The sequence below is a fragment of the Crinia signifera genome, chromosome 6 (genome assembly GCF_055691185.1).
Source record: "Crinia signifera chromosome 6, ASM5569118v1, whole genome shotgun sequence".
Lineage (NCBI taxonomy): Eukaryota > Metazoa > Chordata > Amphibia > Anura > Myobatrachidae > Crinia > Crinia signifera.
Genome location: NC_139222.1, coordinates 136,265,024 through 136,409,202, shown reverse-complemented (window position 1 = coordinate 136,409,202; position 144,179 = coordinate 136,265,024). Strand labels below are relative to the sequence as shown.

The following is a 144,179-nucleotide window of genomic DNA, read 5'->3' as shown; positions in this document are numbered from 1 at the left end:
TGTGCATAGGTGCATCAGTATTTATGTTCATTTCTTTATAGGTTGCTGAAGCAATGATGCGGTACATGGAAAGGAGGCTAAGGGCACTTGCGGCTCTCCCCACTCGTCGCCCAAGGAGGCCAGGACGTGCTAGAATCTATCGCACACGGGTGACTCTGTTTGCTATGCCCGATGATGAGGTACTTACTAGGTACCGGTTACCGCCACATGTAATTCTGGATCTGCTCTCGTTAATTGAGAGTGATCTGGAACCTCTACACGGGATCACGACAGCAATTCCGCCTCACACACAGCTGCTGGCGGTGTTGCATTTCTGCGCCTCAGGATCATTCCAACAAGTAGTGGCAGTACTTGCTGGAATATCTCAGCCGGCCTTCTGCCGAATCCTGAGGCGTGTGACGTCGGCCATGTTCAGGCGCAAGGGGCACTTCATGGCCATGACATTTGCCACCGAGACCCTGCGCAGAAGCCAGCAGGCCTTCCATCAAATTGCTGGCTTCCCTAATGTGATAGGGGCTGTGGATGGCACCCATGTACCATTTGTGCCTCCATCTCGAAGTGAGAAGATATATAGGAACCGCAAATTGTTCCACTCACTGAACGTGATGGTGGTATGTGGCCCATCCATGGAAATTCTCGCCTTCAACTCGAAGTTTCCCGGAAGTGCCCATGACTCTCATGTCATCCGACAAACCGGGATATCGCAAAGACTACAAGAGCTGGAAGGCCGTGATGCGTGGGTTCTGGGTGACTCCGGTTACCCATGTACGCCCTGGCTACTTACGCCGTACAGCTACCCAGCACCGGGCCCACAGGAGGCATTCAATCGGGCGCATGTTGCCACCAGGCAAGTGGTGGAGCGCTCAATTGGCCTTTTAAAGGGTCGATTTAGAGTGCTCCACCGCACTGGTGGTGACTTACAGTATGCGCCTGAAATGGTGTCGAGGATCGTGGGCCTGTGTATATTTTTCCATAACATTGCTGTGCGGCGTGAGATACCCTTTGATGAGTGGGAGGTTCCATCTGAGCCGCAAGATCCGCCCATGCGCCCATCCCGCGCCCCTGAATGCCGGAGGGGATACCAGCTGCGGGACTCTGTGGCACTAAGATTCTTCAGGTACATTTTATCTAGTTGACCAGAACACACCAATTGTTTTAAAAATCACCCCTTCAAATAAGTACAGTGTGGTAGTTGTCAGTGTTACAAAACGACAATTAGCCAGCCTGCCCTCCTAATGGCAAAGAAATAGTATATATTTATCATATGTGCTTAGTTTTGGGGGAAGTACAATATAGGTGCTCATTATTATGAGTTTGGATTCCAGGTTTCTTCTTGCATTAGATCATCAGCAGCATACTAAAACACAGGTTTTTCCATAACCTAGAAGATAATTTAATTATAGTATTTGCCCAATAAATTACAAAGATAAAATCATAGTGGGGAATATGCATTATTTCACTATAGGCAAATGTCTTGGATTGAGTGAAATTAAATATATTGCAGAGGGGAGAGGAGTCAGGTTGACCTCTTGATAAAGATTACACAATGTAAACGCATGGGTGGGTTGCTCCTTGTCGGAGCTGGGGGCATGCCTGCACACTAAGAGTAATCTTGTTTATATGATCCGAAGATCCATTCCCCACATTTATTAAATCGGTTAGTGGGGGTGCAGTTTCCAAACAGTAACACGTTTACGTATTTAAAGAAAAGAGAGAGGACTGTTGTTCAGGGACCGCACTTTAATCAATACACATAAAATTTAGCTTTTAATTATTATTTTCAAAAAAATCCCTTTATAGGATATGATGAGAGGCCGCAGTGAATTTATAGGGGTTAAAATCATACGTAACAAACACATACACATAAACACACAGATGGTGTTTTAAGTGAACACAATAGAAGGAAAAGTGATCCTTAAAAATAACCTTTGTAATTGAAAATGTCAATATTTAATCCAGCACTGTCTCAATGTAAATGAGAAAACAATTATTATATATCCAGAAAGGTATCAATGACTGCTATGAGCATACCTCCCAACTTTTGTAGTTTAGCAGGTGGGACGCTGCTGCTGCGCGCCGAAATTTTCGGGGGGGGGGGCGTATACTCGCGGCTCTCCCGCGAGGCCACGCCCCCATTTTGCTGCTATGGGGGCATGACCCAGAGGCTCTGTGAGCCTCTAGCCATGCCCCCAGCCCCCTGGCTGCGGGAATAGACGCTGTGCGCATGCGCACAGCGTTTATTCCCCGCTGCTTAGCAGCTGACAGGGGGGACTCCCAACAGCCCCCCCCACACCGCGGGACACTGCCGCCCGCGGGTGGGACAGCGGGACAGGCCCTGACAATCGGGACTGTCCTGATAAAATCGGGACTGTTGGGAGGTATCTATGAGCCATTGAGATATACCTTTAGCTCCTTTTTCACATAAATGTTTTTCAGAAAAAATCACTTTATGATGTGTACTCAGGGTTATGGGGTGTTTGGTGTAACTTTACTGCCCTCTACTGACCAAAGTGAGTTTTCTTGGGCATATTTATTTTTAAAAGCCCAAAATTGGCATATGAATATCCCCTTTAAAAATTCCTTCCACACAGCTGTGTTCTATCTGTCCTAGATAGGGTGGTCCTCACGTTTCTGGCTTTATTGCATCTGATTGGCAGGTAGATATCAATAAATATCTTCTGGATTGGGCACCCTGGTTGGCCTTGAAAAAGCTGCGTTTGGTGCAGTGAAACATGTGTTGGCCGATACCTTAAAATTGAATGTCTATTAGCACAATAGAAAAATTGGGTGACATTCTATGGGATGAGATAAAATCGCGGTTTTTTTATCGCACCACTTCGCACTTTTGCAAATCGCAAGATTGGGCCGTTTTTCGCATATTTAATGAGATGCGAAAAACGGGCCAAATAGTGCGAATAGGTGCGAGGTGGTGCGATGTCTTTAGTCCTGAAAATGTGCGATTTTCATGTTTGCAGGAAAGCGCAAATTAATAAAAAAAAAACGAGCGCGGGGTCCCCCGCCCGAGCATAACCAGCCCCGGGCTCATTGAGCCGGTGCTGGTGACATAAAATCAGGGTCCCCGACAAATAGGGGTCCCCTTGATTTAATGAAACCAGCACCAGGCTCAAGGTCCGGCGCTGGTTCCCAAAATACGGGGGACAAAATGACTAGGGGTCCCCCGTATTTTAAGAACCAGCACCGGACCCAACCAGCCAGCGGGGTAATGCCACAGCCGGGGGACACTTATTATATAAGGTCCCGCGGCCAAAGCATTATCCCCGTGGCTGGTCAGCATGGGCAGGGGTCCTGGGGAAGTGGGGACCCCCCCAATGAAGGGGTCCCCCCCCTCCAGGACTTACCAGCCCATGCTGAAAGTCCGGGGCTGTCCCCGATGCCCCTGGGCAGTGGACTACTGGCGAACTATGAGTCCCAGCAAGCCTCCCCCGCATGCTGGGACTTGGAGAACCACAAGTCCCAGCATGCGGGGCATTAAAGGGCCCGCTGGCACTTGTAGTTCTTCAGTACAAAAAATAGTTAAATAAAACACACTGACACCCTGAAAAATAAAAGTTTAATACACACATAACACACACATACTGATACTTACCTACCTTGAGCCCGTAGGTCGGTCCCTGGATCCTTGGTCCGGGCTCCGGGGCTCCAGGGCAGAAGAGTCCGGTTCCGGGGCCTTGGTCCTGGTTCCGGGGCTGGTCCTGGGGTTCCGGGGCTCCAGGGCAGAAGAGTCCGGTTCCGGGGCCTTGGTCCTGGTTCCGGGGCTGGTCCTGGGGTTCCGGGGCTGGTCCGGGGTCCAGGACCCGATGAAGTCCACAGGGGTACCTGAGGAAGGAAATCTTACTCACCTGGTCCCCGGCTAGCGGCCAATCAGGAGCCGAGAAAGTCGGCTCCTGATTGGCCGCTAGGCGGCCAATAGAATCATCTGGAGGAAAGGCGCGGAAGATGAAAATCTCTTCGCCTCTTCAGTCCGAGAGCGGGTACCACATCAGCCGGGAGCAGCGCGTCTGCCGGAGAGGATGCCGATGTCGTCGCCGGGGACCAGGTGAGTAGGATTTCCTTCCTCAGGTACCCCTGTGGACTTCATCGGATCCTGGACCCCGGACCAGCCCCGGAACCCCAGGACCAGCCCCGGAACCAGGACCAAGGCCCCGGAACCGGACTCTTCTGCCCTGGAGCCCCGGAGCCCGGACCCAGGATCCAGGGACCGACCTACGATCTCAAGGTACTGTAGGTAAGTATCAGTGTGTGTGTGTTATGTGTGTATTAAACTTTTATTTTTCAGGGTGTCAGTGTGTTTTATTTCACTATTTTTTGTACTGTAGAACTACAAGTGCCAGCGGGCCCTTTAATGCCCTGCATGCTGGGACTTGTGGTTCTCCAAGTCCCAGCATGCGGGGGAGGCTTGCTGGGACTCATAGTTCGCCAGTAGTCCACTGCCCAGGGGCATCGGGGACAGCCCCGGACTTTCAGCATGGGCTGGTAAGTCCTGGAGGGGGGGGACCCCTTCATTGGGGGGGTCCCCACTTCCCCAGGACCCCTGCCCATGCTGACCAGCCACGGGGATAATGCTTTGGCCGCGGGACCTTATATAATAAGTGTCCCCCGGCTGTGGCATTACCCCGCTGGCTGGTTGGGTCCGGTGCTGGTTCTTAAAATACGGGGGACCCCTAGTCATTTTGTCCCCCGTATTTTGGGAACCAGCGCCGGACCTTGAGCCTGGTGCTGGTTTCATTAAATCAAGGGGACCCCTATTTGTCGGGGACCCTGATTTTATGTCACCAGCACCGGCTCAATGAGCCGGGGCTGGTTATGCTCGGGCGGGGGACCCTGCGCTCGTTTTTTTTTTATTTTAACTGTTTATTTTTATTTTTTTACCAGAAACCTGCACAGAACATTGCGATCTGTGCAGGTTTCTTGCTAATTCGCCCATCAGAACCCGGTCTGATTTTTGGGCGAATTATAGTCACACTTTATACAAATCGCATACCATTAAATATGCGATTTGTATACTTTTCCATGTGAAAACATCTGGATGCGATGTGCTGCGAAAAGCTTGTTGCCAAAAATCGCATTTTTTTCACATTTTCGGAGCTCATTAAATATGCGAAAATGGAAAAAAATGCGATTTCGGCCGTTTTTGTGGAAAAATTCGCAAAAGTCTAAAAATCTCATCACATAGAATGTCACCCAAAATCTCAATGTATTTAGAATGCTAGCTCCTTAAATTATACTGTATTGAATAGGAAAGCTGTGAGCGAAGTTCTGCTTTCCGGACAGCAGAGGGCAATAAAATACTGCCTAAGGTGATTTCTATGTAGAACAAATAGATAATGCCTACCTGAAGTAAGGCAAAATTCATACTGCTGTTCTCCCCTAAAATTCACTGTCAAAACACAGCTGTGAGGTGGCAACAATAGAGGCAATAAAGCCAGAAACTTGAGGACCACCCTATCTAGGACAGATAGAACACAGCTGTGTGGAAGGAATTTTTAAAGGGGATATTCATATACCACAGGGTTGCCTACTTTTGAAAAATAATTTTAGGGAGAAAAGTAAAAGCGAGGGGGCAGGCCTTGCGTCACCAGTGGGCGGGCCTTGCATCAACAGGGGGCGGGCCTTGCATCACCAGGGGGTCCCTACAGGATTTTGATAAGCATGCAGACAGATTTGGGCACGAAATATGGTTCTGTATTATCATGGTCCGCAACCAATCAGAAAAATATCTTTGTGGATCGCCTGCACTGTAGTCCTCAAATGGTTATATGGTTTGGGATGTACCCTATATGCATGAAGCTAAAAACATGTAACTTACAGTATTTTCCAGAGGAGGGGGGAGGAGGACAGACTCAAGGAGGAAGAGAGGATAATATTATTGTGGCAACTCTGCTGCTGCTTGCCGGGTACTGTTTACCTTTAGGCAAGTGAGTAAGGGGGTATCTGCTGTCCTGACTAGTGAAGTGTGATATGTAGACGCCAGTGCAGGGAACTCACACTTAGAAGCCTAGAAGGGGGTTAAATGTCAGAGAAGAGCACAGCACACCACTGAGCACACCACCGTTACCTTAGTGCTGCTGTGTAGAAAGCAGCTGTCTCCGTGTGCTGCCTGAAAGCCGGAGCCGGCTGTCACTGTGTGCTGCTGCTGGGAAAGACTTCACTACGTAACTGTACACTGCCTGGAAGTCGGAAGCCTCTATCACCTGATAGGGATGATAGCTTCAGTTGCACACTGTACTGTGTGCTGTATACGGAGAACGGGGAGGTCTCCTAGCTGATAAAGGTACTGCCGCGATGTGTACTGTGCGGCTTCAGTGTGCCAGCGGCGTCATCGCGCATGCGCAGCACACACATCGGGGAAGCAAACCAGCAGCTGCGGGATAAAGGGACCGACCTCCGGGAGTCCGTGAGATCAGGGGCGTAACTAGATATTCACAGGCCCTATAGCAAAAATTAGTAAGGGCCCCTATATACCAAATATTGGCGATAAATGTATATAGAAAATATAATTTATACAGTAAAGATGGGCCCCCTTCAGCTCTGGGCCCCATAGCAGCTGCATCCCTTGCACCTATGGTAGTTACGCCTTTGCGTGAGATGTCCCAGAATTTCGGGAGTCTCACGGACATTCCGGGAGAGTCGGCAACCCTGATATACCAATTTTGGGCTTTTAAAAATAAATATGCCCAAGAAAACTCACTTTGGTCAGTAGAGGGCAGTAAAGTTACACCAAACACCCCATAACCCTGAGTACACATCATAATGGCCCTTATTCTGATTGACGCGTACTTTTCCGCATACTTTCGGATCGCGTCTTTACGGCGTCTGCGCATGCGTGGAGAACGCCACGCGCATGTGCCACGCCTTGACTCCGTACCTGTTCGGGCAAATCCCGTACAAAACTGTTCACCGCAATCAGTCGGGAAATATGGGCGTATTATGGGCGTCATGCGGAATGACACATGGGCGTAGTTTCAAAGTGGGAAAAACTGGGATGAAACATGGGCGGACACGGGGGAGTACACTTATGTTGGGGGGCGTACATTCGGATAGCACTCCGAATGCACGCGACCAAAACCGATAGAAATGTGCGGTGTCCAAAAGGCTACTATTGCTTTGCGGACACCACTCGTTCCTGCGGTAGGCGAACGGACCGCCTAATGACTACAAGCATTAACACCTGAACCCAATAGAATCGACTCCTTTACTCATTACTCACTAATAGGACGCTTGTCAGTGCTTTAATTGAAACCATTGCTGCTTCAAGGAAACCTTACTAATCACCCCCATATGCTGTACTTGTCACACACTTTAAACCTGCTAACAATGGACATGACTGAATATTAATAGTATCAATACACATGTGTATTCGACATGTACTAATGAAACCACACAATTTTAGTAAAGTAAAGAAATTTATTTATATACATTTCACAGTCAATGCCACTGTGATGCAATGACAAAAAAATAAAAAAAACAAAAAAATAAAACCATGTTAGGAATGTACCAAAATAAATTATAATACAAAACAAATATAATTGCACACAGATGGACTCCAGCACCTCCTATGTGCCACTGCACATGCAGGCAGTGGGAAATGAGGAGGCTGCTGGCCCTTCTACAGCAGGGCTACCTGCACCTGACCATTCTACAGCAGGGCAACCTGCACCTGGCCCTTCTGCATCAGGGCAACCTGCAGCTGCCTCATATGCACCATCAGCAGAATCATTTGGAACACAACCGGGGACTTAGCAACATCACTTCAAGTACAGATGACAGTAATGGCAGGCAAAAGAGGGCAACAGGGGAACCAAAAAGGACATTTGAAGCAAGGGCTCATCTGGTTACCCTCAGCACGTGATTGGACACAAGAAGCTGACACACACAGCACAATGGAAGAGTTGGGATGACATAACGGTGGAGATTAATGCAGCCACAAGTTCATTTGCGACCACGTTTGGCCTTGGTAGGCTCCTTGGCCTGTGCAGCAGCTCTTCGGCCACGGCCAGATGCTGGGGCAGGTGGAGCAGATGCTGGTGAGGGGTTGGCTGGTCTACCCCTCCTGCCAGCAGGGAGTGTTGCTGGTGGTAATGCACCAGAAACGGATGACATTAGGACCCTGTTGCTGTTAACCAGCTCCACCATAAGCTCATTATGGTGGAGGAGGAGATCATTTTGGCGGGTGGCTTGCTCGGCCAGCACCTGAGCACTTGCAGCCATGGCCTGATGCGCCTCAGCCATGGCCTGCATGCTCCCAGCGATGGCCTGCTGGGTGCTGACCAAGCTCGCTATGATCTCCTCGGTCCTACGCATCCGTTCTGATGCAAACTCTCCCTGCTGGTTTATGTCCCCAAGCATCTGGGCCAAGGTGGCAAAATCGGCTTGGCCCAATGGCTGCTGCTGCACAGGCCTACCACTGGGGCCAGGTGGCACGGACTCCTCCACCTCCTGAGCAGAGTCGTCACCAAGCAGTGGGGTGTCTGTGGAAAATGATAAACACAATTAGGACACATTCTAAGATAATTACTTGCACAAGCTTATGGCATGACAAATATTTACCTTCAATAAAAGACGCAAACACTTCAGCTGGGGCCTCGCTATCCATCGTGCTCACCCCCCTGATCTCCTCAACTGATACACAGCTCTCGGCCATCAACTCCAGGGGGGTGAACTCTAGCCCTGATGGCATGGGCCCGGCCCCAGATCTCTGGCTGTGTTCCCACCGCTTGGTCATCTTCCTCTTCAGGTTGGTTTTGAAGTCCTGCCACCTGCAATGTAAGTTGACATATTAATACATGTCACTCCAGATGTTTGATGTTGCAGCCATTGCTCTGTGCTACATATTACGACATGTGCTTAATGTCAAAAAGATAACATTACATGCAACTATGATATCAACCGTTACAAGACACATTCACAATCACCCTACTCTAACTCTCAACTAAATAACATGTCAATAATGTCTGTGTATCGTAACAACCTCACCGGCCATTTGCAAAATCCATCTAAGCATGAATTCAATCATTACTTGTCTATTACTGGGCACATGTATCACAAAACAACTTGCCTCTTCTTGACATGGTCCGCCTCACGAACTTGTGGCGCAACTTCATTAATCTCTGCCGTTATGTCTTCCCAAATCTTCCATCTGCGTGTGTGTGTGTCAGCCTCTCCGATGGACACTCAATCCAATCACGTGCTCGGGGAACCAGGATGGCAAGCTCCTGTGCTTCATATGCCTTATTTCGGGAAGTTGGTTCCTCTGTTGCCCTCTTTTTCCCCTTGCCACGGCCATGGCCACGCCCACTGGCACGTGGCGCTGTACTTGAAGTGCTGGCCATGGTACTATCTTGTGAAGTCCCCGGTTGTGTTCCAAATGATTCTGCTGATGGTGCATATGAGGCAGCTGCAGGTTGCCCTGCTGCAGAAGGGCCAGGTACAGGTTGCCCTGCTGTAGAATGGTCAGGTGCAGGTTGCCCTGCTGTAGAAGGGCCAGCAGCCTCCTCATTTCCCACTGGCTGCATGTGCAGTGGCACATAGGAGGTGCTGGAGTCCATCTGGTCAAATAGTTGCTGCAGCTCCTGGTCCACCTCTGGTTGTGATCCAGACATGTTAGCAACAACATTGTCACATTCTAATACACCTTTATATACTGTTTGTGTATCCTGTTTGGCGGACATCAGCGGCAGCTGCGTTCCGTGCGCGAGCGTACGTCGCTGTTTTTTCGCGCCGCATACGGTGGTGGAAATTCCATTGTGTAAAACCTGGCGAAACTTCGACATGAAATACTGGTCACCAATTCTAACATTGCATAGAATCTTCTGATACACCTGTGACTATCGCACAATACACATGCTATTTGCTAGCATGACATGACATTTGGTTCATGACTACTGTGGTATTGTGGAGTTTGATTGCAAGCTAAAAGTAGCCCAATCCCTTAGAAAATCCAGGCCACAAGTCATGCAATACTCATCACTACTGTTATAGACCACACATGTGAGAGGCCTATAAATAGTGAGTTGCTGCTAGAATCATTTGTCTCCAGATCTGGACTTGTCAGGGTCTAAGGTAAGCTCTTCCATGGTCCTTGTAGATATGATATCCATTAACAATGTAAGTGTATGAATGTATGCACCATTGCCTCACTGACTACAGATTGTTGGCCCACCAAAGTCTTTGTAGCATTATTGAAACATGTCACATGTTCACTATTTCACTCACAGGTCTTAAACCTGTGTGTGTTCATCTATTGCAGGACAACATGTCCCAGCAATAGCTGAAATGTCTCATAGTACATGATGTCGGCAACAAATGCAGACACCTTTGATACTCAAGTAGTGTTTAGTAGTTCGATGTTGTAAGCATCTGTGTGTTTAGGACGGTGTGTATTGAGTTCATATTATTGTTACATCATTATAGAGTCAAATGGATCTTCGGGATTTGACGGGGCGGCCATCTATTGTACGTATTGAAGCCTACAAATCTATTTGTAGTCGGATATGGCCATTATGTGCATAGGTGCATCAGTATTTATGTTCATTTCTTTATAGGTTGCTGAAGCAATGATGCGGTACATGGAAAGGAGGCTAAGGGCACTTGCGGCTCTCCCCACTCGTCGCCCAAGGAGGCCAGGACGTGCTAGAATCTATCGCACACGGGTGACTCTGTTTGCTATGCCCGATGATGAGGTACTTACTAGGTACCGGTTACCGCCACATGTAATTCTGGATCTGCTCTCGTTAATTGAGAGTGATCTGGAACCTCTACACGGGATCACGACAGCAATTCCGCCTCACACACAGCTGCTGGCGGTGTTGCATTTCTGCGCCTCAGGATCATTCCAACAAGTAGTGGCAGTACTTGCTGGAATATCTCAGCCGGCCTTCTGCCGAATCCTGAGGCGTGTGACGTCGGCCATGTTCAGGCGCAAGGGGCACTTCATGGCCATGACATTTGCCACCGAGACCCTGCGCAGAAGCCAGCAGGCCTTCCATCAAATTGCTGGCTTCCCTAATGTGATAGGGGCTGTGGATGGCACCCATGTACCATTTGTGCCTCCATCTCGAAGTGAGAAGATATATAGGAACCGCAAATTGTTCCACTCACTGAACGTGATGGTGGTATGTGGCCCATCCATGGAAATTCTCGCCTTCAACTCGAAGTTTCCCGGAAGTGCCCATGACTCTCATGTCATCCGACAAACCGGGATATCGCAAAGACTACAAGAGCTGGAAGGCCGTGATGCGTGGGTTCTGGGTGACTCCGGTTACCCATGTACGCCCTGGCTACTTACGCCGTACAGCTACCCAGCACCGGGCCCACAGGAGGCATTCAATCGGGCGCATGTTGCCACCAGGCAAGTGGTGGAGCGCTCAATTGGCCTTTTAAAGGGTCGATTTAGAGTGCTCCACCGCACTGGTGGTGACTTACAGTATGCGCCTGAAATGGTGTCGAGGATCGTGGGCCTGTGTATATTTTTCCATAACATTGCTGTGTGGCGTGAGATACCCTTTGATGAGTGGGAGGTTCCATCTGAGCCGCAAGATCCGCCCATGCGCCCATCCCGCGCCCCTGAATGCCGGAGGGGATACCAGCTGCGGGACTCTGTGGCACTAAGATTCTTCAGGTACATTTTATCTAGTTGACCAGAACACACCAATTGTTTTAAAAATCACCCCTTCAAATAAGTACAGTGTGGTAGTTGTCAGTGTTACAAAACGACAATTAGCCAGCCTGCCCTCCTAATGGCAAAGAAATAGTATATATTTATCATATGTGCTTAGTTTTGGGGGAAGTACAATATAGGTGCTCATTATTATACTTTGTACAAGGGATCTTATGTGTTTGTTATATCTTCATTATTGTAGTTGATACTATTCCTGATGTCTGGTGAGTACATTGATTTATTCTATAATGTGGTGGGGACTTTTTTCTGTGTTGATGTATGATTTGTTTGCAGATATATATATATATATATATATATATATATGATATTGGAATTTATTAACATGTTTAAACATTTCAAGGAGCAGGCAGGCAGGCAGGCAGGCAGGCAGGCAGCCAGCGCTGGTGTATAATGCTGGACTCAGGATACCTGCAAGTATGTGTATGTGTCTTTTAAACATAAATGTACACATACACATAGATGCATAGAGTAAGTAATGCTAAGTACAGCTATGCGTTGCTAAGCTATAGCACGCGTTGCTTGGCGGAGCGAGGCGTTATTGGATTTGCTAAGTGCATACACACTGTGTTTTATATATATCAGATTTGTTCATTCCCATACATCAGCACTACTGTTTTTAAGGCATGCGAATTTGTCACCATTTGTGTTGGCGCAGAGACGCTGTTCATGTAAAGATGAACAATAAAGTTATTAACACAAATAACTGTGATAAACCAATGCCACCACCTGATTGGTTGATTGATGCCATTGTTAACATGGCGGAGACACGCAGGGCAGAGCCGTTTTCGCCTGCGGAACTGAGGGCTCTGGTCTCCGTCATGGAGACAAGGCTGGGCCGTGCGGGGCCCTTTATCACTAATGGCCAGAAGCGGCGGGCCTATGCTGCGGCAGGGCGCAGGATTTTCGCCCGCACTCGGGTGCGGAGGACCATCGGGCAGCTAGAGAGGCGGTGGTCGGACCTCCGCAGGCGCCAGCCCCAGCTTTTACAGCAGATTAGGGGCGAAATAGCTGATTGTGAGTATTTTAGCTATGAAATTTCGCACTTACATCATAGCATATATAAACAATAAAATGTGTCTCATGATAAGTGGGTGTCCATGGGTTTAAAAGTCCATAGACTGTTATGTGTGCTTCTTCCTGGTTAACATGCAGTCATGTGGCTTTTATATGTAATGACATAGCATTTATTATTCTGATGCATACAATGTGCCAGATCTAATATGTGTTCAACATTGATAAATGCCAGGGTTGTAATGATTGAACAAATTACTAACAATCACATAATAACTTAAATGTCACATTTTGGAGTCCATTAACAGTAAGGAGCTACTTTCAAGCATCGTTTGCCAACATTATCACCCTTCCATGTATGTCTTGTTATGGATTAATACATGTGCACCAATGACCCGACATTGACCATGATTTTGTTTTCTACCACACAGCACGAGCCCGAGCACGACAGGCACGGGAACAGGCCGAGGCAGCCCTGGCCGAGGAGGAGGTCCAAGAGCGTGATGAGGAGGTGGCGGCGAGGGTGGAGGAGGAGCAAGTGGAGGAGGAGGAGGAAATGGTGGAGGAGCAAGTGGAGGAGGTGGAGGAGATGGTGGAGGAGATGGTGGAGGAGGTGGAGGAGATGGTGGAGGAGGTGGTTGAGGAGGAGGAGGTGCCTGAGGAGGTGGTGGTGGAGGAGGAGGTGGAGGAGTTGGTGGCAGAGGAGGAGGTGGAGGAGGTGTTGGTGGCGGAGGAGGAGGTGGAGGAGGTGGTGGAGGTGGAGGAGGTGGTGGTGGTGGAGGAGGTGGTTGTGGCAGGGGAGGAGGTGGAGGAGGTGATGGTGGCGGAGGAGCTGGCGGAGGAGGTGGCTGAGGAGGCCACGGTTGCCCCTGAGTTGGACGAATCCGAGGGGGAGGAGGCGTGTGAGGCACCGGAGTCCCATCAGATCGGTATGTTTACATAATGCATCATTCATGAAGTAGTTGTACTGGTATTTGTTATGTACAGATGGCGCCGGCCTTATTATTGCTGGCGGAGCGCCAGGACCGTGTCCCTGGCGATCCGCCAGCAATCTGGCGCTCTGGCTGAATGAGACGCTCGTGCGTTTCCCACGCACGAGCGTCTCAATAGCCGGGCGGCGAGGCGGCGCGGCGGGTGCAGTCCTGCCCGTCTCCAGCTTCAGGGAGACGGGCAGGGCTGCGGGGGGCTGCGGGGGGGCGGTGTGGACCGGCGGGGACCCGGGGAAGCCGGCGGGGACCCGGGGAAAAGCACCGTCGGAACGGGACGCGCGTGCACCTCGTGCACGCGCGTCCCCTTCCGACATACAGATGGCGCGGGGCGGGGGATGGCGGGTGGCGAGTCCTCCGCCATCCCCAGCAAAGACAAGCCCGGCGCCATCTGTAGCACTGGTGATGAAAAATTTTGGTACAATACTATTAATACAGAACTCAAAGTGGGTAGCTACAGATACAGGTACGGGTTAGATGGGGTGTCCAAGGCATCCCTTTCATCCAGGACACCTCTGAATTACACAGGTTTGTGGGATGGCTTGGAGCTCCATTTTGACTGCCACATAACCGTTGTAGTTAAACAGGATCCTGGAGTAAAGGGATGAGTGGATCATTTGTGGATTAAATTCACCTGCTGCAAGCCTCGATTCTGACCCATCATATAGGGGAATCTATATTGTTGTTGAATGTTATTTATAAACTATAGGATGTATGCTATAAATGGAGTATGGGCCGGCCTACCTTGGAATGGAGTCACAAGTTGCCAGTGTCCCTGGAGCCTCCTCTACCTAAACACCCCCTGTAGTTCAGATTGTTTTTTTGCCCTCACAGAATTGTAGGTTGGTTTAGACTGAATTATGATTTTGAGGATGTGTACTGTGCATTCCTGACATTTGCATAACTCCCATGCCACGAACCATCACTGAACTTAGACTGAGGAGATTGTGACAAGTTCTTATTGACGGAGGCCATGACATGCTTGTCATTGGTTAGTCATGGGTGGGTTGTGAATGAGAAGAAACACTATGACTGTTATGTCTTCTGCAGAGTAAAGGGTAGAGGGAAAAAAACACAGTATGTAGTAAATAAGTTTGCATGTATGTATATATGTGTGTGTCATATCTATTTATCTATGTGTGTCTCTATCTCTCTACATATATATATATATATATATATATATATATATATATATATATACACATGTCACCTAGCATTTCTGCAATTTATGTAGCAGTATGTGAAATGTATGCATGAATATCATGACTAATTTTTGCCCCTTTGACATGCCCACAGATGACACAACACCGGCAGATGAGGGGATTCGTGGGGCCCTCCTGCGGGCGGACCACCATTTGCGCCTATTATTAGCCGATCTCCAGGACCTGCGAGATTTACTTCTCTAATTTATTATTTTATAGTTTTATATTTAAATGTTAATTTTTCATGCTAATAAATGGTTTATGCAAGTTCACAGTTGTTGGTTTTATTTGCACATTAAACAGTATGGGGGAAATTTACCAATATGAAAAACCTAGTTTTTCGTATTGGTATTTTCCCTACGACTGCATACGACTGTTTAAGTCGTATGCAAAGTCGTGTTCCGGAGGATCAGTTACAAAGCAGTCATATACGACTGCTTTGTAACCCTCCGATGGTGTAATGATTCGTATTAGCGGCCGTATATACGGCTGCTAATACGAATTATTTCTAGCAGTCTGCACGGATCAGTCAGATCCGTGCAGGCTGCATGGTGTAAAAAAAATAGAAAAAAAAATAAATTAAAAAAAAAAACGGCGTGGGGTCCCCCCCACAGCCGAAACCAGCACCAGGCTGACAGAGCCTGGAGCCAGTAATTAAAAATCAGGGAACCCGACAAATAGGGGTTCCCCGATTTTTAACAACCAGCCCCAGGCTCCTGCTCTGGGGCTGGTTCCCAAAATACGGGGGACAAAATGACTAGGGGTCCCCCGTATTTCAAGAACCAGCCCCAGGCAAAACCAGCCAGCGGGTAATGCCACAGCCGGGGGGAGACTTTTTATGCAAGTCCCCCCGGCCAAAGCATTAACCCTACCGACCAGTCAGCCTGGCCAGGGGCCCTGGGGGAGTGGGGACCCCCCCAATAAAGGGGTCCCCCCCCTCCAGGACTTACCTGACCAGGCTGAAGCCTGGTGCTGTCCTCGATGCCCCTGGGCGGTGGGCATCGAGCTGATGGTTTTGTGTAAAAAATAGAATAAAAACCATTGTTTTTTACTGTGGCACTACAAGTGCCAGCAAGCCTCCCCAGCAAGCTGGGACTTGGAGAACCACAAGTCCCAGCCTGCTGGGCATTAAAGGGCCCGCTGGGTCTTGTAGTGCCACCGTAAAAAAAATAGTTAAATAAAACACACTGACACCCGTTTTAAATAAAAGTTTAATACACACATTACATACATACTGATACTTACCTTTCTTGATCCCGTAGGTAGCCCTGGTCCTGATGTCCTGTGTCGTCCTCCAGGTCCATGTCGGCTGTCTGCGTCGTCCTCCAGGTCCATGTCGACGGTCCGTGTCGTCCTCCAGGTCCATGGCGGTGTCCGGGTCCGAAGAAATCCATGTTGGAGCTGTGGAAGGAAATCCTACTCACCTGTTCCTGCGCTGAAGAAGTCTTCTCTTGATCCGACGTAGTCCAGGTAATCTTCCTGCTGTCGCCGGTCCCCGCTGTCTCCGCTGTCCGTGCATCGCGCTGAGGAGAGATGCTGAAGTTTCATATTCGGCGCCTCTCCTCAGACTGAATTCTATTGGCCGCCTAGCAGGCCAATCAGGAGCCGAGAAAGTCGGCTCCTGATTGGCCCGCTAGGCGGCCAATAGAATTCAGTCTGAGGAGAGGCGCCGAATATGAAACTTCAGCATCTCTCCTCAGCGCGATGCAGAGACAGCGCAGACAGCGGGGACCGGCGACAGCAGGAAGATTACCTGGACTACGTCGGATCAAGAGAAGACTTCTTCAGCGCAGGAACAGGTGAGTAGGATTTCCTTCCACAGCTCCAACATGGATTTCTTCGGACCCGGACACCGCCATGGACCTGGAGGACGACACGGACCGTCGACATGGACCTGGAGGACGACGCAGACAGCCGACATGGACCTGGAGGACGACACAGGACATCAGGACCAGGGCTACCTACGGGATCAAGAAAGGTAAGTATCAGTATGTATGTAATGTGTGTATTAAACTTTTATTTAAAACGGGTGTCAGTGTGTTTTATTTAACTATTTTTTTTACGGTGGCACTACAAGACCCAGCGGGCCCTTTAATGCCCAGCAGGCTGGGACTTGTGGTTCTCCAAGTCCCAGCTTGCTGGGGAGGCTTGCTGGCACTTGTAGTGCCACAGTAAAAAACAATGGTTTTTATTCTATTTTTTACACAAAACCATCAGCTCGATGCCCACCGCCCAGGGGCATCGAGGACAGCACCAGGCTTCAGCCTGGTCAGGTAAGTCCTGGAGGGGGGGGACCCCTTTATTGGGGGGGTCCCCACTCCCCCAGGGCCCCTGGCCAGGCTGACTGGTCGGTAGGGTTAATGCTTTGGCCGGGGGGACTTGCATAAAAAGTCTCCCCCCGGCTGTGGCATTACCCGCTGGCTGGTTTTGCCTGGGGCTGGTTCTTGAAATACGGGGGACCCCTAGTCATTTTGTCCCCCGTATTTTGGGAACCAGCCCCAGAGCAGGAGCCTGGGGCTGGTTGTTAAAAATCGGGGAACCCCTATTTGTCGGGTTCCCTGATTTTTAATTACCGGCTCCAGGCTCCGTCAGCCTGGTGCTGGTTTCGGCTGTGGGGGGGACCCCACGCCGTTTTTTTTTTTTATTTATTTTTTTTTCTATTTTTTTACACCGAAGCCTGCACGGATCTGACTGATCCGTGCAGGCAAAAACGCAAATACGACATGAAAATGGTGTTCTATTTTCCTGTCGTATTTGCGTGGGTGTTTTACACCACTAAGCAGCCGTATTATCCATACGGCTGCTTAGTAAATCAGAAACCACCATTCTTTTGAATGGTGATTTCTGTCGTATTCTATCGATGGTGTAGACATTCGTATTTGTAACTACAAATACGAATGTTCCATCTTTAGGACTACGAATTGTTGTATTTTTGGGATTGTAAATCCCGAAAATACAAATTCGTAAAAAAAAGGTGTATTTCTCCCTACGAATACACCTTTTTTCTACGAATCCATTTTGGTAAATGTCCCCCAATATGTGTAGATTGTTTATAATCTTTTACACAGGGTCTAATACAAACCATTGCACTTCAATTGCTGTAAGGGTTAATGTGTGCAATGCATGTGTTAGGCATGCTTGTAAGGATATATTGGCATCTAATTGATTCCAATTCCAAATAAGCATTTTTGTATGAGGATAGGTAATTGAATAAGTGGGTCATGTGATGTATTGCAGAATAGACATAATAGTGGGTTGTTTGGCGTAAATACACCGCTTACGTGCGGTAGCACCGCTTGGCTCCCGTTCGGATGCGGTATTCCCGTGCATACTCTGTAATACTCTGTAATACCGTGCAGAATCGGAATGTTTCTCCCGCACACGCATGGTTTGTATGTCGTCCGTAAACACGCCCTGTTCTTAAAGAGTGAGTCCGTCCGAATGCGGAGGACACGTGGGCGTTTCTACGGACGATGGCCGCACGCGGCAGAACACCGTGGCGTGCGGCCCGCACCGTAAGAATTCGGGAATATCCGCACCGATCAGAATAAGGGCCAAAGTGATTTTTTCTGAAAAACATTTATGTGAAAAAGGAGCTAAAGGTATATCTCAATGGCTCATAGCAGTCATTGATACCTTTCTGGATATATAATAATTTTTTTCTCATTTACATTGAGATAGTGCTGGATTAAATATTGACATTTTCAATTACAAAGGTTATTTTTAAGGATCACTTTTCCTTCTATTGTGTTCACTTAAAACACCATCTGTGTGTTTATGTGTATGTGTTTGTTACGTATGATTTTAACCCCTATAAATTCACTGCGGCCTCTCATCATATCCTATAAAGGGATTTTTTTGAAAATAATAATTAAAAGCTAAATTTTATGTGTATTGATTAAAGTGCGGTCCCTGAACAACAGTCCTCTCTCTTTTCTTTAAATACGACAATGTAAACGCATCAAGACATGCAGCAAAGAACTTGTCTATTTTTCCATCTTGTTTTGCATAGTGGGACTCCATCGTAGAGGGAAGGATTTTAATTATATCTGGGTAATTGTAAATCAATGTGCTTTAAATTGCTGTAAATCTGGAATGAGCCTAATCCTACAGTATACATTTTAATGATTTTACCACATGTAATTAAGACACTATGGGGGAAATTTACCAATATGAAAAACCTAGTTTTTCGTATTGGTATTTCCCCTACGGCTGCATACGACTGTTTTAGTCGTATGCAAAGTCGTGTTCCGGAGGGGAAATTACAAAGCAGTCAGATACGACTGCTTTGTAACCCTCCGATGGTGTAACAATTCGTATTAGCGGCCGTATATACGGCCGCTAATACGAATTATTTGTAGCAGTCTGCACGGATCAGTCAGATCCGTGCAGGCTGCAAGGTGTAAAAAAAATAGAAAAATAAAGAAATAAAAAAAAAAACCAGCGTGGGGTCCCCCCCCACAGCTGTAACCAGCACCAGGCTGAAGGAGCCGGGGCCGGTAATTAAAAATCAGGGAACCCGACAAATAGGGGTTCCCCGATTTTTAACAACCAGCTCCAGGCTCCAGGTCCGGGGCTGGTTCCCAAAATACGGGGGACAAAATGACTAGGGGTCCCCCGTATTTCAAGAACCAGTCCCAGGCACAACCAGCCAGCAGGGTAATGTCACAGCCGGGGGGAGACTTTTTATACAAGTCCCCCCGGCCAAAACATTAACCCCCTGACCGGTCAGCCTGGCCAGGGGCCCTGGGGGAGTGGGGACCCCCCCAATGAAGGGGTCCCCCCCCCTCCAGGACTTACCTGACCAGGCTGAAGCCTGGTGCTGTCCCCGATGCCCCTGGGCGGTGGGCATCGGGCTGATTATGGTGTAAAAAAAGACTAATCTATTGTTTTTTACTGTGGCACTATAAGTGCCAGCAAGCTGGGACTTGGAGAACCACAAGTCCCAGCCTGCTGGGCATTAAAGGGCCCGCTGGCACTTGTAGTTCCACAGTTAAAAAAATAGTACACAAAACACACTGACACACTTTTAAAATAAAACTTTAATACATACAAAGCCCACACATACTAATACTTACCTATCTTCTTTCCGTAGGTAGCCCTGGTCCTGATGTCCTGTGTCGTCTTCTGGTCCTCCTGTGTCGTCTTCTGGTCCATGTCGACGTCTTCTGGATCCATGTCGTCCTCGCTGTCGGCGGTCCGGAGTCCGACGAAATCCATGGAGGAAGCTGTGGAAGGAAACCATACTCACCTGTCCCAGCGCAACGTAGTCCAGGTAAGTGTCTTGGCAAAAAAACAAACCGAACACCCCGAAACCAGCCGGACAGGGAGACGCACGGTACTCTGTGTACATCGTGCGGCTCCGCCTCCCGAATGCCGCTATTGGCCGCCTTGCGGCCTAGCGGCCAATCAGGAGCCGCTAGGCCGCAAGGCGGCCAATAGCGGCATTCGGGAGGCGGAGCCGCACGATGTACACAAACACCGTGCGTCTCCCTGTCCGGCTGGTTTCGGGGTGTTCGGTTTGTTTTTTTGCCAAGACACTTACCTGGACTACGTCGCGCTGGGACAGGTGAGTATGGTTTCCTTCCACAGCTTCCTCCATGGATTTCGTCGGACTCCGGACCACCGACAGCGAGGACGACATGGATCCAGAAGACGTCGACATGGACCAGAAGACGACACAGGAGGACCAGAAGACGACACAGGACCAGGGATACCTACGGGAAGAAGATAGGTAAGTATTAGTATGTGTGGGCTTTGTATGTATTAAAGTTTTATTTTAAAAATGTGTCAGTGTGTTTTGTGTACTATTTTTTTAACTGTGGAACTACAAGTGCCAGCGGGCCCTTTAATGCCCAGCAGGCTGGGACTTGTGGTTCTCCAAGTCCCAGCTTGCTGGGGAGGCTTGCTGGCACTTGTAGTGCCACAGTAAAAAACAATAGATTAGTCTTTTTTTTACACCATAATCAGCCCGATGCCCACCGCCCAGGGGCATCGGGGACAGTACCAGGCTTCAGCCTGGTCAGGTAAGTCCTGGAGGGGGGGGACCCCTTCATTGGGGGGGTCCCCACTCCCCCAGGGCCCCTGGCCAGGCTGACCGGTCAGGGGGTTGTTTTGGCCGGGGGGACTTGTATAAAAAGTCTCCCCCCGGCTGTGACATTACCCTGCTGGCTGGTTGTGCCTGGGACTGGTTCTTGAAATACGGGGGACCCCTAGTCATTTTGTCCCCCGTATTTTGGGAACCAGCCCCGGACCTGGAGCCTGGGGCTGGTTGTTAAAAATCGGGGAACCCCTATTTGTCGGGTTCCCTGATTTTTAATTACCGGCCCCGGCTCCTTCAGCCTGGTGCTGGTTACAGCTGTGGGGGGGACCCCACGCCGTTTTTTTTATTTATTTATTTAATTTTTCTATTTTTTTACACTGAAGCCTGCACGGATCTGACTGATCCGTGCAGGCTAAAACGCAAATAGAACAGGAAAATGGTGTTCTATTTTCCTGTCGTATTTGCGTGGGTGTTTCACACCACTTAGCAGCCGTATTATCAGTACGGCTGCTTTGTACATCAGGAATCACCATTCTTTTGAATGGTGATTTCTGTCGTATCCTATCGATGGTGTAGGACATTCGTATTTGTAAATACAAATACGAATGTTCCATCTTTAGGACTACGAATTGTTGTATTTTTGGGATTGTAAATCCCGAAAATACAAATTCGTAAAAAAAAGGTGTATTTCTCCCTACGAATACACCTTTTTTCTACGAATCCATTTTGGTAAATGTCCCCCTATAGTGCATATTAAAAATGTCAACACTTCAAAGTGAGATCTATATTGCAGTCAGTGTAAAAATAAAGCAGCCAGTATTTACCCTGCAAAGAAACAAAATAACTCACCCAAATCTAATTATCTCGGTACATGTTACATCTGCCCCCCTGCAGTGCACATGGTTTTGTCCATCTAAGAAGGATTTTGTCAGAAAGAGTGAACTAGAATAAGGCCCAATGTGCCATGGCAGCCGGGCTCATAATCAACTCGGAGCCGGGCGGCGGGTGGGCGGGCTCAAGTCAGACAGTGAAGGGGCAGGCAACCGCGGGGGTGAGTGACAGCCTGTGACCGTGCTGCTGGGGAGAGTTGCCCGGGCCCCTACCCTCTGTCAGAGCCAGGGCTGGCAACAGAAATCTGGGGGCCCTGTACAATGATATTTCTGGGGGCCCCAATCTAATCCCAAATCCACACAACGCTCTTCTGCAGGAGCCTCATTTAACCTTTCGCTGCTCCAATCCTGCTTTCAGGTGCGGACTTCTCTCGTTCACAGTCCTGCTGGCTTGGCTCCTGGCTGCTGCTTCCTGCTGGCTCCGGCTGCTGCTGGCCTGTCACTTTCACAAAAGAATGCTGAGCACTACGAGCAGGCAGGGCAGGTCTTTTGCAGAGTGCTGAACAGACGACCCACGCAGTAAAAGTACAGGAGCCTGAGACTGAGGCCACAGCACCAGCAGTGGGTAAGGCTGTGCGCCTGCGGCCCCAGGCCGTATGCACACACAGAGAAGATGGCTCTGAGCGCCAAGTGGCAGGGCGCACACAAACAGTAGACGGCAGTGGCACACAGTGAGTCAGTCACACTCGGCCAAAAACAGACGACCCACGCAGTAAAAGTACAGGAGCCTGAGACTGAGGCCACAGCACCAGCAGTGGGTAAGGCTGTGCGCCTGCGGCCCCAGGCCGTATGCACACACAGAGAAGATGGCTCTGAGCGCCAAGTGGCAGGGCGCACACAAACAGTAGACGGCAGTGGCACACAGTGAGTCAGTCACACTCGGCCAAAAACAGATGGTGCACAGTAGACCGCTGGGCCACAAGGGTCACTGACAGGCCAGCTAGTACAGGCAGTGGCATGGAAGCTCTGGGGCCCTTCAGATCTCTGGGGCCCATCACACTTGTCCCCCTTGACCCCCCCTGTCGCCTGCCCTGGTCAGAGCGGCGGGGTCCAGGACTCAAGTACCCTCAGATCCCTTCCCTGTCAGTGGCCCTGTGTGTATGGACAACATGCTTGCTGCCTTTATGCTGGCTGCAGGAATAGGCATTCAAATATCAGACCAGCTCTAATGTGAAGACTGACATATTTAGGTTACTAAAATCATCCGTTTTTGAATAAAAAGTGTCCCTGTATTTTTGGAATCAGGACCAGTCCATGAACTCGGTGCTGATTCTTTAAATATGTGGAAAACCCAATCTAAATATTTTGCCCTTTTTGGAACCAGGGGCTGGTTATGCTCGGGAAGGGGGACAGGCTCCATGTAATTCTTTTAACACTTTCTTTACTTTTACACATAAAAGCATGCATGGATCTTACTAATCTGTGCATGCTTCTGCAAACACACATTTCAAAAGGTAGTCTATTTGCCATTCGTATTTTAAGCTGAATTCATTGCCGAATTTGCTCATATGAATGGACAAAATTTGACAATGTGTCCTCGGGATGCAGTTACCATCCCGGCGGTCGGGATCCCGGCGTTCAGAATCCCGACGCCGGAATCCCGACCGCCGAAATGCCGACACTTTCTCCCTCCGTGGGTGTCCACGACACCCCTGGAGGGAGAATAAATTAGTGTGCCGAGCGTAGCGAGGCACCGGGCCCGCTGCGTGGCGAGCGCAGCGAGCCCGCAAGGGGGGGCAATCCACGTCCCCCCCCTTGTCGGCATTTCGGCTGTCGGGATTCCGGCGTCGGGATTCTGAACGCCGGGATTCCGACCGCCGGGATTCATTACTGAATCCGTGTCCTCTGCCTATGGTAAAATACAGCCGAGTTCTATTAATGGGCTATTGATTTGTACTTGTATTTTTGGCCGAGATTGTCATTCACAAATTAGCAAATTCAGCCTAATTTATGCATTCGCAAATTTGCTGAATTAAGATTCGCGGCCATCAATGGGATCAAATGGGTATAAATGGATACATTCGTACCCATATGATATTAGTAAATTTCCCTAATTGAGTGGCTGATCAGTAGGTATTCAGACTGATCATAGAGTGACTCATGGTAGACAGTCATATGGTCGACCACTAATGGCCGACAGTCAAAAGGTCTACATGGGCAAAAGGTCAACATGGAAAAGGTCAACATGGAAAAGGTGGACAGGGTTTAAAGGTCGACCAGGAATAGGTCGACATGCATTTTTTTACTAAATGTTCAGCCGACATGTGCCGACTGGGGGTATTTCATGCCCATGCATCCACTAGGGCGTGGAGTGAAAATAAAATAGTGTGCCGAGTGCAGCGAGGCACCAAGGCCGAAGCATGGCGAGCACAGCGAGCCATGCGAGGGGACACGGCACACTTAGACAGTGTCCATGTTGACCTATGTCGACATAGACACATTAAAAACTCATGTCAACCTTTTTCCATGTCGATATTTTGGATATCAACCTTTTGACCATGTCAACCTATTTGATGTTGACCTTTTAACAAAGTTGATCTTTTACCTGTCGACCTTTAGACCATGTCGACCTTTTTCATGTTCACCTTTTAACCATGTCGACCTTTAACCTGTCAACTTGTAGACCCTGTCGACATTTTGACCCTGATACCATGGAAAAGAAAGGTATGTCTCTGTGTGGTGCACTAGAGGATACAATTAAATAAAATGTAACCTTTATTGGGTATGTTTAAAAGTTGTGAAATATCGACACACCGTGAAAACATAAAAACACAGACAGTGTATTAAAAAGGATAAGAAATCCTCACTCAGTGTGGCCTGACCCTATATAATCCCCTATTAGAGGATGTTTGCAGTATTAGCCAGAAGTTAGCATAAGATAGTCATATGTGGTGTCACTAGAGTGATGTAAGCCTGTAAGCATAAAGTATGAGAGCAAGAGTCAGGGGTTCAAAAATAATAACCCTAGTCTTGCTTTGAGGCAAAATAATGCGGTGATTAGCCGGGTACACGTTAGTCGTGGTGAGACTGTTCGCCCCCGCTCGGTCAGTGTCACTTCTCCACCAGTTCACATGGTCGAGGGATTTGTTCATTGCCAAGGGGGGAGGGAATTGCTCGTTGCCAAGGTGGGGAGGGAATTGCTCGTTGCCAAGGGGGGGAGGGTTTGCTCGTTGTCAAGGGGGGGGAGGGTTAGCTTGTTGCCAAGGGGGGAGGGAATTGCTCATTGCCAAGGTGGGGAGGGTTAGCTCGTTGTCAAGGGGTGGAGGGTTAGCTTGATGCCAAGGGGGGGAGGGAATTGCTAATTGCCAAGGGGGGAGGGAATTGCTCGTTGTGAAGGGGGATGTCATACTACTCAGAGGCGTAACTAGAACATTGTGGGCCCCATAGCAAAATTTTGAAAGGGCCCCCTACCCTACCATTGTCACTACAATGCCCCTTGGGGGGGGGGGGGAGGAGTGAGGCGAGTGAGAAACACAGAGGGTGCCAGGGAAAGAATAAAATAGGGAGGATTGAGAGAGAGGTGGTCAGGGTGAGAAAGGCTTTATGGAGAAGAATTGAATGAGAAAAAGTGAGGAGAGAGGGTGTCAGAGAGAAAAAGAGAGAGGGAGATGAGCAAGAAAGAAAGGGATGGGTACATTCAGGAGAGAGAATGTCAGGGAGGTAAAGAGAGTGGAAAAAAGAGTGTCAGGAGGAGAGATGTTGAGAGAGAGAAAAAGAGAGGTGTCAGGGAGAGAAAGGAGACAGCACCATCCCCCTGCTTCCAGCCGCATCAGTCGTGTGCTCCACTCTGTGCTGCTCCTCTGCTCCTGACATCGCCAGCCATTCCAGTCTCCTGCATTTGCTGGTCCCCTGCCGCGTTAGTCTTACGCCCTGCCCGGCACCGGTCTCGTGTTCCCGACAGCACAATCCTCTGCTTCCAGCCGCGTCGGTCTTGCGCTCCACTCTGCACTGGTCCCCTGTGCCAGGCCAGGTCGGCCACGCCAGTCTTCCGCTCGGCCCAGCGCTGGTCTCCTCCTACAGCCGCCCGTCATCTGCCACTGAGGGTTCCCTGTTTCACTGCTGAAGAGGGTATGGGCAGCGGCACAACACTATTTGAAAAAAATCTGGTTACGCCACTGGTAACAGGGGCTTTAGAACTGGTTCATGGAGCAACTGCTAAAGGTCTTTGTTTTGTGTATCTTGGAAAGGGATGATTTCAAGATGCAGTATGAGCAGAAGACAAGCCGACGGAGGCAGTGTTATGCTCTGGGTAATGTTCTGCTGAGAAACCTTGGCACTCATATGGCCGTTACTTTGACACATATCACTTACCCTAACTTTTTTGCAGATACAGTACATCTCTTCATGGCAATGGTATTCCCTATAAGCAGTGGCTTTTTTTTCCAGCAGGATAATGCACCCTGTCACACCCTAAAATTTCATGAATGGTTGGAGGAAGATGAGAAAAATCCCAAGATATTGGCATAGCCTCCAAATTCCTCATATCTCAATCTGATTGATTTTTGGATATGTTGAAAAAACAAGGCTCAGCAATGGAGGCCCTATCTCGCAACTTACAGGAGTTAAAGTACCTGCTGCTAACATTGAGGTGATAGATACCACAGGGCATCTCAGAACTTTGTGGAGTCCATGACTTGACAAATGAGAACTTTGAGGGAGACCTATGGAATATTAGGAATAGATGCTTTTTATGTTAAGGCTGATTGGTGTACAACACACCTTTGGACTATTAATATCTACATTTAGGAAACTTGATAAATCTGGCAGAATGTTGCTATATAATCAAAGCACTGTGCCTGATAATGTTCTGTTGCTGTTTGTTGCATAATCTGATATTACATCAACCTTTTCCACCAGAATATGCAATAGTGAGTATTTCCCAGCTAGTGGAACATATGTTATGCACTTGTATCTGCATTACAAATAATTTTCCAGTTTGCCTACACTCACAATTACAAACAGTATATGGGCATGCTGTATATAATTTTTGTCATCAAAATCCACGTCTAGTTACCATACCGATGCACATAAGATGCATTTCATGGGAAACAAAAAACATGTATGACTGTTGAAGAACTTGCCGATGCACTTGTAGTTTGTTGAAAACTGCAGCACAATCTAATCTTTGGTTTACACCAGAGGCATAACTAGAACCTTGCGGGCCTCAAAGCAAAATCCGCCCCCCCCCCCCCCAAAAGTGGACATCAAAAAGAGTGTCTGGTAAAGAGAAGGAGAGAAAAAGAGAGAGGAAAAGATAGAGAGAGGGTGTCTTGGAGAGAAAGGTGGAGTGACAGGAAGTGAGAGAGGGTATCAGGGAGAGAGACAGTGCCAGGTAGAGAGAGATGTGAGGGAGGGGGGAGAAAGAGAGGGAAAATATGGGAAAAGAGATGGGGTTCAGAGAGACGGAGGAGGAAAAGAGGGACAGAGTAAGAGATGAAGAAGTGACAGAAGTTGAGGTGGAGTGACAGAGGGTTAAGAGAAATGGAGAGAGGGTGGGGGTGAGGAAGCATGGGAAGGAGAGGGAAAAAAACAGCAGGGGAGCGAGGGTCAGAGAGGAAGGAGGTGGGAGGAGCACAGGAGGAAGAAAAAGATTAGAAAGAGCAAAGGAGTGCAGGGTAGAGATGGCAGGGGTGGAGGAGCACAGAAAAAAGGAGAGAGAGAGAGAGCATGGGACTACAGGAGAGAGGGAAGGAGTAGGGGAGCACGGGAGGTAGTGCCAGGCATCTTTTACTTGCATATATAATCCCACCTTCTCCACCGGAGGGTACCTTGCCCCCCCCCCCTCTCCCCCCAAACACTGAGTACCTTGCCCCCCCTAAGATTAGTGCACCTCCAGTATCGATTCCCTGCTGCTACCGGGTCTCTATCTCCCTCACTCACCTCATGTCAACCTGCATGTCCGCTGGTCATTGCTGCCGCTGGCCCCCTGTTCTCTGGGTCATGCTGCAGCCAGGCCTCCTTCCCCTGTCACAGGACTCCTGCGCTGCCACCGTGCCATCTGCTCCCCGGGTAATGTCTGCCGCTGGCCTTCTGTTCACCAGGTCATGCTGCAGCCAGGCCTCCTCCCCTGGTCACCGCCGTTGACAGGACTCCTGCAGTGTCAGCGCGCCTCCTGTTATCTGGGACATCTCTGCAGCCAGGCTTCCTCCTCCCCTGGTCACTGCCGCTGCTAGTACTCCTGCGCTCCCGCTGCTTCTGCTGGGTATCTAATCCTTAAAGGTCAGGTGGGGAGGAGCCCGGCTGCGGACGGGTAGGGGGACATTCAGCATAGTTTAAAAAAGAGAATGAAATAAAAAAAACTTGAAGAGGGTGCAGGGGATAGCCGCCTGGGTCATCAGGCCCCCTAAACCTCCGGGCCCCATAGCAGCTGCACCCCCTGCACCCTCTATAGTTACGCCACTGATACTACTGCACCTAATTTAACGAAATGACAGCCGGGCAGAGACAGCTGTGTGCTGCCTGGCTGTTTATTCTAAGGAATTGCTTGTTGCCTGGGGGGGGGGGGGGATGTTACACGCCGCTGGACTCACCTAATTGAAATAAATGACAGCTGGGCAGAGAGAGCGATGTGCACTGCCCGGCTGTAGTCTCTGCAGGCACATCAATATTTTTAGTTCTCGCGGTGGGGTCCAGCAGCCAATCAGGAGCGGCTTTCAATACCACCAATGCCGCTCCTGATTGGCTGCCAGCGGTCCAAAGGGAAAACTTAAAAAATCAATGCAACTGCTTAGAGACTACAGCCGGGCAGCGCACATTGCTCTTCGCCCGGCTGTCATTTCTTTCAATTAGGTGCATCCAGCGACCAGTGGCTTGAGACATCCCCCCTTGGCAATGAGCAATTCCTTAGACTAAACAGCCGGGCAACACACAGCTCTCTCTGCCCGGCTGTCATTTCTTTAAATGTAAAATTTTTGCCAAGGGGGATGTCTCACGCCACCCCTTAGATTTGCCTATGAGTATAGCAGTCCCACCAAGTTGCAAGTCCAGAAGAAGTGCCTCTGAGGGTTATGTGTGCTGTACCTAAATATGATAAGCTTGCTTGAAGTGTTGAGTTTTCAGAAACGCTTGAAGGTTTGGAGGCTAGTGGAGAGTCTTATTGTGCATGGAGGGGCATTCCATAGAGTAGGAGCAGTTTGATGAAAGTCCTGTAATAGTCAATGGGACCTAGCGATCTGTGCAGATGAGAGACGTCGATTTTCTGCAGAGCTGAGTGGTTGAGTTGGGAGATATATTGAGATAAGTAAAGATATATATTGGTGTAGTATGGTTAATAGCTTTATATGTGAGTAGAATTATTTTATATTGAATACAGTTGAATATGGGCAACCAATGGAGGGACTGACAGAGCAGATCAGTAGACGATGAACATCTTGCTAGGAAGATCAGCCTAGCAGCAGCATTCAAAATATATTGCAGTGGTTGAGAGACCATTAAGGAGACTATTGCAGTAATCAATGTGGGATATAATGAGTGCATGGATTAGAGATATAGCAGTATCTTGTGTGGATATATTTTTGGTGCATGTAACATGAGACAGATTGAATGTGGGGAACAAAGGACAGTTCAGTGTCGAGGATGACCCCTAGGCAGCAAGCCTATGAGGTAGGGTAGATTGTCAAGTTGTCAACAGTTATGGAGATATCAGGATAGTTACTGCTCTTGGCTGGTGGGAATATAATTAATTTTGTTTTGGAAATGTTACGTTTGAGGTGACGAGAAGACATCCAAGATGAGATAGCAGAGAGGCATTCAGAGACATGGCCCAAAACCTATTGTGACAACTCTAGGGTTAATAAATGGATTTGTGTATTGTCTGCATATGAGTGATACTGAAATCCAAAAGAGCTGATTAGTGTGCAAAGAGATTGAGAAAAGCAGAGGACCTATTGAGCCTTGTGGAACTTCAACTGACAGAGGTAGCTAAGGGGAGGTGGAATCAGAGAAGTGAACACTAAACAAGCGATCAGATAGGTAAGATGAGGACCAGGAAAGGGCTGCATCATCAGATAGGTAAGATGAGGACCAGGAAAGGGCTGTATCATTAAGACCTAGGGAGTGTAGCGTTTGTATAAGAAGAGTGTGATCAACAGTGTCAAAAGCTGCAGAAAGATCTAGAAGAAGTGAATAATTGCCTGTAGACTTAGCAGTGATCAGATCATTCACCACTTTAGTCAGAGCTGTCTCTGTGGACTATTGGGAACAAAAGCCTGACTGAAGTGGGTCTCAGTGTGTAAGAGTTAGAGAAGTGTGTGAGAGAAGAGTAGACCAGTCTCTGGAGTAGCTTGGAGTGGCATGGAAGCTGAGAGATGGGACGGTAGGTAGAGAGATTTAGGGCCAGAATTTTATTTTTTCCAGAATGATAGTAATCACTGCAGAATGGGAGTAATCACTGCATGTTTGAACAGAGAAGGAAAAGTAACAATAGCAAGAGAGAGATTGCAGATTTAAATTAAGGTTTGGATAAGGACAGGAGCTTGACTTGTGCAGGTATAGGATCAAGAGGAGAGATAGTAGAGTAGGAGGATGAGAGGAGTGTGGATACTTCCTTTTCATTTCTGGGCTCAAAAAAGCGGCAGAGGGTTCAGGTAGGGAACTGAGTAGGTTATTGGCTGTTTAAGAGCATACCATTTCATCTCAGATGTTATCAATCTTGTCCTTAAAGTAGAAGGCAAGTTCTTGTGCACTGATGGTAGCTGGTGGAAGAGGGCACAGAAGATACTTAAATATGTAAAAAATATTGGAGGGGTCACCAATTCCCCAGGGAACCCCAGCATGAGTTGATTAGTTGAACAGGTAAATATTCATCCCAGGGGACTAATATAAAGTGTGTCCTTGTGCTGTGGCATTCCCTCACTAGTGGAGCACAGTGCTGTTTTTTTTAAATAATAGAGACCAATATTTATTAACAGTATCTTATATAGTTCAGCAAATTCAGTTGCACTTTTGTAAAACTTGTTAACTTTGTAGACAGTAGCATGCGTATATCTCACTGATCTGTGCATGCCTCTGTCAAAATTGCCTTTCTGAACCTTGTCTATTATTTTGAAGAGTTTTGGTAAGGTTTTTGATATTGTAAAGATACAAATTACAAATCTGCTCTCTATTACATTGAGCAAGTTGTATGTTGTAAATGGGAGAACATCTGCATGCGAGTTTGTCCATTGGACAGAAACATGCAAGTTTGTATGTTTCTTTACTCTATTATACTATATGTGCGAATTCTAAAAAAGTGCAAGTTTAGCACTGTTTTCTGGTATTATATAAATATATTAAAATATATTAAAACCTGTAACACCTTTACAAAAGTTTTAGCATTAAAATGTAGAAGCAAAAAGTAAAATCAATATGAATCAACATGAATATATTAAAACAGGATAATGTTTTTAGTTTTGTTAATTGTCTGCAATTGTTTAGCAAATATAAGACAAGAACATGTTCATTTGATTCCTAATTACGGTCACTGATGGGTGAGCATTATAAGATCCAATGGCTGTTGTCATGTCCCATGCATCAATTACCCCAACAAGTCCTTTGAAGATGTCCTTCGCTAAAATATATTGAATATATCCATGAAAGTCACTAAATCGCTCAACATCTGTATTTATTTCTCTGGTGTTTTCTGACTTTATTATGACCTTTGTATCTGGACTTCTCAGGAACAGGTTTTCTATTGCTTTGCGTACATTGATCAGTCTTCTGATAAACAGAGCAACAGGGAAGGGTCTGAAATGCTGTCCTAGAGCAATGACAATAACTGTATTAGAACCACCACCAATTCGGTTGATTTGACTTGTGACATATGCATCATCTTTCACAGAGAAATTGGTGAAAGTAACAAATGGGTGTCCATGCTTCTTCCACTGTATATAAATGTTATTTGGTAAATCTAAAGCGATGAATGTTCTGTGCCAGCCACTTCCATGAGTGTCAAAAAACTTCAGAGCTGCAAAAAAAATAAAAAATACTTATAAATATTTATTTATTTACTGTTTCTTACAGCAGAAATAAAACAAACTGGGTAGAAATAAACCGACAGAGGTAGGAGGGCCCTGCTCGCAATCTTACAATCTATAGGGATAATAAGAGGGATACAATGCAGATTACAAGACAGTCCTGATGGGATGCAATTAGATATTAATGCTACTGGAGGTTATGTGGGGTTATGGAATATGATAAGCTTGTCTGAAGAGGTGAGCTTTCAGGGAACACTTGAAAGTTTGGAGGCTAGAGGAGAGTCTTAATGTACGTGGAAGGGCATTCCATAGGGTGGGTTCTAAATTTAGTAGTGTATATTTTAACTAGTTTCTGCTTTCTATACTTGTTGTCATTATATGAACCGGTAGTTAAAAATATATTAAATATTAAAAGATAAATCGAAATCCTATGTTCTTTGAACAAATCTGTATTATCAAAAATGTATAAACATGAAAACAATGCCCTATTTTTTTATATCAAATTTTATTGAGAAGATCACATTACACAATAGAGGTCAAGATAATTGAAAACAAAATGATAGAAATCATATCACAATAAAGTATATTAGATATCAGGCTATATGGAAAAAAAACATTTTTTTTGTGATCCATTTTGTGTTATACAGTATAAAGGATAAAGAGAGCTGCTCCAATAAATATGACAAAAGGTGAGGTTGTATATAAGAAATTAACTGAAGAAGGGAAAACAAAAGCAAAATTAAAGAGGAAAATAAGAAAACCGAAAAGAACAGAACCTCTGGGAAAAGTCCTATGGGTAAAGCCATAAATGGCTATGTGTAGGTGGCTATTGTAGGGTTAAAAAGGAAAGATTAATGTAATGCCAGCACTAGGCATGGAATGGGTTAAACATCCCAGGCTGTGTGTGTGACCCTTGGGGAGCATGTGACTCGGGGATCCAATAAGGTGCTTGGGAATGGCAGAGTTAGCTGAATATTGGGTCAGGAAAGGGAGGAGTCTTCCTCTCTTTCCTGTTGAAATTTTCCCGCCCTCCCTTCCCTGTGATAATTGGTTTTAAATGGGTTTTTTTTGGGGGTGTTTTAATCGTGTTGGCTGATAGGCGGGAAAGAACGGCAGGTTAATAGTTTCTTAGCCTTCATTACCCGTTTATGCAACGTATATAGATTGTTTTCAGTGCGCTCGCCTATTCATTGACTTAGGCCTTTCGCTCGATCTCCTGCTCGGGGGCAGCGTGACCACCTGGCTGGGTGGTAGTCAATGTAGTAGGTCGAGTGGATACCGCTTAGTAGGGTAGTTTGATTACGTATGCTGAGTTTGGGGGTGGAGTTTAGTTTAGTAGCCGTTCTTTCTTGGCCACCATTTATTTAAATTAGTTTAATCAAATAAAAAACTAGCTTAAATATTCAAATAATAAATCAGCTAACAATTTCTGCCAAACCTATGTCTCCGAGTCTTTATTTCAGGTTTTATGTTAAGATAAGTTAAGTTAAGGTTTAACATGCTAGAGGTACACACACATGAGGTGCTAGGATGTTTAGTGTATTTTTTAAAGGCTAACCATGGTCTCCAAATTTTAGCAAATTTACAAGAGCGATTAATAATAATATTAATGCACTCCATATGATAGATATTCCATATAATAGACTGTAAAAACAGAGGAGCAGATTGTTTCCAGTCTGCTGCCAACTGGCAAATCGTGGCAGTAGCTACATGGCACAACAATGCCATAATTTTAAAGATATTACATTTAAAGGACTACATGACATTACACATTCTGTCTTTCAGTCAATCTGGTTATGCAAAACCATTGTACTGTACAAGAAGACACAAATAGAAACTTCACTTCTCACATATACAGATTTCTAATACTGTATTTCTATTAACTATACCAAGATAAAAATGTTTCACTAAATTTGAAATGACAACTCTTACCAAGTAGAGATGAGCAGTTCAGATTCCTATGAAGCTTTTCCTACCAGACTCGAATCCCCTATCAAGGCTGAATGCCATTCTTGACTGTGTTGGATTCTCTGGAATCTCAGATCCTATATAAGGCACCAATCCCAAGGCTCTGCACCATTATATTATTTTATTTATTTATTTATTAACAGTTTCTTATATAGCGCACACAGATTCCGCAGCGCTTTACAGAGCATAGTTATGAGCATAAACACATACCAAATTACATCACAAGACAGTTTAGGACAAGTACATGGTTAGTTAGGATAGTTGTATCAGGGGACAGGACACTGAAGCAATCATCAGGGTGGCAGAGGTTTATATATTCTGAGAAAGGCACATGAGGAGAGAGGGCCCTGCCCGTGAGAGCTTACATTCTAAAAGGGGAGGGTTAGACAGACAAGGTTGACACAGAAGGGGAAGAAGTGAGCATAAACAGGTTAGGATGAGAGATGGTCGGGTTTTAGGCTGAAGGGTGGGAAGAGGTTAGCTTAGTCTTTGATATTTTAAGTCTAAAAAAGCGCTGGGTCATCCAGGAGTAGATAGCAGAGAGACAGTAGGAGATATGAGTGTGGATGGAGGGAGAGAGATCAGGAAAGGAGCGGTAGATTTTAGTATTATCAGCATAGAGGTGATAGTGGAAGTTAAGTGAGCAAATAAGCTCACCCAGAGAGGACATGTAGAGATAGAGAAGAAGAGGGCCAAGAATAAAATGTTGGCGGACACCTACTATCAATGGAAGAGCAGGACAGGTGGAGGCATTAGAGGTACAGATGGGCATTTTCAAAACAGACAGTGCATATGCAAGCAGAATGAGTGATTTTCAAAGTTTTAGCAGTTGCAGAAATGGTGATAAGCTGGATGAATAGTCAGATAGCCAGGAGTAGTATGTTGTGAGTATGAAGTGAGCTCACTCAAAGCAGTCCCTTGGTTTTCTGAGTTGCTGTAGTTTTCTGTTTTTCTGAATCCCTTTGATATCAAGATGTCAAGTTGGTTGTCAGTTTCTGTCCATTCTAAGTCCAGACTTTAATTTATGTAACTTTTTTCTCCCTACTTAAAAATCTTCCTACTTTAAAAGCTGACAAAATATCAATATTCAGCTTTCACTAGTCAGCCAGGCTGTGTCAGCCTAGTATTCTCACTAAATACTAAAAGCTGTTTCTAAAACTGGGTACACATCTATACAATCCATATTTCTTGCAACCGTTCGGCGACCGTACTCCCGTCGGACCGTCCACAAACAACAGCCGACACGAGCGTACACAACTGTACAATTTTACTTGCGACGTCCGATGTACTTCCGTCCAAACAGTCGCAATAAAAAGATTGTACCACCGTACACACTGTCTCGATTTGGGCTATTGACACGTCACATGTGACCAAAATTATCATAATGGGCTGGGTTAGGGCATAATTATAGCAGTCACCCTTTTACCTATTAAAAAAAAAAACGGAGTGGGGTCCCCCCCACAGCCGTAACCAGCACCAGGCTGAAAGAGCCGGGGCTGGTATTAAAAAATCAGGAAACCCGACAAATAGGGCTTCGCTGATTTTTTAAAACCAGCCCCAGGTTTCAGGTCCGGGGCTGGTTCCCAAAATACGGGGGACAAAATGACCAGGGGTCCCCCGTATTTTAAGAACCAGCCCCAGAACAAACCAGCCAGCAGGGTAATGCCACAGCCGGGGGACACTTATTATATAAGGTCCCGTGGCCAAAGCATTCAGCCCTCTGACCAGTAAGCCTGGCCAGGGGTCCTGGGGAAGTGGGGACCCCCCAATATAGGGGTCCCCCCCTCCAGGACTTACCTGACCAGGCTGAAGCCTGGTGCTGTCCCCGGTGGCCCTGTGCGGTGGCCACTGGGCTGATTCAGTGTAAAAAAAAAGAATTAAAAACTATTGTCTTTTCCTGTGGAACTATGAGTCCCAGCAAGCCTCCCCCGCATGCTGGGACTTGGAGAACCACAAGTCCCAGCATGCGGGGCATTAAAGGGCCCGCTGGCACTTGAAGTTCCACAGAAAAAAAAATAGTTAAATAAATACACACTGACACATTAGAAAAATAAAAGTTTAATACATACATTACACAAACACACTGATACTTACCTATCTTGAGCCCGTCGGTAGGTCCCAGGATCCGGTCCGGTGGCTTGGGTCCGGGGCTCCAGGGCTGAAGAGTCCGGCGTCCTGGATCCGTAGTAATCCAAAGGGGTACCTGGGGAAGGAAATCCTACTCACCTTGTCCTGTGGCGACCACCCTGGCATCTTCTGTTCTGCTCCCGGCTGCTGGTACCCGCTTCGCCTCCGCTGTACACTAGGGACGCAGAGATCCTTCTTCCTCTGCGTCTCTACTCAGAATGATTTCTGGCCAATCAGGAGCCGACTTGCCCCGCAGGCTAGGACTTGTGGTTCTCCAAGTCCCAGCTTGCGGGGGAGGCTTGCTGGGACTCATAGTTCCACAGTTTAAAACAATAGTTTTTTCATCTTTTTTTTTACACCAGTATCAGCTCGATGCCCACCACCCAGGGGCATCGAGGACAGCACCAGGCTTCAGCCTGGTCAGGAAAGTCCTGGAGGGGGGGGCACTTAATTGGGGGGTCCCCACTCCCCCAGGACCCCTGGCCAGGCTGAACGGTCAGAGGGCTGAATGCTTTGGCCGAGGGGACTTGTATAAAAAGTCTCCCCATGGCTGGTTTGGCCTGGGGCTGGTTCTTAAAATATGGGGGACCCCTAGTCATTTTGTCCCCCGTATTTTGGGAACCAGCCCCGGATCTGGAGCCTGGGGCTGGTTTTAAAAAATCAGTGAAGCCCTATCTGGTTGGTTTCCTGATTTTTTAATACCAGCCCCGGCTCTTCAGCCTGGTGCTGGTTACAGCCGTGGGGGGGACCCCATGTCGTTTTTTTTTTAATGAGTAAAAGGGTGACTAAAATGTAGACACAGTAACCCGTCTATATAGAAGTTTAGTCACCCTGCCGGCTGACTAAAGTTCTATATAGATGGGTTAGCGTCAAAATTTTAGTCAGCCGGCAGGGTGCCTAAAATTTAGACGCAAACCCGTCTATATAGAACTTTAGTCAGCCGGCAGGGTGACTAAACTTCTATATAGACGGGTTACTAAGTCTACATTTTAGTCACCCTTTTACTCATTAAATAAAAAACCATGTGGGGTCCCCCCCCACGGCTGTAACCAGCACCAGGCTGAAGAGCCGGGGCTGGTATTAAAAAATCAGGAAACCAAACAGATAGGGCTTCGCTGATTTTTTAAAACCAGCCCCAGGCTCCAGGTCCGCGGCTGGTTCCCAAAATACGGGGGACAAAATGACTAGGGGTCCGCCATATTTTAAGAACCAGCCCCAGGCCAAACCAGCCAGCAGGGTAATGCCACAGCCGGGGGGAGACTTTTTATACAAGTCCCCCCGGCCAAAGCATTCAGCTCTCTGACCAGTCAGCCTGGCCAGGGGTCCTGGGGGAGTGGGGACCCCCCCAATTAAGGGGTCCCCCCCCTCCAGGACTTACCTGACCAGGCTGAAGCCTGGTGCTGTCCTCGATGCCCCTGGGCGGTGGGCATCGAGCTGATACTGGTGTAAAAAAAGCTGATACCAGATGAAAAAACTATTGTTTTAAACTGTGGAACTATGAGTCCCAGCAAGCCTCCCCCGCAAGTTGGGACTTGGAGAACCACAAGTCCCAGCCTGCGGGGCATTAAAGGGCCCGCTGGGTCTTGTAGTTCCACAGTAAAATAAATAGTTAAATAAATACACACTGACACATTAGAAAAATAAAAGTTTAATACGTACATTACACAAACACACTGATACTTACCTATCTTGATCCCGTAGGTAGGTCCCAGGGTCCGGTCCGGTGGCTTGGTTCCGGGGCTGGTCCGGGGTCCTGGATCCATAGTAATCCAAAGGGGTACCTGGGGAAGGAAATCCTACTTACCTGCTCCTCTGGTGACCACCCCGGCATCTTCTGTTCAAGTCGCGCTGCTCCCGGCTGCTGGTACCCGCTCCGCCTCCGCTGGACACTGGAGAGATGCAGAGATCCTTCTTCCTCTGCGTCTCTACTCAGAATGATTTCTGGCCAATCATGAAAGTCGGCTCCTGATTTTCATGATTGGCCAGAAATCATTCTGAGTAGAGACGCAGAGGAAGAAGGATCTCTGCATCTCTCCAGTGTCCAGCGGAGGCGGAGCGGGTACCAGCAGCCGGGAGCAGCGCGACTTGAACAGAAGATGCCGGGGTGGTCACCACAGGACCAGGTGAGTAGGATTTCCTTCCCCAGGTACCCCTTTGGATTACTATGGATCCAGGACCCCATACTCTTCAGCCCTGGAGCCCCGGACCCGGACCAGCCCCGGAACCAAGGCCCCGGAACCAAGCCACCGGACTGGATCCTGGGACCTACCGACGGGCTCAAGATAGGTAAGTATCAGTGTGTTTGTGTAATGTATGTATTAAACTTTTATTTTTCTAATGTGTCAGTGTGTATTTATTTAACTTTTTTTTTTTCTGTGGAACTTCAAGTGCCAGCGGGCCCTTTAATGCCCTGCATGCTGGGACTTGTGGTTCTCCAAGTCCCCGCATGCGGGGGAGGCTTGCTGGGACTCATAGTTCCACAGGAAAAGACAATAGTTTTTAATTCTATTTTTTTTACACTGAATCAGCCCGGTGGCCACCGCACAGGGCCACCGGGGACAGCACCAGGCTTCAGCCTGGTCAGGTAAGTCCTGGAGGGGGGGACCCCTATATTGTGGGGGTTCCCACTTCCCCAGGACCCCTGGCCAGGCTGACTGGTCAGAGGGCTGAATGCTTTGGCCGCGGGACCTTATATAATAAGTGTCCCCCGGCTGTGGCATTACCCTGCTGGCTGGTTTGGCCTGGGGCTGGTTCTTAAAATACGGGGGACCCCTGGTCATTTTGTCCCCCGTATTTTGGGACCAGCCCCGGACCTGTAACCTGGGGCTGGTTTTAAAAAATCAGTGAAGCCCTATTTGTCGGGTTTGTTGATTTTTTAATACCAGCCCCGGCTCTTTCAGCCTGGTGCTGGTTACGACTGTGGGGGGGACCCCACGCCGTTTTTTTTTTTAATAGGTAAAAAGGGTGACTGTTATAATTATGCCCTAACCCAGCCCATTATGATAATTTTGGTCACATGTGACGTGTCAATAGCCCAAATCGAGACAGTGTGTACGGTGGTAAAATCTTTTTATTGCGACTGTTTGGACGGGAGTACATCGGACGTCGCAAGAAAAATTTTACAGGTGTGTACGCTCGTGTCGGCTGTTGTTTGTGGACGGTCCGACGGGAGTACGGTCGCCCGAACGGTTGCAAGAAATATGGATTGTATAGATGTGTACCCAGCTTTAGAAACAGCTTTTAGTATTTAGTGAGAATACTAGGCTGACACAGCCTGGCTGACTAGTGAAAGCTGACTATTGATATTTTGTCAGCTTTTAAAGTAGGAAGATTTTTAAGTAGGGAGAAAAAAGTTACATAAATTAAAGTCTGAAATTAGAATGGACAGAAACTGACAACCAACTTGACATCTTGATATCAAAGGGATTCAGAAAAACAGAAAACTACAGCAACTCAGAAAACCAAGGGACTGCTTTGAGTGAGCTCACTTCATACTCACAACATACTACTCCTGGCTATCTGACTATTCATCCAGCTTATCACCATTTCTGCAACTGCTAAAACTTTGAAAATCACTCATTCTGCTTGCATATGCACTGTCTGTTTTGAAAATGCCCATCTGTACCTCTAATGCCTCCACCTGTCCTGCTCTTCCATTGATAGTAGGTGTCCGCCAACATTTTATTCTTGGCCCTCTTCTTCTCTATCTCTACATGTCCTCTCTGGGTGAGCTTATTTGCTCACTTAACTTCCACTATCACCTCTATGCTGATAATACTAAAATCTACTGCTCCTTTCCTGATCTCTCTCCCTCCATCCACCCACACTCATATCTCCTACTGTCTCTCTGCTATCTACTCCTGGATGACCCAGCGCTTTTTTAGACTTAAAATATTAAAGACTAAGCTGACCTCTTCCCACCTTCCAGCATAAAACCTGACCATCTCTCATCCTAACCTACTGTTTATTGCCCACTTCTTTCCCTTTTGTGTCACCCCTGTCTGTCTAACCCTCCCCTTTTAGAATGTAAGCTCTCACGGGCAGGGCCTACTCTCCTCTTGTGCCTTTCTTAGAATATATAAACCTCTGCCACCCTGATGATTGCTTCAGTGTCCTGTCCCCTGATGCAACTATCCATATTTACCATGTACTTGTCCTAAACTGTCTTGTACTGTAATTTGATATATGTTTTTGCACCTAATTATGCTCTGTAAAGCGCTGCGGAATCTGTGTGCGCTATATAAGAAACTGTTAATTAATAAATAAATAAGATGGAATTGTCCTTGGGACCTCACATCCACTCTTATGTTGTACAGGATGAGTATCCCTTATCCAAAATGCTCAGGACCAGAAGAATTTTGGATAGTGGATTATTCCATATTTCTGAATATTTTTATATTTCAATGATGTATCTTAGGGTATCTTGCATTTATGTTGTAAAAACACATCAAACACATGAAATACACACAAATATATTTTATCTGTGCATAAAACAAGGTTTCAAGGCAAGAAACAAAGTTTTTGTACTATCTGAGATACTGAATTTTTATGCCAAGCATTCATTTCCTTGCACATATTTAGTGGCAGTTACATATAATTTCCTCAGTAGTTCTGTTACTGATGTCCCCAGTAGTGTGTTTAGCAAAAAAAAAAAAAAAAACATATTTTTTTCACTTTCTGGAGTGTATGGTTTTCGGAATAATTTTGGATAACGGATATTTGGATAAGGGATACTGGTACTTGTTTCCTAGTACAGCGCCCGTCGTAGGTATGCGATGGACCCGTAACTTAAGGTATGCAATGGACGCGACCGACGCGATTTTAGGGCTATTTTTAGCCTTTTTTCCCGACAATGAAAAAATCGCGTCCATCGCATGCCTTAAGTTAAGGCATGCTATGCAACTGATGTGATGGACGCAATTTTACATAGGGAACAATGTTAAATGGGCCAATGGACCCGATTTTTCATTGTATACCCACCCTTATGGGTATTTTACATGACAAATGCCCCCCCCCATTGTTAACGCCACCCCACGATGAACCCGAAGCGTGGCGAGCAGCGGCGTACACGTCCTCCGACCTTTTCATACCCCCACTACCCACGTCGGCGTGGAGTTGATTTTATATAGTGTGGCGAGCGCAGCAAGGCGAGCACAGCGAGCCCCGCGAGGAGACGCGTAATATCTGTGAAGTAATGCTCGCCACGCTTCAGGCTCGGTGGCTCGCTGCGCTCGCCACACTATATAAAATCGACTTAACGCCAACGTGGATAGTGGGGGTATAAAAAGGTCGGAGGACGCGTACCGCCACCCCTCGATTTGGTTGCATGCGATGCGATCAACGCAATTTTTGGGGTCCCGATGGTTACAATTTCTATCGCTGGCGCCGTGCTAGGAAACAAGTACCGGGATACTCAACCCATATATACAGATGGAGCCGACCTCATGCTTGCGGGGAATGGTGATAGGGATGGCCCCCCACAGCCGCCAGGCCCCGCCATCCGTTGGAAGGGGGCACACACGCACAAGATGCTTGTGCGCCCCATTTCGATGAAGCTCCCCATCGGTTCCCTGCCAGTCCCTGTTGGTCCCCGCTGCCCCCCCCCACACTCCCCCTAATCCTGCCCGTCTCTCTGAAGTGGAGACGGGCAGGGTCCTCCCACCCAGCTGCCAAGTGAATGGGGCACTCGTGCGTGTGAGATGCTCATGCATCTTAGTCTAATGGAGTCCCTCTCAGCCAGCGCTTGCCGGCGGGGACATTCTGGCGAGCGCAAGCATTGAATGAGACGGGCTCCATCTGTATTAATCAGGAGATTCACCATTTATCAAACCAATCATTTCTGCCACAGGGACTGCCACACATACAGTATGGCTGAAATGATCTCTCCCTGTAAAAAATGGCTCTAAAGAGGCAAGATGTCATCATCATCCTTGGATTCCCCACTCCCATCAGTGTGCACTTCCTCAGCCTCACACAATATAAATTTATCCCCACAGGAATCTATCATTAAAGAAAGCCTCTGTATTTTATGGCTGTAGTTGCCAGCAAAGTTCTTCCTGGTGGAATTTGTAATTAATTTTGATGAACATAATTTTCTCCACATTTTTAATTAATAACCTCCTACACCTACAGTGATCACTGACAAGGTTCCCGGCTGCACTGAAAATTCTCTCAGAAAACACACTGGAGGGTAGGCAAACTAAGTAAAGCAAAGCCAGTTTGTGCAAGGGCCTCCAAATGTTTCCTGCAAAGGACTTTCTGACATGCCTATTTGGATGCGATCACTAAAATAATCATCCACCATTCTGTGAATGGTGACTGTATAAGATGGAGTCACTGTAGACAAGTCCATAATTGTAGTTAGTCCTTTTAGACCTGACCAGATGATATAAACTTTGGCAGAAAGCTCTGCATCACCACTAATAGCTTACTTGAGATAATTGATTTTTTTCCTAGCAGCCGCAGAAGAAACAGAAGGAGAAGATGTTACTGTGTCACGTGCCACTTGAGCTGACATTTTGTTCACCAACAGGTTTTGCATCTCTTCAGATTTATGTCTGCCAGAAAAAAAGATACAATGTATGACTTAAACCTAGGAACATGTATGGTTGCCAACCTATAGTGATCTGATTTCAAGAGATTGATGACCCTTGGATCCTGGCGAAGCGAATTACGGACTTGATCCACAAGTCTGACACACCTAGCGTATTCGCACTGTTCAGCTCCTCTTCACTTTCTCCAGCTGCTGTTTCAAAAGCATAATAAGGGGAATAACCTGGATCAGGCTGGCAGTGTTTGAACTGACTTCACATGTGGCAACTTCAAAAGGTGTAAGAACCTTGCACAACACTAAAATCATTCTCGACTGTGCTTGATTTCCCCTCCTTTCCCAATATCATAGGCTGATATGTACCCTTGAATGGCCTTTTTCTGCTCCTCCGTCCGCTGAAACATATAAAGGGTCAAATTCCACCAGGTTACTACCTCTTGCTTCAGCTAAAAAATATAGTTTATAAAAAGAGTTATATTACACTGGGGCCAAAACAGGCTCCGTGCATAACTCCTTTTAACGCTGTCTGGTCAAAATGATTCTTGGATAGCCACAATGAGTTTTACTACATAATTTATTTTATTTTATTTAATTTTCGGTACTTGTGTACTTGCACGGCGCCCATCGCATCGCAGACCATATCGCATGCGATGGTATGAGATGCGATGCGATATCGGCCGATGCTGTACAATGGCATACAATTTTAAAATTGTATGCCATTGTATATGGCATACAATCACATACAATTCGATTATAAATTGTATAAGCACCCTAATGGGTGGTTACAATGGTTAAATGCACCCCCACACCACCCCCAAGTATAAACGTGAACCCGAAGCGTGGCGAGTGTAGCGAGCCCGCGAGGGGCGGTGGTACGCGTCCCCACTATCCACGTCGGCGTGGAGTTGAGAATGGAAAGTGTGGCGAGCGCAGCGAGCCACCGAGCCCGAAGTGTGGCGAACGTAGCGAGCCCCGCGAGGGGACGCGTATACCTTCACAGGTATACGCGTCCCCTCGCGGGCTTCACAGGTATCCGCTGCGCTCGCCACGCTTCAGGCTCGGTGGCTCGCTGCGCTCGCCACACTTTCTATTCTCAACTCTACGCCGACGTGGATAGTGGGGGTATGAAAAGGTTGTAGGACCTGTACCACCGCCCCTCGCGGGCTCGCTGCGCTCGCCACGCTTCGGGCTCACGTTTATACTTGGGGTGCTTATACAATTTAATATTGAATATGAGTTAAAATCGCGTCGCATCGCATGCCATCGGGAGTATGGCATGCGATGCGATTAAAAAATCGGGCGACTAATTATCGGGGCGCCGTGCTAGTACACAAGTACCAATTTTCTAATTTATTTAGCATAATTGATATTGCCATAAAAAAATAATAAACCATTTTCCAACAATAAACAATTTCATGAAATCCACACACAATTCATCTGTACAATTACTAAAAAGAGCTGGAAATAATGTGGGCCACTTGATGATCTGCAATTAATTGAATTTGCAGTCTATTCATTAAATATATATGCTTCCAATGAGGCTTTTTTAGAGGCTGGATATGGTCAGACTAAACGTTAGATCATTGAATAAAGTTCCTCTTTGAAATGTAACACAATCTTAACTTTCCTGATAGTCTCTCCAATAATAGTATATAGCACGAAAATGGACTACAGACCTTAATGAAGTCACCTGTACATCTTTGTACTGTACCACTTTCGTTTTTTTTAGTGTTGGCCTCCCATGGTCAGGCAGAATGATTATAATTGGTGGTCCAGAGGAGAAATCTCTAGCCAGCAGCCGGTATTTCAAATTCAATGGAGCACAATAGGAACATTGAGGTATCTCCTCACATCAATGCAGATGGAAATAAGCTCAATTACACATTTCTCCGCCTCTCCTTGTTTGGCGGCTTCCTCAGATTGAGCTTATAGGACCACAGGAGCTCTCTTATAAACCCCCATCAATCGGCTCTCATTAGCCGCACTTCTGCCCGGTATACGTGTCACACCTCGTTTCTGTCCAGTATTAGATATAGACTTTCGCGGCCATCTTGGATCCTGCTATCCAAGCCTCGATTTCAATTTTATGTGTAAAAAGACCACCTCCTGCGGCCATCTTTAGACTTATATTCCAAGCCTCATTTCTGATATATTTATCCACCCGTGGCCATCTTTAGATGTTATCCAAGCCTTGTTTCTATTATATTAACCAGGCTCCTGCAGCAGGAAAATAATTATATTTCCAGACCTCATTTATCTCATACCAGCCTCCACAATCATGGATGGTTTTTTCTTCTTGCTTCAGCTGATGCAGGGCAAATTTAACATCACCTGCAGCTGCTGCAGTCTTCAGCATGCACTTGCTGAATGTCTAAATTGCCCTGAAATTCTTCTGCCACACAAAGCATCTCCTGTATACTCCTGTCACTCTTGAAAATATTCTGAACCACCAGATTAATTGTGTGAGCAAAACAGGGAATGTGTTGGATTCACCCAACTGTAATGCTCTCACAATATTGCTGGCATTGTCAGCAATCACAAATCCCGTGGAAAGTCAAGGTGGAGTAAATCATTTTGCAAATGAGTTTCTCTAAGAGGTTGTCTCTTATTAAAACCAGTGATACAGAGTAGCCTGTGTCTGAATGAGCTGGAATTTGTGAGAGTATGCTTGCGGCTGATGTTGGTGCTGATAAAAGCAATACACCTACACAGTGGGCTGTCACAGCCATGAAGTCTTTCATTTGCCCTGTACTGCTTGTCCACATATTTGTGGTTAAATGTACAATTGGTACAATGTCATTTTGAAGGACACTATTTAGGTTTTTCTTAATGCCATTGTACAATGCAGGACTTGCTTTTCTAGTGAAGTGGAATCTAGATGGTATTTGGTAATGTGGACAGAGCACCTCAACTAACTGTTTAAAACCCAGTGCATAAACAGCAGATACTGGATGCACATCTAAAACCAGCATAGCTGTTATGGCGTCAGTAAATTGCTGAGAAACAGGGTGACTGCTGTCATATTTAGTCCCCCTTGCAAAGGACTGTTTAACAGTCAATCCTCTAGCACTTATGGGTCTTTCTTTTCGCACATAGCCAATGGACAAGGTTAAAAAACAGAATCTTCCTCTACTTATTTTGATACTTATAATAGCAAGAACATGTATTCTTATCCACTGGACCAGGAAAGATGCGCCACAATTAACCACAGTCAAGCGGTTCAAGCTTTATTTCAATGGAAATTGTATTCTTCTATTTATATGTTGTATGTATGTATACCCTCACCTAGTGTTGTATGTATGTATACCCCCGTATATGGTATCAAACTATTTTTGTTGGAAAATAATTCAATAAAAAGCTTTAAAAAAAAAATTGCTTTGTAATTAGTACAAGATTTATTCCTGGTCCGATTCTTATATGAAGATCCACTCACAACAACAGCAGCAGCAGCAGCAGCAGAAGGCGTAGCACTCAAGGATGCTTCTGAAGAATCACAGATAGGAGAGGACATCATTCCTAACATGACTGAGGATACTGATGAGAGTGCTGTTGGTGGAGATTGCAGGTGCTTGGCTATAGTAGAGGAAACAGAGCTAGGTTACAATGGACTAGTTGTTACGTTTTTAGCCAAAGTTTCTGAATTTGTGAAAAACATTTGATGATTGCGCTGCAAGTGACGTAACAGGAAAGAGGTTCCTAGATGGTGAAGGTCCTTACCTCTACTTACTACTGCTGTATCTCGAATTCTGTATGTTTAATTTGTTCTTTTCATCCCCCCACCTCCCCTCCATTTTTTTCTGTACCCCCTCCCATTCCCTGGTTAACAAAACAAAACTTTAATAAACTATTTGTTTATTAAGAATATTTTTTCTCTTATCCAGAATCCTCTTTTATCCCGGAAAATACAAAAAAAAATCCACTTAGCCATTTTATTGTTCTTGTTCTACATGCCAGAATGATAAAATAGCAGAACTCATCAGATACCAATGCCAAATATAATAGCCTAGTCTAGAGCCATATGGGGTGCAAGCTGAATTTGAAGGTTTCTTAAAGGGGCAATCTTTCACAAGGCATTGTTTAGCCTTGTAAATGACTGCCCTTTTAGAAAATGCCTCCAAGTTTGACCAGCTACCCACATGGTCGCCGAACTCAGAGGCTATTACGTTTGGCAGTAAAAGTCTGTCATAAAGAAGAATAGTGATTTTTATAGGGTTTTACACAAACATCATTCCACCCCACTGTTACAGCAGTGTATTGGATGAAGGATTGTAATTTTAAATATCACTGGAAACGTATTTAGGCACTTTGCTTTAATAAAATATTATGTCATTTTAGGTGGCAAAAAGTTGACCATGCACCTTTTTTCATTAGGAAATCTATGGGTTCAGTGTCGACACTCCCTGACAAAGTCCTACAGATGATGAAACGCGTTGGAAGTGGCTTGCAGTGACGTGACACTTGGCTGTGGGTTGAGGTGGATTCAGTGGCATGCTGGTGGATGTGCGGCTTCGGTGGATGCTGCGTGCGATCACCCGACTCCTGTTATTCATTGCTGGCAAGCTGTTCATACTGTATGCTACTTATGATGTATGTTATTATTACATTATTACATACAATTATATATATACTATTATTCATTGTGTGGCTTCTCCATTCTTCTTTCTAATATACTGTATGATTTGTCCAAAAAATAGTATATTTGTTAATCTACTGTGTTAGAGGCCACAGCACTCCAGGAAGACATCTTTGTGTTAATAAGTTCCAGTTTATCCAAAAATAAATTGTAGGCATGCTGGTCGGCTCAAGCAAGTACCTATCTTGTTGGTTTGACCTTGAATGAGACCAGCATTCATTCCTTTCAGATTGGGGCTGCTGCTACCAGTGCACATGCTGAATTTTCACTGCCTGTGATTAAAGCTCTTGGGAGCTGGAAATACGGCACTTTTTAGTGATACATCCAGTTATTCCGATTTTGGTTTGGGATAATTTTGTCTTGTAGAAATTTTCTCATCATCCTTATTGATGGGGGCCCAGAGGGATTTTTGCCTCTTTTTAGCCTGAAGTTATCAGAGACTGATTGGCTTTTGTGCTCTGCAGGTTTTAGCAAGTTTTTACCTTAGGTCAAGTTCGTTCTCTCCCCCACTCTATTGCTTTGTTATTTTCCAGTGGTGATAGCAATTTGAGTGGTTGGTTTAATGCTTTTTTTAACCTTGTTTTAAAGGAGTAAAATGAATCCCATTTGGTTTGTGGGTCACACCTATCTGCATTAGGCTTCACAGCTTGCCAGCATTCATGACTCAGTTGTTCATGGCTGTTGACCACATTTGTTGGCTTGGGCAGCGTGCTATGCTTTGCAACTACTAAGTTTGGCTAGATAATTAGGGTGTTCTAATTGCACATCTAGGGGAAATTACTAAAGATCTAGGTCTTTTTTGGATCTTTGGTATGCAAAAGTACGGGACATAGGGTGGGATGTACGAAAAACAAAAAATGTATGGATTTTTATTGCATTTTCAAGTGTCCATCCTGAAATAGCTTCTGCCTTTTCTAGTATCCTTAAGAACTGTCTCTTCTAAAGAGGAGACCATTTTGGGAGGGCCCATTTTAACAGTAGTTCATGCAGTCCTTCTGGATAGGCTTCTATGTGTCACTACTGCCATTTCCACCAATTCCCCCCCAAAACTACCACCATCAACCCCCACCATCTACCCCAGCTGCCATATGTAACTGCTCCTGTACTACTTCTACACAGTTCCTCCTACCACTACTACCATTAACTCACCTTGCTGCCATGTCTTTGAGAGAGCTGCATGTTACTGCTGCAGGGCAGTTCTCCAGCTATGTTTAACTGCCAGGGACCATGGATGCTGAGAGTAGTTAAGGAGGGAGAGCAGGGCAGCCAATAATATTGTGACTTTGGGCAGCCTGACCCCTGAATTTAACTCTGGTATTTGCATATGTGAAGAGAGAATTGTTTGACCAAATGAAACCTCTAACATGTACAGATGTGTCCTTATACTGTACAAAGTTGCCGCGATATGTGTGAGTCACATCAATTTGGGTGATCCCGTGATCCATACATATTGCATGGTAAACCCGCAGATGTGGATATATGAGAGACAAGGATATACCAGGGCAGACTGAAAAAAAAAAATATAGGACCGTTTTCTCCATTTATTATCAACAATAAAAAGTAATATTAAAAAGTAATGTTATATTATTAAAATCAATAGGGGCTAAGAAGACCGCTAGATTAATTTAGAGCATTTGTCCCAGAACTAGGGCCTTTTCCAATGACTCTATGCAGCACATAGGGCATTATTCTGATCGGTGCGTACTTTCCCGAATTCCTACGGAGCGGTCCGCACGCCACACTGTGCGGTGGCGTGCGGACATCGTCCGTAGAAACGCCCACCGGTCCTCCGCATTCGGACGGACTCACTCTTTAAGAACAGGGCGTGTGTACGGACGACATACAAACCTTGCGTGTGCGGTGGACACGTACAGATTCTTGCACGGTCTTGCAGCGTAAGCACGGTCTTACCACGTTAGAACGTACGGGAAGCTGGCCGTACGCACCGATGCGGAGTATTTTCGCTAAATACAACACTATTTTTTTGAGCACACACAGCGATCACATGACCCACTTAGGCAATTAGGCAACCTCATTAAAAAGGGATTGTTGTCTAATTGAATCAATTAAATCCTAATATATACTGAAAAACATGACTACTATATTCATTACACACATTAACCCTTACAGCATGTGAACAGAACATACATCTATATACAGAATGTACATTTTGCTTATTTTAAAGATTATAAACAAGTTACACATATACTTTTCCATTTCTAAAAAACACACAGACAACTTCGAACTGTAATAAACTATTTATTCATCTTACAAAACTTGTCATGTAAACCAAAAAATAAAAATTAAATGGGGCCATCCAACAGCTGGTCCAATTCTGCCATGACCTGGCGCATGTGGGCTCGGATTCGGAAGAGGGCCCCCCGGAGACCCTCTTGTGCTTGGGCTGGCTCATCTGTGGACATATTAAAAAGGGTCAAATTACTAATGATATTCATGCATACATTTAACATAGTCATACCTAAATTTAAAACATGCACCGTGACAGGTGTGTGTGTGTGTGTGTATATATATATATATATATATATATATATATTCACCAGTACAGGCCAGCACACCTCGTCGATAACAACCACAGCGTTGCCTTCCCTTGGTCTCCGGCAGGATTCCAAACATACAGCATAGGTAGGGCGGCACTCGCTTAAATGAAGACTCTCACAACTGGAGTATTTTGTGAGAGTCTTCATTTAAGCGAGTGCCGCCCTACCTATGCTGTATATATATATATATATATATATATATATATATATATATATATATATATATATATATATATATATATATATATACGAATCCAAACAAAGGACACTCAGGGACTTCAGATGGGTGAAAACAGAGGACTGGTTTATTTCTCAGTCATAAGATATGTCAACGTTTCGGGGTCGCCCCCGTCGTCAGGACACCTTTTTGTGTCCTGACGACGGGGGCGACCCCGAAACGTTGACATATCTTATGACTGAGAAATAAACCAGTCCTCTGTTTTCACCCATCTGAAGTCCCTGAGTGCCCTTTGTTTGGATTCGTATCATTGGGACTGCAAGGTTCCTTATTGCAGGCACCAGGGCAAGCTACCTTGGCTTATACCTAAGTCCAGGAGTGCCAGTTCTTTCGGATTATATATATATATATATATATATATATGTATATATATATATATATATGTATATAGACACATATATAACTATATATATGACACATACAGCTATACATAGCAAATCCGGCTGGCGACGCCTCAGGTCTGACCACCGCCGCTCCAGCTGTGCAATGGTCCGCCGCACCTATGTGCGGGCGTATATGCGCCGGCGGGCCACCGCATAGGCATTCCGCTTCTGCCTATTGGTTATAAACGGCCCTGCACGGCCCAGCCTGGTCTCCATAACGGAGACCAGTGTCCTCAGCTCTGCTGCAGAAAAAGGAGCTGCTCTGCCATAGGCCGCCATCTTAGCAATGGCACAAATCAAGCAATCATGTCCTGTCATTGGTTGATCAGAGTGATATTTGGTATTAACTTTATTGTTCATTTTTACAGTAACAGCGTGTATGCGCCAGAACAGACGGCTAACCCATTGCATCGCAAACCCACACTTGCTGTACCTGTGCATAGTTTAGCAGACCATGCCATTACTTACTATCTCCTAAACAGACAGTGTAAATAAGTTGGGAAGCCATTATATATAATCTATTACATTCACCAAACATGGGTATAAGCAACAGGTGAAATAGTCTGCATCACTAGCCACTTACACCTAACTCAACAAGGTACAAAACAGCTATTTTATAGTGAAAGCTATGCAGCAGAAACATAGCAAATAGTGCCAGACCTTTTCCCAATATTAGGCCATGCTGCCATGTGTACACTTACCTTCTACTGGGCCACACTAGAGATGTGGAATGAAAAGTAGCTAGCATCAAGGCTGAATTTGGAGACCTTTCACATGTGATTTGGATGCTAGCACTGATTACTTTTGCCTAAGTGGTGGACTGGATTTACATATGGAATGGGTATTGTCATTTGTACTCCATACCAAACAAGTGCTCAGTACAGATGTACATTCACATATACATTTCATGTCTGACCTCAGTTTTATTTGGTCATTGGTATACAAATCTGCATTTACCTACTAAATCAGACTTACTAAGTTTGCCAGGTTTTTTTTTAAAAAAAATTCCGCAGCTAGGGGCGTGGCCTATGCGCCGCACGGTTGACGCTGCCGTACAGAACGCGGCCGTACGGAACGCGGCCGTACGGAACTCAGGGTGTCGCTGATGTACGCCTATTACAGAAATAGTATATAAAGGTGTGGTAGACAAATGCAATGTTGTTGCACACATGTCTGCATCTCTATCTGAGGAAGAGCAGGAGTGGCAGGACCTATTTGCCCGCATGGACTCCAGCACCACCTATGTCCCCATCAACCCAGACCAGCCATTGGGGGAAGAGCAGCCAGATGGGCCATCTACATCAGGCCAATCGGCAGCTGGCCCATCTTCAGCCTCAGCAGAATCATTGGGAACACAGCAGGTGGCTTCCCAACAGAGTAGCCTGGCCAGCACTTCGAGTACAGCGACAGGTGGCCGTGGCAGTGGCCGTGGCGGTGCCAGTGGTCGTGGCCGAAATAGGGCAACAGAGGAACCAACCACCAGAAACATGGCATTCGAAGCACAGAAGCTTGCCATCCTGGTGCCCCGCGCACGGGATTGGATCGAGTGTCCACAGGACCGGTTGACACACACAAGGCGATGGAAGATCTGGGAGGACATAACGGCGGAGATTAATGCGGTGGCTCCACAAGTTTGTGAGACAGAGCACGTTAAGAAGAGGCAAGTTCATGTGTGTTACATTTGAGCAGTACAAGACCAGTAATGTTTACATTAGATATTAGATGGAGTTGGTCAATGGGCGGTCACGTTGCTTGGAGGCACAGACATGTTTGCCATGTCATTGAATTGATAGTTATTGTAGGGTGAGTGTGAGTGTATCTTCTAAGGGTTTGTTTTCAAATTTAATATAATCTAAGTTTGGTGTCATGAGGCACATGTTGTATTATGTTGCAGATTGCAATGGGTGCTACAGCAAACATGAGGAGTGACATGTATTAATATGTAAACTTTGATTGCAGGTGGCACGACTTCAAAACGAACCTCAAGAGGAAATTGACCCAGCGGTGGGAACACAGCCACACCTCTGGGGCTGGCCCCATGCCATCAAAGCTGCAGCTCACCCCCCTGGAAGAGATGGCAGAGTGCTGCATTGCAGTCGAGGAGATCCGGGGGGTGAGCACCATGGACAGCAAGGCCCCAGCGGAAGTCATGGCTTCTTTGCTTGAAGGTAATTATTTGCCATGCCATAAGTAGCTGGTTCTAATTTTGCATGGAATGTGTTGTAATTGTAATTTTCTCTTTCACCAGCATCCCCACCGCTTGGTCAAGAATCTCTTGAGGAGGTTGAGGAGTCTGTGCCACCTGCCACCAGTACCAGGCCCCTGCAGCAGCAGCCACTGACCGTGGCTGAATTGGCCACGTGGGGGCAGGTGCTTGGCAATATTCACCAGCAGGGAGAGTCGGCATCAGAGCGGGTGCGTAGGACCGAGGAGGTGTTGCAGGGTTTGGTCAGCAGCCAGCAGACTATTGCTGGGAGCCTGCAGGCTATGGCTGCCACCCAGCAATCAATTGCTGCTAGCCTGCAGGTGCTGGCTGATCAAGCCCTGCGGCAAAATTACCTCCTCCTCCACCATAATGAGCTTATGGTGGAGCTAGTTGCCAGCAATAGGGTCCTATTGTCATCCGTTTCTGGTGCATTACCACCATCAGCACTCCCTGCTGCCAGAGGGGGAAGAGGATCCACCCCCTCCCCAGCATCTGCTCCACCTGGCCCACCATCTGACCGTGGCCGTGGCCGAAGAGCTGCTGCACGTGGCAAGGAGCCTGCCAGGGGCAAACGTGCCCGCAAATTAATCTCCACCCTTATGTCTTCCCAAATCTTTCATTGAGCTGTGTGTGTCAGCTTCCTGTGTCCAATTCCGTGCAGAGGGTACCCACATTTGCCCTCGCTTCGAATGTCATGTTTGGTTCCTCTGTTGCCCTGTTTCGGCTACCATTACTGTGTGCTGTACTTGAAGTGTTGGTGCTATACTTTTGTTGTGAAGCCACCTGATGTGTTCCTAATGATTCTGCTGTGGCTATGTATGTCTAGAATACATGTATTTATTATATATTATTTAATTTTCTTCCTGCTATGCTACCTTTTATTTTGTGGCGATTTCTAATTTATTTTATAAGTTCATTTAATAATTTTTTTTTGTTTCCCCCAAATGTGTGGTTAAATTGATACATGTAGAAGTGACATGTGTATTTGTATTATTACTATTAAGTTGTGTTCATTATTTGCAGTGTAAAAGTGTGTGAAAAGTGCAGCATATATGTGTGTGTTTAGTAATGTTCCATTTAAGCTGCAATGGTTCCAATTGAAGCAGTGACAAGCGTGTAATTAACAAGTAATGAGTAAAGGAGGTGATTGTATTGTGTTCAGCTGACATTGGTTGAGGTGCGTCCGTCCTGATTAGGCGTTCCGATTGCCTAGCGCATGACCGAGTGGTGTCCGCAAAGCAATACTTGCTTATGGACACCGCATATTTCTAGCCTTTTTGTTCGCGTGCATTCGGTGTGCTATCCGAATGCACGCCCACCAAAATAAGTGCACTCCCCCGTGTCCGCCCATGTTTCCGCCCAGTTTAGCCCACTTTGAAAGTACTCCCCTGTGTCATTCCGAATGACGCCCATAATACGCCCATATTTCCCGAGTGATTGCAGTGCACATTTCTGTACGGTATTAGTGAGTAGAAGTACGGAGACCATGCGTGGCACATGCGCATAGCGTTCCCCACGCATGCGCAGACGGCTATAAAACGCCATCCGAAAGTATACGGAAATGTACGCACCAACCAAAATAAGGGCCATAGTTATTACCGGTTCCTGAAAATAACGGCAAGATCCAATCCTGTTGTGCTTTAGGAAAAAGGTACTTGTGTTGTTTCATGGCGCCGCCGCACGCACAGTCTGTCTCAGAAACTTAGCAGCTTTCCAGATGCTCTGTTTAACTGTGCGCGTGCCGCTCTAGCTGTTCTCAGCGTAGCGCGTGGCTGCTTTCCATATGTAAGGTATGTTATCAGCGTAGCGCCAGGCAGCAGCAGCAGCACGCTGGCCAGGCGCTGACAGGTCACTGTGGAACTTGTAGTTCCACAGTGAAATAGGCAGTCCTGCGCACCGCTGACAAAGCGTCTCAATCCATACTCCCTGCAAGCCGCTAAGAAGGGGGGGTATCTGGATTTAGACGCTAAAGCGTCTAGATTTACTAGGGTGTAGGGGTACATAGGGGTGCAATGCTCTTAAACCTGTTCACAATGACACTAGTCGACGTAACAGCTGTCGACCTTGTTAAGTCCACTATCCACGCCAACCCGAAGCGTGGCGAGCACAGCGAGCCGGCGAGGTGTGGTGGTACGCGTCCTACGACCTTTTCATACCACCACTATCCACATCGGCGTAGAGTTGATTTTATATAGTGTGGCGAGCCACCGAGCCCGAAGCGTGGCGAGCGCAGCGTGCCCCGCTAGGGGACGCGCATAACTTCACAGGTATACGCGTCCCCTCGCGGGACTTGCTGCGCTCGCCACGCTTCGGGCTCGGTGGCTCGCTGCGCTCGCCACACTATATAAAGTCAACTCCACGCCGACGTGGATTGTGGGGGTATGAAAAGGTCGTAGGACGCGTACCGCCGCCCCTCGCGGGCTCGCAGCGCTCGCCATGCTTCGGGTTGGCATGGATAGTGGACTTAACAAGGTCGACAGCTGTTACATTGACTAGTGTCATTGTGAAAAGGTTTAAGAGTGTTTTGCACATTGCACCCCTATGTACCCCTACACCCTAGTAAATCTAGACGCTTTAGCATCTAAATCCAGATACCCCCCTTCTTAGCGGCTTGCAGGGAGTATGGATTGAGATGCTTTAGCGTCTAAATTCACCCCCTTTGATAGCGGTGTGCCGGGGTGTCACAGGGAGTCTGGATTTAGACGCTACGCTGATAACGTAGCGCTGCGTTGAGAACAGCTAGAGTGGCATGCGCACAGAGTCTGGCAAGCTGGCAAGTTTCAAACAGACTGTGCGCGCGGCAGCGCCGTGAAACTACACAAGTACCAGGAAAAAAGTAGTAGTCCCAAGGTAATAGCACAAGAAACTTTCTTAGGTGGAGCAAAGCCAAATAACTTTCTCAGATGGAATCAGGATTGAACTGCACACACTAGGAGCAAGGTTCCCAGTCAGGGGTAAATGCAGGATTTTCAGAAGGGGGTTTCCAGAGAGGGGCGGAGCAAAGCACAGAGATGGACACTTAGGTGACCCAGTATATGCCGAGTCAGTTAAAGTATTATAGATAGACCAAATGTATATAAATTATATATATATATATATATATATATATATATATATATATATATATATATATATCAGTATAGAGAGCACTCACCAGTCTTCAAATAAGATGCAAATAAAAGGCTTTTAATACATCACCAAGGTTTCATGCAAATAGTCGACGTTTCGAGCCTTGCCGGGCCCTTTGTCAAGACAGACAGGATGGGTCACAGCTGTGACCCATCCTGTCTGTCTTGACAAAGGGCCCGGCGAGGCTCGAAACGTCGACTATTTGCATGAAACCTTGGTGATGTATTAAAAGCCTTTTATTTGCATCTTATTTGAAGACTGGTGAGTGCTCTCTATACTGATATATATTGTGGTTGTACCCCTTCATGGACTGTGGCCTGAGTATGGCACCCCAGCAGTTGTTTCATGAGGATTGAGTGTGCCGGTTCCACAAAACTCTCTCTCTATATATATATATATATTTGTCCTGTAGATCGGCACTGCTGCTGAATAATATAAATTCCCGTGGTGCCTTCCTGATGATGGATACAATTTGCTGTCCTTACTCAATAGCCCGGAGGTAGTAAATAAGGTAGGCGGCACTCCAACGGATGAAGGTGAAAAAAGTTATTTATTCAATAATCCATAATCCTTAAGCCAAGCCGACGTTTTGAGGCCTTGAGCCTCTTTTTCAGGGCGTGCAATAGGTGCACAGCACTTTACCTCACCTATTGCACGCCCTGAAAAAGAGGCTCAAGGCCTCGAAACGTCGGCTTGGTGTAAGGATTATGGATTATTGAATAAATAACTTTTTTCACCTTCATCCGTTGGAGTGCCGCCTACCTTATTTACTACCTCCGGGCTATTGAGTAAGGACAGCAAAATATATATATATATATATATATATATACAGGTGCGGTCGTCTGCGGCACTGGGGGCTAGGAATATCTCACACAACGGCCAGCTAGGTGGTTGACGTTTCAGCCTTTATCACGGCTTTTTTCAAAACAGCTTACATAAAAACAATGCGTGTACACTCACCTTATATGTGCAGCAGATCCACACTGGCGTGCAGCAGCAGCGGGCACTTCCGGGCGCACGATCTCGGCGCCTGATAGTGACGTCACTGTACGTAAGACGGTTGCCGTGGCAACACGATGCTTAGTGTTCTATGTGAAAAAAATAGGACATGTAACGATATCGGAAAACCAGTAAATGAACTAGATAATATTGGAAAATGTGTATATAATAAAAATATATGTGCCCGCTGGAACTTACACTGCAATGTGAAAAAAACAACACAAACTAAAGTGAAAACAACGAACTACATATTGCGGGACATATATATACATACAAAGCTGTAAAACAGTGCTCATTCTATGTATGGTTAATAAAAATCAGTACACTAGATACCGATAGTGTCTAAAACTTTTAGTTATTCTATATAGGTGTTATATGACCAATGAACATCAAATGGTGCTATCATTGTATCTAATACTATAGTGGAAAAATGATGCATATAAATAGATATATACATCTGGTATTTGAATATAAAGGATACAAAATATATGTGAATGAAAAAAAAAAAAATAATAAATAGGTTGCTCTGCTGGTTCTATCCTTAATATAAAGAATCGAGATTTGCCCTCAAGTAAGCGATGAGGCATATAAAGTATTGTCTACATTCAATCATTAGCTCTCAATTGCAACATTTTAGCTGGACCTTGATATACATATATGTTAATATGTTAAATTTACTTACCATATTGATGCCCAGACCATTAATTACCTTGATGTCACTCTGTCCAAGGGCCCCACGGGTATTACAACTACACTATATAGAAAGCCCACGGATCGCAACAACTTACTGTTGGCGTCCAGTGCACATCCTGCCCACTGCAAGTCATCTTTACCATACAGCCAATTTTTGCATGTACTGCGCATTGTTAGCGACCCGTTAGAGGCACAGAAAGAATTGGGGATTATGTTCCAGAAATTTAAGGACAGAGGATATAAACATAATATATTACAACAACAACATGATAAGGCTGTGGCTAAAAATAGAGCTGACCTCTTGAAACCTAAAAACCCATCTAAACAGCAGGCTGAAAAATTAGTCTGGGTAAATAAGTTTTCCCACCAAACTCCCAGTAATGTCCAAACAGCCAAAAAATTATGGCCCCTTATTGAGAGCGATCCATCACTGGGACTAAAGGGTAAAAAACTAATGCCAGCTTACAAAAGAGGACAAAACCTCAAGAACCACCTAGTGAAAACCGATATCACCAACCTTGGCAAGAAAATTAAAACCACTTTCCTCACCAGAAACAAAAAAGGATGCTATAGGTGCCCAAATTGCACTACCTGTAGCTACATGCAGACAGGAACAACAGTCAGTCATCCGTATTCTGGTAAACGGTTTCCCATCAAACAGAATTTGACCTGTACATCTAATTTTGTTATATACATCATTTTTTGTCCATGTTCCTTGATTTATGTCGGTAAGACCGAATGACAATTCAAGGAGAGAATGGCCATGCATCGTTCGGCCATTCGTGCGGCATTACAAAAAGGTACAAGTGAGCAACCCGTTGCCCGCCATTTTGCACAGGCCAAACATTCATTGGCCTCTGTGAGATACATGATAATCGATCAGGTCCCGCCGCCTCCGCGAGGGGGTGACCGGGGTAGAAAATTACTCCAACTTGAATCAAGATGGATATTCAAGTTGGACTCATTAGCCCCTAAGGGGCTCAACGAACAATTGGGCCTTCGATGTTTCTTATAAAAGACAGTACTGGGTGATAGTGGGACAGTGCTTTGTGCAAGACACTGTCCAATGTAATGGGACACCCATAAATATTAACATATATGTATATCAAGGTCCAGCTAAAATGTTGCAATTGAGAGCTAATGATTGAATGTAGACAATACTTTATATGCCTCATCGCTTACTTGAAGGCAAATCTCGATTCTTTATATTAAGGATAGAACCAGCAGAGCAACCTATTTATTATTATTATTTTTTTCATTCACATATATTTTTTATCCTTTATATTCAAATACCAGATGTATATGTCTATTTATATGCATCATTTTTCCACTATAGTATTAGATACAATGATAGCACCATTTGATGTTCATTGGTCATATAACACCTATATAGAATAACTAAAAGTTTTAGACACTATCGATATCTAGTGTACTGATTTTTATTAACCATACATAGAATGAGCACTGTTTTACAGCTTTGTATGTATATATATGTCCCGCAATATGTAGTTCGTTGTTTTCACTTTAGTTTGTGTTGGTTTTTTCACATTGCAGTGTAATTTCCAGCGGGCACATATATTTTTATTATATACACATTTTCCAATATTATCTAGTTGTAAGGATTCTGGGAGAATCCCCGACACCCTAACTCCGTTGCTTCTGGCTGGGTTTGACGGATGTGTGCGGTGCTAGGCTTCACCTGGGCCCGTCTCGGCTGAAGGGCGAATTAGGTCCTCCCCACTCCGCTACAGGCAGGTCTTAGGAAAGTACAACACATCCACCAAGGCCAGGAGAGAGCAAGGGGAAGCCTAACTAGACCCTAGAACCAGGGAACTCCCAGAAACCCCTGGAAGCAAGACTGCTCAGTAAGAGCCACAAAATGTCAACAATGTTTGTGAGATGTTATATAAAGAAATGGGCAACAATGCTTGTGAGATGTTATATAAAGAAATGGGCAACAATGCTTGTGAGATGTTATATAAAGAAATGGGCAACAATGCTTATGAGATGTAATATAAAGAAATGAGCAACAATGCTTATGAGATGTTATAAACGAAAGGGCAATAATTCTGACTGATAAGCCCAATACGAAATGCTACCAAACAACGGGAGAAGAAGCACAGGGTAACCCCTGACTTATCTGGTGAGATGATGAGAAACCAGACAAGCCTCGGCAGACTTCCGCGACCGCTGAGTGACAGCTGGGCACAGCGACGGAACTCCAGAAACAGCAGGACAAGACAGGCACGGCAAGGCAGGTAGTAACAGCAAGGGAACTTCCAACCAGGACCAGGAACACGAACGTAAGCGATAGCTAACAGAACGCTATAACCGGCGTCAGTGAGAGAAAGACGCCGGCTTATATTTGAAATAGCCGCCCCCTGTAGTGACATCACTTCCTGTCTGCTCTGCACAGTCTTCCCCATGCAGGAGCGACTGGAGCAGAAGTTTGGGATGTTGCCTAGCAACATCCCCTGCAACCTCCTGACGACGTGTGTTGGAAAATGGCCGCCGTTCTAGCAGCGCAGATGCTGCTGAGGGGCCAGGACGGCGGCGACGCCAGGTGCGGCGCTTAACAGTACCCCCCCCTTGAGGAGGGGTCAAGGGACCCCCAACCCTGGGTTTATGGGGAAATTCTTCAAAAAATTTTCTCTTGAGAAAAGGAGCGTGGAGCTCGTTGTCCGGAATCCAGGATCTCTCCTCCGGGCCATATCCTTTCCAGTGCACAAGAAACTTGAGCTGATTACGAGACACCTTAGAATCAAGGATCCTTTCTATAACAAACTCCTTGCGACCTTGAACAAGGATGGGTGCGGGTCCTTTGCGCCTGGGCTGAGCAGCCTGCTTGAAAAGAGAACAATGAAAAGTATTATGGATTCTCATGGCCCGAGGCAGTTGGAGCCTAAAAGCTACTGGGTTGATTTGACTGATGATTTTAAAAGGACCGATAAATCGGGGACCCAGTTTCTGAGAGGCTTGGCGAATCTTAATGTTCCGGGTTGAAAGAAAAACCCAGTCTCCTACTCTAAAAGAGCAGGGCCTCCTGTTACGATCGGCAAATCGCTTGGCAGATGCAGAAGCCGTGAGAAGAGCCTTATGAACTTTGTTCCAGATGACCCTCTTTTGTGACAACCAAGAACCACCTCCGGAAGATCCGGAATCAAAAGAGTTGGCTCTGGGGTGTTGCCCAGAGACACAGAAAAACAGAGAAATCTTAGAAGCAGAGTGCCATGCATTATTGTATGCAAACTCTGCGAAGGGCAGATGCTCTGACCATTTGTTCTGACACTTGGAAGCATAACATCTTAAAAATTGTTCGAGGTTTTGGTTGACTCTCTCAGTCTGTCCATTCGACTGAGGATGATACCCAGAAGATGGACTGAGGTTGATGCCTAAAGCTGCACAAAGGGATTTCCAAAATCTGGCAACAAATTGTACCCCCCTATCAGAGACAATATCTGTGGGGAGCCCATGGAGACGAAAAACATGCAACAGAAATAATAAAGCCAATTTTTGAGCGGAGGGAAGACCAACCAGGGGGACAAAATGCGCCATCTTGCTGAAGCGGTCCACAATTACCCATATGGTATCATAACCAGAGGAAGAGGGCAATTCAACAATAAAATCCATAGAGATATGGGTCCATGGTCTCTCCGGGCAGGACAAGGGAAGAAGTTGACCCGCGGGAGGGGTGCGGAGGGACTTATTCCTGGCACAGACCTCGCAGGACTTGACAAAAGATTCCACATCCCCTCTCATAGATGGCCACCATACTGAACGGGAAATTAAATCCAATGTCTTGGCACAACCTGGATGACCTGCCGTCTTGGCCGTATGAAACTCAGTAAGAACTGCCCCCCGGAGTCTAGAGGGAACAAACAGTCTCCCTGGAGGGGTGAGGTCGGGTGCTTCTGCTTGTACCCGTAAGACCTTGTCTAAAAGTGTCTGTGCCATACCGACATGAACCCGAGAAGATGGAATAATGGTCTCCGGTACTGACTCCTTGTCCTGAAGACCTAAAAAACTCCTGGACAAGGCATCTGCCTTGACATTTCGGGAACCCGGCCTAAAGGTGATACGAAAATTGAAACGAGCAAAGAATAACGCCCACCTTGCCTGACGGGCATTAAGTCGCTTGGCATCCTGAAGATATGAGAGGTTTTTATGATCCGTAAAAATGGTCACCTGAAATTTGGCCCCCTCCAGCCAATGCCTCCATTCCTCCAGAGCGCATTTTATGGCCAGTAATTCTCTATTCCCCACATCGTAGTTACATTCTGCGGGAGAAAATTTACGAGAATGGAAGGAGCAGGGATGTAACAGACCATCCTTGGGATCTACCTGCGAAAGAACAGCCCCAATGCCGATCTCAGAGGCATCTACCTCTAAAATAAAGGGACGGTCAGGATCGGGATGACGTAAGATACGAGCAGAAATAAACGCCTCCTTGAGACGACGGAAAGAGTTATGGACCTCTGTAGACCAGAGAGCGGGGTCTGCACCCTTCTTAGTGAGTGCAACGATGGGTGCGACAATATCAGAGAAAGCCGGAATAAACTTGCGATAGTAATTCGCAAACCCCAAAAACCTCTGGACTGCCTTCAGGGTAGTGGGTTGCACCCAATCTGTGATAGCCTGGACCTTGGCAGGATCCATACAGAAGCCCTCCGGGGAAATAATATAACCAAGGAAGGAAATACTACGGACCTCAAACTCACACTTTTCGAGTTTCGCATAAAGACAGTTTTCTCTGAGCTTCTGTAAGACTTTTTTAACATGCACTCTATGTTGCTCCAAAGATGAGGAAAAAATCAAGATATCGTCCAGGTAAACGACCACAAAAATCCCCAAAAAGTCCCGAAGGACAGCTGGGCACAGCGACGGAACTCCAGAAACAGCAGGACAAGACAGGCACGGCAAGGCAGGTAGTAACAGCAAGGGAACTTCCAACCAGGACCAGGAACACGAACGTAAGCGATAGCTAACAGAATGCTATAACCGGCGTCAGTGAGAGAAAGACGCCGGCTTATATTTGAAATAGCCGCCCCCTGTGGTGACATCACTTCCTGTCCGTTCTGCACAGTCTTCCCTGTGCAGGAGCGACTGGAGCGGAAGTTTGGGATGTTGCCTAGCAACATCCCCTGCAACCTCCTGACGACGTGTGTTGGAAAATGGCCGCCGTTCTAGCAGCGCAGATGCTGCTGAGGGGCCAGGACGGCGGCGACGCCAGGTGCGGCACTTAACACTAGTTCATTTACTGGTTTTCCGATATCGTTACATGTCCTATTTTTTTCACATAGAACACTAAGCATCGCGTTGCCACGGCAACCGTCTTACGTACAGTGACGTCACTATCAGGCGCCGAGATCGTGCGCCCGGAAGTGCCCGCTGCTGCTGCACGCCAGTGTGGATCTGCTGCACATATAAGGTGAGTGTACACGCATTGTTTTTATGTAAGCTGTTTTGAAAAAAGCCGTGATAAAGGCTGAAACGTCAACCACCTAGCTGGCTGTTGTGTGAGTTATTCCTAGCCCCAGTGCCGCAGACGACCGCACCTGTATGTATTTTGTCCGGCGCTCTGGACCCTGCTGATGGCACGGGGCCCTCATCATCCAAGGAGCTGAGTGCCGACTACCCGTTAATTTATATATATATATATATATATATATATATATATATATATATATATATATATATATAGCACAGCAGGGAAGTGCGGCACTCGCAGTTAATAATGTACACCAGACTAGCAGTAGATAGTCTGGTGTACATTATTAACTGCGAGTGCCGCACTTCCTTGCTGTGCTATCCTATATTTTGTGAAGGCACCCAGTGCGTTATATTGAGCCTTGGAGCCGTGGATGTGCTGGTCGCTTGTCCGTTTATATATATATATATATATATATATATATATAATGGATACAGATAGGCGGCACTCACAGGCTTTCTTAGTGATGAAAAACGTGAATTTTTATTCAAACACGATCCAACATGTTTCGGGTCTAGCCCGTCCTCAGGGATCAACAGTGTAAGTACAAGTGCACATATTTAAACATCTAGACAGAACCCGCCCCCTAATCAAAGCACACTTCACCTGGACAAGCTTACCCACGGCGTCCATCGCCAGGTCCGGCTCCCGCCACCTCCACGTGCGTCGCTCCGCCAATGACGTCATGTTAGGCACGCCACACTCCGTCCTGGAGTTGCCCGCTACGTCATCAGCCGTCGCCCCACATCGTGAACCGCAGCTCATAGCCAAGCCTCGCTCAGGGCGCCGTGGTGCGCCGTCTCCATGGTGATATCTAAAACAAAACCAACAAACAAAAATGTAAAAACATGATTAAGAGGCTTAATATAAGCCATTTAAGAGGCAGCGGACTGCCATATCACTTGTGATTACACATAATTAAGTGAAAAAAAGTGAGAAAATACCTAAAATACATAAAATACATATGCAACATATGTTACGCTGGATATACATTTGTGCACTGGGAGGTCATATAGTTTTTCATGCAAATATTTTTTATATACAAAACTTATATCTTCGCGATTATAGGCACAATATTAGTGTAATACTAATCCTTTAATCAATAAAGTCCTTTTAATTGCCTACTACCAGTGTGGCTAAGAAAACCCCCTTTGATCACCCTTGGGGGTGAACGAACCTCACGTCTGTCAGAGCCTAACACTTAAAGTTGTTATAACTTAGGACTTTGCCACAATATAATCATATGAAGCTCTGCAGCCCATGTTGCTCGTTCAGCCCCCTTGGCGACAAGGTGTCCAACACAAAAATCCATTTGGATTCAGCTTGTAGCAGTTTCCTACCCCTATTGCCACCTCTGACACTCTGGGGAATATGATCAATGATCTTAAATCTTATGCTTGCCAAGCTATGTTTTAAGAGGGCGCAGTGTCTTGCGACTGGCTGGTCACTAGTACCTGTGCTGAGGGCCTGCCGGATAGATGACCTGTGGTTTGCCATGCGTTCTTTAAATTGGCATTCTGTCTTGCCCACGTAATATAAACCACATGGACAAGACAGAACATAAACCACGTATTTTGTGGAGCATGTCACAGAGTGTTTAATAGGTATTTTACGACCTGTATGTGGATGACTAACTGTGCTCCCAACAAGCATGGCTCTACAGGTGGTACACCCGATGCATTTATAACACCCCTTAGGGCGGGTTAAAAAATGACTAGCAACTGGTCTTTTGGTTAGCTCAGTCACATCCACCTTGACCAGCATATCAGCAAGATTCCTGCCCCTCCTGTAAGCTGGCATGATTTTTTTATTGTGCAAACTTTTTAATTCCCTGTCAGATGAGACTATGGGCCACAGGGACTTCACTGTGAAGTCCCTGTGGCCCATAGTCTCATCTGACAGGGAATTAAAAAGTTTGCACAATAAAAAAATCATGCCAGCTTACAGGAGGGGCAGGAATCTTGCTGATATGCTGGTCAAGGTGGATGTGACTGAGCTAACCAAAAGACCAGTTGCTAGTCATTTTTTAACCCGCCCTAAGGGGTGTTATAAATGCATCGGGTGTACCACCTGTAGAGCCATGCTTGTTGGGAGCACAGTTAGTCATCCACATACAGGTCGTAAAATACCTATTAAACACTCTGTGACATGCTCCACAAAATACGTGGTTTATGTTCTGTCTTGTCCATGTGGTTTATATTACGTGGGCAAGACAGAATGCCAATTTAAAGAACGCATGGCAAACCACAGGTCATCTATCCGGCAGGCCCTCAGCACAGGTACTAGTGACCAGCCAGTCGCAAGACACTGCGCCCTCTTAAAACATAGCTTGGCAAGCATAAGATTTAAGATCATTGATCATATTCCCCAGAGTGTCAGAGGTGGCAATAGGGGTAGGAAACTGCTACAAGCTGAATCCAAATGGATTTTTGTGTTGGACACCTTGTCGCCAAGGGGGCTGAACGAGCAACATGGGCTGCAGAGCTTCATATGATTATATTGTGGCAAAGTCCTAAGTTATAACAACTTTAAGTGTTAGGCTCTGACAGACGTGAGGTTCGTTCACCCCCAAGGGTGATCAAAGGGGGTTTTCTTAGCCACACTGGTAGTAGGCAATTAAAAGGACTTTATTGATTAAAGGATTAGTATTACACTAATATTGTGCCTATAATCGCGAAGATATAAGTTTTGTATATAAAAAATATTTGCATGAAAAACTATATGACCTCCCAGTGCACAAATGTATATCCAGCGTAACATATGTTGCATATGTATTTTATGTATTTTAGGTATTTTCTCACTTTTTTTCACTTAATTATGTGTAATCACAAGTGATATGGCAGTCCGCTGCCTCTTAAATGGCTTATATTAAGCCTCTTAATCATGTTTTTACATTTTTGTTTGTTGGTTTTGTTTTAGATATCACCATGGAGACGGCGCACCACGGCGCCCTGAGCGAGGCTTGGCTATGAGCTGCGGTTCACGATGTGGGGCGACGGCTGATGACGTAGCGGGCAACTCCAGGACGGAGTGTGGCGTGCCTAACATGACGTCATTGGCGGAGCGACGCACGTGGAGGTGGCGGGAGCCGGACCTGGCGATGGACGCCGTGGGTAAGCTTGTCCAGGTGAAGTGTGCTTTGATTAGGGGGCGGGTTCTGTCTAGATGTTTAAATATGTGCACTTGTACTTACACTGTTGATCCCTGAGGACGGGCTAGACCCGAAACATGTTGGATCGTGTTTGAATAAAAATTCACGTTTTTCATCACTAAGAAAGCCTGTGAGTGCCGCCTATCTGTATCCATTATCTGCAAGGGTGGAATATCCCGTCGTGGAAGGCACCGGGTATTACTAAAGTATTCAGCAGCGAGTGCCAGGCAGCAAAAAGTCTATATATATATATATATATATATAGAAAGAAGACCTTCGTTTGCGCTATTATAAGCAGCTACTCTATAAGACCTCCCTGTTAGTGGAGGCCAGTATCGATAGATAGAGAACAAAAAATGTGTATATAGAGAGCGCTGAATAAGAACCTCCACCTTAGTGTGTTATACAACAGTGGGTACAAATTTCGTTTAGACTTATAAAATGATTTTATTAAAACATATTGTAGTCAGATTTTATTAAAACATATTGTAGTCAATGTCAGACAATATCAATGGTACATTTGTGGTACATAGATAACAAATGACTCATTTGTTATCTATGTACCACAAATGTACCATTGATATTGTCTGACATTGACTACAATATGTTTTAATAAAATCTGACTACAATATGTTTTAATAAAATCATTTTATAAGTCTAAACGAAATTTGTACCCACTGTTGTATAACACACTAAGGTGGAGGTTCTTATTCAGCGCTCTCTATATACACACATATATATATATATATATATATATATAGAAGCCAGGGGTGCGGCACTCCAACCTTGTCTTTAGAAGCAGCAAGAAAACACGCAAGACTGCAGTGTGTACTATTAACGATTCAAATGTTTAAATTTGTCTTCAGAAGACAAATTTAAACATTTGAAACGTTAATAGTACACACTGCAGTCTTGCGTGTTTTCTTGCTGCTTCTAAAGACAAGGTTGGAGTGCCGCACCCCTGGCTTCTATGTACCCCCTTTGTGAGGGCACCCGCCGAAGCTGAAACCTGTTGTTGGGAGTGCCTATCCCTCCATATATATATATATATATATATATATATATATATGGATAACAGTTGTAAGTTGGCGCCCTTGGTTAGCCCTATTAATGATTGGGTCTAAACAACCTTTTAACTTAGTACGAAGCAGTAAAGTCCAAAGATTATAGTCCAAAATATATATTTATTAAAAAGTCTCTTATTCACCACATCGGTCGTGGTACTTTTGGACCACACAGGATTTCAGAGATTTTCTAAACAGCATAACAATCATCCTCAATGCATTTCGTCCCAATAGGGACTTCATCAGGGGATTGCGAAAATCATTGACTTGGTCCTCACGATTCTCAAGGGTGGGATGTGACCCCTACCAGGGGTTATTTGTATAATAATTTAGAGAGGCGATATTGCTTATAAACTCTCTCTCTCTACGCCGGGTTTTTTATCCTTGTTAGAGGTTGAATACATGCGAGGTAATATGGAGAGCTTTAGTAGGTTTTAGAGGTTCTAAATAGTTGCTCCATGTGGGACATGTGCCTTGTATTAGATCGAACTGTCCTAGGGAGATATCTCTGCTTGTCGGTGCCAATGTACACTTCAAAAAACAGGTATAGACTGTGAAAAAGCTGTGCTATGCCCGGAATGTAGCCTTCACTATCCCTTTGGAGGTGTGTGCCTGTTCCCTTCACAGGAACATGTTGGAATAAAATTATCTTTATTCATTGATTCAGAAGACTCGTGAGTGCCGCTGATTTGCTACTTCTTTATATATATATATATATATTTATATTTAACAGCAGTGTAGACCCCTGGGCATAGCAATGTATTGGGGCTCCTACCGATCCTCCAGCGGTAGGGGTAGGGGGTGCTATGAGCGGAAGCTTTGATGTCCCGCAGGTGGCAGGGGGTATTATATCAACCGCTCAGCATGTAGGGCCTGGATCAGTAATTTCCACTAATTACCCCTTTACTGCACAAATGGTAGGAGATGGGGTGGGAGAAGGGGGCATTGGGCTGAATGAAGGGGCCCTGACACATAACTTCCAGGGTGGTAGAGGATGTTTTATACGTAGAGGAGGGGTGTATAGTGGAGTGAGCTTATTATTCAGAATTTTCTGGTGGGAGAACAGCTTGCTTGACTGCAGATATCTCCAGTTCCTGGAACTAGATTTCTTAGCTTTAAATTGAAATAAAAACTAGAGAATCCCACCTACCAAGTGGTATTGGGGACTAGGGGATCAGAGTTCAGGAGGCAGAGCAATCTGCCAACAAGGATATAAAACTACATACCAGGTGTGTGAAGCTGGAGCAGTAACCAGCTGCTGGAAGGCTGCTATCTCTAGTTCCGGGAAAAGTAGAGACAAGCTACTAGTGTCCCTCAAAGGGGGAGAGTCCCAGGTTTTGGAATATACCCTCAGAGAAACTATAAGTTAGAACCTGAAATATCTGACTGGGAAGAGCAATTAACAGGCTTGGATGGGGACCACTCCTTTGAAGTCAGATATCTCCGGTTCCCCAGTGCCTATTTTTAAAAATCTTGTACCCATGGAAAGAGGGGACCCTCGGCTTTGAGACTACTAGGGCCCTTCGATTCCTGGGGGGGTTCTGGGTACTCAGAAACCCCCCTGCGTGCGCTACTGCCAGTAGGTAGTCTGGTCAGATATTTCTCCTCCTAATAGAGGTCCCTGTATTGGATAGACGCTCAAGTGCCCCAGTGGTGAGTAAATAACTCAAAATGTTCCTCTGGTTAATATTAGGTTTCTGCTTCTTCAGGAGCAAGCTCCGGAAAGAGCGGGAACCTAATATTAACCAGATAATTGTGTTGATCTACTGAAGAAGCTGAAACCTAATATTAACCAGAAAAATATTATGTGAACTAGCAAATGTATGTTAGCAACATGTGTACCTGGTTCATCACTACATGTTCAGGTGGGTGAACATTATTTATATTGTAAGCAATGGTAATGTCCCAGGCATCAATAACAGCAACACGAAGATCTTGGAAGATATCCTTCACAATCAGATATTGGATATAGCCATGGAAGTCACTGAATCTCTCAACATCACTGCTGACTTCTCTGACGTTTTCTGCTTTGATAATAACCTTGGTCTCTGGACTCCGTAAGAAGAGACGTTTCACAGCCTTATGCACATTTATAACTCTCCTGATAAAGAGCTGGATTGGGAAAGGTCTGAAGTGCTGGCCCAAGCAGATGACAAGAACATAGTTGGAACCACCCGCTAGTCGATCTATCTCCTCAGTCATGTAGGTATCATCTTTAACTGTGTAAGAATTACTCGCAACAAAAGGATGACTGTGCTTTTTCCAGTGTAACTGAATATTCCTCCTCTCATGTACTGCAAAAAGCAGCGATTCCAGTCCTGTTCTATGCAGATTCAATTTCCTGAATTCTGTTGAAAAAAAAAATAGTAAGAGGTAATTTATAAAGCCGTCTGGATTTCTGGATTTATATCTATTAAGTTTGGATTCTATCTTTCGTATCATATTAATTATTCTGGGAAATGGTGATCAGCTAGCACATTGCAAATCAGCATGTTATTTAACCCCAGCAATCTAGTTGTGCTGATAAAGATGCTGGAAAAGATAGGCTACTGTTCTACTTTTAACTATAGTGCAGACACTGTAAAAATGCAGTCGATAATTTTACTAGTGATGTTTGTTGTTGTGCTATGGAATATTTGTACCAGGCAGATAGGTACAAGTTTAGGTTTTGGATGCCTTTTCTTTTCTATCAAGTGACTTTTAGGGGGAAATTTACTAAAGGAAATGTGCAAAAATAGGTGTATTTGTATCCAGAAATACACTTATTTTTGACATTTTCTCTCCCGAAAATATGGTAATTCGTATTGATGTTCTGTCAATACGAATAGCCGTATTTTTGGGATAGTAAATGTCAAAAATAAGTGTATTTCTGGATACAAATACACCTATTTTTACACCTATTTTTTACAAATTTCCTTTAGTAAATTCCCCCCTTAGTGTTTTGTTCCAGTGACTTGTTCAATTACTTGACATATAAATAACAATACAATTCTTTATACAATAAGTTACAAGGTCACAGTAACAGGAAACATTTATCGAACTGGAATGCTTCTCATATTTTCTGGAATGAGCAAAAGGTTAATGGCAATTTGCCAACAGCAAGGAAAAGCAATTCAGAATAACCACATTAACACATAAGTGAATTGCAATCTACCAACTTCTATAATAATAATCACATTAACAGACGCCACCATGAAATATCTTAGTACTTTAACTATCTAAGGCTGCAGCCCTTCCTTTACCTCTAATGCTGTTACTTTTCTAATTATTACCTTTTAAAACAATTACTTTTCTAATTACGCTTTTCAGAATGAATTTTATATAAAGTCCCTGAAGTCAAGACAAAGTCCACGCTGTGGCTGCCACGGTAAGGCAATTCCTTTGAAAGAATACGCAAGTTTACATAAAGTTCATGACTGTCTATTTCGAATTCAGATGAAATGTAATGGTCCTGAACTTTTCCTGTATGTCCCTTGTTAGTAGTTATAGAGATGTTTTACCTGACGGAGAAAATGTTTTCCTGAAGTTTATAGCTGTCTGTCACCTAAACATACACTTTCACTGTATGTCAGTAATGGGAGCGTCCTCCCTTTAGTTAAGTGTACACTTTAGTCTAAAGTTGAGACAAATATGAATTATTCCTGACATAAAGGAGAATTGGTTTTATTCCTCAGTGTGGTGTCTGTATTCCTCATTATGTGAATAAGTTCTGATTTTACTGCTCGCTCTATCTCGGTCTCTAGCTATCATTACGGCAGCAATCTCCCTTGTTCATCACCCTCTATGCAGCATTTCAGGAATGATTTAAGCTTCCAGTGTACTTAGTGTTTTCACTGTGCACAGACTTAGACTTATAACTTATGGGCAAAATGTGCTAGAGTTACCATATAGCAAAAAATGAATCTCTTTCTTGTGCTTATTATTGTAACAGCTGCAGTTGGAGACATATAATTTCTGACAGTGCAGTTCCTAGTGTACTGAAGCACAGTCCACCTTAGTTTTATCTTAATGTACTAGGTTCCTGTTATGAAATTGGGCTGCAATACTGTTCAATAGTGAGAAGACAAGGAAATATGAGCCTCCTGGTTATTAATGAGACTTCACTTCCACTGGACTTGTTATGCTGCATGTCAGTTTAAGTTGGTACGTATGCCCTCCTTCAATAGCTAAAGCTGTTGTGGGTGGTTCCCGGGGGTGTGGTGAATAGTCCCAAGGCTGTACTATACTGTGTATGGGCGGGTCAACACTCACCACCCCTGTATGCACTTTTCCTTACAGGAGCGCCCAGCTCCAGCCTCCGATGACACAGGATGGCACCGCCTCCACCAGGGATCGCCCACTGTCAATCAGGGAAGTTGCCAATGACTGTGTGTGCCGGAGTCCGGCTGCTGCGTCAGACCCCGCCGGAACGATGTGGACCCGCCGAAGCCGCCCTGCAGATCTCTCTCTCTCAGCACTGCTCTCCAAAGCTGCTATGCTGCGTAGCACTGCTTCACACTGTATCCAGAGAACTGCGCAACAACCCTCAACGGCTGCCACTCTCCAAACAGATCCTGTGCAGCTGTAGAAATACGCCCCGGTGCTATTGCACCGGGACGAAAGGGGCAGTGCCGCCGCCGGGTGGTGCCGCCCCCTGCAGCCAGGGCCAGTGTACTAGTGCGGTCACTGGCCCTGCTGCTGGCTGGCGCCTGCTTCCTGGCCTGGGGTGGCCTGGCGCCTCCCCGGGGTGCCGGAAGCAGACCCTCCAGTGACGCCAGGCGTGGGGGCAGCGGCGAGCCTTCGCCGCTGATCCCCACGAACAAAGGGGATTCAAATACGGCGCCAAAGGAGAGCCAATCATGGCTCTCGCTCTGGCGCCCAATGGGAGGTGGCGGCGGCGAGCCAATCCTGGCTCGCCACGTCACGAGCCCCGCCCCCGGGTGCTGGTTTGAACTAACCAGCGCCGGGGGCGGGAAGAAGAGTGCGGCGACGGAGGAGGACGAGAGCGGAGAGCGCTGGACAGAGAAAAAGCAGCCGCCGGAAGCCCCGGGAGGCGGCAGCTGTGTGCGCAGGACTGCTACACGCTGCCGCCCGCCGGGCGAAGGACACAGTGCCGGGGACAGCCGGCGAAGACGGAGGAAGCCCGGGTGCGGCGGGGTGCAACGCAAAAGAGCTTGCCCCGGCCCCCGCTGCCCCGGCGAAGACTGCAGGAAGCCCGGAGGTGGTGGGAAGCATCCCACCTCCGGTGAAGACGGACCACCCTCGTGGCTGGACCAGGCTTGGTCCAGCGGAAGGCCCTAGGACGGGTAAGTCCACCATGTGGGTCCCCTCCCTAGACCACCAGGTGTGCGGGCAATAGGTCCGTGGGCCCAATTCAGGCACCAGGCCTGTGGGTATTGTAGTCGGGCTCTAGGCCCGTGGGGACCTAAGGTTTTGTATTGTTGGGCCTCAGGCCCCTGTTGTATTGTTGGGCCTTAGGCCCCTGTCTTGTATTGTTGGGCCTTAGGCCCCTTTTGTACTGTTGGGCCCTAGGCCCCTTTGTGTGTGGGTGGGCATTAGGCCCAGTGGTGCTCTGGGCTTTAGGCCCTTACATAGTAGGCCCCTCGGGCCCCATTGAGTTATTGGGTCACTGGACACCAGGTCCAGCTGGCTGTGGGGCGCAAGGCCCTGATCGTGTACGAGGCTCAGACCCTGCTCGGGCTGAGGCCTCTCCTTAGAAGTAACAGGCCTGTATCGACAGGCCTCGAGTGCAGTTATCGCCGCAAGGGGTATCGCGGTAAGGCTAGGAACAGCCAGAGGGAGGTAGGCCCTCGCTAGGTGTTGGTGCAGTGTTGTCTCTTTACATTGCACTGTTTTACTTGACACCGTGTACTGTATGCTGTACTGGGGTTCACCAATCGTGGCCCTGTGCAGATTGTGTTCCTTTTCAGGTTGCGTGACGCTAGGCCGTGGCATCGGAAGATCCGGCGCTAGGTCACAGGTTGCGCGGGCGTTAGGCGCCAGGTTGCGTGACGCTAGGCCGTGGCATCGGAAGATCCGGCGCTAGGTCACAGGTTGCGCGGGCGTTAGGCGCCAGGTTGCAGGACGCTAGGCCGTGGCATCGGAAGATCCGGCGTTAGGTCCTAGGTTGCGCGACGCTAGGCTGTGGCATCTAAGGATCCAGCGCTAGGTCGCGAGTTACGTAAGCCGGCTTCAGGCCGCAGGGTGCGCAGGAGGTAAGCCGCATGCGCGTTGGTGTATTGCCCTGCCCTAGGGAGCAGGAGGTTACGTGAGTCCCTTTTCAGGTGCCGGTATCCGCACTGGAAGTGTGACGGTGGACCAGTGAACGACTGGTGAGTAGAAATTGTATTGAATCTGTTGTCGTGTTGTTTGTGCTCCTTCCCCTCCCCGGAGCGTTCCCCCACCTCAGTTACGCCTGCCGTGTTCCACAAGCGGGCGTAACCACTCTGAGGCCAATAGTGCCTGTGATGAGCATCCCCTCCCCCCCTTAGGGGGTTTTCCCCCTTGTTCCCCCTACAGGTGCAGTCGCTTCTGGAGACCAGTGGAGCAAGAGGAAGGTACCGGGACCGTCACAGGCCCGAAGGTAGAAGGCGGAGCGGGCGAGGTGAGTACGCACAGCGAGTGGTGCGCGCCTGGCCCCGCCCCGGGGCCTCCCACATTTTGGCGTAGTCGGCAGGATCTGAATCCACAGTTGCGATGTGGGGCACCCCCAGGGAGACCCGCCGGAGGGACCTTCCGGAAGCACCTTACCCCTGTGTTGATGAAGAAGGTTGGGTGACGGTGACAGGAGCGGACCTGATGAGGATTGTACAGAGGTCCATCCAGCGCGACAAGGACCAGCGACGGGAGGAGAGGCTCGCGAAGGCTCTGATGACCCCTTGCCGGACGTGTCAGCAGATTGGACACTTTACCAGCGACTGCCCCCAGAGCCAGGCTGCAATGGAAATAACCAGATCGACGGAGTGGAAGGGGCCAAGGCAGCAAGACCCCTTGGTGACGGAGATGGCCGTGATATCTCCCTTCTGGATCGCGGAGATGCCCCCATGTTGGACAGGGCAGGAAGGCACACCAAAGAACCCTCGCGACTCCCCAGGCCGGACCAGTCTCCAACTCGAACGGTTGGGACCAGAAGCTCCGGAAGGTAGGGGCGTGCCGATAGGAGGAAGGAAGTCCGCGGAGGAAGAGGACGTCCTGGAGCGAGATGTCTCGCCGAGGGCACAGTGGTTAGCAGATACCAGCGAGAGAGATGAAGGCTACACAGCAAGAGAGGATACCGAATGGGATGAACCCTGGTGCGAACTCTGCAACGAGGTGGACCACGAGCCACCGGATTGCCCCTACGTCTCAGCCCAAACGATTAAGAATTGGTGCCAAGGGTATGTCGACCACCCTGCCCCCACCAACTGGTCCTCAGAGGATGACTGGAGCGAAGAGGAATCTGAGAGGTGCACGGGCTGCGGCGACCTCGACCACATGCGCCCTGAATGCCCCTGGCCTATGGACTACGATTCGCGGGAAGAAACTGACCCTGGAGGATCTGAGGACGACGGTTGGGAGACTATGGAAGAGGAGGACGACCCCCCTCCCTCAAGGGCGGCTGCCCGAGAGGTAGGAAGTGCCCCAGAGGGAACAGCCGGTGGCCAGAGGGCAACCCCTCAACAGGAAAACCGGATGGAGGCCCCCTGCCGGATGGGAGAAGAATGGGTAGAGGTGATGCCCTTGGAAGGGGAATCTCCCTGTTGGCCTATGGCGGGTGACCCCGGCGAACGACCCCTCCCTCGGAGGAGTCGGCGGAGGAGGCCGGAAGCCAAACGCAGGAGTCCACTGCCCACAGAGGACCAGGACCAGTCCCTGGAGACAACCACCCGTGACACAGGAGACCTATACCCAGAAGCCACACCCCCAGACGAGAAGGCGGAGGTGAGTTTTCTTTCTGCAGATGCTGGCACAGGCACCCCAGATGGGACACCCGGACCAGGACCGACCTCCCGAGAGGGCGAGGGTGACCCCGATGCCGGAACGCAGGTAATGGCTCACTTTGTGGGGACCACAAAGGAAAAGGGGGGGGCAAGTGTAGAAATACGCCCCGGTGCTATTGCACCGGGACGAAAGGGGCAGTGCCGCCGCCGGGTGGTGCCGCCCCCTGCAGCCAGGGCCAGTGTACTAGTGCGGTCACTGGCCCTGCTGCTGGCTGGCGCCTGCTTCCTGGCCTGGGGTGGCCTGGCGCCTCCCCGGGGTGCCGGAAGCAGACCCTCCAGTGACGCCAGGCGTGGGGGCAGCGGCGAGCCTTCGCCGCTGATCCCCACGAACAAAGGGGATTCAAATACGGCGCCAAAGGAGAGCCAATCATGGCTCTCGCTCTGGCGCCCAATGGGAGGTGGCGGCGGCGAGCCAATCCTGGCTCGCCACGTCACGAGCCCCGCCCCCGGGTGCTGGTTTGAACTAACCAGCGCCGGGGGCGGGAAGAAGAGTGCGGCGACGGAGGAGGACGAGAGCGGAGAGCGCTGGACAGAGAAAAAGCAGCCGCCGGAAGCCCCGGGAGGCGGCAGCTGTGTGCGCAGGACTGCTACACGCTGCCGCCCGCCGGGCGAAGGACACAGTGCCGGGGACAGCCGGCGAAGACGGAGGAAGCCCGGGTGCGGCGGGGTGCAACGCAAAAGAGCTTGCCCCGGCCCCCGCTGCCCCGGCGAAGACTGCAGGAAGCCCGGAGGTGGTGGGAAGCATCCCACCTCCGGTGAAGACGGACCACCCTCGTGGCTGGACCAAACTTGGTCCAGCGGAAGGCCCTAGGACGGGTAAGTCCACCATGTGGGTCCCCTCCCTAGACCACCAGGTGTGCGGGCAATAGGTCCGTGGGCCCAATTCAGGCACCAGGCCTGTGGGTATTGTAGTCGGGCTCTAGGCCCGTGGGGACCTAAGGTTTTGTATTGTTGGGCCTCAGGCCCCTGTTGTATTGTTGGGCCTTAGGCCCCTGTCTTGTATTGTTGGGCCTTAGGCCCCTTTTGTACTGTTGGGCCCTAGGCCCCTTTGTGTGTGGGTGGGCATTAGGCCCAGTGGTGCTCTGGGCTTTAGGCCCTTACATAGTAGGCCCCTCGGGCCCCATTGAGTTATTGGGTCACTGGACACCAGGTCCAGCTGGCTGTGGGGCGCAAGGCCCTGATCGTGTACGAGGCTCAGACCCTGCTCGGGCTGAGGCCTCTCCTTAGAAGTAACAGGCCTGTATCGACAGGCCTCGAGTGCAGTTATCGCCGCAAGGGGTATCGCGGTAAGGCTAGGAACAGCCAGAGGGAGGTAGGCCCTCGCTAGGTGTTGGTGCAGTGTTGTCTCTTTACATTGCACTGTTTTACTTGACACCGTGTACTGTATGCTGTACTGGGGTTCACCAATCGTGGCCCTGTGCAGATTGTGTTCCTTTTCAGGTTGCGTGACGCTAGGCCGTGGCATCGGAAGATCCGGCGCTAGGTCACAGGTTGCGCGGGCGTTAGGCGCCAGGTTGCGTGACGCTAGGCCGTGGCATCGGAAGATCCGGCGCTAGGTCACAGGTTGCGCGGGCGTTAGGCGCCAGGTTGCAGGACGCTAGGCCGTGGCATCGGAAGATCCGGCGTTAGGTCCTAGGTTGCGCGACGCTAGGCTGTGGCATCTAAGGATCCAGCGCTAGGTCGCGAGTTACGTAAGCCGGCTTCAGGCCGCAGGGTGCGCAGGAGGTAAGCCGCATGCGCGTTGGTGTATTGCCCTGCCCTAGGGAGCAGGAGGTTACGTGAGTCCCTTTTCAGGTGCCGGTATCCGCACTGGAAGTGTGACGGTGGACCAGTGAACGACTGGTGAGTAGAAATTGTATTGAATCTGTTGTCGTGTTGTTTGTGCTCCTTCCCCTCCCCGGAGCGTTCCCCCACCTCAGTTACGCCTGCCGTGTTCCACAAGCGGGCGTAACCACTCTGAGGCCAATAGTGCCTGTGATGAGCATCCCCTCCCCCCCTTAGGGGGTTTTCCCCCTTGTTCCCCCTACAGGTGCAGTCGCTTCTGGAGACCAGTGGAGCAAGAGGAAGGTACCGGGACCGTCACAGGCCCGAAGGTAGAAGGCGGAGCGGGCGAGGTGAGTACGCACAGCGAGTGGTGCGCGCCTGGCCCCGCCCCGGGGCCTCCCACACAGCCACATCCATCTGCTCTGCCCACGGGGCAGATAATTTTATTGAAGCATAACAAAGGTTCCCTACAGGTTATTAAGGACTCCACACCCTTAGCCCCGCTAGTAGTTCAGTTTATGTATGGGCAAAGGAAAGACTTTCATCCATACCTTCAATGTCTCCTTATGGCACATTTATAACATACCAATACATGCTCATACTGTACATATATATTCAGTGACACTACTCTCTCTGTTTACAATTATTGATGCATATATACAGTAAATGGATTGACCCTTCTGTGCATTACACTTTGACCATAGTCCCCACTGTAGCACCCTTTCAGTGCCATCAGTATTTAGGGTGTTACATATTATGTTCTAAAATGAACTACCCCTAATTGGCAATTTCCTAAACTTTTTATGGTGTTAAGCTGTGTACACACTGGCCAATAGACTTTTCAACTGAACAATCTCACTGGACCATTGACCAGTGTGTACCAGTGATATGTCTGTGAACCAAAAAATTCAAAAAAAAAAATCACATCAGGTTTTTAGAAAAAAAATCAAAAAAGATTTTAGAGGCTTTCACACAGTGCTAGACCCTTGGAATCAGTATCACCTGGATGGTCCTTGTTTCCAAAGATTAATGCAGTCCACTCCTCTATAAAAATTTGCAAATAATTTATTTTATTCAAAAAAAAGATTCCAAGGGTCTAGCGCTGTGTGAAAGCCTCTAAAATCTTTTTTGATTTTTTTTCTAAATTCTTATCTAGTATACAGTTGTACTATTGTTTGAGGACAAGCAGCTGCTGGACTTTTTTTGGCGCTTGAGAAGTGACTTTTTGTGGCATATCACATCAGGTGCCCGAAATATATATTGGTGGTTCATGCTGTGTGTACAGGTGATACACCAACTGTCCGTACACCCACACAAGGAGCCAACAGTGATTGGCAGCTCAACTGGGTAGTCACATGTATGATTGGGTCGTGTGTTGGCAGTGTGTATGGAGAACACACGACCCAATCTGATGAGAGATATATCTTCAGATCAATTTATCTGCAGATATACAGCGGGCAATATAAGCATACTTGCCTACCTGACCCTCTCCATGCGGGAGAAAATGCTCTGTTCCTGGACTTCCCTGGTAATGTATGATTGCCATCACCTGTGGTGCGCCTTTACCCAGCTCCCCACAGGTGCTGGCAATCATACATTACCAGGGAAGTCCAGGAACAGAGCATTTTCTCCCGCATGGAGAGGGTCAGGTAGGCAAGTATGAATATAAGTATTAAGCACATCACCATTTTTTCCAGTAAACATACAGTATTTGTAATGGGGCTATTGTAATAAAATGTTTACCAAAAACCAGAAACATCCAATGCAATTCATGCGTGCAAAGAAATCAAACCATAGATTCCATAAATTCAGTTATACCTGTATGTAATAATGTGAAATGACACAGGGAAAAATTATTGAACACATAAAGAAAGGGTGGTGCAAAATGTCATGGAAAGCCAAGACACCAGCTGAAATCTATCAGTAATTACAATGCAATCCTGCCCCTTATCAGTGCAAATTAATATAAGCTGGTTCAGTCCTAAATGATAGCCTACAAAAAGATGTCTCATTACCAAGGTTTCACACAAGAAACATCTCATTAAGGGTAACAGCAAAGAGCTCTCAAAAGACATCCGCTGCTGAACTGTTGCAAAACATACTGATGGCAATGTTATAGAAGGATTTCTAAACTTCTAAATGTTCCAGTGAGCACTGTTGCTGCTATTATTCAAAGTGGAAATATCATCATTTCAGTGGAGAAGTGAAAATAATTATCAGAAGAGTTGTCTAAGAGCCAAGGGCCACTTGTGGAGAGCTTCAGAAAGACCTGGAATTAGCAGGTACAATTATTTTAAAGAAAGTACAGTAATGCACTCAACCGTCATGGCCAGTATGCACACTCACAACGCAAGAGTCCATTGGTGAAGAAAAATCATGTTGGAGCTTATTTAAAGTTTGCTACACAACACTTAGACAAGCCTGTGAAATATTGAGAGAATATAGTCTGGTCCAATGAGACCAAGATTTAACTTTTTGGATATCATAAAACACACCATGTTTGTAGGAGAAATGGCACTACATATCACCTCAAAACACCATACTAACAGTGAAGTGGAGGTGGGAATATCATGGTGTGTGGCTGTTTGGTACTCTTTACCTAGAAGGGCGCCCATCGCGGCCATCGCATGTACGAAAAAATCGCATGCGATGCGACCAACGCGATGACCGCGATTTCCCATAGGGAACAATGTTAAATGTTCCAATTGACCCGATTTTCCATAGGGAACAATGTTAAATGGCCCGAAGAGGCCAAATAGGCACCCTAAAGTGTGAAATGGCCCCCCAATTGTTAATGCCACCCCACGATCAACGTCAACCCGAAGCGTGGCGAGCGGCGGCGGTACGCGTCCTCCGACCTTTTCATACCCCCACTATCCACGTCGGCGTGGAGTTGAGAATAGAAAGTGTGGCAAGCGCAACGAGCCACCGAGCCCGAAGTGTGGCGAGCGCGTCGGTCGCATCGCATGCGATTTTTTGGTCGCATGCGATGCGACCGACGCAATTTTTTTTCCCCTTACGATGCCCACGATCAAAATCGTGGGCGCCCTTCTAGGTAAAGAGTACCGGCTGTTTTTCACATTCTTGATAAGTCTACTGTCATCTACCAGGGTGCTGAAGATTAAATGTGGGTGGACATTTCAGCAAGTAAATGACCCCTATACACACAGCCAAGGACACTATGGCAGATAATCAATGCTGTGGGCGAGTGGTGACAGTATTCAACGCAGCCCCCTCATACGCCAATTCCCCCTCGCTCCATTTTTTGAGCGAGGGGGAATTGGCGTATGCAGCTCCTGAACCAGCGAGACTCGCGGCTAAATACAGTAACTTTCCTGCATTAGCCGCGGGTCTTGCTGTTTTGGGGAATGCTCGCCGTCCTGTGACGGCGAGGATTTCCCCAGAACATTGAATAGAGCGAGCGGCCGGCGCGGGGGTTAAACAGCGAGGATCGCTGGTTTTCTGCAATCCTCGCTGTTTAACCCCCTCGCTGGCCGCTCGCCGTGGCATTGAATACACCAATATCAATTGGTTTCAGAGAGAGAAAATAAAGATGCTAGATTGGCCCAGCCAATCACCTGGCTTGAATCCAATCTAAATCTATGGAAAGAGAGAGTGGATCAGAGTTCATAGAAAAAGGCCCATGGAGTCTTCAAGATTTAAAGACTGTGTGGAAGAAAGAGCCAAAAGACTAGTTTCTCTATACAGGAGGTGTCTTGAAGACTTTTGTAAAAAAAGTATTACATTTCAGTGTGTGTGTTTAATACTTTTCCCTGTGTCATATCACATTATTACACATAACTTATTTTATGGTTTTATTTCTTTGCAAGTATGGATTGCATAGATTGTTGGTGACATTTGGTGAAAATGGTCCTATTAAAATATTCGGATATTAGCAGAATAGCTGAATAGCAGTATAAGTTCCTCTCCGAGGAAGCCGCTGATCATTGTTAGCTGGAGAGACGCGTTAGAAATACTCACTACTTCCTGGTACCAGATTTTCTTGTGGACGGCAGTGCTATCATAGTGCCATTCCTCTCTGAGGAAGCCACTGATCTTTGTTAGGAGGATACTCACTTCTTCCTGGTACCAGAATTTCTTGTGGACGGCAGTGCCATCATAGTATGCAGACTTCAATAGGGCAAAACTGGAATTATTAACCGTTCCGGGAACCGCATACTTCTAATGCTATTCAGGTGGTTACCTGTCTACCCTCAAGCTTGTTCTTCTAAAAGGCAGCAAGCATAGCCGCCATCAAAAAGGAGTGGTAACTATATCATATCATCAATAATCAGATTTTTCTTGATGTGCTGCTGTGATGCTACACTGAACTGCTTCTGATGTACTAACAGACTATAAACCACTAACCTGCAGTGGTCTGATAAAGACCCCTTTTTCTCTTGCATACACTAACCAAACATATCAAACATTTATTCAGATACATTTTCTCCCGTCATTTGGCTTACTAATACAGTTGGAACACTAATAATACTATCGGAGAATTGACTTTCTTCACCCCCAATGGGACTTGCTTTTTATTGTTGTTTTGTATGATTTATGTATGATTGATTTCTCTATTTTTAGAATTTTTATACTATTAGTTTATCCATTTTTTTATTCAGTTAAAATTAAAAATTAATTTATTATTTCAGTATAGTGTATTTTTTTTATACGTAACAGTGAGCCTTATTCTAGTTCACTCTTTCTGACAAAATCCTTCTTAGAGGGACAAAACCATGTGCACTGCAGGGGGGAAGATGTAAAATGTGCAGAGAGAATTAGATTAGAATTATAGTGTGTACACACGGTTCGATATGGCTTCCGATGTTGATGATATCGTCAACATCGGAAGCCATATCGCATACATATCGCATACTGATTGTATGCATTGTAAGGGCTTCCTAGCCCGATGCGCGCTCCCGTTTAAGGAGAGATCGGAGGGGAGATAGAGTGGGCAGCACACTCTATCTAGCACAAATCGCAAGCATATCGCATGCATCGTATGTGCCTTGCGATATGCTTAAGATGCGATGTGCTATACGATTTCCAGGGCCCTGTCAGTCATCCTGTTGTTAAGTCAAAATCGCTTAGTCAAAATCTTAAGCAAATCTTAAGGCACATAGGAAATCGCATAGTAAATCAAATAGGAAATCGCATAGCAAATTGTATGGTAAAAAGTCAAAATCTTAAGCATATCTTTAAGGTGCCCACATACGCAGAGCCGGCCCTAGCCTAAATTACGCCCTAGGCAAGATTTTGGCTGGTGCCCCCTAGCACCGCCACTAGTTCCGCCTCTAACCCTGCTCCCCTTTCCCAGCACCATCAACTCTCATCATAGCAGTCATCATTGTGGTGCTCCTACCAGCAATATTTTAAATAGAAACAGTGCACACATTTGGTGCACAGCCCAAACAGGGGTGGGTTCTTGCTGGGAAGGGGCATGGCCACACAATTTTACCCCCAATTCAAATTATGCCACACAGTAGTGCAACTTTATTCACATTATATCATGCGATGGTGTCCCTTATTCACGTTACATCACACTGTAGTACCACTTTACCTTATATACATTACTCCTCACATTATTGACATTATACCCTTTGAAAAAAATCCTGAGAAAATATTGTATTTTAACCACCTCCATGGCCACACTGCAACCCAGCACAAAGCAGTGTGTGCTGGGCAGAGGAGAAGAGCTGCAGCTGCTGCTGTCACTTAAGGGGAGGGGGTTGGCCCTCCCATCAGACTCTAGCCTGAGTAATTTGTACCCCCTACCCCTTTCTCTCAGCACCACTGATAATATCAAACAGTAATGCCCCTTACACATGACACACATTATCAATGTCCTTATAATCATAATGCCCCTTACACATTATGCCAATCTTTATTAATGCCCTTCATACACATAATGACACACATAATGCCCCTTACACATATGTTGCACATTATTAATGCCCTTATACACATGACACACATAATGCCCATTACACATATGTTGCACATTATTAATGCCCTTATACACATGACACACATAATGCCTGTAACACATGTCGCACATTATTAATGCATTCATACATGACACACATAATGCCCCTTACACATATGCCGAACACTATTGCACAACCAACCCACCCGCAGAAAGCACTCGCACAGCCGCTAACACTGTGACCTCTGCCTCTGCTTGGATACAGATGTTTCCTCATAAATCTTGTCTCAATAGGCCATGCAGCTCCTGGCCAGTTCTGCTAATGTTGGGTGCCTTTTTTTGCTGAAAATTCGTCTTATTTGTATTGTTATGACCAGCACACACAAGGAGCTGTACCTGCATACAGAATGCTATGTTACAGTGATTTTCATGAATACACTATTTCATATGCAGATACAGCCTCACTCACACAGAATATAGGCATGCTGCATATCATTTTAATCAGCAGAAGCTGCTGATGCCCCTAGGCATTCCAAACGCCCTAGGCAATTGCCTAGTTTGCCTATGCCTAAGGCCGGCCCTGCACATACGCTACAATTGTACTGTGCTATGCGTTTTTGTCTGTACAATGGTTCTATACAATTTTTCTTCCAGCTTGCTATGAGATGTGCACTTGGATGCATGCGATGCGATGTGATGAACCCATGTTTGTAATGTTAAATTTCAGATGTAGTCTAAAAAGTACGTGCAGCACGTACTTTTTTAGACATACAATTTTAGACATACAGCATCGCACAAGCCCATAAACACCATCCAATAATTGTACATAAGATGCAATTTGTGCTTAAAAAGTACAAAACGCTTTCGATAATTGTAGTGTCTGTGGGCACCTTAAGGCATATCTTAAGGAGTAGAGAAAAAAAAAAAAGGGAAAAGTAAAAATCGGACAAAACATCGAATCGTACATCGGATCGCACAGAACATCGAACCGTGTGTACACACTCTTAGATTGAGTGTGTTATTTTGTTTCTGTGCAGGTAAAAATACTGACTGCTTTATTTTTACACTGCAATATAGATCTCCCTTTGAAGTAACCCCACCCAAATCTAATTCTCTCTTCACAAATTACATCTGCCCCACCTGCAGTGCACATGGTTTTGTCCATCTAAGAATAGATTTGTTTGAATAGAGGACTGATTGGAACATCCGATTAGCACAACTGCAGTGCCGGCGGGTTGTGGGATTGGAGGGTCACCCCCGCTGGTGTTTGGGCCCCTTTTCTTTGTAAATTGCTATAACACATTTATTTTTGAATAGCAATAAAGAAAAGCAAAGAAATATAAAATCTAGTATTTTGCTATTGTTAAACAAAGTACCTTTCAGTGAGTTTACCAAATGATGGAACCATTGTCGTAAGGTAGAATCTCCTAAAATATAGATCATTTTGTCACTTAAACAACTGTATTTTTGTTCCGTGTTGGTAAAGTTGGAGATATTACAAAATACCGGTCTCCAGTTATTATTTAACACAAAGCCACTTGGAAAGGGAGACTTCATTCCAATCTTACATTTCTGCAGTTGTAAAGAGGTTGTATCTGAGGAAAGGAAGAATAAAGCAAATTAAAAACACCTTTCTATATTTTTATTTATTAACTTCTATATAGCAGAGAAAAACCTGACATTTGCAGCTGATGTTCTGTTTATACTAAGAATACATTCTTTTTCTCCTGGTTTTAACACCTATTACCCACAATTTAGGTTTTATGATGACTGCTAAAAACCTATATACATTTTGTGAAACTCCACTTTCTGATACTGATCCTGTATTCTGGGGCAAACACAGGATTTTCCTAGGGGGGGTTTCTAGATTTGTGCGATACAGTTTGTGTGTCTGTGACTAGTGATAGTCCGCACTCACATCCACCTTCAGGGGGTTATTCTGATTCACTCAGAAAGGCACAATCACTCTCTAATGGACAAAACCATATGCACTGCAGGTGGGGCTGATGTAACATGTGCAGAGAGAGTTAGATTTGGGTGGGGGTGCACTTCAAACTGATATCTATATTGCAATGTAAAAATAAAGCAGCCAGTATTTACCCTGCGCAGAAACAATAAAACTCCCAAATCTAACTCTCTCTGCACATGTTACATTGGGTGTGGTATAGGGTTCTGAGAGACGGGATCCCGACAGTCATTAGCCCAACGTCGGGATCCCGACTGGCCTGACTCAGACAGCATGGTGAGTGCAACAAAGCCCCTTGCGGGCCTCGCACGGTGGCTCGCCACCTATTCTGTTCTCCCTCTATGGGGTTCGAGGGAGAATAGCCGGTGGCCATCGGGAACCCGTCTGTCTGTGTTTTAACAGTCGGGATCCCAACATCAGGTAAATAACTGTACAAAACTGTACAAAGCATATATATTATACTGTACATACATACATTTTAATTTTAGTGGAGACCCCTGTTAGGACTTAGGGGGTTATTCTTATTCACTTGGAAAGGCACAATCACTCTCTAATGCACATGGTTTTGTCCATTAGAGAGTGATTGTGCCTTTCCTAACAGGGGGTCTCCACTAAAATTAAAATGTATGTATGTACAGTATAATATATATGCTTTGCCCCCCCCCCCCCATACTTGAAAAAGGAACACTGTGCAGCAAAGGTGGGTGTCAAAGATTTAGGGCATGGCTTCATGGGGAAGGGTCATGGTCACATAATAGGCTGCCTGGGTGTGTATGGTTGGGGCTATAGGATGTGGGGTGTGTGTATGGTTAGGGTTATAGGCTGTGGGGTGTGTGTGTTTGGTTAGGGTTATAGGCTGTGGGGTGTGTGTTTGGTTAGGGTTATAGGCTGTGGGGTGTGTGTGTATGGTTAGGGTTATAGGCTGTGGGGAGTGTGTGTATGGTTAGGGTCAGGCTGTGTGGTGTGTATGGTTAGGGTTAAAATGCATGGGAGGGTGAATGGTAAGAGGGAGGGGGTATGGTAGAGTTATACTGTGGGGGAGCTGTATGACTACTGTTATGCATGGGGGTTGAGTTATGCAGGACTAGGGCGTCTGGTTAGAGTTAGGCGGTGGGTTGTTACTGGCCTCCAATAGACTTACTCTGGATCAGCAAATTCAGGATTGTGTTGAAGCTGTGTTTTGCAAGGTTCCTTCATCATGTCCCATCCTTCTCTGCAGTCAGCATGGCCAGTCACCAGTGTGGCTTTCATGCAGCCTGGCCCCAGGATACGGAGATAGAGGGGCAGGAGCAATTCAGTGGTAGTGGGGAATCTGGGCACCCAGCGGGGACTTTATTTGCTCCCATGGCATCTGACAGGCAAGTCTGTTTATGTAGAAGCACACAGCAATGGGTCTGGGGCAGTGATAGTGGTTCAGTGTCATTATCTGTGGTGGCACCCCCACCTCAGCCGTGAGCCCATCCAGAGGGTCCCCTGCTGTGCTGAGTTGGTCAGCTGAGTTTACTGTACAGTATGTTAGCAATTTTCTGAGGGCTGTTAGCAGAAGGGGCATGGAGAATACCCTCTCGTTGCAGTCTTTAGCTACATCCTGATTGTGCTCCATATTGTGGAACGCAAACCCAGATGTGCGGTAACCATTCAGCGCTAAGATGGACTGGAGAGCCAGGCGTGGTAGGCCACTTTGCAGAGGAGGTATGGGACCACACTCCACACATTTAAAAAAACAAAATATTTGGGCGCATGGAAGTGACAGGCAGCAGGCCCCTTTTACTGCTGAAGTACTTCCCCCTAAGCTGCAGAGGTCCTGTAAATTGGACACCTCTTTCTCTGCTGCAGAGTGCCTGCCGCTATCAATGCTGACATCCCACTGCCACTGCCTCCATGTGCCCACCACTGCTCAGCTCCTGCTTTTGTCCTTTGCCGTCTGCTTTGCAAAGCATGGAGAGCTCTTTAGCGCTAAGCAGCCACTGGGCATTCAGGAGCAGCAGCGGCAGGAGGTCGGCAGCAAACAAAAATAAAAACTTGACCTGTCAGGGGGGTTTCTGTGCAGCCAAAACCCCCCCTTCATGCGCTACTGGTATTGTTGGTGACCTTGAAGTTTATATTGTAACGCTAGTGATGGAACTACAGTGGGTTGCTTATAAAGTGAACACAATCTGACTGTTTGACTGTCTAGTTGTGAATAATACTCACTGACTTCTTGTGAAATGTCAAGGCACTAAAACACTATAGAAGTCAGCATGTTCCTTCCTTCACAAACGCCTAATGGAGCTCAACAGAGGCCACTACAGAGCCATGATTTCTATGACTACAAGAGGGGTGTTTTGACCAACTACTGTATGAGTTGCTTTGGGGAAGGAAGAACCACTTGAGAGCATAAGGTGGCTCGGGTGACTTGGCGCTGTAACATGCTTACCAGATTTGATGAGGGTCACTCAAACTCTGTCTGGGAGATCATAAATGTCATTGAATCATGTTTCTACATTTTTTGACCCAGAAACCAGTCAGAAGTCAGCCTGGTACCTGAGTTGGAGGTTTGCTGCCACAAAAAGTTCAGTCATGAGCACAGCATGGCCAAGAAGATGGTGACCATTTTTGCGGCCAAGATACATAGCTCCCAAACCACTTTTGCAGCAGTGAGGATTATTATGCTAACCAATGCCTGCCTTGCTAGAAGCCATTTTCAAGAGTGGTGCTCATACTCATGCCCTTCTTGATCTTGACAATGCACCTGCCCACAAGTCCAGGAAAGTGGTATATTTCTAGCCGACAAATGCATCCAAGAGTGTGGTCATCTACCATATAGTACAGTAATGGCAGCACCAGTATTTTCCCCATTAGAATAGGTCTATGTTGGAAAATAAATGTCCTTCCTGCGGGTCAGAAACAATCGATCACTGCTGGTGTGCAATAGCAACATAATGCCAAATATCATGCCAACTAGCATTAAGTGATTTTTACAAGTGAACAACCAGGTCGTTGCTGTAAAAAAATAAAAATAAACCCAAAAAGCAAATAACACATTAATATAATGGGAAAAAAGGCAAAATGGCTCCTATCCCAATCAATTCCGTCACGTAACCCATTTTGTGTGTCTCAAGTACATTTAAAAAAAGCATACAGCAGTATGACTGTATATTACTATATCCCTGGTAAATATACTCCATAAGGTTTTACAGCTATAGAAAAGTATATTTGTGCTACATATTGAAGAGCATTTGCTACCCAATGAAATCTGTTTTGTTGTCAGTGCTGACATCGGTCTCCTAACAGAGTTGTCAGCTAAAACCTGGTAGTGGTGAGGCTCCCAGAGTTGGGTATCACCACTTTAAAAAGAACAGATGAGTCTGAAAAGTAGGGTTGAGTTAAGGGTGCAACCTATTTTTGCACATGCTTCTTGTTTTTTTTTTTTTTTTTTAACTAATGCCTGATTGTCTGCCATGGAACACTGCAAATTTGCATGTCTTTAATAAATACATTTTATGTAAATATTTATACATCTACATATAGAATTCAACGGAAACGTCACTCCGGGACCAGTTGAAGATGAAGCAAATCATGGAATTCTATTATTTTGAGGATACCCTCCAAGAAGGCACCCGGGCAAGTAACTTGTGCATATTAGGGTTGAGTGTCGGACTTGTATTTACTTGATACATCTCTATATATAAAAGACTAAGGGCCAGATGTACTAAGTTTGAAAAGTGATAAAATGGGGAGTGCTAAACCACTAGTTAATAAGCATCTAACTGCCATTTTACAGGCTGGGTTTGAAAAAATAGTTAGGAGCTGATTGGCTGGTGGAATACCACTCTCCATTTTATCACTTTTCAAGACTTAGTACATCTGGCCATATCTACTCTACACCTCTATGAAGTGATGTACTGCCAATGACCACTAGATGCCACTAATGGACCAAATTACTGCTTAGTGTGCTAAAAGATGCCATAACCAGAAAATAAAAGCAATTTTGCAGGGACACTTTGTTCTAAACTTGCTTACACAATCCTAGTACAGTACTTCTGAGTTTGAACACGAGTACAATAGGGAGGGACAATAAAGCAATCTGACTCAGTAAGCTCAGTAAAAGTTATCCACCTTGCGGTGGCCATTCTTCGTACAATAGAATGAACATCCCACATTCAACTTTATCACTTCAATGTTTATCCTAGATTATATCTGTTGCTGGATTAAGCCAAGTAGATTAAGCCAATGTGTGTTCCACTCACTAGTGTGCTGGCCATGGCCACCATGACAAATGCCAAGCCTCTGTATGAATGGGCTTCTGAATACATTGGTGTGAGGCCTTGCCATCCTGTGAATTTAGGCTTTCATCTGTGTCACGGCCAGAGTATTAAGACAGTATATTTACCTTCCAAATGTTTATCAAGACTGGCACTGCATACCAGAACATGCTTTCATCAGTGCTGTGTGGGCTCTGCCCGCAGTGCATGGATCCAGCACTCACAGGGTGCATCTGTATCTGTGGTCCAGCAGTCTCCCAGCATGGCAGCTGCCGCAGATAAACACCAATCCTTGCCTGTCAGTCACCCACTGTCACCATTATCATAGCCATGTCCATGTACTGTACAAGCAGCTTTTCTGCCTTTCCTGAACATGGGAGCAGCCATGTTCTTTCTGGTCACATGGTATTTCTCAGCCTATCCTGTAAGGCTCTCTGCTCTGCCCAGCCAATCACCACTCCCCTGCTGCTTTATAGGTGCTGGGTAAGTAAAGCCAGTTTCCAGTGCTACTGATCAGATTGTGCTACCTGCAACATGATCTTTCTCTGTGTCTCCTTAGCTACTTCCAGGTGCCATTCTCCAGAGCTTTCCATCCTTCTTCAGAACCTGAGTACTTCAAGTGTGCAGCTTTCCTGGCTCCATCAATGTTCCACCATTGGTACTCACCATTGGTGACTTCCAAGCACCATCGGTAATTCCTCAGCTCCATCGATGCTCCACCATCGTACTCACCATCGGTGACTTCCAAGAACCATCAGTAATTCTTCAGCTCCACCGATGTTCCATCATTGGTATTCACCATCAATTATTCTTCAGCATTATTGGTGATTCCTCAACTCCTTCTACATCCATCAACAGTTTCCAACATCAGTGATTCTCCTGCATCATTGGCGGCACTCCAGTTTTAGCAGTGATCATCACCACTATCGATGTTCCACCATCAGTAGAGTTCACCCAAGATTGTTCAAATATTTCCAGTATTATTATCTGTACCTACTTTCCAAGGTATTTCCACAAGTCTTCAAGGGTCAGTACCACTCTGCTGTTTCTTCATATTGCATTTCCTGAGACTGTGTTATTATCTGGACTTCATCAGTTTTCCTACACTGCACCATACCCCACTATTGTTACAGTTCTTGTTGTGCCTGGACTCCATCACTGTTCCTACACTGCACCAATACCATCACTACTGTTATTATTGTCTGGACTCTCTCAATGTCCTCACACTGCACCAATTGTCAGTCCTTCATTTATTGTTAGATCTAATCAGGACTCCATCAGTGTGCTACACTGCTCCATTTACTACCAAGCATGCTGTGCTTTTATAGACTGCATCAGCGTTCCTACGCTGCACCTCTTATTGTTATTCATGCTCATTTTATGGTACTGAATCCTGTTGTATTGTTGCCGTTCATATTCACACCAGTTACCATCTGTAGTAATGGATAAAAGGGGTTTGCTAGCGCTCAGTTACCTATTGAGCGAAGGGGCTGCAGAGTAATGAGCTGTCCAAACTCACAGAGATAATGTAATACAAATAAGGTATACACTGCGCTCTCCTTCTAGCAAAATTCCGTAGGTGCACAGAAGTTTGCCCTATGTGGTACAAGTGTGACAGTATTAGTGACAGCTCAAAGCTGGATGTGATGCAGGTTGTACCAAGGTAATGATGGGTCTGGAAAGTAATGTATTGTTAAAGCACAGTTGCTTTATTAATAATAATAATAATAAAAAGAGTGCGTGCACGTCCAGGTCCCACTGCTGTGGGTATTAAGTCACTGAGGGGAAGGGGGGAGAGATGAGCTGGGAGTGGCAGCACGGGGGTTTGTGCTGGTTTGCTGGTGATGTGGGGTAAGTACGTCCGCAAGTGCAGACGGGGGGAAGGAAAAAGTCAAGTGATGAATGTGGCACAGGGGGTGGTGCAGGGGGCTGGCGTCCCGTCCCCCCGCAGTGCACCTCTCACCTGTGCTGTGGATCACGGAAGGTCCCGCGGCGTTCTTTCAGTAGTCTTCAGCCGCAGCACTGACAGCGTGGGAGCTGTGCTGTGTGCTCGGCTCTGTAGTGATGACGTAGAGCGCGACTTCCGGGTCCCGGCGCCTGGTTGCCAGTGAGACCCCAGCCGCGTTCTGTCGCGTCTGACTACAGGCTCTACTCCCAGCCGGGAAGAGGCTTTGATGTGTGAGTGCTAATGTGCTGGTATGTCCAACGCGTTTCAACCGCTGTGCGGTCTTCTTCAAGGATGATTTGCCGTGGGCAGTGTCAGTTCTTTTATTGAAAAACGTCCCGCCCTCTGTAGTTCTGGTTGGCTGCTAACACTTGTGGGAGTGTTCAATGCTAGATTATGTGATTGCAGCCGCCACCTGTGCTGTAGATTGCACTGATGTCGTATATTGCCTGGTGTGTGGCCACCCTACATTTGGGAATGCACGATAGGTGACTGATTTAAATGTTTTTAAAGGTGTGTTTGGTCTGAAAGCTTAGTACAGCAGGAGTGGCTGGTATCTCACAAGCATGTGAGGGGGGCTAATTTATTAGAACAAGAAAGTGGGACTGGCGCTCTGATTTATGTGTACTAGTGCAGCTGCTGGTAACCCAAATGGAGGGAGGCCCCCTCCTAGTGATAGGCAAGGTAAAAAGTTAGGAAACCTGCGCTAACATCAAATGGATGGATACAATTGTGGGTGTAAAAAAAGAAATTTATTGATAAAAATATATACAGTGAGTCTGGCAGGATGGGGGGTGATCACAGTTAACGTCACTGTGACCGGGGTAATGTCCAGAGCTCAGGGTACTACCGCTTCACCCAGTGGTGTCTGCGGTCTATTCCCCAGATTGTATATGGATGTGGTCCCGCACAAATGTCCAAACATGCACTTCAGTTGTCCGTTGCACAGTGGAGGTGGCGTAAGGGGGGCGGAGATGGAATTCAGCACAAAAGTCTTATAGGTCTTGGCAAGTGCTGCCGTGGCACCAGGGGCTGGCGTCCCTAGCACCCCCGGTGGTGCACTGACACACTTACCTGATACCTTCCGGCTTTTAGCCCTGTAGACGTCCCTCGGTGTGGTTCAAACGTACGTCCCGTGTGGATGTGTGCAACATGCGGCGTTGCTGGAAATAGTTGTAGTTCCTTCCGTGTCTCTGCAAACGCCGGTGGTACACACTCCCCTGGGCCGCTGGAAAGCGGGCAGCGGGAGTGTTGTGTCGGCGGAAAGACACGCGCTCAACTCTCAGATGAGAGGAGACTTTTGTGAGAAGTGCTGGTGCAGCTCCGACGCGTATCGACCCTCTGGGTCTTCTTCAGGAAGCATTGCTTCGCATTGCTTCCTGAAGAAGACCCAGAGGGTCGATACGCGTCGGAGCTGCACCAGCACTTCTCACAAAAGTCTCCTCTCATCTGAGAGTTGAGCGCGTGTCTTTCCGCCGACACAACACTCCCGCTGCCCGCTTTCCAGCGGCCCCGGGGAGTGTGTACCACCGGCGTTTGCAGAGACACGGAAGGAACTACAACTATTTCCAGCAACGCCGCATGTTGCACACATCCACACGGGACGTACGTTTGAACCACACCGAGGGACGTCTACAGGGCTAAAAGCCGGAAGGTATCAGGTAAGTGTGTCAGTGCACCACCGGGGGTGCTAGGGACGCCAGCCCCTGGTGCCACGGCAGCACTTGCCAAGACCTATAAGACTTTTGTGCTGAATTCCATCTCCGCCCCCCTTACGCCACCTCCACTGTGCAACGGACAACTGAAGTGCATGTTTGGACATTTGTGCGGGACCACATCCATATACAATCTGGGGAATAGACCGCAGACACCACTGGATGAAGCGGTAGTACCCTGAGCTCTGGACATTACCCCGGTCACAGTGACGTTAACTGTGATCACCCCCCATCCTGCCAGACTCACTGTATATATTTTTATCAATAAATTTCTTTTTTTACACCCACAATTGTATCCATCCATTTGATGTTAGCGCAGGTTTCCTAACTTTTTACCTTGGGCTAATTTATTAGCCCAATGTGCCATTGTTGAATTCAATGTTGAGGCCCATAGGATGTACTGTTTGTACCACATAGGACAAACTTCTGTGCACCTACGGAATTTTGCTAGAAGGAGAGCGCAGTGTATACCTTATTTGTATTACAGTTACCATCTGTACCATCTGTACCATCTGTGGTATTAATTTGTGGTATTAATAAAGACTTGTGCTTTTTACCTCGTGGTCCTGTCTCTAACTGTCCTGGGTGCCTCCTGGTGAAGAGCTGTAGCCTTTTCAAGGCACCCCAATTCATATATAACAGTCAACCCTCTATGCCTGTGTAAATTTCTAACTCTGATCTGACCACAGTCGTGACAATCCACATATGCAACTCAACATACAGATCCCGATATTCTGTATACTGGCTGTGAGTCTAATGTGAGTATCTTCCCATATTTGAAGTTGCATAAAACTCTGCAACTGCACAAACCCAAGTCCTCCAGACACTTCTACAGCCTTAATTGTTATTACTAGCACACCTACACTTTGCTAAATAAAGGTCTTATGATTTAAATTGTTGTCTAATTTGCATACATATGGTCCGCAGCAGACACCCACACCCGGACCTCCTGCAGAACTTTTTTACTGGACCAGCTATTACAGCCTGCAATTGCATGGCCAATCAAGCTACCAATCAAATTATGAATCATAAGATAGATAAGAATACTTTATTGTTATTAACAATACACCACAACGAATGCACTGTCAACAAAACTTTACACAAGAACCTGCACAAAAGAAAACACTAAGAGCAATTCCCATGTCACTTTACAGCATTTAGCATGCGAACAGCAGTAGGAAAAAAGCTATTTAACATGCGCTTTGTGCGTGCCGGAACACTACGATACCGTTTTTGTGATGGCAGAACATCAAAAACCTCATATTTTGGATGACTAGGATCTGCTAAAATACAATTTGCTTTCTTTAGCAATCTATTTTTGTGTAATTCATGGGCGCATGGTAAAGACACCCCAATAATTTTACCTGCAATTTTTATCACACGATCTAACGCAGTCCTCTCTGCCACGGTGCAGCTCCCAAACCAAATCACGATCCCATACGTTAAGACACTCTCCACTATGCCCCGATAGAATCTAATTAGTGTGTTAATGTCAGAGCATACGGCTTTGAGTTTCCTTAAAAAGAAGAGCCGTTGCTGGGCCTTCTTGATCACCGTGGCAGAGTTTAAAGACCACGTCAGATCCTCAGAAATGAGTAGCCCCAAAAATGTAAAAACCTTCACCTCCTCAATAGGCTTATCCTCAATAAAAATGGGAAGTATTAGCCTACCACAACCTCGCCTGAAATCTATCCTCATCTCCTTGGTCTTGTTTGTATTTAGTTGCAGACAGTTTTGCCTGCTCCATTCAAGCAATCTGCAAACCTCAGACCTATAAGCTGCCTCATCGTCATTTGTTATCAGGCCAACCACAGCGGTATCATCCGCAAACTTCACTATCTGCACGGATTCTGAAGTTGACACACAATCATGCGTGAACAGGGAATATAACAACGGGCTCAGGACACACCCCTGTGATACGCCTGTACTAACCATGACCTCACCGGAGACATGATTTCCAAGTTTCACTACCTGTGGACTATCAACTAAAAATTGTAAAATCCAATTACACAGATACCCGTTTAATCCCAATTTAGAAAGTTTGGAAACCAACGACATTGGAATAATGGTATTAAAGGCAGAACTAAAATCCACAAATAAAATTCTAACATACTGTAAGAACCCCTTTTCTCAAGATGGCCCAAAGTTTGGTGCAAAACCAACAAAATCGCATCATCCGTAGACCTATTTGCTCTGTAAGCAAACTGGAACGGATCAAAATTTGCAGTAAAATGAGACTTAATGTGGCTTAGCACCAAACGCTCAAAGCATTTCATCACCAGTGATGTCAAGGCAATGGGACGATAATCATCCAGATCTTTCGGGGGATTTTTCTTTGGTATGGGGATAATCGTCATGGCCTTGAAACACTTTGGGACAACACAAGTCTGTAGCGAACAATTAAACAGCAATGTAAAAATCCCTGCCAATTGCTCACTACACCCTCTAAGGACCTTACCCGGAATCCCATCCGGGCCAGCTGCCTTCCCCAGGGCAACACCCTGCAAACACTTCCTGACCTCCAGCTCATCTAATACAATTTGTACTTCATCTGGTCTATTTGTAATCATGCCTGCAGTAGACAAGTTTTTTTTGTCAAATCTAGTATAAAAATCATTTAGATCATCCACCAAAGTTCTATTTACGTCTAAGGGCTCCGTTTTTTTTTATTTATAATTAGTGATTTCCTGCAACCCCTGCCACATATCTTTAGAATCGTGGCATTCCCTAAATCTGGCTTCCATCTTACTTGAAAATTCTCTCTTGGCCTGCCTAATCCCTATCCTTAGGTTGGACCTAGCAGCTTTATAGGCCATACTGTCGCCCATTTTAAAGCATTATCTCTAATTTTAATAAGTGAATGCATCTTAGAATTCCACCAGGGCTTGTTGTTTGAAAAAATTCTAAACCTTCGTTTAACAGTGACACTTTCTATGCTATATTTTATATAGCCCAAAACCATAGTTGCTAATAGATCCACATCGATATCTTCGCCTATCATGGACTCCCTGATGAACAACTCCCAATCAGTGAAGGTTAAAATGTCCTGTAACCTTTCTATTGCATTTTTTCGGCCAGATGGTAACACTTTTCCTACTCGACCTGACTTGTTTTTTTTTTTTTTTTGCAAATTTTTAATTTATTGAAAGACACTTACAGTACAAAATTTAAAACCCAGTATCATTTCATTTCATATACAAACATACACAAAATACAAATACAATTGAGTTCTTATCTATACATTTATCCCATTCTACATTCCTTTTCCCATATCTATTCCCCTGTTTCTCTATTCTAAAAGGGGGGTGTCCCCTTCAGGGATTCCTGTCTATACCAAGATGTTTCTACTAAGGAACTCCTCAGTGCTCCTATTAGGGGTGGTGATAGCGTTCTAACATATGGCTGACCTGACTTGTTTAACCAGTGGTTTATACTTAGGTAACATAAATAGGGAGACATGATCTGATCTTCCAATATGCGGACAAACAACGGCCTCATATGCATGCTCCACGTTGGTATACACTTGATCCAAAATGTTCCCGCCCCTTGTTGGGACAAAGACGTTTTTAGAAAACTTCCTAAGCAATTTTAAATCACACTGGTTAAAGTTGCCAGCAACAATAAAAACAGCATCAACGTATTTAGCCTGCATATCGGCCAGGGTCTCATATAAAGTGCCAAGTGCACATTCTACGTCTGCCTGTGGACATATATAAACGGCCATAACCATTAACACGGAAAATTCCCTTGGTAAATAATAAGGCCTGCATTTAACCATTATATATTCCACATCCACCGAACAGTAGGATCCAATAGCAACAGAGTCCGAGCACCATTTTTTGTTTACATAAATGCAAACACCACCTCCCTTGCTTTTCCCCGACTCGTGGGTTCGATCCGCTCTAAACAACGTTCTGTCCATAAAAACCAACGCCGTATCGGGAATGTTATCATTTAACCATGTCTCGGTAAAAACAATAATAGAGCAGTTCCTCAGGTATGGCTTGCTAGCCAACTCCATATCAATGTCATCTAATTTACTCGGCAGTGATTGAACATTTGCCATAAACAGGCTAGGCAGGGGAGATCTTAATGGGCACAACTGAAGTCTATGTTTCACTCCAGACCTCTTTCCACGCTTCTGCCGCCTCTCTCTCCGTGGGCATCGCTTCCAGCATCACAGTAGGCACTTCTTTCTACTCATATGTGCGCATATGATTTTTGTCTAATGGCAGTCTACTAAATCAATCTATGACCCTTCTGTACTAGGACGCAAGTTACATAAAAGGACAACTTCATTGAATAAGTGTATTCTCTCTTATTTTTCTACCAAGTATAATTGGATATACTCTGACCAGGACATTAATTTTACTAATTGGGATTCTGTGTCTTTAAAAACCACTACCCTACAGTAATTTTCAACACCAACAGACACCGCAAGATAAAGTTTATTTACTTTCCAAAGGACTTAAATATGTAAATGCGAAGGAAGAAAAGGTTTGTCATATGGTGGTGCACCATTTATAGAAAAGAGACATAAAATATACCTTTTATTGGTTATATTTTTAAAATCTGCGAAATATGACGAACAACATATAACATGAACACAGGTGAATACAAATGTGAGTTTAAAAAGCTCGTGCGGGTTCTGACAGCAGCTACCTATTTTGTATTCTGAGTCTGACACGACTTGGATATTCCCTCTTATTGGTAATACCGTATATAGAGTGGAGTATCAAATTTACTAATTTGGTGTGGATTGAATTATGAGACCTGCGGTTTCATGCAATACTCCTGCGTTATGCTACAATCTGTATGTTGGTACCATCAATCAGATGTGTCACAGTTCATTATAATAGGAACTAAGGATATATGACATCAGTCAGGTAATACAGTGTAGTTTAGTATTTATTTATGGAGTTAAGTGCCGCAGGACTGTTAGTTACACATGTAGCATAGGCTAATTTATTTGGTTACAGAGTGGCCGTCTGCCTAACTTATGTAACTATTGCCTTCATGCATAAATGTGAACATATTCCTTAGTAACGTGGCCGTGTCTGTGCACCGCCGCTGCTAACTACAGCCTCTCCCTGTGTCGGGAACCGGTGCTGTGAAGCAAGCTCGCGTGCACAGCCGTTGCACTGAGTACCGCTGACCGTGGACACCGCGGTTAACTCTAGTGGTAGACGGTACGGCTATCTAATACATTAGAGTCCTGAAAAGGACTCGAAATACAATCACACACAAAGAGGTATTAAAGGTAGCGCTGGGAGAACGTCCGCACGGCTGGGTCGGCCGGCGTACGCTTCGCAGGTCTTCTTCAGGGCAACCAGTATAGGTGCCCAGGACAGGTTTATAAGGCTAAGCTTTTTTTCAATTGACCAATAGGAGCCCTCCTCTATTTCAGTGGTACCGCCCTTCTGGCAATTGACTACGGATTGGAGTGTTAGCGTATTTTCTTCACAGGATCTCCATACCTGCGGTATTACATAATAATCTCTATTTCTTCCCAGTGTGTGATGTCCCAATATGGTTGAGATATGAGTACTGGTCTGTTATGCCATTTATGGGGGATGATTGACAATCTATTCCCGTGTCTTGGTGTAATCTTCATTATTACATCAGGCACCTTATATCGTGTGTGTTATACTGATGCTGTATTCTTGTCCGACCATCATGTATTTGATCACGTATGGCTACCTATACTCGTTTGGGATTTTTTGATTGTTATTATCTCAAAGCGTCCGGAGATACTTTTTTTCAGTAATTATGATGTCCTGCATCCATTGGTATTTATATCGTTTCTCATGTGGTTGATAGTGGTTGTGTCAACACAAACCAATGTCGATATTGTGACGGTAAGAGCCCAGCACCGTGAAGCGATAAAATCTGCATACAACAACACCAAAAGAGTGACAAGAGAATCCCTACTTGTACCCTCAAGAAGAGATAACCAACAGGACCAGAAAGTCAGATTTATAGGAACCTATTGCCAAGAATTACGTGACATCCAAAAGATCCTTAATCAACATCTGGATATACTTAAGACAGACTCAGATTTGTCTCCTATTCTTGGCAACAGGATTGAAATCAGCTGGCGCAGGAGTAAGAACCTGTGAGATATATTAGTCCACAGCCATCTGGACAAGATTAAGGGGCCACACAAGACCAAAACTGGGTCACACAAATGTGGCACCTGTAAAGCCTGCACCTATATGGTTGCTACAAATTCCTATCGGGACAAATTCAATTCCATCTGGAAGATTAAGGACCACATCACCTGCGACACGGCAGGGGTGGTATACAACCTACAGTGTCCGTGTAATAAAACGTATATAGGCAAGACCATCAGGCCCCTTAAAAAACGAATTATGGAACATGCAAACAGTATCAAAAATGCCCAAAGGGATAAGACAGCGATGAAAACTCTAACGCCAGTGGCTCGCCATTTCTATCGGCATCATCAACAAGACCCCTCAGGACTTAAAGCATATGGCATGCTCAAGGTTAGCCTGGGCATCAGAAGACGTGACCTGGATAGTGAACTGCTTAGGCAGGAAACCAGGCTCATCTTTCTACTAGATGCCATGGTCCCAAATGGATTAAACGAGGAAAATAAATATTCAGCATACCTCTAAAATACTCTGGCATTCTCCTCCAGCACTGGCAATTGGTGTATAACCGCAATTATCTCCACCTAGAGGCACATTTTGGAATTATATCCAAGATATCTAATATATTTTCTAACAAATACAATTTTCTTTGGTCACACTTTTTTGATCACCTTCATCTAATTTTTTCACTGAATTTTTAGGATTTTCTTTCACACGCACTGGTTTAATGTTATTTGATCACCGATTATATCACTCCATTCCACTGTGCAGTACACTCTGACAAGTGTCAGACTTCCTTTATACCCAGTAGGACATTTTTGTCCTGTTCACATCCTATTTTCTAGACATTTTACTGTCACTCCTCATGTCACACACCTTCTCATCATTTTCTTATTAATATTCTTTCACGTCACTAGGAAACAGGTTCACTGTCACTTTATATCATACAATGTTTTGACCTAATACTATCTTGACGTATACTTACCTTGTTAATTTGGACACCATCTCATATAAATTCATTAGTAATGTATAGCGTCATGATCTCACTATGAATATGCTCATTAGTTGTAATAAGATGCAACACCAATTTGCCCTATATCAAAGAACATAATGCCATGAATTTATTGCTCTTACCTTCCTTCTCCTTCTCTTTTTGTCCTTCATTCTCTCCTTTCCCTCCATGAATTAAATTCAACTCTGCGCTCAACATGCATTCAGGCGTTATATACATTGTATATTATGGACACAGGAAAGACACTGTATGTGGCTTGTCTGTGTCTATTTCTAAAAATTCTTATCATGTCGAGTTTACTTTGTTGCCTGTCATGATGACATAATACCTTTAGACAATATGTCTCCTAGTATCAATTTACCCCAAGACAAGACAGCGTGAAAAACTGAGTACAAGCTGCCACATATACCATACATGATATCGGGGCAATGTAAGAATATTTTGATCCCGAGAACAGATACTGGTGGCCATATAATACAACACAGAGACTTATATGAATCATCAACAATGATGTCACCATGACAACCCATGTAAACATGTCAGCTCCGTTATAGATAACTGGTGAGTGGTGCAGCACTCACGTAGCAGTGACACGATAGGACGCGAGAGCAGTCAATCACTCTCTAAGACTGCCGCGCCCCCTGACGAATGGACGCCGCCCGGAGTTAACAGAGAAAATACTCACAGGACGCGGCCGCCGTCAATCACAGTTTTAACTGCCGCGCCCACATTAGGGACGGTATAAGAATAGCCTTAGTCTGGCCAGTCGGGTTGGCCTTGAAAAAGCTGTTTGCGAAGCGCGCGCCGGCTAGCGGTGACGCTCTCTGTTCCACACATTTACTAGGATGTATTTTGATCTGTTATATTAATACAGGATTTTCCTCATAGTTATGCACTGGCAGATAGCATGAGGATTTCCTCATGTCTAGTCAACCGGCTATACCAGTGACTTTCACAAGTCTTTAATAGCAGTGTACAGGAGAGTGTTGAAGGACTTCTCACTCTTATCCTGCCCTAACACCTGCGCTAATTACCTGTGTGCAGGGTTACACTGTATGCTAACATTGAGGGCAGGTTTTGCTACTTGAATAGCATCACCACAGCAGCCCTATTTAACGGTGATCATTCCAGAAAATCGCTGTTAATACATACCTGCTATTTGAATGCCGATATTAGAACTGTTGACACCTGAAGTCGACACTACACTGTTGACTCCTCATTTATGTTCACTACTGAATAAAATCCGCTTATATCTACCTAGTTGGTTATAAACCACACTCCCCAAACACAGCAATTTTAGCTTTGTATGTAGGGAGATATGGTATGAATATAATTGACACCTGAAGTCGACACCATACTGTTTGATTCCTCACCTATGTTCACTATTGATTCTGAATAAAATCTGCTTATATCTACCTAGTGGCTATAAACCACACTCCCCAAACACAGCAATTCTAGCTTTATATGTAGGGAGATATGGTATGAATATAATTGTACATGGGATCATTTCTGTGATGAATCAAGATTTATGTCAACAATTCTTGATATTTATTAGCAGATTCCCCCGGAATTTATCCTGAAGTGGGTCTGTACCAGGATACTCTATTCTGTGTCCTTAATGACACATTAGCCGACGCATATGTCAACCCACATAAGGGGTCTCTGCTACCTGTGAGGGACAACAGTATAGGTGGACTTCAGAAAAATTTTGTGAATTTTATGAGCTATCTGTCAAAACATTCCAGATTGTGTCATAATTGTAGACACAGGAGAATGTGTATATAAAAATTCTATGTGCATATCTATATAAGGAATTTAGCCACTCGAACACTTTAATAGAAATTGATCATATTACAATTAGTGTTGGCTATTTACTCCTGTAATTGAAATTACAATAAGCAATACTGTGTGTGGAAACAGTGAGCCGCCGTTATTTTAAAACACCTTATGTTATGTCTGTGTGTTCTTATATTTCGCTCTTTTAAAAATAAGAATAAAAGTTACATTTTACTCGTGCAAGTTCTCATAGGTGCACCACATAAGGACATACTCTTCTTTTTTTTTGTGCATGTCAATCTTCTATGTCCAGTGGTAGCACACCTTCGACAATATCCTATATTTAATAGGTGATGTGATAAGTGGGGGTTCACCCATGTTAAACCTCCAATAGATGAGGGTCCTGTGCGAATAGCAACCTCCGTTGTGTCTCCATATCCTTTTAGTGAAGTTTCTTCACCTTCTTTACTATTCAGCACGGACAATTAATCAATATTGTTTTCTTTACTATATACTTCTTAATTAAACTTGAGTTATCAACCCGACCTAGTCCATTTCTGAAGTATTCTTATTAAAGTATATTCCTAACCATGCTCAATTCAGAGCCATCCATGAGTACTGCACCCCTATTCAGTTTGAGTAATGAACTGGATATCAGACAGGCCACTCTTAGGCAGAGTAGAGAAACCATGCTGGAGAGAGATTTGTCTCACTTTAACACCTCACAAGAAGAAGACTGGATGAACGACCTCCAGCAACTCAAAATGGTCTTAATAAAACAGACAAAGACATTTTGGAACAAAATGACCTTTGAGAGTTACATCAAACAAAAAGTGACACCTAGAGGTTTGAGACCTAGGGTTTTTCCCTCCTTTGAGCTGGCCACTCCAGCATTGAAAAACGAATGGGAGAGAGCTCTCACAAACTGTTCTTTTGAACTCATCAACATCCTAGTGAGACATGATGAAACGATTCTGAACCAATACACCACTGATATCTCTGCTCTTAGTAACAAACTTAAACCCTTTAAAGGCCTGGACAAATTTCAGAAAACCTTTCTCAAATTTAAAAATGAGATCGACATTTTCTAAAAAGAGGTCATTAGCAGGAAGAAAGGGAAAATGCAGAGAGATGTTAACGATTTTCTTAACGACCGGGTATACAGGTGGAACCTTAATAGGAAAAGACCTACATCCACCAACCCAGCCCAGTATAGCAGTTCAGAACAAGAATCATCGGGCAATGAGTCAGGACAGGATGTCCCTACTCCCGGCACCTCACATAGGAATTTTTTAGGGGCCAACCCTGGTTTCATCAGGGAAACCTTAGGCAGAGACATGGCAGGACAAGAAGGGGGCAGAAGAAGAAAAAGAGAAATGAGGGACTGGAGGGAGGACCAGAGAGAACGGCGGAGGTACCGCAATTAGAAGAGTCACTGAAGATTATTAATCTCACCAATCATATTCTTACCGAACCCCAGATTACCGTTTTACAAAAAGGCTTATCTTTTTCCCCATCAGAATCTTTCGATAGGTTTACATATGAAAAAGATGTACACCTTTTCGCAAGGAAATTATTACTAAAAAAGTTTTATTGCAAGAAAGATTGAGATGGGGAACCTGGAACTACAGGAGCCTCTCCAGAGACACATGACCCTACCAATTTAGGACCTATCTTCAATTTGTGGTACACGGAGGAAGAGAGACAAGCCTTACTAACACTGGAAGATCTCCAAAATGAGAGTGGAAATGACATTAGTGAAGACGAAACATCTTTGGGAATAGACACTTATCTTTCTCATCCCAAAAAAAAGTCAACATTTTATCCCGATTTTTCCATCTGCCCTGTCGTCAAGACGTTTGTTGATGTTGTGAGCAAGGATTTAGATCAACTACAGAGAGACAAATGCTCCTACCAGTTCAAACACAACCTCAGTCGAGACGAACAGAAGGCCTTATTTGAGATCAAAAATTGGAGTGACACCATAGTTAAACCCTCCGATAAAGGGGGAAACGTGGTGCTATGGTCCAGGGACCTATATATAGGAGAACTGGAAAAACAGCTCCAAGACACTACCTGTTATAAAAGGTTGACTTTTAATCCCACTGATGATTTCCTCAAATCCTATTCTCTCATAATAGACACAGCCTTCAAAAATGGTGTAATAACGAAAAACCAATACCAATTTTTAGTGGTCAAAAATGTACGTATTCCAACTTTGTACCTACTTCCAAAGGTCCACAAACATGCTCACAAGGAATATGTTCACATTTATGCATGAAGGCAATAGTTACATAAGTTAGGCAGACGGCCACTCTGTAACCAAATAAATTAGCCTATGCTACATGTGTAACTAACAGTCCTGCGGCACTTAACTCCATAAATGAATACTAAACTACACTGTATTACCTGACTGATGTCATATATCCTTAGTTCCTATTATAATGAACTGTGACACATCTGATTGATGGTACCAACATACAGATTGTAGCATAACGCAGGAGTATTGCATGAAACCGCAGGTCTCATAATTCAATCCACACCAAATTAGTAAATTTGATACTCCACTCTATATACGGTATTACCAATAAGAGGGAATATCCAAGTCGTGTCAGACTCAGAATACAAAATAGGTAGCTGCTGTCAGAACCCGCACGGGCTTTTTAAACTCACATTTGTATTCACCTGTGTTCATGTTATATGTTGTTCGTCATATTTCGCATATTTTAAAAATATAACAAATAAAAGGTATATTTTATGTCTCTTTTCTTTAAATGGTGCACCTCCATATGACAAACCTTTTCTTCCTTCGCATTTAAGTTTCTATTTTTTGTCTGTGGGAGCACACCCCTAAAAATACATACAAATATATTTCAGTATCAAGACAAGTAGGGGGCCATTCTCAGTCTATCTATTGGTACCAATCTCCCAGTCTTGTGCAATAGATCACCATCTCCGGACTTAAATATGTCCCTGCTGACAATCCTAATATCTTTGTGCTCTTTGTGGAGCTCAATTGATACATCCGCACCCTCTGCAGAAAGAGATATTTTGCTAACAAGAGCATCAGCACCGAAATAGAATTAAGCCAACCAATTGTTCTGGATCCCTCTGATGATCCGGCTTTGGTGGCTTTACAAGAACTCATGATGGAAAATGGACAAGGAGATCTGACCTACGAAAGATCTATGATACCTTGCCCAAAAATTTCAAACGTAAATCGGAATTTTTTCCATTGTCTGCAAAGAGTGCGAATGTAGAGACCTTCTATAAGGTTACACTTGATGACTTCAGGGATTTGTGTAAACAAAAACAAAAATATAATAGGACTTCTAATCTGTCCAGAGCTGAAAAGAGGGCATTAAATTTACTAACAAAAGACACTTCCATAGTGATCAAGGAGGCTGACAAAGGAGGGGGTCTGGTTGTCTAAGATAGAGAGGATTATTTAAAAGAGGCCTTTAATCAACTAAATGATCGCACTTTTTACAAAATATTGAAATCTGATCTCACACCTTTTTTTCAAACTGAGTACAAGAATCTAATTGATAATGCTCTAACTAATGACATTATTTCCAAAGACACATGGCAATTTCTTTTTACAGCTCACCCAATCACACCCACATACAATCACCTCCCCAAAATTCACATATCACTCACCTCATCTCCTGGTCGTCCCATCATTTCTGGTATTGGTTCCCTTACCACAAACTTCTCGTGGAAAGAAACGTATGCATTTATGACCCTAGATGTAAAATCTTTATATACCAATATACCACATGATCTGGGGATTGAACATCTTACCAATAAATTAAACAGAGACAGTGACCTGACACAGGAACAACAAGCCTTTGTTATCTCTTCTATATCCTTTATTCTCACACACAACAATTTTTTGTTTTATAACACACATTGGCCCTTATTCTGATCGGTGCGGATATTCCCGCATTCTTACGGTGCGGTCCGCACGCCACGGTGTTTTGCCGCGTGCGGCCATCGTCCGTAGAAACGCCCACGTGTCCTCCGCATTCGGACGGACTCACTCTTTAAGAACAGGGCGTGTTTACGGACGACATACAAACCATGCGTGTGCGGGAGAAACACTCCGATTCGGCACGGTATTACAGAGTATTACAGAGTATGCTCGGGAATACCGCATCCGAACGGGAGCCAAGCGGTGCTACCGCACGTAAGCGGAGTATTTACGCCAAACAACCCACTATGAAGTATCTTCTGCTATACATCACATGACCCACTTATTCAATTAACTATCCTCATAAAAAACTGCTTATTTGGAATTGGAATCAATTAGATTCCAATATATCCTTACAAGCATGCCTAACACATGCATTGCACACATTAACCCTTACAGCAATTGAAGTGCAATGGTTTGTATTACACCCTGTGTAAAAGATTATAAACAATCTACACATATACTATTTAAAGTGCAAATAAAACCAACAACTGTGAACTTGCATAAAGAATTTATTAAACCACACAATTAACATAACTAAAAAAAAATAGAAAATTATAATTTAAAGAAGCTGATCTTTCAGGTCCTGCAGGTCTGCTTGAGCCAGCCACAGATGGTGCTCCAGTCGCAGGAGGGCCCCACGCACCCCCTCATCTGCCGGTGTGGTGTCATCTGTGGGCATGTCAAAGGGGCAACAATTAGTCATGTTATTCTTGCATACATTTCACATACTGCGACATAAATTGCACAAATGCTTGGTGACATGTGTGTATATATATATATATCTATGTAGAGCATGGGTCCTCAAACTGCGGCCCTCCAGATGTTGTGAAACTACAAATCCCAGCATGCCTTGCCACAGTTTTGCTATAAGGAAGTGTTAAAACTGTGGCAAGGCATGCCGGGATTTGTAGTTTCACAACATCTGGAGGGCCGCAGTTTGAGGACCCATGATGTAGAGAGATAGAGACACACATAGATAAATAGATATGACACATACATATATACATACATGCTAACTTATTTACTACATACTGTCTTTTTCGGCCTATACCCTTTACTCTGCAGAAGACATAACAGTCATATTGTTTCTTCTCAGTCACAACCCACCCATGACTAACCAATGACAAGCAGGTCATGGCCTCCGTCAATAAGAACTTGTCACAATCTGCTCAGTCTAAGTTCAGTGATGGTTCGTGGCATGGGAGTAATGCAAATGTCAGGAATGCACAGTACACATCCTCAAAATCATAATTCTGTCTAAAGCAACCTACAATTCTGTGAGGGAAAAATAAAAATCAGAACTACAGGGGGTGTTTAGGTAGAGGAGGCTCCTGGGACACTGGCAACTTCTGACTCCATTCCAAGGTAGGCCGGGACATACTCCATTTATAGCATACATCCTAGAGTTTATAAATAACATTCACCAACAATATAGATTCCACTATTTGATGGGTCATAATCAACGCTTGCAGCAGGTGAATTTAATCCACAAATGATCCACTCATCCCTTTACGCCAGGATCCTGTTTAACTACAACGGTTATGTGGCAGTCAAAATGGAGCTCCACGCCATCCCACAAACCGGTGTAATTCAGAGGTGTCCTGGATGAAAGGGATGCCTTGGACACCCCATCTAACCCGTACCTGTATCTGTAGCTACCCACTTTGGGGTCTATATGAATAGTATGGGAAAAAAATTTTTTATCACCAGTGCTACATAAAAAATACCAGTACAACTACTTCATGAATGATGCATTATGTTAACATACCGATCTGCTGATCTTCCGGGGCCTGGCACGCCTCCTCCCCTTCATCATCCGAGTCCTCCGGGGCAACCGTGGCCTCCTCCGAACCCTCCTCCGCCAGCTCCTCTGCACCAACAACCTCCTCCTCCAACACCTCCTCCTCCTCCAACACCTCCTCCTCCTCCAACACCTCCTCCTCCTCCAACACCTCCTCCTCCTCCTCCTCCTCCTCCTCCTCCTCCACCACCACCTCCTCCTCCACCTCCTCCTCCGACACCAACACCTCCTCCTCCGCAACCAACTCCGCTTCCACATCCTCCTCCACCACCTCCTCCTCCTCCACCACCATCTCCTCCTCCTCCACTTCCTCCTCCTCCACCATTGCCGCCACCTCCTCCTCCGGGTCTTGGGCCTCCTCCTGTGCCAGGGCAGCCTCCGCCTCTTCACGGGCCTGTTGTGCTTGGGCTCGTGCTGTGTGTTAGAAAAAAACATCATGGTCAATGTGGGGTCATTGGGGCACATGTATTAATCCATAACAAGACATACATGGAAGGGTGATAATGATGGCAAACGATGCAGGAAAGTAGCTCCTTACTGTTAATGGATTCAAAATTGTGACATTTAAAGTAGTATGTGATTGGTAGTAATTTGTTCACACATTACAACCCAGGCATTTATCAATGTGTAACACATATTAGATCTGGCACATTGTATGCATCATAATCCTCAATGCTATGGCATTACATATAAAAGCCACATGACTGCATGTTAACCAGGAAGAAGCACACATAACAGTCTATGGACTTTTAAACCCATGGACACCCACTTATCATGAGACACATTTTATTGTTTATATATGCTATGTTGTAAGTGCGAAATTTCATAGCTAAAATACTCACATTCAGCAATTTCGCCCCTGAGTTGCTCAAGCAGCTGGGGCTGGCGCCTGCGGAGGTCCGACCACCGCCTCTCCAGCTGCCCGAGGGACCTCCGCACCCGAGTGCGGGCGTAAATTCGGCGCCCTGCCGCTGCATAGGCCCTCCGCTTATGCCTGTTGGTTATGAAGGGCCCTGCACGGCCCAGCCTTGTCTCCATGACGGAGACAAGAACCCTCAGCTCCGCATGTGTGAAGGGTTCTGCCCTTCGTGTCTCCGCCATGTTGACAATGGCATCTATCAACCAATCAGCTGGTGGCATTGGTTGATCACAGTTATTTGTGTTAATAACTTTATTGTTCATCTTTACATGAACAGCGTCTCTGCGCCAACACAAATGGTGAAAAATTCGCTTGCCTTCAAAACAGTAGTGTTGATGTATGGCAATGAACAAATCTGATATATATAAAACACAGTGTGTATGCACTTAGCAAATCCAATGACGCCTCGCTCCGCCAAGCAACGCGTGCTATAGCTTAGCAACGCATAGCTGTACTTAGCATTATTTACTCTATGCATCTATGTGTATGCGTACATTTATGTGTAAAAGACACATACACACACTTGCAGGTATCCTGAGACCAGCATTATACAACAGCCCTGCCTGCCTGCCTGCCTGCCTGCCTGCCTGCCTGCCTGCTCCTTGAAATGTTGAAACATGTGAATAAATTCTAATATCATATATATAGATATATATATATATATATATATATATATATATATATATATATATATCTGCAAACAAATCAGACATCAACACATGAAAAAATCCAAAACACATTACAGAATAAATCAATGTACTCACCAGTCATCAGGGATAGTATCAACTACAATAATGAAGATATAACAAACACATAAGATCCCTTTAACAAGGTATAATAATTAGCACCAATATTTATCTTCCCCCCAAACTAAGCACATATGATAAATATCTCCTATTTCTTTGCCATTAGGAGGGCAGGCTGGCTAATTTTCGTGTTGTAACACTGACAACTAACACACTGTACTTATTTGAAGGGGTGATTTGTACAATAATTGGTGTGTTCTGTCAACTCAATAACATGTACCTGAAGTATCTTTGCGCCACAGAGTCCCGCAGCTGGTATCCCCTCCGGCATTCAGGGGCGCGGGATGGGCGCATGGGCGGATCTTGCGGCTCAGATGGTACCTCCCACTCATCAAAGGGTATCTCACGCCGCACAGCAATGTTGTGGAAAAATATACACAGGCCCACGATCCTCGACACCATTTCAGGCGCATATTGTAAGTCACCACCAGTGCGGTGGAGCACTCTAAATCGACCTTTTAAAAGGCCAATTGAGCGCTCCACCACTTGCCTGGTGGCAACATGCGCCCGATTGAATGCCTCCTGTGGGCCCGGTGCTGGGTAGCTGTACGGCGTAAGTAGCCAGGGCGTACATGGGTAACCGGAGTCACCCAGAACCCACGCATCACGGCCTTCCAGCTCTTGGAGTCTATGCCATATCCCGGTTTGTCGGATGACATGAGAGTCATGGGCACTTCCGGGAAACTTCGAGTTGAAGGCGAGAATCTCCATGGATGGGCCACATACCACCATCACGTTCAGTGAGTGGAACAATTTGCGGTTCCTATATATCTTCTCACTTCGAGATGGAGGCACAAATGGTACATGGGTGCCATCCACAGCCCCTATCACATTAGGGAAGCCAGCAATTTGATGGAAGGCCTGCTGGCTTCTGCGCAGGGTCTCGGTGGCAAATGTCATGGCCATGAAGTGCCCCTTGCGCCTGAACATGGCCGACGTCACACGCCTCAGGATTCGGCAGAAGGCCGGCTGAGATATTCCAGCAAGTACTGCCACTACTTGTTGGAATGATCCTGAGGCGCAGAAATGCAACACCGCCAGCAGCTGTGTGTGAGGCGGAATTGCTGTCGTGATCCCGTGTAGAGGTTCCAGATCGCTCTGAATTAAGGTGAGCAGATCCAGAATGACATGTGGCGGTAACCGGTACCTAGTAAGTACCTCATCATCGGGCATAGCAAACAGAGTCACCCGTGTGCGATAGATTCTAGCACGTCCTGGCCTCCTTGGCCGACGAGTGGGGAGAGCCGCAAGTGCACTTAGCCTCCTCTCCATGTAGCGCATAATAGCTTCAGCAACCTATAAAGAAATGAACATAAATACTGATGCACCTATGCACATAATGGCCATATCCCACTACAAATAGATTTGTAGCCTTCAATACGTACAATAGATGGCCGCCCCATGAAATCCCGCAGATCCATTTGACTCTCTAATGATGACACAATAATATGAACTCAATACACACCGTCCAAAACACACAGATAAAGGTGTCAGCATTTTTTGCCGACATCATGTACTATGACACATTTCATCTATTGCTGGGACATGTTGTCCTGCAATAGATGAACCCACACAGGTTTAAGCCCTGTGAGTGAAATAGTGAACATGTGACATGTTGCAATAATAATACACCACTTTGCTGGCCCAACAATCTGTAGTCAGTGAGGCAATAGTGCATACATTCATACACTTACATTGTTAATGGATATCATATCTACAAGGAGCATGGAAGAGCTTACCTTAGACCCTGACAAGTCCAGATCTGAAGACAAATGATTCTAGCAGGAAGACATTATTTATAGGGCTCTCACATGTGTGGTCTATAACAGTAGAGATGAGTATTGCATGACTTGTGGCCTGGATTCTCTAAGGGAATGGGCTACTTTTAGCTTGCACTAAAACGCCACAATACCACAGTAGTCATGAATGAAATGTCATGTCATGCTAGCAAATAGCATGTGTATTGAGCAATAGTCACAGGTGTATCAGAAGATTCTATGCAATGTTAGCATTGGTGACCAGTATTTCATGTCGAACTTTCGCCAGGTTTTACACAATGGAATTTCCGCCACCGTATGCGGCGCGAAAAACCAGCGACGTACGCTCACGCACGGAACGCAGCTGCCGCTGATGTCCGCCAAACAGATTACACAAACAGTATATAAAGGTGTATTAGAAGGTGACAATGTTGTTGCTAACATGTCTGGATCCCAACCAGAGGTGGACCCAGTGCTGCAGCAACTATTTGACCAGATGGACTCCAGCACCACCTATGTGCCACTGCACATGCGGGCAGTGGGTAATGAGGAGGCTGCTGGCCCTTCTCCAGCAGGGGAACCTGCACCTGACCATTCTACAGCAGGGCAACCTACACCTGGCCCTTCTGCAGCAGGCCAACCTGCAGCTGGCTCATATCCACCATCAGCAGAATTGTTTGGAACACAACAGGGGACTTCACAAGGTAGTACCATGGCCAGCACTTCAAGTGCAGCGACTGGTGCCAGGGGGCGTGGCCAGGGACGTGGCAAGGGGCGAGCCAGTGCAACAGCGGAACCACCCAAAAAAAATAAGGCATATGAAGCACAGGAGCTGGCCATCCTGGTTCCCCGAGCACGTGATTGGATAGAGTGTCCATCCGAGAGGCTGACACACACACGCAGATGGAAGATTTGGGAACAGATAACGGCAGAGATTAATGAAGTAGCGCCACAAGTTCGTGAGACGGACCATGTGAAGAAGAGGCAAGTTGTTTTGTGATACATGTGGCCAGTAATAGCCAAGTAATGATTGAATTGATGCTTAGATGCATTTAGCAAATGGCCCGTGAGGTTGTTACGATACACATACATTATTGCCATGTAATTTCATTGTGAGTTAGAGTAGGGTGATTGTGAATGTGTATTGTAACGGTTGATATCATAGTTGCATGTAATATTATATATGGGACAATAATCACATGTTGTAATATGTAGCACAGAGCAATGGCTGCAACAGCTAACATTGGGAGTGACATGTATTAATATGTCAACTTACATTGCAGGTGGCAGGACTTCAAAACCAACCTGAAGAGGAAGCTGACCAAGCGGTGGGACCACAGCCAGACATCTGGGGCCGGCCCCATGCCATCAGGGCTAGAGCTCACCCCCCTGGAGGTGATGGCCGAGAGCTGCATATCAGTTGAGGAGATCCGGGGGGTGAGCACTATGGATAGCGAGGCCCCAGCTGAAGTGTTTGCGTCTTTTCTGGAAGGTAAATATTGGTCATGCCATAAACTTGTGCAAGTAATTATCGTAGAATGTCTCCTAATTGTGTTTATCTTTGCCCACAGACACCCCACCGCTTGGTGACGACTCTGTTCAGGAGGTGGAGGAGTCCGTGCCACCTGGCCCCAGAGGTAGGCCTGTGCAGCAGCAGGCATCGGGCCAAGCCGATTTGGCCGCCTTGGCCGAGGTGCTTGGGGACATCAACCAGCAGGGAGACTTAGCATCAGAACGGGTGCGTAGGACCGAGGAGATCCTGGCGAGCTTGGTCAGCACCCAGCAGTCCATGGCTGCGAGCATGCAGGCCATGGCTGCAAGTGCTCAGGTGCTGGCCGAGCAAGCCACCCGCCAAAATGATCTCCTCCTCCACCATAATGAGCTTATGGTGGAGCTGGTTACCAGCAACAGGGTCCTAATGGCATCCGTTTCTGGTGCATTACCAGCGGCAACACTCCCTGCTGGCAGGAGGGGTAGACCAGCCAACCCCTCCACATCATCTGCTCCACCTGCCCCAGCATCTGGCCGTCCCCGAAGAGCTGCTGCACAGGCCAAGGAGCCTACCAAGGCCAAACGTGGTCGGAAATGAACTTGTGGCTGCATTAATCTCTGCCGTTATGTGTTCCCAAATCTTCCATTGTGCTGTGTGTGTCAGCTTCTTGTGTCCAATCACGTGCTGAGGGGAACCAGCTGAGGCCTTGCTTCATATGTCCTTTGTGGTTCCCCTGTTGCCCTCTTTTGCCTGGCATTACTGTCAGCTGTACTTGAAGTGATGGCCATGGTACTATCTTGTGAAGTCCCCGGTTGTGTTCCAAATGATTCTGCTGATGGTGCATATGAGCCAGCTGCAGGTTGGCCTGCTGCAGAAGGGCCAGGTGTAGGGTGCCCTGCTGTTGAATGGTCAGGTGCAGCTTGCCCTGCTGTAGAAGGGCCAGCAGCCTCATCATTTCCCACTGGCTGCATGTGCAGTGGCACATAGGAGGTGCTGGAGTCCATCTGTGTGCAATTATATTTGTTTTGTATTATTATTTATTTTGCGGCATTCCTGCCATGTTGTTTATTGTTTGTATGTATTATTTTATGGTCATTGCATCACACTGCCATTGACTGTGACATGAATATAAATAAATGTGTTTACTTTACCCAAAATGTGTGGTTTCATGAGTACATGTCAAATACACATGGGTATTGCTAGTATTAATATTCTGTCATGTCCATTGTTAGCAGTTTGAAAGTGTCTGACAAGTACAGCATATGTGGGTGTTTAGTACGGGTTCCTTGAAGCAGCAATGGTTTCAATTAAAGCACTGACAAGCGTCCTATTAGTGAGTAATGAGTAAAGGAGTAGATTCTATTGGGTTCAGGTGTTAATGGTTGTAGTCATTAGGCGTACGTTCGCCTACCGCATGAACGAGTGGTGTACGCAAAGCAATAGTACACTTGTGGACACCGCACATTTCTGCCCTTTTTGATCGCGTGCATTCGGAGTGGTTTCCGAATGTACGCCCCCCAACATAAGTGTACTCCCCCGTGTCCGCCCATGTTTCCGCCCCGTTTTGCCCACTTTGAAACTACGCCCATGTGCCATTCCGCATGACGCCCATAATACGCCCATATTTCCCGACTGATTGCGGGCAACAGTTTTGGACGGGATTTTGCCGAACTGGTACGGAGTCTAGGCGTGGCACATGCGCGTTGCGTTCTCCACGCATGCGCAGACGGCGAAAAGACGCGATCCGTAAGAATGCGGTAAAGTCCGCGTCAATCAGAATAAGGGCCATTATCTTCAGGTGATGGGAACGGCCATGGGCACCAGGTTTGCGCCTACCTACGCCAACCTATACATGGGCGAGTTTGAGGACGCCCATTGGTGGGTCGGCGGCTTTGGTGCGAACCTGGTGTTCTATGGCCGTTACATTGATGATCTTTTTTTTATTTGGGATGGTGACCACCTTTCCGCACAACACTTTGTCACCACACTGAACAATAATTCTTTTAATTTATCCTTTACTTCACATTTTGACCCCTTTCACATGGACTTTTTGGATATTTCGTTACACATAGTTAATTCCACCATTATCACAACCAACTTCACCAAATCTGTTGATACACAATCTTATCTACACTTCAACAGTTCACATCATCGCTCATGGAAAACAAATATACCGAAGGGGCAGCTGATGCGTATTTGCCGCAACTGCTCTTCGCTAGAAACTTTTAATCTCCAGGCCTCTGAAATGATTTCTTCTTTTGCGTCAAGAGGATACCCAGACCCCCTCCTTCAGAAAGCCCTTGCAGAAGTACGAGCAATGGACAGAAAAACTTTATTACATAACTCAACAAAAAAAACACCAAATGAAGGCCATGAGATGGCCTTATTTGCAAATATAACAATACTCATGCACAAATCAAACGGATAATAAACAAAAACTACAATATTCTAAAACAGGATAAGATTCTAAAAGATTTATTACCTAATAAACCGATGGTTGTATATAAAAAGAATCAATCCCTCAAGTCTGTTCTGGCTCCCAGCTATCTTAGACAGATTGAGGAAAATAACAATAAGCCCACCACAAATCCTTGGTTGATCTCGAAACCTCCTGGCTTCCACAAATGTGGTAAAAATCATTGTATAATGTGTCAATATACCACAAAAAAGACGACTAGTGTCACTTTAGGTGAAGAATCAATTTCTATCAAAAAATTCATCAACTGTGACACTAGTTATGTGATATATCTTTTGGTCTGCAGTTGCGGCCTCAGATATGTTGGACGTAGCACTCGCCCCTTAAAAGTACGTTTCCTTGAACACCGTCGGAATATTATTAAAGGTCTTTTATGTCACAGTGTTTCCAGACATTTCGCACAAATACATGAAAAAGACCTCTAAAGACCTTCAGATAACAGGTCTTGAACATATATTTCAATCTTCTAGGGGCGGAAACCGCTATAAAACCCTTTGTCGACAAGAAGTATATTGGACCTTTAAACTGCCTGTATCCTGACGGATTAAATGAAGCCCTAGAATTAAATAGTGTTTTATGAATCCCTTCTGCTTACATATTTAGATCTTTTTTCTGTCTTGTACCATTTTCTGTAGATTTATGCATGGTTACCAGTGATAACCTTTTTCTATTACTATTTATTAGCTATTATGTCTGCATACAGTATATATCAGATTACATAATATAAGGATAAACTGTTATTCAAAATTATTTCATTATAATTGTTGCCTTTTTCTTGTCTACTTAATTGTGATAAAAATATCAACCTCTTTTGGATTATTAACATATACAATCTCTATACAAACAGAGACCAAATGAATCGTCTCCATCTGCACTCAATCTAATACAAAACCCAATGTATAAGTATAACTATACAAAAGAATATAAGAATCTGCATTGCTACTTTAGATACTATATGTTTAATGAGAGCTAAGCTTATAGAAAGGTACAATGTGATGTGCAATATATGACAAACGATATATAATCGTTTTTGCCAACCATGCGCAAAAAGATATCCAATACCGCCAACCACTAAGGGGATATCCCAGTCTTCAAGGGACTATTACTTCCGCCAACCCCATCCTGTGCATTGTGCCAATAGAATGGCGACGCTATAGGACTTCCGCCAACCACACTTGGAGCGGAGCGTCACTTCCGCCTAGCGCGATCATAGAATATAGCTCTACCTGGATAGCAGAGCACTATCTATTTTAGAAACATAAGTTATTGCGCTCTTATAACTGTCCCCGCCGCATACACATTCCTGAAAATGCGATGAGGGGATAGATTAGATTTGTCAATTTGCACATCACATTTCCGGCATTCTCCATATCACGTGACCCACGGAGGTCACGTGACATTAAAACTTTATTTATTTTTTCATGTACATTTGTACAAAAATGAGTTTTTTTGGTATTTAGAACTCCAATAATTAATATACTGATGGCTATTCTGTGCATTCGTTCTATGTAGATGTATAATATATTTTAATATCTGTGTTTTTTTTTTTTTTTTTCAAAATAGATTTTTATTAAGTCTTGCAAAGACAAGAGCAATTTACAGGAGGGTAACAACATTGAACAGAAATACTTTGAACAATGAGGAACAGTATGAAGGCAGATCATTTAAAATCGATACATAATCTGTAATATGATTCACCATATCTTATTCCAGTCGGCAAGACTTACATTTACCAAGGTGGGGAGGGGGTTGGGAACAGAAGGAAGGAAAAGGTAGGGAAAGGAACGGGGGTGGGGGGCCTCAACATATTATACGATACAATACAATAGGGAATATGATAAGGGAGCCGAGATCACCCATCCGTGGTATGCGGTGGGGAGGAGAGAACTGCCAAGTCTAAGGGCTCAGTATATAATACAGTTTGACCATGTTTTTCTCTGTATTCGCTCCACTTAAACCATTTCAGGTGGATTGAAGTAGCAGAGGGTGAGTATTTGACGTTGGCTGTCTCAAGCAAGAAATGTTTATTTATTTTGTTTGCTATATGTCTGATTGATGGGATGACAGGTGATTTCCAGTGTTGACCTAAGGCAGCTTTGGTGGCTATCAGGATGTGACCGAGTATATATTGATCTCCCACCGCGAGATGTGTGTTATGGTGTAGCAATGCAACAATCGGGCTGGGCAAGATGTGGATTCCCAAAACCTCAGCTATGAGGAGAAATACTTCAGACCAAAGCGTGCGTATTATCGGACATTCCCAAAAGATATGGTGAATGGTGCCGATGCCTCCACAATTCCTCCAACATAAGTTGGATACGGAGGGCCAAATGCCATGTAACCGCTGAGGTGTGAAGTATGCCCTCTGACACAGCTTGTAGAACATTTCTGAGTGTTGTAGACATTTGGACATTTTAAAACCGGAGTAGGAGATAGAGTCCCACTCCTCTTCAGTTAAAGTAATAGAGAGGTCTGATTCCCATTTAATATGTGCTGGTAGCTTCCCTTTCTTTGATTTGGTAATTTGATATTCGTACCATCTGGAGATTCCTCCTTTATGTAACGGGGAAGTCAGTCTCGAGAATAGAATTCTAGGGAAGGCTGGAACCCCAGATGTAGATAGGAATGAATTGGATAACCAGTGGCGTATTTGAAGGAATTTGTAGAAATCTTGCTTAGGGACATTATACTGCGACTGAAGAGTGGAGAATTGTAAGAGGATACCTTCGGGGAATAACTGTTTCAGGGAGGGCAATATTAATATCTGTGTTTTAATAAAAAATGTATAATTAATTGACTGCATCTGAGATCACTCCCCGAATCAATCTAGGGTATATAAACCCTGACCTCAGTCACACCAAAAACTCCAGCTCCTGATGAAGGCGTGTGAACACGCCGAAACGCGTTGAGAAACAGCACCAGTAATCCTTCTTATTTCTGGAGAGAAATCCCATTCCACACCTTTCTCCAATTTGGAGCCACTACACCAGATGTCATCCGGACCAGTTTTGTTTTGCCATCACCTTGGACCTCATTGGTTACTCCATTCTGCAGGACTCAAGCCGGGTATAGTTATACCACAAAACTGCACCATACCAAATTGGAGTATCATTGGCATCCACAACTGGGCAATCACCGGGACCTTGTCCAAGCCCCCATTCAATCAAGGACATCGTCAATTTCTGGTAACTATATATTCCATGGTGTTCTTGGGATAACAATTGACTCTCTCCAACACATCTGAATACTAGCTGGAACCCAATCTCAGTTTTAAATCCCCCATACCATGTTTTTTGAGAATTCTCATATGAATTACACATTGTGTTATTTTATTCATGTATTGTTTTTAATTTATTTGCAATAAATTTGTTATAATAGAAACCTAGCGCTGTATCATAAATCTTCTATTTTTCGCTTCTGTACCTTTTGGGAGCCTCACACCCTCCCGATACAGCTGCTTTAGCAACACCGGTGGTTTACTTTCCTTTGTAAAGTTTTTATCATTTCCTTTTATATTTTTACATTGCTGTTTTACTGTATGGAATTATTTGTGTCAGTTTTTAAAGTCTACATTGTGTTACTGTCTAAAATGTGATATCTACTGTGTTTATAAATATCAATCTTTATTGAGAAAAAAAGAGAATTCTTGTTGACCAGGAGATCAAACCAATTTAAAATTAATGAAATTATCAAAATAAAATATATTTTATTTAAATTAAGAACATTCTTTATTTTGCACCTCTACTTTTACTGTATATACCAGTCGCAGGGACCACAATCCTCTAATTAATGGGCTGTATTCAATGGGGGTCGCCGTGGCCGGCAAGGGGGTAAAACAGCAAGGATTGCAGAAAACCAGCGATCCCCGCTGTTTAACACCCTCGTCGGCCGATCTCCCTATTCAACGTTCTGGGGGAATCCTCGCTGTCACAGGACAGCGAGGATTGCCCCAAAAAGCAAAACCCATGGCTAATGCAGTGGATCAGCAGCATTTCACCATGAGTTTCGCTGCGCCAGCAGCAAAATATGCCGATTCCCCCTTGATACAAAAACGGACCAAGGGGGAATCAGCGTATTAGGGGGATCAGTTGAATACTGTCAGTTGAATACTGTGGGGGTGAGCGGTGACAGCGAGCAGTCAGCCCTGCTCACTGTCACCGCTCACCCCCGGCATTGAATACTTGCCTTTGTCTGTAAACTTGGATTCCAACCAAATCCTATAGGCCACTTGCAGCAGGTATTAATATATATTTTTAATCTAGTTTAAGATCATAGAACTATTATCCATAAGCCCCAGGAGTGATAGTGCTCAGACACTATCATAACTGCTATACATTTAACAAAAATGGACAGTAGTCAGCTGCCATACAGCAAGGCCATTATGTTCAAATGACTACTTAAGTAGGGATGCAGGCAATTTCCCGACAGTCAAAATCCTGACAACCATTGGCCAATGGTAAAAATACAGACAAGGTCAAAATACCAATAGGGTTGAAATGCCAACATTTAAAATGTAGACAGGTCAAAAAGTCAACATGAGTTTTTCATGATTTTTGCTGTTAAACTGACTTGTTTATTCATACTTTCCCATCTAAGAGGGCTTAGAGTTAGAATACAATAGTACACCGAGTGCAGCTAGGCCCAAAGCATGGAGAGGTACACTTTTATGGTGTCTATGTCGACCTCGACACGCAATAAAAAAAAAAACATGTCTACTTTTTGACCTGTCGACATTTTAAATGTTGGCATTTTGACCGTGTTTGCATTTAAAATCTCGGGATTTCGACGCTGTCTGGATTTTGACCTTGTCTGTATTTTGACCACCAGCCAATGGTTGTCATGATTTTGACTGTCGGGATATCATAACTGAACCCCTTAAGTACAATCCTTAATAAGGCTCCGAAATGCTAAAGCTGTGTTTAATGGTTAGCATAAGTGATACAACAAAATTCTTCTACATATTTTATTAAATAAGGTTCTCATATACAATTTGTTAGCAGACCCATTAAAAATTAAGTTTTTCCCAGTTGAGATAAACTTGTCCTAATCTCAATCACAATACTAAATAAAAAATAGCACTTTACCTCAAATTAATAATTTAGCCAAAATGTATTTAGTTAAAATTGTTTTACAGAAATATTCAGATGTAAAAAAAAAACTTACTTGGACATGTCGATACAACAATGTTTCCAAAATTGCTTTCAATAGCAACTGCCAGATTTTTTCTAAAAAAAAAAGAAAACATAAAAGAAGTGGAAGACAAGACAATCTGTGAACAAAAAATGTTTTGATTGTGATATAAAACGTTATCTAATTGCATACTGTAGCTATTAGAGACATTTACTGCTAAATCACCAGATATTTTCCAAGAACCATTAAAATAAAAAGTGCATTTCTGCCCCTCAAAATGTATTTTGAAACATATCTTTGATGAAATATACTTGTTTTTGCAACCATAGCAGTCTACTCTCCAAGAATTTATGGGAGACCCAATGAAACTATTAACTATAAATTGTGCAAAATCAATGCAAAACATAAGGCCATTAGCAGCAATGATGACATATGTGGCACCATACCCCAAATCTCCCCACCTGGACTACTCTCTTGGAAAGGGACTTTACAATGCAGTGGCATAACTAGTAAATATGCGCCCCCCCCTCCCCTACCGCCAACGCATACTTGGCAGGGACCCACAGATCTGGTCTGCGCCGCGGTCCGGTGCTCCTAGAGCTCCTCCTAATGAAAACTGCCCCTCACAAAATGGCTGCCCTTAATAGCAGACAGTTTTTCAGGATGCTAGAGGAGGCCGCCGCCTCCTCTAGAATCCTGAAAACTGTCTGCTGTATGGGGGCATAACCATAGCCCCACAGACCGGTGCACACACTCAGTGCCTCCCCGACACCATGGGGTCTACGGGGCTATTGTTATGTTACTGTTCCAATGTACTAACTTTGTCTTCATCATAATGGCCCTTCATTCCCCCACTTCAGGCAAGTCTGCAGAGGCTTTATGAGAATATACATACCATCAACAGCTAATGAGGTATACTGTATAACATGTCACACTGCTCAAGGTCTGCTCCATCAACAGTGTACACATATCAATGAGTACAGCTGTGCCTGCTATCTATTAACAAACCAACACCACCGGCCAAGAATTTAGACTGTTCATAGTTTAGATCATTGTCTGGTATGTGCCTATACAACTGTGCAATAATAACACCTGCTCACACATCACTTGCTCCAGGTTATGAGCCCAGGCACACAAAGTTGAAGTATACACGCATAGCTACTAGGATATTTATAGCAGCATACTGTTTAGAGCACAAAGAGAAAGACAGCACAGAGGCCCTTATTTTAGTTGACTCTTTTGGATGTGCGTTCATTCGGAAATGACCGAATGCAACGCACATCGGACCTTCACACGCCTTTATGTCATCCGCATCCGTTCGGACGGACTTTCAAAGAAGAGGGAGTGTCTTCGGACTGCATCCACACGTCCGTGTGCGGTTGGAACTCAAAGATTCTGCACAGTCCTACTACGTCCGAATGGACAGAAAGCTGACCATACGCACCGAGTTGGCGTTGTTGCACCCACCTCACAAATCTATTCGGAAATCATGCATCACCCACATTACACACTTATCCATTTAGGCTACCTCGTAACATATATATTATTTTTAATTGTAATCAATTACTTTCTAATTGACACTTAAACACATTACTTCCAATTGAGATTAACCCTTACATCATGTTAAGTTTTATTAGTTCATTGTTGCACTTTTACCTGTGTTTATGTATGCATACTATATATTAATTGCAAGGCAAATGTAATCACTAAAAATTAACAAATTGTGAGTAACACATAATAAATGTAAAATACCTACAGTTTAAAACACAGTACGTGTGTAATTCATTGTACATACTGGCTAACGTTCTCTTTTTTTTAATAATTATCTAATTTTGTCATGCAATGAATTGTGCACTATAATAAAGCTAGATTGCTGTGCAGACATACACACACACACACACACACACACACACACACACACACCACCACACCTTCAGCAACATTTATTCATTACCCTTCACATTCTTCCACTTTATGCAATCACACATCTCTATACAGTATCTACCTTTTGCAAGTGCCCTAAAAATATTAAACAATTTTAATAAATTGTGTTAAATTAAACAAGAACACACAAACAACTTCTAACTGTCCAGAACTATTTATTATAACAAAAAAAAATTAAATCAGAAGGTCTGTGAGGTCCTGAAGGTCTTGTGCCAGCATGAGGAGGTGCTCCCTCATCTTTAGGAGTGTTCCTCGGACGCCCTCGTGGACTTGCCTCTGGTTATCTTTAGGCATGTTAAAGGGGGTTCCACATTACTATTGATTGATTCATGTATACATTTTGTATTGTGATCCATAAAATATGTCCAAATGACCTACAGCATCAAAAATCATACATTCACACAATTCCAGAGGCTACTGCTTTCAACATTAAACTAACTACTATGATGGTGACACACACACAGTTGTTTACTGTATTAAATCTGTTGCTTATAAAATAAATTAACAATGTATGTTTAAAAAGGCCACCTAGACTTGAACCTCTGTCTAACTTGACAAGCCTTACCAGTCAGCAATGTACTGTAAAGCTACTACTATTATGAGTACTTCCCTTTTTTCATAAATATAATCTATACACTATGTCAGTGCTTCCCAACCTGTGGTACGCGTACCCCTGATGGTACGCGTCCACACGCTTGGGGGTACGCCGCGGCCCGGCCTGCAATGGCGGCCGCAGCAGTCAGACAGGTCGCTGGAGGGGAGGAAAGTGCATTGCGCATCTCTCCTACCCCTCACTGTGCTTTCCTGTGACTGCCCGCCCGTCCGCCAATCAATCAGAGCTTGCGGGCCGGCAGCCAATCAGGAGCCGGCCCGCGAACTTTGATTGGCGGGCAGCCCAGTCACAGTGAAGGGAAGGAGAGATACGCAGTGTGCTGTACTCTCCTTCCCTGAGAGAAGCAGCGCGGCAGCTACATGGCAGGGGGACACTGGACTGTCCTCTCCCCAGCAGCAGCGTCAATGGTGAATGTGCTGCTGCTGGGAAATACTATGGGGGCATTGCTGGCACTGTGGGGGCATATTTATTGCTGGCACTGTGGGGGCATTGCTGGCACTGTGGGGCATACTTGTTGCTGGCACTGTGGGGCATTGCTGGCACTGTGGGGCATACTTGTTGTTGGCACTGTAGGGTATTGCTGGCACTGTGGGGCATTGCTGGCACTGTGGGGCATACTTGTTGCTGGCACTGTGGGGCATTGTTGACACTGTGGGGCATTGCTGGCAATGTGGGGCATTGCTGGCACTGTGGGGCATACTTGTTACTGGCACTGTGGGGCATACTTGTTACTGGCACTGTGGGGCATTGCTGGCACTGTGGGGCATTGCTGGCACTGTGGGGCATACTTGTTATTGGCACTGTGGGGCATTGCTGGCACTGTGGGGCATTGCTGGCACTGTGGGGCATACTTGTTGCTGGCACTGTGGGGCATTGTTGGCACTGTGGGGCATTGCTGGCATCAGGATTTTAAAATTTATATCCAACAGGCTAATGGATACATTATGGCCTTGGTTAATATCGTTGTTTTCTGCCCATACCTGGATTAGAATTGTCTATAGACACAAACCATTTTTTAACAATGTCCCCATACTCCATTTATGCCATAGTCCATAATGTAAGTAAAAATATATAACACATACCGCTAATCAAGTGCATGAGTTATAATGTATACTTACCACTTTCTCCAACGTCTGCTCCCATTTCTTCGGCCTGGTTGGTGGGTGGAGGGTAGTTGGGTGGTGGGAGTGGGGTTTCGGTTAGAGGAGGGTAGGTGGGTGGAGAAGGGAGGCTGAAGGAAGAGGTTTGGGAGTGGGTAGGGGATTGGTCGTGGGTAGATGAATGGGCGTAGGTAGGGGAATGGGAGTGGGTAGGGAATTGGGAGTGGGTAGGGGTTTGGAAGTGGGTAGGGGATTGGGAGTGGGTAGGGGATTGGGAGTGGGTAGGGGATTGGGAGTGGGTATGGGAGTGGGTATGGGAATGGGCCTCTTCCTCACGGGCCTGTGCTGCTTATTCCTGTGCTGTCTATATATGATCCAATTAAGCAATGGATGAGGGAAATGAAAGTGAAAAAAAAAATAACTAACTTAATATCCATATACAACTTAATATTATATCCACATGACTGTATGTCAATTATCAAGTATCACACAGATTGTATATTCCATTTAAAGATCATTGACAACCAATTATTCTCATTGACAATCAATCAACCTAATTGACACCCACTTATTCTTTACATTTTAGTTTTGTTAATAATGGTAAAAATAGTGCATACACCGGCGATTATGTGTTTAATGCTGAAATACACACAGCATTGGATTCATCACCAGAGACGCTGGAGTAGCTCGGGCTGCCGCCTCCTTAAGTCGGACCATCTCCTCTCCAGCTGGGTGCAGGCAAAAATTCTGCGCCGGGCAGGAACGTATGCCCGGTGCTTCACCCTGTTGGATATGAAGGGCCCCGCACAGCCTCAGCTCCATCACGGAGACAAGGGCCAGCAACTACGCAGTACTAAATGGAACAAGACAGATGAATGGTGTACACTGCGCTGATAAATGTATGTGACAATTGTATTTATAGACAGGTGCCAATATAAATCAATAAAAACTATTTATTAATACATAATAAAAAATGTGAATAAAAACTGAATGGACATGAGTAACAACACTAGATGGCATTAAGTGCTCGAATGGATAGAGCTTTAGGGAGGGAATAACAGTTAGAGATCAGTCCAATTTCTTTGGGGAGTGGAAGGTGAGATCCGTTCCTATGGTGCCTTTAGGATGTCCTTATTGTAGTCCCGTTAGATGGGGGGTCCTGTTCCTAATAGGATGGCGGTATGTTAAGGGGGTAACGTTCCCCGGCCAGATGGTAAGGCGTCCACTCTGGTATACCCAGGACAAATCCTCCAAAACTGGGATAAAGGACAAGATGGATGCAGGATAGGCTGGTTCGGACTCAGATAAAATCTCCCAATGCTTGTGGCAATTAGTATGGGACTGTGGGTTCCCTCTCCTCCACCAATGTGTTTCGCCTGTAGAAAAGGCTTTTTCAATGTGTATGGAAGCATTGTGGCTTCAGGGTTTAAATACCTGTGTTGTTATGATAATGAGCTACCTAATTGGCACCTGTCTTATGCATAATTTAGCAAAAGGGTACATCAAAATATGGAATTAATAGAAGGATCGCATGAGCAGAGAAGATATATATTTATATATGATCATTAACACTGATAACGAGCATTGCAAAAAAAAAAAAGAATATCAAACATAGAACAACATTTACATAGAAACTGGATATCCGGTATCGGAGCTTTGGAACGCATTGGGCTTCCTGTTTAGGTGTAAGGATATATTTTCTTATTCATCTCTGGACCGATCACCGTTTCCGGGTGCGTCCAGAGCCCATGCGCGCACTGTGGTCTTCCCTCTGACGTGCTATCAATACGACTACGAATTGCTGTATTTTCGGGATAGTAAATGTCAAAAATAAGTGTATTTATGGATACAAATACACCTATTTTTTTTACAAATTTCCTTTAGTAAATTTCCCCCTTCCTGTCAGCGCGCACTGCAGAAACTCGGCCAGATTAAGCCTTATGGGGGCCCAGGGTCACTTTAGACAGGGGGGCCCACTTGCACTTGTCATTACTGGCTGCAAACTGAACAGGAGAAAATTACACTGTCAAAAAAGAGTAGAGGCACTATAAACTTGGCCAATGGATAACTGCATACATTTATACACAGACCCCACTCCTACTATACACAGCCCCCATTGCCATTATACACAGCAAGCACTGCCATTATACACAGCCCCCATTGCCCATTATACTCAACCCCCACTGCCCATTATACACAACCCCGACTGCCCATTATACAAAGTCCCCAATCCCCACTGCCATTATACATATCCCCACTCCCCATTATACACAGCACCCACTGCCATTATACACAGCCCCCCACTGCACATTATACACAGCCCCCACTCCCCATTGTAAACAGCCCCCACTGCCATTATACACAGCCCCCACTCCCATTTATACACAGCCCCCACTGCCATTATACACAGCCCCCACTGCCCATTATACACAGCCCCCACTCCCCATTGTACACAGCCCCCACTGCCCATTATATACAGCCCCCACTGCCCATTTTACACAGCCCCCACTGCCATTATACACAGCCAAAGTACTCACAGCACTCTGGTGGAGAGGAGGCAGCGCTTGCAGCAGGCAGAGGAGACTCCTGATGCATGTTGTGAGCGAGGTGGGTGTGACCAGCTTCAGTAATGAAGTAGAGCCCTATCTGAGAATATTACACTGTCAAAACAGAGTAAAGGCACATGAAAAGCCTGTGTTTGTCCCTCTGTACGTTACTCTGTAGGAGCCCTGACCGGCGCTGCCTCTAATTTTTAACCCTCCAATGACAAGGCTGCTGCTGCTGTCCTTCATGGGCTTGAGAAGCATATGATGAGCTCCACCAAGCAGAGTTCAGCACAAGCCTCTCAGCCTCTGTGTCACACCAGGGGTCTGAGTCGACGAGACTGAGACCTCTGGTGGGGACCTGGACCGGTACCTGAACCGGGGAGGTTGGAGAGGACCCTTGCGCATGGGATGCGCGACAGTGCACCCGAAGCCAATAAATAGTCAGTGGTAAAATACAACCGAGTTTTATTTAGCAGATGGTTGTATATATAAACAGGCAGTAAAGTATGCAGGAGATGATATACAGTCTGTACAGATAGCAATACTTTACAGATGGATGATGTGGAATCGATGGTGGAACATCGGATACTGAATGGTAGACTGTGGGTCCGGGATGACGGACGGGAACTGGAGGATGGAGATCCGGAGTATCGGACTTATGGACGATGATGGAACATCGATGGTGAGCGATGATGGAACATCGGATAGGAGACTGTGGGTCCGGAATGACGGACGGAAGCTTGGAAGCTGGAGATCCGGAGTATCGGATTTACAGATGATGTCGGAGCATCGATGGTGGGCGATGTTGGAACATCGGAAAGGACCAGAGTCCCGGAGCTAGGCTTGATCGCTGGGATGTCGAAGCAGGAACACAGGTGATGGAATAACTTGGACCTCACAGGAGATGGAATGCCTGGAATACACTGCAGCAGAGAAGACAACACCAGCAGGAAATACACTTGCACGGAGACAAGGACAGCTGACCATACACTGGAGACAACTGAAGCACTAGCAATGGTTCTGAGAGCTCCCAGCATACTTATACCCACTGAGTGGCCAGGATTGGCCGGGCAGGTATGACTGGGAGATCAGAACCATCAGGATTGGACAGAGCAAACATGTGACTGGGAAGAACATGGCAGCCCCCATGTCTGCAATGGCGGGAAAGTGTGTTTGTGCACACCATGCTTGTTACTGGGAGCAATGGCGGCGGACAGATGGATTGCCGTACACTGAGTACTGTCACTGGGGACAAGGAGAGCGGTGCGCCGCGCAGCCGCGGACTCAGCAGCGCTGAGAGGACTGGAGGATGGCAGCGGTGATGGCATCTGGACCGCAAGCTGAACCTGCGGAGGCACTTAGCCGGTAAGAAAGTCTGTCTGAGAGCTCGGATCGTGACAGCACCCCCCCCTTTAAGGGTGGCCCCAGGACACCTTTTAGGCTTGCGGGAAAACTTGGAGTGGAACGCTCGGATGAGTCTGGGAGCATGGACATCGATGGCATTGGTCCATGATCGTTCTTCGGGGCCGTAGCCCTTCCAATCGATCAAATACTGCAGACGACCATATCGGATGCGAGAGTCCAAGATTTTACTGACCTCATATTCTGTTCCACGCTGGGTGCAAACCTTAGGAGCCTTGGGGAGCTTGGAATGAAAGCGATTCAGAACCAGCGGCTTGAGCAGCGAAATGTGGAATGTAGCTGGAACTTTCAAATAAGGCGGCAACTTGAGCTTGTAAGCTACAGGATTGACGACTGGCTCAACTGGAAATGGACCAATATATCGGGGAGCGAACTTCATAGATGGCACTCTCAATCGAAGATTCTTGGTTGACAACCAGACACGATCTCCTGGACGGAGGGCTGGCACAGCTCTGCGTTTCCTGTCGGCAAATTTTTTGTACCTGCTTGAAGCTTTCAGGAGTGAAGAACGAATGAGCTTCCAGGATTTACTGAATTGCCGGATGGTCGTGTCGACCGCTGGAACAGAGGACACAGGTTGCAGAGTGAAGTCAGGAACTCGAGGATGAAACCCATAGTTGGCAAGAAATGGAGTGACATTTGATGAAGAATGATATTGGTTATTATGGCAGAATTCTGCCCATGGAAGAAGTTGAGCCCAGTCATCTTGGGAGGAAGAGACATATGTGCGGAGAAATGCTTCAAGGTCCTGATTCACCCTCTCCGTTTGGCCATTTGTTTGAGGGTGATAGGCTGTGGAGAACTTTAGCTTGATTTGAAGCAGGGAGCACAGGCTTCGCCAGAATTTGGCTACGAATTGGACTCCTCTATCGGAGATGATTTCAAGAGGCAGCCCATGAAGCTTGAATATCTCTTTGATGAAGAGCTGGGACAGCTTGGAAGCTGACGGAAGACCGGTGAGGGGAACGAAGTGAGCCATCTTGGTGAACCGATCAACAATCACCCAGATGGTGGTGAACTTGTCAGACTCTGGAAGATCAGTTACAAAGTCCATAGATATATGCGTCCAAGGACGATGTGGCACTGACAGTGGCATCAATTGCCCAGGAGGAGACTGACGACTGGTCTTGTGCTGAGCACATTTAGCACAAGAGGAGACAAAGTCCTGTACATCCTGTTTGAGGGACGGCCACCAGTAGGACCTGGTGATAAACTCGTAAGTTTTCTGAATGCCTGCATGGCCAGCGAATTTTGAAGAATGCGCCCAACAAAGCAACTTCTTCCTTAGAGCTGGCTTTACATATCTTTTCCCTGTAGGGGGCGTGAGATTTGAAACTCCCGTTGCGGAGAAGGCCACTGGATCAATAATGAAATGTTGATGTGTGGACTTTAACTCACTATCTTGCTCCCATGAGCGGGAAAGGGCATCAGCTTTTCGATTTTGTGTCCCTGGACAGAACAACAGCTTGAATCGGAACCTGGAAAAGAAAAGTGTCCATCTGGCTTGACGGGGATTTAAACATTGAGCAGACTTGAGATACAGAAGATTCTTGTGGTCTGTGATTATTGTGATCTCATGGACAGCGCCCTCTAGAAGATATCTCCATTCTTCTAATGCCAACTTGATGGCGAGGAGCTCTTGATCGCCGATGGCATAGTTACGCTCTTCAGGCAGGAACTTGCGAGAGTAAAACCCACAGGGATGAAGACGTCCATCGGGCGCTTTCTGCGAGAGGACTGCCCCAACACCCACGGAGGAGGCGTCAACCTCGAGAATAAAGGGCAAGGTGGTATCAGGTTGTCTTAAGACAGGGGCTGAAGTGAACCTCTGTTTCAACAGATGGAAGGCTTCGATGGCTTCTGCCGGCCACTTCGCTGGATTAGACCCTTTTTTCGTTAGGGCAGTGATGGGTGCCACAATAGAAGAGAAATTACGGATGAATTTTCTGTAATAATTGGCAAAACCCAGGAAACGTTGAATACCTTTCAGCGAAGAGGGAATTGGCCAATCTTGGATGGCCTGCAGTTTTCCTAGGTCCATTTGTAGACCAGAACCGGAGACAATGTACCCTAGGAAGGGTATAGACTTCACCTCGAAGACACACTTCTCCAGTTTGCAGTAGAGATGATTAGCTCGCAGCCGGGACAGAACCTCTTTGACCCAATAACGATGTTCTGTGATGTTATTGGCGTAGATTAAAATGTCATCGAGATATACAACTACATGTCGATACAGAATGTCCCGAAAAATCTCATTGACATAGTGCTGGAACACGGCTGGGGCATTGCTGAGCCCGAAGGGCATGACGAGGTACTCATAGTGGCCGTCTCTGGTATTAAACGCCGTCTTCCACTCGTCGCCCTCTCGTATGCGGATGAGATTATATGCGCCCCTCAGGTCGAGTTTCGTGAAGATGGTTGCACCGCTGACACGGTCAAACAGCTCGGTGATGAGGGGCAACGGATATCGGTTCTTTACTGTGATGTCATTGAGGCCGCGATAATCAATGCAGGGACGTAGGCCTCCATCCTTCTTCTTTACGAAAAAGAACCCTGCGCTAGCAGGAGAAGTCGAAGGACGAATGAATCCCTTTGCCAGATTTTCCTTGATGTAGTCGGTCATGGCTTGAGTCTCTGGAAGAGAGAGAGGATAGGTTCTACCTCTGGGTGGTTCTTTGCCTGGGATAAGGTCGATAGGGCAATCCCACGGTTTGTGAGGAGGTAGAATATCAGCGCCAGACTTGCTGAATACATCTGAGTACTCTTGGTAGGGAAGAGGCGGAAGGTCTGCTGCATCGGCTGAAGAATGACGAGCTGGGAGTACCTTTTGGAGACAGGTACCGGAGCAGGAAGGATCCCAGGAAAGGATTTCGGATGTCTTCCAATCAAGGCGAGGATTGTGAAGACGGAGCCAGGGTAAACCCAGAACCAGAGCATGAGTGGCTCGGGGTAAAACCAGGAAGGACAAAAGTTCAGTGTGCAGGACTCCCACTTTCACTGTAAGTGGCAAAGTTCTGCGGGAGACTGTCGCATCAGGAATCCTACTGCCATCCACAGCAGTAAGGAAGACAGTCTTGGAAAGACTTTCAGTGGGCAACCCCCACTTGCGGACCAGTTCTGCAGTGACGAAGTTGCCAGCGGCACCGGAATCAAGAAGTGCGGAGACAGTCTTGAAATGCTGACCAACTTGTAGGGAAACTGGAAGGACGCAATCAGTTGCTGATGGAGAGGACTTAATTACTCCTAGCCTACCCTCTCCTTGACGGGCTAGGAGGAGGAGTTTTCCTGACGCTTTGGGCATGCAGAAATTTGATGTGCAGGATCGGCACAATACAGACAGAGCTGTGCCAACCGACGACGTCGTCGTTCTCCTGGGGACAAACGGAAGCGGTTTATCTCCATTGGTTCTTCTTTGGAATGAGCCACGGGAGCAGCAGGTAAAGAAGGCGGAGGAGTTGGCACTTTAACTGGAGCACTCTTGTGACGTTCTACAGCCCTTTCTCGAAAGCGTAGGTCTACTTTGATACATAATGATATAAGGTCATCTAGACCTGAGGGTAAGTCTCTGGTAGCGAGTTCATCCTTAATACGGTCGGATAGACCATGCCAGAAAGCTGCGTATAAGGCCCCATCACACCAGGAGAGTTCAGATGCCAAAATCTGGAATTGGACCAGATATTGCCCGACGGAGCGGGATCCCTGTCTGAGACGGAGGAGTTCAGTGGAGGCGGATGCTGATCGCCCAGGCTCATCGAAGATGCGCCGGAATGTTGACACAAAGTCCTTGTAGTTAGACAAGATGGCATCAGATCTTTCCCATAAAGGGAACGCCCATTCTAACGCTGCTCCACACAGGAGGGAGATGACGTAGGCGATCTTGACCCTTTCAGTAGGGAAGTTGCTGGGTTGCAGCTCAAAGTGGATCTCACACTGATTGAGAAAACCTCGGCAGGGGACTTAGTGGGGACAGACAGATGAAGGCGAGGTGCAGCAGCCATTACAGGAGGATGAACTGCACTTGGAAGTTCACTGACAGGCTCAGGGCCACTGAGAGTGGTCTGTAGTTTATCCAGCCGGGAAGACAGATCTTGCAGACAATGAATCACTTGGCTCTGCGCAGCCTCTTGCTGATCCAAGCGAACAGCCAGTTGCTGTACAGGGCTGGATGGTGATGCTTGGCTTGCGGCTGGATCCATTTGGCTAGTGCTTACTGTCACACCAGGGGTCTGAGTCGACGAGACTGAGACCTCTGGTGGGGACCTGGACCGGTACCTGAACCGGGGAGGTTGGAGAGGACCCTTGCGCATGGGATGCGCGACAGTGCACCCGAAGCCAATAAATAGTCAGTGGTAAAATACAACCGAGTTTTATTTAGCAGATGGTTGTATATATAAACAGGCAGTAAAGTATGCAGGAGATGATATACAGTCTGTACAGATAGCAATACTTTACAGATGGATGATGTGGAATCGATGGTGGAACATCGGATACTGAATGGTAGACTGTGGGCCCGGGATGACGGACGGGAACTGTAGGATGGAGATCCGCAGTATCGGACTTATGGACGATGATGGAACATCGATGGTGAGCGATGATGGAACATCGGATAGGAGACTGTGGGTCCGGGATGACGGACGGAAGCTTGGAAGCTGGAGATCCGGAGTATCGGATTTACAGATGATGTCGGAGTATCGAGGGTGGGCGATGTTGGAACATCGGAAAGGACCAGAGTCCCGGAGCTAGGCTTGATCGCTGGGATGTCGAAGCAGGAACACAGGTGATGGAATAACCTGGACCTCACAGGAGATGGAATGCCTGGAATACACTGCAGCAGAGAAGACAACACCAGCAGGAAATACACTTGCACGGAGACAAGGACAGCTGACCATACACTGGAGACAACTGAAGCACTAGCAATGGTTCTGAGAGCTCCCAGCATACTTATACCCACTGAGTGGCCAGGATTGGCCGGGCAGGTATGACTGGGAGATCAGAACCATCAGGATTGGACAGAGCAAACATGTGACTGGGAAGAACATGGCAGCCCCCATGTCTGCAATGGCGGGAAAGTGTGTTTGTGCACACCATGCTTGTTACTGGGAGCAATGGCGGCGGACAGATGGATTGCCGTACACTGAGTACTGTCACTGGGGACAAGGAGAGCGGTGGGCCGCGCAGCCGCGGACTCAGCAGCGCTGAGAGGACTGGAGGATGGCAGCGGTGATGGCGCACGGCAGACAGGACGCCGGCAGGGATGACATCTGGACCGCAAGCTGAACCTGCGGAGGCACTTAGCTGGAAAGAAAGTCTGTCTGAGAGCTCGGATCGTGACACTCTGAACTCTTGTGCAAAGTCTCACAGGACTTAGTCAACTCCCAGTAATGCGCTGCACACTTGTGCAGTCAGTGTGCCTTAGCTCCCAATGCTCAGCATCATTAATTATTCTCACATCAGCAGATAGGTCAGGGTTGCCAACTTTCAAATGCTCCTCTCTGGGAGAAGCCCGGAGAGGAGACTTTCATTACCCGTTCGGGGGGCGGGGCTTGACTGTGACGTCATTAAGCCCCACCCCCATTACAGGAAATAGTCGAAATCACTGATCTCCATGGAGGGGGTGGGGCTAAAATGACACGAGTGTGTCATTTTAGCTCCGCCCCCTCCTCTGAGAAGCGCGAATTGCGGCATTTAAATGCTGCGATCGGGGGCTCAGTGGGGGTCCCCCTGATTCCGGGATGGTTGCCCACCCTTCCGGGGGATGGGAGGGGAACTCGATTTTCGGGAGACTCCCGGTAATTCCGGGAGGGTCGGCAACCCTGAGATAGGTGAAGCTGCAGCACTACCCCACTCCCATGCACAAAACCTTTAGCTAAACATTTTTTTGGGAAAATACATGCCAACCACAGGGGGCCCAGGGGCACTGCCCCCCTGCCCCCCCCCCCTTAATCTGGCCCTGCGGCCACCTACCCACGACTCTGTGGTAGCTGGCTGTGTTGTTTCCCTTCAGGCCCACTTCCAGGAACCTAAGGGCATTTTTTACAAGCATACCAGGTAGAGCACCTCATAACATCAGGCACTCCCTGGGTTGGAGATCAGCATCTCTCCTAATTTCAAGTTTCCCTGCAATTGGTCATCCTTATGGGATGCTTATCTGGAGACATCATAGGAACGGACACAGGACACTAAACAGGCGGACTGTGGGTGACTATCCTTGCTCTCATCGCTACATTGTGGTACCTTGAATTTTAATGAGTTATATGTTTTACCGTAATATCCGTATGTTTTAGAAAACTATCTTTTTATTAAACGATTTAAATATATATTCACACCTGTTGCATGTTTTGAACGAGCGCGGTCTCAACCTCCCTTCCTCCTGTAATCCCTTCAGGCCCCGCCCACTGTCCAGATTTTAAGGGAGACCCCTAGAAACTGGGGGGACTGTGGGGCTTTGCAGGTCAGAGGGAGGTCGGCAGCCTCCCACTGAATGCGGGAGGGTAGGTAAGCCTGACTTTATCACATGTAAAAGGACTCCCGGGGAGCTGCCAGGGGAGTTCAAGGGAAGTCAGATGTAATACATTGCACGTGGTAAAAAGCACCTGATGACTGCACATAGAATATGTGCAGTACGTCCGAACTCTTACTCCGATCCATTGCACATGGGACCACGCATCTGCTCAGTTCGGATGTCAAACAAATGAGATTTGGCACAATTTCACCTGATTTCTCGGCCTGATCTGGAGGAATCGGGTGAAAACAGGCCAAATCGCACTGATACAGAAAAGAGGAAAGGGACTGTTATTGGGGACGCACTATTAAGTAATTTTAAAACTTGACTTTTATTAAGTATGCATTAATATTCCCTTTCAGTATACTCAGGGAAAATACAAGAACAAGAAAATACAAGAATGTACATAATAAGTGTTAAAATCACAAATTTAGTCAAAAAAAGTATACACATATAAGTAGTGTTTGAAAGAAAATAGAATAGTGTGTTAAAATTACACAGGTGTTAATCTTAAAATGTCTTATTGGGTTTGGCATAAATTGTTGATAATACTGGTAGCCAATTGGTGTGGGTTCATTGTCAGTTATCTGCTGCCATCATGTGGCTATATGGTGTCAGTTCTTTTTAAACTGGTTTCCAAACTTTATTTGGTTGGCTGCTAGCTATGAAAAGACCTATCCACTTTGGACCATCTGTTATAGGGCCTTTCACATACAAATCCTCAGCCAGTTGCTGGTAAATCAGCTCATATATCGCAGTATAATACTTTTATTGTTGTTTCTACTGCAATGTTGCATCAGATTTCTCTTGAACTCTCCCGGGAAATGCATCTGATCCTCGGCTTATTTTTCACTAGATTCACTTAAGATACAGTATATCTGATGCGATCTATCAAGTGCTGACAGATAGCATCAGATATATCTTAAGCACACATGCTACATGTGATTGATCTGATGCGATATATAAATAAAACAGGCTGGCGGGTGCAATACATTTTAAGTAAAAAAATCTCTCCGATTTTCAAGGGCCTATTATGCGCAACAAATTCCGACACTCACAGGATGCAGGGAGATATATTGCCGGGTGCCCTCCAAAGGTGCACCCACAGGACGCTGAGGTCCTAAGTTACTTGCGGGTTGAGGTGGCATTCCAGTCATAAAAAAAATACTGAAAGCCAAAACTTGGTAGACAACATTTCAGCACCTTTTATGTGGTCACCTAAATTTACCATACCATATACCCCTTATACAAATCATGCAACACAATAGTAACCCCCTTATACTGTACTTGCCTCTTACACATTATGCCACATGGAATGAGACAAAATTCACACCGACTGAGCCAAAACTCACACTATGGCACACAGATTGAGTAAAAATTCACATAAACCACACAGATTAAGGCAGAATTAACATTTTGTAACATGGATTGAGCCAAAAATACACACTATACCAAACGGATTGAGCCAAAATTCACAATATGCTTCACAAACATGGACATTGCGCGTCGTAGGTGCGCATTAAAAATTTACACCATAATGCCCATTATATGTTAAACCACACACAATAATTTCCATTATGTATTATGCCAAACACCATAATGCCAATTAAAATGATGCTACATAAGTGCTGCTTACTTATGTGCTCATTGCCAGGGGTTCCAGGCTCATTGCCGGTTCAATGCACGTTGCCAAGGGGGAGCTTCTGTGATTCCAAGGGGGAACTGGCAGCGTACTGGGTGGGGGGTCAGAATTAGCGGGTCCCATGTTATCCTATGGGGAAAACGTTCCAGATTTGCCTAGAGGTATCTCCGGTTCCCGGGGGGCTAGCGATGCAAGGCTGGGCTCGTTGGAAAGCTCCAGTCCTCATCTACAAAATGGGCCTATTTGGAGAGTGGGCCTGGAGCTACAGCTCCATCAGGCCCATTGTTAATCCGGCCCTGCCTACCAACAACAACTCAGCCCACTAACCAAGCCAGTATTGCTTTGCTCAATAAAAATCCTCTTCCGCTGTAATAGGGGCAAAGGAAAAAAAAACAGTTTGAGGCAGCTCTTTTCCCGTTTACCTTTTTTTCGGTGCTTTTCATGTTCGTGAGCTACAGTAGTTGCTTCTAGTAGGGGATCTGTTTCACAGGTTTCCAGAAACATGGCACCCACGTCACATTCCCGAGGACACCTCTATTGTGCATGAATCACCAGATAATGACCATGGTGGACATTTTCCCAGTTATTTTTTGACACTGCGCTGGGCTTCTTTCTACAGCGCTGCTATGTGTGGGATCTGACATGGATCCCTCCCAGCAAGCCCCTCATTCGCAAGTATCTTTTCACATGCTCCCAGGTCACAGAACCAAAAGACAAGGCAGCAGCAGGGATCCCAAGGGGCAGCTCTTAGCGGAGGAGATGCCCTTTGCACTGCTCATCGCAAATCTTAGTACATATGCAATGAGCATTATGGTGATGAGTAGCAGGATGTGCCATCAGTGCTAGGTACATCATGCCCCAAGAGAGTGTTAGTGAATGAAAGAGAACAAGAGAGAGGAGTGAGTGAAGGAGAGAGTGGTAGTCATGGAAAGAGAGGGGGCTTTATGGAAAAGAAGGAATAAGAGAAATAAAGAGATGCGAGAGTGGGTGTAAGAGAGAGGGGAATGAGCAAGACTCAGAGGGAGGGTTGTAAGCTGGAGTGAGAGAGAATGTCAGAGAGGGAGAGAGAAAGAGTGTAGCAAGAGACTGAGAGTGTCATGGAGAGAAAGGAGTCAAAAGGAAAGAGAGAATGAGAGAGAGATGGTGTTAGGTAGAGGAATGGGAGAAAGGACGAGAGAGGTGTCAGGGAAAGAGAAAGTTGAAGAGACAGGAAGTGACACAGAGTGGGTGCAAGGGAAAGAGAGATGGCCAGGGAAAGACTGTCAGAGAGGGAGGAAATAGAGAGAGGGGAAGCATGGGGAGGATAAATATAGATGAGAAAGAGAGACTAGGGGCAGAGAGAGATAAAGAGATAAATGAGATGAGGGGGAATGAGAGAGTGTTTAGAAAAATTGTGTGCATGGGGATAGAGAGAGGGAGAAGGCATGGAGGGATAGAACAGACAAGATTGAAAAAGAGTAGAGACATCAGTAGAGAGGGTGAGAGATAGAGGGAGATAAAATAGAAAAATGGATGGTAATAGAGTGAAAAAAGGCGAGAAAAAGAGAGGAGTGAGAGATGAGACATAGAAGGGTAGTGAGAGAAAGACAGGGGGATAGAGAGAGAGAGTGTGGGGGGTGAGAGGGAGTGATCAACAGGGGAGATGTGGATGCTAAGCAAGGCAATGGGGTGAGGGAAGATGAGGGGAGGAAGATTGGGGGTTTAAAAAGATTTACAGGCATCACTTTGTCCTCCCCAGTACAAGCAGCACTGTGACAGGTCTCATTCTCACCTTTGTCGGCAGTGACTAAATTAACTAAAGGTGCCCATACACGGTGCAACAGAGCAGTGTAATGAGATGCGCTCTCCCGTGCACATCCCATCGCACAGCACATAAAGTCTGTGCAGCCCGTGCTTTTGGTACTAGATTACATTGTATCTAGTACAAAAAACACGGTGCTGTAGCACATTGTATGCTTTTCGTACTAGATACAATGCAATCTAGTACTAAAAGCACAGAGTTCATTGCACCGTGTATGGGCACCTTGAGATGTGAGTTCTATTGAAGATATGTTGCATATAGCAACCAATCAGATTGTACTTTTTTATTTAGCACCTTCTAGAAAATAATAGATTATCTGATTGGTTGCAAATGCAATAGGCAACTTCCCATCTTCAATAGTACTCCCATCTTAGTAAATTTGCGAGAGAGAGAGAGAGAAATATTCTTTATACTGTAGGCATTATCTTAAACAGCATAAACACTCCTAATTTGGAAATATACTGATAACATAAAGGAGTGATGAATGCAGACAGTCATAATCAATTAAGCAGCAACATCAAAATTTCTATATGGTATAAAAATAGACAGGATAGGAGGCCCCGGCTCCAGGTGAAAGGAGTAACCGCAAGATGGCTAAGGAGATTTCTGAAATGGACATACCTGCACAGACCAACACAGCATCCATAGTCCCCAGTTTTCACAGTAGAAGGAGGGCAGCATCTCACAGAAGGTGACTGATCTGGTGTAGAAGGCTGGATGGTAGACACTGATGATACATGAAGTCCAAATCCTCAGTCACAGGGAGGGAATATAAAATTAGGCAATATAGGACCTAATAGAAGGGTCTCTCATCCACCTGTGCCAAATACATGTGGCTCCAGAGGCTCACCCCAAGTGGTCTCCAAAGGGGTCCCCACAGTGCCAACGTAGTTTGGCCAGGTCTGCACTGACTGCGCTCCGTTTCCAGGAACAGCCTAGACTTCAAGGATGCGGTATCTCCCAGAGGCCTAGGCCGCAAACTGCATAGATTGAAATTCTACTGGCTCAGCGAATGGTGCCCTTAAATAAAGCATGAGCCCTGAGGACCAAGAAAGTGAGAGGAACACAGTGCCAGGCATCCTGTGGGCTTTAAGGGCAGTACAATGTCTCCCAATTGGGAGTTCCCTAAAGTTGCTTCCTCTCAGATAGTGTGTTAGGCCACGCCCCCATTATAGATACAGTTTCTTTAAAGAGATCTTTGCTATTACTGATCCTGTTTTTTTTTTTTCAATATTCTTCAACATAATTTGTAACTTATATCCCTACTGTAATGGGCTTTAAACATCCTAGCACCTTATGTGTGTGTACCCCTAGCATGTCCAACCTTTAACACTACTTAACTTACTTAACTAAACCTGAAATAAAGACTCGGAGACATAGGTTTGGCAGAAATTGTTAGCTGATTTATTTATCAAGTTTTTAAGCTAGTTTGATTTCGTAAACTAATTAAATAATGGTGGCCAAGAAAGAACGGCTACTTAACTAAACTCCACCCCCACTCATTGCATACGTAATCAAAACTACCCTACCAAGCGGTATCCACTTAACCTACTGCAATGACTACCCACCCAGCCGGGTGGGGTCGCTGCCCCCGAGCGGGTGATCAAGCAAAAGGCCTAAGTTAATGAATATATAAAACAATATATATATAAAAAACAATCTATATACATTGCATAAACAGATAATGAAGGCTAAAACTTTTAACCTGCTGTTCTTTCCCGTCAAGGCATGGACCCTGAGCCCAGGGTAACAGCCCTGCCACCAGCTAAACCACCGTAGTAAACCTTCCTTCTCTAAGTGAACCCCATCAGGCCGAAAAAGGTGACGGCACTTAAACTTAATCCTTGCATGTGGTAAAACTGCACCACCGGCCGATAGAACCCACCAAGCAACTGCTGAATTAAGCTTCTGTCTGGCCTCATCAACCACCTTAGCATCCCTAGCCCCTCTCCAACAGAGACGGGGAACTATAAATGACCAAACCAACAAGAAGCATGGCCATGCAGCTCTTTTGACCGCTGGAACACTCAAGATCAGGGCCCGCAATTTCAACTGGGACATTTTCCCAAGGTCGTTGACACCTAGATGAAGTACCAAGACCTTGGGCAAACCGTACCTTCGGACGTTCACCATCAGGAACGCCTTCAAAGCCCCCCAGGACATCCCCCTAACACCCAACCATCTAATGGATTGAGAGCAAGGAAAACTCGCCCCCTCCCCAGAGGCAGACTCTTAATTAAGACTATAGCCAAATCAAAAGGTCAGAAAACTCTGGACGCTGGCCCAACAGCAGAACATAGCTAATCCCCAAGTAGGTTGCATAGCTAATAGCGTAGCTAATCCCCAAGGGTAGGGGTAACAAAGGATCAGAAGTCAACCATAACCAATAATAAACAAGCACTGGAGTGCTCAGGGCAGGAGGTGCAGCCTAATATATTTCTTATAGCTAGCGGAGCACCATCTACCTATCATCTTAATATCGCCTACAGATCGGCCAGTCGCAGCAGCAGATGTAGCCGCCCCTATCCGGAAGGAATGGGTACCAAACTCCTGAGGGGAGAGGCCCAAGTTGGATTTCCTTCCACAGGTCCCCCATATATTTCTTCGGACCCGGATGGACGCCGACACAGACGCCGCCAACATGGAGCCGACCACCGACATGGAGCAGGACAAGGCACCGGACCAAGACCCAGGGACCTACCTACGGGCTCAAGATAGGTAAGTATCAGTATGTATGGGCTTTGGATGTATTAAAGTTTTATTTTTATTGTGTGTCAGTGTGTGTTTATTTCACTATTTTTTTTACTGTGGAACTACAAGTGCCAGCGGGCCCTTTAATGCCCCACAGGCTGGGACTTGTGGTTCTCCAAGTCCCAGCTTGTGGGGGAGGCTTGCTGGGACTCATAGTTCCACAGTTAAAAACAATAGTTTTCTAATCTATTTTTTTACACTCAATCTGTCCGGTGGCCAACGCTCCAGGGCAACCGGGGACAGCAGCAGGCTTTAGCCTGATCAGGTAAGTCCTGGAGGGGGGGACCCCTTTATTCGGGGGTCCCCACTCCCCCAGGTCCCCTGGCCAGGCTGACTGGTCAGTAGGGTGATTTTTTGGCCGCGGGAACTTATATAATAAGTGTCCCCCGGCTGTGACATTACCCTGATGGCTGGTTTGGCCTGGGGCTGGTTCTTAAAATACGGGGGACCCCTAGTCATTTTGTCCCCCGTATTTTGGGTACAACCAGGGGCGGATTGGGGACCAAAAGTGGCCCTGGAAAATTTCTGGAAGCGGCCTCATGTGGGTGGCACCAAACCAAAATGGGCGTGTCCAGCATAACAGTAGGCGGGGTTACTACATCAGTATACCTGTCAAACTTGAAGCTGCACGTGTTTCTACCTAATCACTAGTGTTGCGCCGCCCAAGCAATTCAGCCATGGACACTGCAGGAAACAGGGCTGATTACTTTGAATACATATACTTAAAAAATATGTATATGAAGTTTTCAGCCCATGTATAATTCTGAATAATGGGAGGAGGGAGAGCACCTCTCAGGGAGGGGGAACATGTTCATGAACTCACCTCCTAAAGCCTTAAGGGGCGTACACATGGGGCGATTTCAGACCCTTTTCTAAGTGATCTGACAAGATCACCTTCACTTGCCACAACTTTTCTAAAGGTAATAGACACAGGAGGGTAGTGGCGGGGACCCAGGGTAGTGACATAGTACGCCTAGAGTCCTACGTAAGATCTGTAGCATAAGCTGTGGCCGCATATATGAGGATGAAATATATATGGCCGGCACTCCTTTTTTGACAGAAATCATGCCCCGGTGCCTTTCCCAGGCTGTTTGTCTGTTGAAAATAGTCAATATGGAGCAGGAAGCACTCAACCAGTTTGTCAGTAAATAAATAGACCAAACGGGACTTGTGTATTATCACGGAGCCCATCGCATTGCATACCTTAATTAGTGGTATGCGATGCAATGCGATTTTCGGGTCAAAACACCCGCACAGTACAATAAAATATTGCATAGCATCGCATGCCGTTAAAATGGCACGCATCCTCCGACCTTTAAAATGGTACGCATCCTCCGACCTTTTCATACCCCCCACTATCCATGTCAGCGTGGAGATGATTTCAGATAGTGTGGCGAGCGCAGCGGGCCTGAAGCGTGGCGAGCGGACGCAGAATACATGTGAAGTAATCCACGCCCCTCGCCGGGCTCGCTGTGTTCACCACAATTCGGGCTCGGTGGCTCGCCACACTATCTAAAATCAACTCCACGCCGACGTGGATAGTGGGGGTATGAAAAGGTCGGAGGATGCGTACCGCTGCACTCGCCATGCTTCGGGTTGGCGTTGATAGTAGGGGTGGCGTTGACAATGGGGTGCATTTAACATAGTAAGCACCCATCAGGGTGCTTGTCCAATAAAAAAATTGCATGCCATATCCATACAATTAAAAATCGGATCGCATCGCATGAGATGCCCTGCGATGAAAATCTTGGGCGCTGTGATAATACACAAGTACCGACCAAACTGTGGTAGATTCCAACGTTTCAAATCTTTATCAGATTTTTTGTCAGTAATAACAAAGTGTAAAAGCTGCTTTAAATAGGGCTTAAAACAGTGAAGATCACACTCACCTGGTGCAGCGTTTCGCCGATGTTGCGCCGATGTCCAGCCTGATGATGTCACTTCCGTCTCTACGGCTCAAGTCACTGGGACGCATAGTAACCAGAAGGATGCGTTCCATAGGTGGTTCCATGGAGAGCACTATACCCGGAAGTATGCGCTTCACTCAAGTTCCAAACCTCTGTATCATCATCCCTCCGTTATGTGTGGTTCTCAGAGTCCGGAGTGGGAGTTTTGGTCAATCAGGTTGATCGCTAGCTGCATCGGGTGTACAATCAAAGGTGGAATTGGTATATAAGCAATATGACATGGAGATGCTTATAAAAAGTTTCAATAAAGTGAAAAAAAAATTGTACCAGTATGCCCATTATACATTATGGCACACGTGGTAATGCCAATAACACATTATGTCACACATTACTGCCAATTTCACATTATGCCACATATTGTGATGTGCTTACACGTTATGCCACACAACATAATGCCCATTACACTTTGTGCCACACACTATAATTCCCCTTACACAATATGCTGCACACTTTAATGCCCATATGACATTATGCTGTGCGTAATGTCCCAAGTACTACTGCTTATACACATAATGCCACCAGTAGTTCCCCTTACACAATGCCCAGAGAAGTGCCCATTGCAGTATGCCTTTAGTACTGCTCACTGTGTTATCCAGTCCTGTCTAGCCCTGAGCCCAGCAGAGCCTGCAGAGGCACTGAATTGATTTTCAAATATGGCGCCAGGTTTTGAGCCAATCAGAGCTTTTGGTCCAACAGGCAATCAATAACTGCAGCTGCTGGACCACATGATGTACCCACAGTGCAAATGGGCAAGGCACCACTGGCACACACCTAGTTATTGCCCTTTACAGCACCTAGAGCCCCTTACTCACATTACGCTTCACAGTAGTGCCCATTACAAAAAATGTCCACAGTAGTTGCTCTGCTTATACATATTATGCCCAGAGTAGTAGAACCCTTACACACACACACACATATGGGGGGACATTTACCAAAATGGATTCGTAGAAAAAAGGTGTATTCGTAGGGAGAAATACACCTTTTTTTTACGAATTTGTATTTTCGGGATTTACAATCCCAAAAATACAACAATTCGTAGTCCTAAAGATGGAACATTCGTATTTGTAGTTACAAATACGAATGCCCTACACCATCGATAGGATACGACAGAAATCACCATTCAAAAGAATGGTGGTTTCTGATTTACTAAGCAGCCGTACTGACAATACGGCTGCTTAGTGGTGTAAAACACCCACGCAAATACGACAGGAAAATAGAACACCATTTTCCTGTTCTATTTGCGTTTTAGCCTGCACGGATCAGTCAGATCCGTGCAGGCTACAGTGTAAAAAAATAGAAAAATAAATAAATTAAAAAAAAAAACGGCGTGGCGTCCCCCCCACAGCCGAAACCAGCACCAGGCTGAAGGAGCCGGGGCCGGTAATTAAAAATCAGGGAACCCGACAAATAGGGGTTCCCCGATTTTTAACAACCAGCCCCAGGCTCCAGGTCCGGGGCTGGTTCCCAAAATACGGGGGACAAAATGAGTAGGGGTCCCCCGTATTTTAAGAACCAGCCCCAGGCACAACCAGCCGGCAGGGTAATGTCACAGCCGGGGGACACTTATAATATAAGGTCCCGCGGCCAAAACTTTTTTCCTACCGACCAGTCAGCCTGGCCAGGGGCCCTGGGGGAGTGGGGACCCCCCCAATGAAGGGGTCCCCCCCCTCCAGGACTTACCTGACCAGGCTGAAGCCTGGTGCTGTCCTCGATGCCCCTGGGCGGTGGGCATCGAGCTGATAAATGTAGTAAAAAAAAGATGAACCTATTGTTTTTTACTGTGGCACTACAAGTGCCAGCAAGCCTCCCCAGCAAGCTGGGACTTGGAGAACCACAAGTCCCAGCCTGCTGGGCATTAAAGGGCCCGCTGGCACTTGTAGTTCTACAGTTAAAAAAATAGTGCACAAAACACACTGATACACTTTTAAAATAAAACTTTATTACACACAAAGCCCACACATACTAATACTTACCTATCTTCTTCCCATAGGTCGCCCTGGTCCTGTGTCGGCGTCTTCTGGTCCTGTGTTGTCTTCTTCCTCCATGTCGACGTCGCTGTCGGCGATGGTGTCCCCGTCCGGATCCGACGAAATCCATTTGGGAAGCTGTGGAAGGAAACCATACTCACCTGTCCCAGCGCGACGT

General features: G+C 45.8%; 2 protein-coding genes across 2 annotated transcripts; both read right to left on the bottom strand.

Annotated features, from left to right (window-relative positions):
• Positions 1 to 31,217: 31,217 nt before the first annotated feature.
• Positions 31,218 to 33,793, bottom strand: LOC146009654 (NXPE family member 2-like). Its single transcript, XM_083150107.1, has 2 exons — positions 33,760 to 33,793; positions 31,218 to 31,773 (listed from the first exon to the last, which is right to left on the bottom strand). Exons 1-2 carry the CDS (start codon positions 33,791 to 33,793, stop codon positions 31,241 to 31,243), a joined length of 567 nt encoding a protein of 188 aa, XP_083006233.1. The 3' UTR covers positions 31,218 to 31,240.
• An 8,940-nt stretch (positions 33,794 to 42,733) lies between these two features.
• Positions 42,734 to 142,042, bottom strand: LOC146009653 (NXPE family member 4-like). Its single transcript, XM_083150106.1, has 7 exons — positions 141,957 to 142,042; positions 119,780 to 119,841; positions 83,995 to 84,213; positions 68,813 to 69,318; positions 49,334 to 49,474; positions 48,211 to 48,276; positions 42,734 to 42,874 (listed from the first exon to the last, which is right to left on the bottom strand). Exons 1-7 carry the CDS (start codon positions 142,040 to 142,042, stop codon positions 42,734 to 42,736), a joined length of 1,221 nt encoding a protein of 406 aa, XP_083006232.1.
• Positions 142,043 to 144,179: the final 2,137 nt, after the last annotated feature.

What these genes read in the sequence shown, in the direction of transcription:
- LOC146009654 (XM_083150107.1), bottom strand. Translation starts at nt 33,793, where the DNA reads ATGGCATTCAGCCTTGATAGGGGATTCGAGTCTG. An exon ending in TGATAGGGGATTCGAGTCTG is followed by an intron (nt 31,774 to 33,759) that starts GTAGGAAAAGCT and finishes TTTTTTTTGCAG; the next exon opens with CTCTGAAGTTTTTTGACACT.
- LOC146009653 (XM_083150106.1), bottom strand. Translation starts at nt 142,042, where the DNA reads ATGCGTCCCAGTGACTTGAGCCGTAGAGACGGAAGTGACATCATCAGG. An exon ending in TTTGGTAAACTCACTGAAAG is followed by an intron (nt 69,319 to 83,994) that starts GTACTTTGTTTA and finishes TTTTTTCAACAG; the next exon opens with AATTCAGGAAATTGAATCTG. An exon ending in AACATGTAGTGATGAACCAG is followed by an intron (nt 49,475 to 68,812) that starts GTACACATGTTG and finishes ATATGTCCACAG; the next exon opens with ATGAGCCAGCCCAAGCACAA.